This window comes from Camelus ferus, chromosome 20 (genome assembly GCF_009834535.1).
Source record: "Camelus ferus isolate YT-003-E chromosome 20, BCGSAC_Cfer_1.0, whole genome shotgun sequence".
Taxonomy (NCBI): Eukaryota; Metazoa; Chordata; class Mammalia; order Artiodactyla; family Camelidae; genus Camelus; species Camelus ferus.
In genome coordinates, this window is record NC_045715.1 from 32,232,229 (window position 1) to 32,357,596 (window position 125,368).

At 37.2% G+C, this 125,368-nt stretch overlaps 1 protein-coding gene and 1 long non-coding RNA gene across 3 annotated transcripts; one reads left to right on the forward strand and one right to left on the reverse strand.

The window, feature by feature from the left end:
* Window positions 1-10,077: 10,077 nt before the first annotated feature.
* On the reverse strand, window positions 10,078-14,630 carry LOC116658302. The gene is made up of 3 exons (XR_004313633.1): window positions 14,465-14,630; window positions 11,289-11,388; window positions 10,078-10,177 (listed from the first exon to the last, which is right to left on the reverse strand). It is a non-coding gene; the product is annotated as an uncharacterized LOC116658302 (long non-coding RNA).
* A 14,858-nt stretch (window positions 14,631-29,488) lies between these two features.
* On the forward strand, window positions 29,489-120,493 carry CD2AP (CD2 associated protein). 2 transcript variants are annotated; one of them, XM_032463213.1, is made up of 18 exons: window positions 29,489-29,816; window positions 54,825-54,985; window positions 63,031-63,184; window positions 69,548-69,648; window positions 71,424-71,544; window positions 82,499-82,686; window positions 84,839-84,917; window positions 85,311-85,405; window positions 89,116-89,220; window positions 90,719-90,755; window positions 92,112-92,174; window positions 100,843-101,005; window positions 101,378-101,520; window positions 108,179-108,291; window positions 109,010-109,111; window positions 110,174-110,355; window positions 113,155-113,218; window positions 117,531-120,493. In XM_032463213.1, exons 1-18 carry the CDS (start codon window positions 29,813-29,815, stop codon window positions 117,570-117,572), a joined length of 1,917 nt encoding a protein of 638 aa, XP_032319104.1. In that variant the 5' UTR covers window positions 29,489-29,812; the 3' UTR covers window positions 117,573-120,493. The 2 variants fall into 2 exon arrangements, with proteins under 2 accessions (XP_032319104.1, XP_032319105.1); XM_032463214.1 differs by lacking the exons at window positions 29,489-29,816; window positions 54,825-54,985 and adding an exon at window positions 56,121-56,402.
* The last annotated feature ends 4,875 nt before the right edge of the window (window positions 120,494-125,368 follow it).

The window sequence follows — 125,368 nt, forward strand, 5'->3', positions numbered from 1 at the left end:
TATTTAGCGTAATACACGGAATGTAGAAAGCCCCCTATAAATGTCTGCTGCTATTATAGCTGTTTCTGTAAGACAACCATGTTTTGTTAAGGTAATCCTGCCTGCTTTTGCTTTTTTTTTTTTTTTTTATGGTAAAAAAGTTAAAATTTGGTTAAAACCAAAGCAGGAATGGCATTTTGCCTAATCTACCTTTTGGTTACACTTGCCCTTCAATTACACATGTTGGTATTTTTCTAAACTAATCCGTTACCTTCATTTTCCTCCTTTGGCTGTCAAGTTATGTTTTATAATCGTAATTTGTGCTCCTCTTCGTTAGTGCTGTGAGATGGTGAGTTAATATTAGCAGATTTTACTCGCTTGAGTCCTTACGAAGGCTTAACACAATTTGAGTGCAAGAATGTTCAAAAACCAACTCTGTCTCCCCAGTTCCTCCCTGAATGTGGATCAGCTCTGAGAACTTTATCTTGGCTTTTTATCTTGGCTTTTAGCATCACTATCCTGATCATTATCTATGCCAGGGTCCTCTGGTCTCACCTTGTCTACATGTCTATGCAATATTTCTGCTGTGTGTTCCTGACTCTCCATTCCTTGTCCAAACCCTACTCAAGTCTATTTCCTCAAAAGAAGTGCTCTTCCCATCTGCCTGACACAAACTCAAGCACAGTGGGAAGGACGCTCATCATGTTGAGGGCCACCTGGCATGTCTGAACACCCTTCCTCTGACTGGGGAACTACCCCACAGGTTTCTGAGCCTATTTATTTAGGGTTGAGGGATTCGGCCGGGGCAGACCTTGGGCTGGTGGGGCTTGAAGCTAATCCAGTTTGGGGAAACTTTCTTTCAGAAAAAAGCAGCAAAATTATGAACTTAAAATTAGGTTGAAAAATTAAATACTTATTTTTTAAATTGAGGTTTGGTCGGTTTACAATGTTGTATTGGTTTCTGGTGTACAGCATAGTGTTTCAGTTACACACATATGTATTTCTTTTCATGTTCTTTTTCATTACAGGTTATTACAAGATATTGAATATCATTCCCTGAGCTATAAGTACTTATTTAGAATGAGGGGAAAAGTTTCAAATTACACGTTTTAAAAGCTAACTAGTACCAGAATATCACAAGTCAAGAAAAGCAATGTCATTTTAAATTAACTGCCTAATGCAGCTCCTTAATATTTTTCTTTATTATTTAAAACATTTATTTATTTATTATATATGTATGACTATTTTAGCTGCATACAATGGTCTTATTGTATTTTTATAAAAAGAATAGAAATATACTTAAGACTTTCCTTGAGCAAAATTGGTCCAAGTTTTTATTATTATCATCAATAATTTAGAGAAGTTTTTTTAAAGCTTCACAACTCATAGCTGATAATGTTGTGTAAATTTCATAAGTGTTGTTCTGTGAATTTTCCCAAACCTGTGCCATTTCTAGGACTCACTCAGGGCCTTGGAAGGGGTCTCGCAAGTGAGGGGGCCTGAGGCTGAAGCTTCCATAAGCTCCGCAGTGCATCCGTCTCTGAGAGTGGTTAGGTTTCACCCATCAGACATAATCATAAAGATTTCACTCCAGCAGGGGACAACCTCAGGGAGCAGGAGCCCGTGCAATTGACCGTTTCAGAAGAATGACAATAGAGGCCTTGCAGAACATCCTGGGTGAAACTTGCGGCATTGAGTCTCCTGAGTCACTGGCGGGGCTGTGGTGCCTGTGCCCAGCGGCAGTGGTACCCACTCCCCTTGAGCAGCTCTCACAAGATGATGTGAGCATAGATCCTGGCTGCAGTGCCTCTGAGCCTGACTCACCATCACTCTTGAAAATTCCATGAGGTACCAAACGTCCTTTATCAAATTAAAACATTTTTTTTCTTTGTCCTAAACTCGCTAGAGTAGTTTCTGTTTGCAACCTTGAATCCTGACCTGTACATGAGGGAGGGCTGAGGCCGAGGAGGAGGCATCATGAGCCTGCCTGAGATGATGGAACAAGCCAAGGATGGGAAAGTGAATCAAAGCCTAGGGCGCAGCAGAAAACGCTTGTCCGAATACCAGGAAAGTAAGGATGAAGGTCAAAGACATGGGGCCCAGACTTAAAGGCAGAAGTCAGGGAGCCAAGGATCTCGGTTAGTGGAAAGAGGAGAAGGCAAAGGAGATTGAGAAAAGGCAAAGAAAGGTGGGTCAAGACTCCATATGATGGGCCAGCAGTTGGGTGGCATGAATGAGGGTTGGGTGGGCTTAAAAAGAAGTGGAAGCAGACAGCTATAGAGAACAGACTCGTGGTTACCAGTGGAGGAGGGGCACAATATGGGATGGGAAGTGGGAGATACAAACTGCTGGGTGTAAGATAGGTCAAGGCTATATTGTACAACACGGGGCATACAGCCAACCGTTTGTAATAACTGCGAATGGAGTGTAACATTTAAAAATGGAATAAAATTTAAAAATTTAATTTTAAAACTTAAGATAATAAATATGGTAACTAAATTAAAAAATACACAGAATTTTGTCTTGAAGACATCATTAAAGAAAAAAGAAATGGAAGAAGACTGGACAGCACAGTAACTCAGGCTCTCATTACCTCGCACTTAGAAACAAAAGCCTTCCAACCTCCTCCCACCTTCTATTCTGCCATGCCGTATGTTCTTTATACAAAAAACCCAGTGAGGCCATTGTAATTGCCCTAATTTAAAAAAAAAAAATCAATTGTGGCTCCCCATGGCCTACCGAACATAACAGAGCTCATATGCTGGCATTTCTGACCCTCTCATGTAGGTCAATCCATCCTTCCAACACGTTCCTTGTCAGTCTGTCTGCTCTTGCCCCGCCTTCGAGCCACGCTGCACCATTGGATGTTTCCTAGACACGCGTTTCCTTTTCCCACAGTTATGTTGTTCTCGCTGCCTGGGGTGCCCTCCCCACCCCATCTCAGCACATCCGCATCCCTGTCTTCCAAAGCCCAGTTCCAATGACGCGTTTCTTCTTCAGCAGCAATATTTCCTCCCCTGAAGCACATTAATGGTATTTCTCATATTACTTTCCCCACCTTCCATTACAGCCTTTTGGGTACGTATTTTTGTGTCCTCTAAGAAGCCAGAAGCTCGCTTTGGGCAGAATTCTTGGCACAGGGCCTCATATATTCAGGGGCCCCAAACAGTGTTGAACTAAGGGTTGAGTGAAGCAACTCTTGATACATAATTTTCTCGAGAACCTACAGCAGGTGATGGTGGGCAGGAAAGTGCGAGTTCTGACATCAGGAGTGGAGTCACAGCTCTGTCACTGACTAATGCAGTCTTGCCGCAAGTTGCCGCTGGGAATGTGGAGGTAACACTCCCTACAGACGGGATTATTCTGAGAACTGAGCAAGGTTCTAGAAGGCACCTAGTGCAATTCCTGGCACAGAAGAGACGCTAGCTGGGTGCTAGTGTCTGTCTCTCCCTTAGCCTTCTCTTCAGTCCTGGCATCTCTCGTTCCATACATTGGTCCTCACACAACTCAGTTTCCTAGTCTGCTCATCTACCCTCTTTCCTCAATATTGCTCTTAAAATGTTTGACTATTAACAGGAGTGAGGGGTATAGGTCAGTGGTATACTTGCTTGGCACGCATGAGGTCCTGCACCTCCTTATTTATGCTAAGCATTCAATCCCCAGTGCCTTCATTAAGGGGACAAAAGAATTTGACTCTTAAGATGCCCCAAGGGTGCCCTAACCAGCTCCTAGAACAGAGGGAGTATTACTTGGCATGATCTTAATGTCCTTTATTTTTGTAGTACTAGAGAGTCAGATCATATTTTGACTAATTTTAAGGTTTAGATTAACTTTAAATCTTTGGATTTTTCTAGAGCAACCTAACTGCAGATCGTATGTTCATTTCCTCCTTGAACCTAAATGCAAATGCTAACACACCTGTCTCTGTTAAGTTTCAACTAATGTATAAAAAGCCCAGAATTTCACTTTACCAAAATCATGTTCAGCCTTGATTTTAATAGTCTTTCAAAGGGTATGGAGGGAGGTTGGTGGGAGGGGCACTAAGCGATAATTTCAGAACATTCTTCTTTCGTTTAATTCAGAAGAAACACCTCCCACGGTGAGCTGTAACGCAGGCCAGCATTTGTGTCTGAGTGGACGGAAAAAAAAAGTGACTGCACTTTGCCAATCAGAGCCACATGAATAATTAAACTTCAACAAACTTAGTAATTGAATAATAGAAAAGCATTTTTTAGAGATCACCTTTGGAAAAATGAAAAAGAAAAGTGACATTCTTTCATTTTTCAAATAGAAAGAGTTCTCCTGTGTTTTCGTTAAACACTGTGTTGCTCTACCAACAGAATTGCCTAAAGTCTGTGCTCAGCAGCTAATTGTCTTGCTCTATTGCAAAAATCTTAGAAATGTAAGTTTCTCAGATTCTGTGCAGATAAAATTGCTTTTCTGTGAGAACATGGGAAATAAAGCAATCTAAACGTGAAACCTTTTACTAAGGTTCTCTCGAATAACTTCCCATAGAGGACCTGTAAGTGATTTTTTTTAATCATTAGAAACTTACAGGACAGATTTTAGGGAGCCTACCCATTTTTCTTTATCAATGTAAACCTTACATATGTCAACCATCGTTTTAAAGGGAGAGATATTAAATAATAAAGAGAAACTTCTTCTGTGTAAAATTTCTATAAAAGTAAAAGACCTTTAGTGGAGTAAGGAAGAAAAAGTCTTTTTTAAAAAAATGCTTCAATCTCTGTGCACACTTAGGGGAAATAAAATGAGAACTAAATTCTAAACCAAAAATAATATTATAGTAAGTTAGTGGGATTCACTTAGTCTGGGGCCAATATTTCTTTTCCATTAAGGCTTGTTTGAGATCCAAACAAAACAAACGAGCCATCAAATACGTCTTGAGATTTCAGTGCCAATAAAGTTAGGAAAGAGGGAAGGTGGAAGGTAGGGCTAGGGAGCGGAATCACTTTTCGACTCTTCGTATGAAACTCAGAAAATCCTATTTTCCCATTTATAGTTGGGAATTCAGTAACTTAGCATACATAAGGATATCCAAGATAACCAAGACTCAAAAAGACCACAATTTTGGTTAGTTTGTTTGAATGCTTTTAGATGCATCGCATATTGCCTAACATAGAAAGCAGACCATGTGAAATATAATTACGCTCTTTCTCAGTTAAGACTGTCATTATTAACGTTTTCTGTTGCCTGGTAAATGGGGTCGGTGGGGGCTATCAGGCTGCAAGTGAGTGCATGTTCTGAAATAGCTTTCTTTCCTGCTTCGTATGTATATTTGCTGCTTTGTTTTAGAACCAGGATCGTTTTATATTGAAGTATAGTTGATTTACAATGTTGTGTTAGTAACATTGTGCATAGTGATTCAATTATACATGCACATATATGTTGTTACAAGGTATTGAATGTCATTCCCTACACTGTATACAGTGGGTCCTTGTTGTTTATCTATTTATACATAGTAGTTTGTATCTGCAGAACACATGTTAAGGCTTACTGGGAAAGGCCTTTATTAGGTTGAACTATGAAATTGTTGATATTTAATTATTTTTAACCTATAAAACATCCATTTCTCCTGCTTTAAGCTAACATAATCAAAGATTAAGTCCAAAGCTGGGAAACATTTCTGTCAATGGTCTTGGTCTGCACTCTTTGATGTTTACAGAGCTCTTACCATATCCAACATGATGAGATGCAAGCTACCCTGGGCATCTTTCCCCCTCCCCACATACAGTTCCTGGAACTCATGGGCTGGTTTTCCATTGCCACAATCAAGAGACAAGAGAGCCACATTTCCTCGAGTGTGTCATCTTGCCCTGCTGGCTTCTCTGGCAGCAGAATGCTTTGGTCTCCTATTTCCGGCCTACTGTCATCAACACTCCACCTATTGCTTTGCTAGCTTTTAGCAGCATCACGACGAAAAATACTTGGGAGTTCAAATCATTGACTTTCAGAGCTAGAAGAGATCCCGGCAAACACTCAGCCCGGCCCGCGCACAGTTAACATTGCTGAGTGCCAGCTCCTTTTGTCGGTCCAGTTTTCACCCAGTCTTCCCCCCTTCCTGTTGCCGCCGATGTGTTTTGGCCGTGGGCTTGACTTAGCTGTGGGGATGAGCTCACTGGTCTGGAATCTCGGCCTAAGCCAATGTGCTCACCCAGGTCCCTGCTATTAGAATGGGTGTTAGGGGCTGAATTGTGTCCTCCCAAAATTCATAGGTTGAAGTCCTAACCCCCAGTAACTCAGGATGTGACTGTATTTGGAGACAGGGCCTTTCATCAGGTCATTAGGTTCAAATCAGGTTATTCGAGTTGGTCCTAATTCAGCATGACTGGTGTCCTTATAAGAGAAGGTTTGGACACAGACAGGTACAGAGGGAAGACAATATGAAAACACGGGGATAAGATAACCATTTGCAAGCTGAGGTGAGAGCTCAGAAGAAGCCAACCCTGCTGACACCCTGATCTCAGATTTTTAGTCTCCAGAACTATGAGAAAATTAATTTCCATTAAGACACCCAATCCATGGAATTTTGTTATGCCAGCCCTAGCAAACTAATACAATGGATTGGTCCTTGGGACAGAATCCAGCCTGAGTCAACAAGGAGAGAGGTTTTTTTGGAAACCAAAAGGAAAAGAATGTCCCTGTTTAGAATGGCCATCATTCAAAAATCCACAAATGACAAATGCTGGAGAGGCTGTGGAGAAAAGGGAACCCTCCTTCACTGCTGGTGGGAATGCAGTTTGGTGCAGCCACTAAGGGAAACAGTATGGAGATTCCTCAAAAGACTAGAAATAGACTTAACATATGACCCAGGAATCCTGTTCCTGGGCATATATCCAGAAGGAACCCTACTTCAGGATGACACCTGCACCCCAATGTTCATAGCAGCACTATTTACAATAGCCAAGACATGGAAACAGCCTAAATGTCCACCAACAGGTGACTGGATAAAGAAGATGTGGTATATTTATACAATGGAATACTACTCAGCCATAAAAACCGACAACATGACGCCATTTGCAGCAACATGGATGCTTCTGGAGAATGTCATTCTAAGTGAAGTAAGCCAGAAAGAGAAAGAAAAATACCATATGAGATCGCTCATATGTGGAATCTAAAAAAACAAACAAACAAACAAACAAAGCATAAATACAAAACAGAAACAGACTCAGACATAGAATACAAACTTGTGGTTGCCAAGGGGGCAAGGGGTGGGAAGAGATAGACTGGGATTTCAAAATTGTAGAATAGATAAATAAGATTATACTGTATAGCACAGGGAAATATATACAAGATCTTATGGTAGCTCACAGAGAAAAACATGGGACAATGAATATATGTATATGTTCATGTATAACTGAAAAATTGTGCTCTACGCTGGAATTTGACACAACATTGTAAAATGATTATAAATCAATAAAAAATGTTAAGAAAGGGAAAAAAGAATGTCCCTGTTTAAAAGAGAGCACCAGAAGGGAGACTCTTTCTTCTTCTCAACATTGTGAGAGAGGGATGTGAATCTTGTAAATTCTCCAGTTGTTTTGTCATCACAAGGGATGCTGCCCCGAGAATGAGCCAATACTCAGAGATGAGCACAGCCAGGAGAATTGAGGAAACAGGAACTGGAGTTACTTAACTGAACCAACCTCAACGCCTGCTCAATCTCTGGACTTCCCGTGATATGAGCCAATAAATCTGAGTTGTTGAAGCCTAAGGCCAAGTGTCCTGTTACTTATAGTCTCTTTTGGAGTTGAAGTGTTATCTACACTTTCATCTCACAGAGGGAGGCTGAATCCTTCTCAAATTTAAGTAACTTGTCTGATGGATCAGAACAGAGATGAAATAACTCAAATTGTCTTTCCTTAACACATCCAGGTTAAAGATTGAGGGTACACTGTAAGTCACAGGGATGTAATACACAGCACATGGAATATGGTTAATAACACTGTCATAACTCTGTATGGGGACAGATGATCCTAGACTGCATCATGGTGACCATGTCAGTGTATGCACATGTCAAATCACTATGCAGCACACCTGAAACTAATGTTACATTATATGTCAACTATGTTTCAATTTTTTTTTAGATAGCAAAAAACTTAAAAGAAAATAAAAAAGAAAGAAAACTAGTGTCATAGCTTGGAAATCAAGTGTTTCCCTCTCCTTTATCAATGATAAAGTTGTCCACTGCACTCAATCATTTTTTTAAAAATGTAGCTAAATAAAAAGGAATTTGATTTTTTTTTTAAAGATTGAGAGTATATACATAATTGGTAGGAACATTAAGGAGAGTATGAGTAAAGGGTTTCATGAACAAGATGAAGAAAACATTCACTCTTATTTGAACAATTCGGAAGAGCTTAAGAGAAAATTGAAAATATTGGAAAAGGAGAAAAAGGATCTGAAAACTAGCATTCTGTGTCAAGTCAAATTTTTTCCTTCCTTGTAACCTCATCTTTAGTCTTTTTAGAAGGGACTCTCCCCTCCCCAACCTTCTTCCCCTTTATTTCTCTTGCTGCCGTTCCTCAAGATTCTAGTGCAGTTCTAACCGCTCCTCCACCCGGGAGTAGCCTGTCCGCACCTCCACCCGGTTTTAAATACCTGAACTCCGATGTCCACGCCCCCTCCCAAGACCGGCAAAGCATAATTACATCTTCAGAGTAGCTTCCATGCTTTGTAAATGATTAAGACACGTGTTTTATGAGAATGTTGTTGATCTCCCATATAGAAAATTCGTATTAACCATTTAGGGAAGTGGAAACTTTACCACATTTGGCCACTTTAAACCTTCTCGATAGCTTCAAACCACTCTATCTCACTTACCTTGACATTTTTGTCCCAGAAAGTGGAAAATATCACACTGAGATATTCTCATTTTATACTGTTCTAGGCCATGTTTTTGTTATGAATTCCTTCTTTTAAATATTTGCAAGCTAAATTAGACTAGATATTATCAATCAAATTTAAATTTTGTTTATAAAAAACATACTCTAACTATAAGTGAAAGCAGGAAACTCTCCCCAGAGCTTACAGCTGTGTCTGGCATATAGTACATATAAAGAAATGTCTTTTGAATAAATATTTGAATGGATGATTTCTTTTTGTTTCTTTTTTTTTTAAAACCCCTTCCCTGGAATGAATGATTACTAATACAACTCTGGGATGTATTTGTGCGTTGCAAGTTGTTAAGTAATTTTACTTAAAAAAAGCGACCTCTTAGGTCAGTGTAATAGCAAATCTTCAAAACTTCAAATCAATATATACTATAGGAGAAAAAAAGCTGTCTTGTCAAGTTGGTAGGGCTAAACTTGGGATGTTTTTATCTGAACCTGCCAATTACTGACAGTGTTGGACAGTTATCAGACGAAGACTTGACCTCTGGGGATACCATTATGCAAGGAATCCATAGCAGGTAACTTTTCTTCCTGGTAGTGGGAGGAGCAACTAGTGTTCCCATTCATCTAAACTGATGCCTGGTCCTCTCTCACCGGGGCACATCACTGTCTTGTCACCCTTCTGTAGGCTGTGGCTCAAATCAATAAAACCAACCTGGGTTTTTACAGTCGGCATGGATGGCGTATCACACCTTTGTTTTCTGAAGGTCTCCAAGTTTGCTGTGGGGCCATGCTATGGAGTACTTAAGCAAAACTGAAGTTGAAAGACGTGGACCGTCTGTGGTAGAAAAATCTAAGAAAGTTTGTCTTTCCATAAATAAGGCACAGTCAAAATCCTACTACTGTATTTGTTTTGATAGCTCATACTCTTCTTTTTTTGTTGTTGTTGCCCTTGGTTTAATGATTTTAAACTTTGAATTTTGGGGGGTTTAAGTTGCTTATTACCCTAAAGTACAATTAGCATTACATCTAAACGTAATGACTGTCCGCCTCATTATGGTCAGGAACTTGAAATGGGAAAATAATCATTTGATTAGTGTCAATCTACTTGACCACTTATACTTTTCTAGAAACTGTAGTCTAGAAATTGAATATGAATATTCTAGGAACGGCAGTCCAGGATTTCTGCATTCTTGATTTAAAATCTTAAATATCCAAAAAAAAATCTTAAATATCCAGAACACCAACCTTTGAAGTTAGCCAAGAGTACTCACTGAAGCACAGGTTGACTTTGTATGTTAATATACTCTATGTCTTCTTTCTTCATGCCAGAAACAAAAGAATTCCTTTAAAAAAAATGTTACCTACTGGATCAAAGATTGAAAAGGAAAAATGCATTTGAGTTTCACTCAACAACTTTCATGCTTCACTGCTCCTAGCTCAGCTTTCTTTTCCTAATTTTGTGTATCTAGTGCCAGTTTTTCACAGAGTTTTAAAGACAAGGCTGATTAAAAAGGATGTGTCCTGTTTCTTAAGTGTCGCTAGAGAGGATTAAAAAGCATGCCACTTGGCAGCTGATTAGCTATATTTTTTCCTCTTTGCGCTCAGTGTTCACGTAACAGCAAGGTGAATTTAATGCTCTAACCAAGTTTTACTAACTGCAACTCTGGGGAGAGAAAGCACTTTCTGATCTTTGCTGTTCTAAGAACAATCGTCATTGAATAACTGCCATATTACATTACATGGTAAACAGGTAATCTTCGGTGTTAGCTACCAAGGAGACTTTAACAAAGAACTGTGTATTTCCATTTGTTTTCCTGGGGCAATGTTTTCTGCTCCAGCCACCACGGTCACTTCCAATCATGGAGCTCTAAGAAGTTAAAGGAGACTAGAACAATGTCAATGCCATTTTGGTACCCAACAAGGAGCCGTTAGGAATCCGTTAAAGTGCATAAACTTCCCCACGGGTTCTACGAAATAGCACATCAAATGAAACTTCTATCCAGGATCATTAAAAGCAAAAGCAAAAAATAAAAACAAAACAACAGCAACAAAAATGAAAACAACAACAACAACAACAACAACAACAACAAAAAACAGTTCTTTGTTTGAAGCCTCTGGGCTGGCTGCAGATTTGAGGTGCAGTGAACGTGCCAGAAGCAGCTGGCCAGGTCTTGTGACTCACAGACACATGACGCTTCTGCTGGGAGCACAGACAGGTGGAAACAGACCTGATCTGTTCACCAACTTAGCTCTGGGATTTCAAATTTATCACCCACTAGTTGGTGGGAAACAATGCCATTTGCAATTTTTTTTTTTTTAATCAGCAAATGCTTGTAGATTCAAGGTAACTTTGAGAAAGGAAGGAAAATGAAACTTCCAATCAAATAGGGTGTGTGACAGCAGCCTCAGTGTGAAGGACTCGCTTTTAGGGGAGAGCTAGGTCAGAGCTCTTACCTTCTTTGTGCCCCTAAATCATCCCGGGTGTCTGTCTAATGTCCTCGTGCTGGAACTTCGTCCGTAGAGACTCTGACTTGCCCATCCAACAGTCCCATTTCTAGAAGGGAGGCAGAGGAGATTTTACTTTTCCTTGTGTAGCTTTATATCCTATTTGAATGTTTCCATGTTTATCTATTTTCTGTTTTTAAAAATTACTTTGAAAAGCATCTGTCCTTAATATGCCCTTTCCTAGACACACCCCACATACTAGTGGTTATAGTTCTTCTAGGTACTCAAAAAAAAAAAAAAAACCAAAAACCCAACATCAAAACAGAAATCTATCTACAGTGTTCAGTCTATTGGACTCATATTACAAAATGTTATGGTAAAGAAAAGGATCGAAAAGTCTGGTTCTGCCAATACATAAATTTTAGGCAAGTTCTGTAACCTCTCTGAGTCTCAGATTCTTCAACTGCGCAATGGGTACTTTCACCCTGTGCTTGTCTCTTGAGGTTGAGTGGAAATTAAATGATACCCACGTAAAGCAGTTTTTATACAGCAGGTGATCAACAATGGTTTGTACCCACTGTCTACCCCAACCCCTGTTCCCACTCAGACATAAGGGGTAGTTTACAGCATATTGAATTCATTTTGTCCTATCTTTTCATGCAGATATTTAGCTTTTTCACTTACAAATGTAGAAAATGCAATGATCATTTCCTCAGCTGAGTATCCCAGGCGGAACCCAAAGGCAGTCATTACACAGGATTTTTTTTTCCTAGTTAGCAAACATTCTCTGATTCTTTTCTGCTTGCTTTTCCTCATCACCTGCCATTTGTATATGCATCTTTCTTCGTTGGTGTCTGTTTATATGTAACCACAGCTTTCACAGCTTCACAAAACTCAAATAATGTTTCAGGGAGTGGCATGTTTTTAGCTAGGAGACAGGTGGCTTGGAGGGTAGGCTTGAGACTTGGCTGTCACTGTTGATGATGGCATTTCATGCCTGCCAGGTAGATGCACAGTCCAGGGACTGAAATGAGACAAGGAACCAGACAGATTACCCTAACACAGTGGGCGGCCTGTGTTTGGGGCTTGAGAGTTTTCCCATATACTTTACCTCTCTGAACAAAATTAACATTGTTACTTAGCATTCTCCTGCCAGCTCTGGAGAGGGTTTTGGAGGCTCTTGTGGCTAGACCAGTAGCATCAGCATCGCATGGAAACTTGTTACAAGTCCAGAATCTCAGCTGGTCCCCCCTGTGCAGCCGTTGAATCAGAATCTGCATTTTCAGGAACGCCCCCACGTGATCTGGGTGTACAGTACAGTTTGAGAAGCTCTAACCTAGGGGATATATTTAAGTTTAACTTCCCAGTTGACTAGGCTACCTGACTGTCTGGAGATGTCTCTTAATTTAATTGAGACTGTATTTGAGACCACAACATTCAGAATAGGTTTACTACATCTTCTGGGTGATGTACCATGTTAGTTACATTTTAGTAGCTGGTTCTCAGTGGAAAAGGTAGGGATGAATCATAGACTGAATTCTACTTGGCAAAGACAGCGTCAGGTACCAGATATGTGTTTGGACTCAGTGCCATTGATGGCCTCTTTCAGCAGTGAAACTGTACTTTCTCATTTCTATTACAGAATTATAGGAATAATTAAAATAGTAGTAGTTAAAATAATCAGAATAATCAGAAGTAGTAGGTTTACATAGCATCTCTGAGTCCTATGTCAATTTCTCAGTTCCTGCCATAATACTCTGAAGTTTCTTGTCAGCTAAATCATTTTTTGTTCCCAAAACATCTGAATTCAATTTTTGTTTCATATTGGCGACCAGACACACCTGATCACTCTTTGCACTAGGATACTTTTTGGTGACAAACTCTTTTGCTTTTATTTTTCAGATGCAGCATTTTTTACACTTTTTTCCTTCAAAAGTTTGCATATCTTATTATATCTTTTATAGCCATATAGTTTTTGATGTAAAAGATCATTGATTTCTTTAACATCATATTGAAGATATAGACCAACTTTTATCACATCACTTCTAAGTGAAATAAAAGTACATGTTGATGTCAGGAAAATGATAACTTATAAAATTGATTCAGTGTGTGTGACCTTTCTGGCAGAGACACCATTTACAACTGTGAATCCTCCGTCAAAAAATGGTTAATTTGCACACCTACAGAGGACTCACTGTGTTTCAGACGGTGTTCTAAGGCTTTAAAAAATCAACTCATTTGATTCTCAAAACAACACTACAAAATATGTTCCATTATTATGGTCATCTTACAAATAAGGAAACACAGGCGCAGAGAGGTCAAGTAACTTGCCCAGGGTCACACAGGCAATAAGTGGCCTAAGTGCCACATTGGGTGGCAATAGGTTACTCCTTACAGTCACAGTATCCTACCTTGTGTCTCTTGTAACCAGATTCAGTGTCCAATTCCCTCCTGAGACTTTACATCATGGCTACCCCACCTCACAACTGCCACGTGTTTCAAACTAATTTTATTTTCCCTCTATTTGATCAAAATTAACATCCTCGGCTGCATTTATTTCAACCAGTTATTAGGAAGAAACAGAACTCTGATTTAAACTAATTCATACCAAGGGGGATTAGATCATAAATAGATTTCAGCTTCACCTAGTCATCGTTGCCTGGGTTTTCACAGTTTAAAGGTGAACAGTTACTATTTTGAAGGGGTTGGTCTCAGTTGAAATAGTTTTCAAAATTAAGGAGGGCCAAAGTTGGGGGTCCAGCAGGAGGGACCTAAATCCCAACAATCTAGCCCCAAACCCCAAAGCTCCGCTTTTCTGTGTCAGAGTTGTACATAGAATAGACTCCATTGCTTAAAAGAAAAATAAATTAAATCATCACTCTGATAACTTTGGGGCTCTTTTCCTTCCCCTGCCCACCATGGGACACATTCTGTTCACCTCCTCCCCATAAGAAAGCACTTTGGGGCTCACAGAACAGGGCAGAACCCCTCTGTGATCAGAGAAACGCAGGAGGAGGTCTGGGAAGTAATTTTGAGCAGATGTTTGAGCCTCTCAGGAATGTGAAATCACACCGCAGAGGTGAATATCTCGGCAACAGGATTATTCTATTTGATACCTGGTGCCAATAACCACACTTCCCAGAATCTTGGCCTCAAAGATCCTTGACAAAGCAAAACTTTTATACCGGGGATCGCAGGAACAGGAAAGTCACCAGTCAGGTCTATGCCTGGTCCCGCAGCAGCTGTCCTCCGAGGTCCCTTAGAAAAGGCCTGAGACCTCCAGGGGCCTGGACTCCTCCCTCAGCCCCAGGCAGGTGGCCAGTCCACTTCCTGCAGTTTTTCCTGCCAAACGGCCGAGATTGCATCTCACCTAATGCCTGCAACGTTGTCCTTTGATGGAGTCAGATTTCTGGTCACGGGTCAGATCTCTGCTTGAAGCAGTTTCTTCCTCCACACCCACTGAATTCTCCAGGGAATCATGGGGGTTTATGCAGATTTTTACAGGCACATATTGGTAGCATTGAGAGCAGCTGAGAATTTTCTTCCTGGTTCTAGTTAGCAATTAACTTATGATGGCAACTCTTCTAAAGCTAATTTGATTGTGTGTGTGTGTGTGTGTGTGTGTGTGTTTGTGAGAGAGAGAGAGAGAGACATAGAGGACCTGTTTTAAGCGATAGCACACGAAGTTACACACCACTTTTCCTAATCAATCAATGGCCCAGTAGCAAAGGGTTGAGACTTTTATTGGGTCAGAAGTAATTAGTACCAGTAAGTTCCAGAGATCTGCTGTATAACATAGTGCCTTGAGTTAACAACAAGGGATCGTGTACTTAAAAGTTTGTCAAGAGGGTAGATCTCATTTTACTACAAGAAAAAAAGGCAGGAGGACATAAGGAAACTTTGGGAGGTGATGGAGGTGATGGGTATATTATACATATTGGATACATTATATATAAATACAATATATGTATATTATCTGGATTGTGGTGATGGTCACAAGAATAATATACATGTCCAGACTCACCATACTGTGTACATGTATGATGTCCAGTTTTTTGTTTACAATTATACCGCAACAAAAGATGAAGAAAAACAGAATAAAGTCCTATTCTCTCAGAAATTTCTCAGTTGCCATAGAAGGGAAATCAGCATGCCTTCTCCCAGATGCCCCCACTGTGGTTACCTAGGGGCTGAACAAACAATTTTCCACTTAATTCCTTTAGCCTCCGGGAGTCCATGGGCCAATTCAGTAACGCACCCAGAGGGATCAACAACCTGACTGCAGTGAGACCTGCAGACACGTTTCTCAGAGAGAAAGCCTCAGGTTACCGTTCCTACTCAAGTCCTACTGATAGGTTTCATTGTCTGTTACTAAGAGCAAGACTCCTGTCACTAGGCACACTGGAAACATCAGTTTTAGCTTGTGATGAAGCAGATTTTCTCAAGATCTTCATAATAGAGGTTTTGCATGTGTTTGATGACTATTAAATGTGTGTGCCCAGCTGAATTGCTGTTTCTTAAATTTCAGTTCCTCATTTCAACTGACCACTTAGACTCTGCTCTTTGAAAGAACTTGTCCAACTATTAACCCAAATGCTATGTAAATTGACTCATTCTCTTCCCCAGCCAACATACCACTTCCTCTGGTTTCCCCGCTTCTGTCCCCATTTTTTAAAATAAATCCTTTTTCTGGTCTCTCGAGCTCAGCATTATATTTAATTTATTCATCAACATATTTTCTTGGTTTAATAGGTTTTATTTTTGCAAGACTATCCCACAAAACTGTCCCCTTTCTGGAATCATGCCTGTAACTTGCAGGTGGTGGCCTTGTGGTTCCTGGCTGTGGAATTCAGTCCAAACAATTAGCCTCACCCAAGTGATGGATAATTGAAAGTCAGTCTTTTGTGTGTATATTAGTTAACTAGTCACACTAAGAAACTGGAAAGTAACAAATGAGAGCAAAATGCAAGATTAAGAAAATATCTAAGTAACAGTAAATATTTTTTATCCATAAAAGATGTCAAAAATAATAAAAGTAATTTAAAACTAAATTCCAACAATTATAAATTACTGTTTTACCTAACTAGACTCTTCCTCAACTTGACCAAAGAGAAACACATTTATTTCAACAAGTATTAATTTTTTTTAAATTAAGGTATAGTTGATCTACAATGTTGTATTAATTTCTGGTGAATGGCATAGTAATTCAATTATATATATATATATATATATTCCTTTTCACATTATTTTTCATTATAGGTTATTACAAGTTATTGAATATACTTCCCTGTGCTATACAGTAGGATCATGTTGTTTGTCTGTTTTATATATAGTAACGTGTATCTATATATCCCAAACTCCCTATTCCCTTTCCCCTCTGATAACCATAATTTTGTTTCCTACGTCTGTGAATCTGTCTCTGTTTCAACAAGTATTAATTGGCACCATTACCTTGGTCTTTGGACCAGCTATAGCAGAATCATTACAGAGCTTTTTTATATTTATTTTAGTTTACTTGGTTTTGTTTGTGTTTTTTTTTTTTTTGCCCTGTACCATTTAAAAAATTATTTAGTTGTAAATAATCAATACATGTACAAAGTACCACTTTTAATAGTTACAAAGGATAATGCAATGAAAATAAAGTATCCTTCCCATCCCATCCTCCAACTGTTCAGTTCCCCTCCCTAGCTGCATCCATGGTACCAATTGCTTGTATTTCCTTCCAGAAACATACCACGTGTGTTTCTAGCAGGCATCTTGCTTGCTTTAATATCCATTCTCAGCCTCTTGCTAGTATTCCTTCCTGTGATGCAGAGGCTAGAAAGCTAAAAATAACATCTCCCAGACTCCCTTATAACCAGAGGGCTTGATGTGATTTATGTTCCTCTAATCAGACGCACTTGTACGACACTTGATTTTGAAACTGAGCTAAGTGAGGAGAGAGGTGGGGCCCGAGGCATCCTAGTTTGCTGTGTGGATCCAGGCAGTGGCTGCACGACTCAGCAGCGTAGTACTGGATTCCCAGTGAAGCAGGGGCAGCTTTCTGATTGTAGTGGAGGTGATGTAGCTTTTACAGACACCAGCCCGACCCATGGCTTCTAGATTCCACAGACACATACCTGATCGTATTAGTACTGTCAGCTCTCTGCTGGCCTCATTCTGCACTGCCTTCTTTGGAAATGACTCCTAGAAACTTAGCTGAAGTCTAGTTAGTTAACCAGCCAACAAACAGTTCTGAGGCTATTGAAAATTCTGTTCCGCTTCAGCTGGCTGGAGTAGATTCTATTCTCTGCAACTGAAGCTTGATTTATAAAATGTCTATGAATACCTGTGTGTCAGTAAGTGGAATAATGGCCCTCCAGAATGGCCACGTCCTAATCCTTGGAACCTGTGAATATGCTTAATTCCAAAGGAAATTAATATGAAATTAACGTTGCCGGTCAACTGATCTTAACATAGGGAGAGTATTGCGAATTATTCAGTTGGGCCTAAAGTAATCATAAGGATCTTTAAAGGTGGGAGAGAGAGGGAGATAAAAAGTCAGAGGAAGTTCTGACTACTGATGAGTCTGGTGTTCAGGGAAGAGAAGCCATGACTCAAGAAATGTGAGTGACTTATAGAAGCTAAAAAATGCACTGAACCACACTGAGTGCAAAAGTAAATCTTGAGAAAGAGTTTGGGATGGACAATGTATCTTTTTTGTGTCATAAATGTTTACAAAGTTTAAAATAACAATACAAGGAAGAAAAAAAGAAATTATGTTTCTCTCTTTCCAATCATTACAGAATGGCTGGGAATGTTAGCATTCATTGCCAGTAAAGAAAAGAATGTTTATGAAGTATATTTCATTTTTAGTTATTTCTTTCCAGTTAATAATTGGCCTTTCAAGAAAAAAAAAGTCTTATTTGGGAATTCTTTCCATGATGGGGTGAGAAACTAAGAGCAGGATGTCAATTTGATATTTTGAATGGAGAATATTTCAAACGGAGAGGAAAAACTTCCAAATTACGCACAAAGATATCCGTATTAAATCATCTTCATTCAGACACAGTAAAGACTTGGAAGAAATGAAAAACAAAAAAGAAAAGGTGAGAAACAACCACCAATTTTCTCACTAATCAAACAACAAAATGAGATTTTTAAAAGAAGGTTGTGATAATTCCAGATACTTGTGAAATCTACAGAGACATTACTCTAGTCAATTACCATTGGAAAAGGGAAGAATGAAAACTTGGTGGCTATGTTCCAGCGGCACCCTATCTGGGTAGGGCCAGTCTAAAAGTATCTTGCCCTCCTACTGTCTACTGTTTTAAGCTTTGCAAAATATGCATCACAATGACCATAGGAGCAACCAAACCGACAAGAGTGCCAAGAAATTTTTGTTCCTGCTCTATAATACCAAACAAAAATTTGACTTCTAAAATTTTGAATAACATTGGAACAATACTTTTTAATGGAAAGTTCAGACTGATTCTTGTATGTCAGAATTTCCACCTATGATGGTGATATCTAGCTCTGATCTTGAGTTCTGATGAAGGTGGATTTTTAATTTGGAATTTAAGTTGGAATTAAGTCAAATATGTGTGTCTGACATACTCTTAATGCTCAGTCAGGCTCAGGAGCCACTTATTTACTGAATATTTACCTGTGACAGGTCCTGGCTAGACTGGCAGTAGAAAGATAACTATCTGCTCACAGTTACACAAGACAATCTATTGGCAGTGTTTTCTGGCCTAGAGCTTGTTTCTGATATTGACTTATTCTTTCTTGCAGGGGCAAGAAATTGTAATTCTAAACACTGTAATTCTAAACATTTAAAACAGTTTATATTCTGAGGATGAGTAATTAGGGTAAGGAAGAGTGGTTAGCGCAATTCTACATTAAAACATTAAGAGATAGTGAAATACAAACATAGGAGTAGATTGGACTCCAGATATTGATCAGGTACATATAGAATTAAGCATATGATAAAGGTGGCATTTCAAATCTGTAGGGGAAATATGGATTACTGTTCTCAAACAGTATGATGAAAACAGGGAGAGGGTGTAGCTCAGTGGCAGAGCGCATGCCTAGCAGGCAGGAGGCCTTGAGTTCAAAGTCCAGTCCCTCCATTAAATAAATAAATAAACAAACCTAATTACCTACACCCCAAAACAAAACAAAATCATGATAAAAACAAACATCACAATAAAAACAAACCCGAATTACTCCATCCACCTTAAATCATATCCAAATATATCACTTTAAATGTAAAAAGGGAAATTATAGTATGACCAGACGTTCTTAGTTTGTGAAAATTCAGCAAACTGTACACTTATGACACATATACTTTGAGACTATAGATGATCAATAAAAATTTTAAAACTAGATAAAGTGATAGGTTATTTATTTTTATCATTTTGGAGGAGAAGAGGCCTTTCAATGGTAATGTAAAACTCAAAAGTCATGACAAAAAGATTGATAAGTTTAACTACATGCAAGTTTGAACACCATCAAAACACTATCAAACATAAACACTATCAAAGGTGAAAAACTAAATGCCCATTAATGTAGGATTGCCCATGGTATAGGAAAATAATGAAATGCACCATTTGAAGCAATGACCTGATATGGAAATAAATGCACTGGCATGGAAATACATCTATTGATTAGATGGACAAAGTACAATTGCAGAACAATATGTATAGTGTAATAATTATGAGCAATTTACATGTAAGAACATGAATAAAAATGCTGGTTGATATAAACCAAACTGCTAATAGTGGTTGTCCTGAGACATGGGATTCTTTGGGACTTTCCCCTGTCATTTACACATTTCTATATTGTTTGAATTTTGTACAACAAGCATTTTTTTTTTACATAATCAGAAGAAAAGCATAAAAATGTGGATGTGCTTAATATATGGATTTAAGAATAGGCCAAGTTTTTATTTATACTGGAGAAATTTGATTTCAATTTATCGCTTCATTTAAAAAAAAATCACCCTGAGTCAGGATTAAAACATTCTCCTCCCAAAATGAATGGATGAATGAAGGAATGAAAGCGTAATTAAGAGATATTTTCTCTCAGGCCTTTCGTCGTCTGACATTTCTGTCTCTTTCTCTCAATAAATTTACTTAGAGAGTTCCTTTTTCTCAGGGTTCTTCCCACACAAATGAAACTGTCTTCATGGGCTTTCAATTCCTGTCTCTACAAGGTGTCTGCCATGAGGTTCCTTTCCCTTTCATTTTGGGTTAAGCAATATTTAAATAGACCCATTAACTAACATTCTCATCTGAGGAAGAGAGCTCCTTAAGTGAACTTAACTAGAGATGGCAATTCCTCTTAGACTGTTTCCCTTGGCATCACATCATTTGCCTGACCTTGGAGAACTGCTGGTCTTTGAACAAAACTCTGCTGTGTCGTGATCACAATATCTTTTCTGCTTTGTGAATGTTTTATTTAATTGTTTAATCGTATTCTGAAACACAGCATGTCTCCCAATCCTGGGTTCTCATTTCCACTTGATTTGAAGGAAAACTGCATGTGGGAAGTCACAAATTTTCTTAATTGGCAGGGCATGGCTCTTTAATATGTTTTGAACCCAACCTTGTGATGTTGTAATAGCCCGGATTTCTTCATTCTTTGTATACTTTTTAGGGGTGAGAGGGAAGGTGGCAAGAAGGTGGTGGTTCCGTGCTGGAGAATGAACACACACATATGCACGTAAACACAAACACGGGTTTGCACACAGGCAGGCCTGATGAAACCCAGACTTCACCTGTCAGGAGTGGCTGCTACGATGTAGGCCAGAGGGCAGATAAGACTTTTCCAGCATTTCTCTCACACTACTAGCATTTATTTCCCTCCTCCCTCCCACCCAGTAATCCTTAGGGAAAAAAAAATCTGACCTCGTAATAAATAGAATGTATTTATTCTGAATATACTTCTCCAGCTTTTTTGAAATAGTATTTCTACCAAAATTCAGGTATGTAGGAATTAACTTCAATTATGACTTCATTGTTTAACAGGAACTGTCTTCCCTGAAAAAGAGAAGGGACCACTTAGTGAAGCATAGATCTTGGGAATCACATCTTGGCTAATCGCCTCCAGGCAGAGTTTGCCACAGAGTGGCAAATAATTCATTTATAAGACAGCAGTCGTAAGAAGAAGAATCTGACCAAATCACTGAAGTAATAACTCCTTGATTTGAAACCTGCAGGACATAGAGACATAATTTTACCGTGTCTTCCTATTGTCAAATTTAGCACACAATTATTGAGAGCCACGTGCTAATGGTTGGCAAGAATGCCAAGAAAGGAAACAGTCCCAGTCTCAAGGCCATCAGCATCACAACAGGAAATGAAAGCTGTGTGATAACAGCGGTACTACAAAAGAAAACGCTCCACACGGCCTGGGAGGGGGATACGCACAGTGTTTACGGGAAAGGAGAGAACACGCTGAAGAAAGAAGAGATCTTGTAGAGAGGTGGCCCGTGAGAAGTCATAAAGGTGATTTATATTGTGTCCTTGGGAAATGCAACTTCCTCCTTTAACCACAAGCTCCATGAGGGTGGGCCCCACATCTTTTTTTTTTTTTTTTAAGGCATCTTTTATCTTTTTGGGGGCGGGTAATTAGGTTTGTTTGTTTATTTTAAATGGAGGTACTGGGGACTGAACCAGAACCCCATGCATGCTAAGTATGTGCTCTACCACTAAGCTATACCGGCCCCTCTTACATGCTGCCTTTCTTTTTTTTTTTAATGGAGGTACTGTGGATTGAACCCAGTGCCTTGTGCATGCTAAGCATGTGCTCTACCACTGGGCTATACCCTCCCCCCTCCTACCTCTCCTTTATCACTCCTGCACACCCATCTGTACAAGCACCTTGTACACTACCTGGCACAGAGTGGGTCCTCAATGAATGTGTAAAGGTGAGAAAAGAAATTAGCTTCAAGTGCCTATGCTGTGCCAGGCCTTTTCCCGGCTGATCTTCACAACAAACCACTGAGGGAAGTTTCCTTTCCTCCCACCCCTTTGTCTCTTTCCTCCTCCTCCTCTTAAAAAAAAAAAAGAAAGAAATCATGGCATAGGGAGCAAACCAACTTGAGATAAGCTGAACAGTAGTGATGTGTTCAAGTACAGGCCCCATCATTTAGTAGTCATGTGATCTCAGGCAAGGTAATTACTGGTCTCAGTTTCCTGCTCTTTAAAATGGGGATGCTAATACCATGACTCATAGCATTGTAATGAGGACCACATCAGATGAGGTGTATGAAGTGTGTAGGTCAGTGCCTGAGGCTGGAAAATGGTCAGACGGTGTTAACTGTTGCTCATGTTGCTGTGGTTGATAATCTTGGGGAACAAGAAATCACATCACCTACTTCCCTGGTTTATTTTGAGGACTATGTTAAGATGACATGCTATTAATGTGTAAAAAAAAAATGCTGTTATCTTAAAATTGTCTCCATGAGGTCTAAGAGTATTCTGTGAAAAGAGATTTTGTGGTAAGGGAGGGCTAGGAGCTCAAGGAGGCTGCTTCTGTAGAGTTCACTAGACTGGACAAACTGGATTGACAAAGGTCAGTGTTATAAGAGTTAGGAGAGATACGGTGTAAGATAGGGGGAAAAGGGTGGGGAAGGAAGAGGGAGGAAGGGAGGGGGATTTAGCTTAGGCAGATGTGAGGAAAGGTAATGCTGGGTGAGCAGGTGTGGGCTACCAAGGAGATGGAGGAGATCTGCTCAGGAGCCACCTATAGAATGTGGTGCATTCGTGGGAGTGGTGATGTCGGCCAGAAACCGGCAGAATGGAATGTGAATTCTCGGAATATGCAGAGAGGAATGTTTCCCTTCACAAGCTTCTTTTGCTTTCATAGGCATTTAATCCTGGGCATCAAAATAATGTCAGAACAGGCAGTTTAAAAGCTCCAGTCTCACATAGAAATGGCCACAAGGCACATGAAAAAAAATACTCAGTATCGCTAATTATCAGAGAAATGCAGATCAAAACTACAAGAGGTATCACCTCACACTGGTTAGAATGGCCATCATTCAAAAGTCCACAAATGATAAATGTGGGAGAGGCTGTGGAAAAAAGGGAACCCTTCTACACTGTTGATGGGAATGTAGTTTGGTGTAGCCATTATGGAAGATTACTCAAAAAACTAAAAACAGACTTCCCATATGATCCAGCAATCCCACTCCTGGGCATATATCCAGAGGGAACTCTAATTCGAAAAGATACATGCACCCTAGTGTTCATAGCAGCATATATACAATAGCCAAGACATGGAAACAACCTAAATGTCCATCAGCAGATGACTGGATAAAAAGCTGTGGTATATTTATACAATGGAATACTACTCAGCCATAAAATAATAAAATAATGCCATTTGCAGCAACATGGATGGACCCGGAGATTGTCATTCTAAGTGAAGTAAGCCAGCAAGAGAGAAAAATACCATATGATATCACTCATTCATGGAATCTAAAAAAAAAGACACAAATGAACTTATTTACAAAACAGAAACAGACTCACAGACATAGAAAAGAAAATTACAGTTACCAGGAGGAGAAGAGGGTGGGAAGAGATAAATTGGGAGCTCGAGATTTGCAGATACTAACTGTTATACATAAAATAGATAAACAAATTTCTACTGTATAGCATAGGGAACTATATTCAATAGCTTGTAGTAATCTATAATGAAAAAGAACATGAAAATGAATATATGTACATATATGATGTATATGTATGACCAAAACATTATGCTGTACACTAGAAGTTGACACAACATTGTAAACTGACTATATTTCAATAAAAAAAAAGTTCCAGTCTCAGATGGGACATCAACCCCATTGTCATCTGCGCCGTTAAGGAAGTTGAGGGGGGATCTGAAATAAAGTTTCCACTTCTTGTTTCAGAAATGATTCATGGTGCATTGAGCAGAAGCACAGACATGTAACAATTTGATGAGTGCCTTTTTCGTGTCACATTAGGCAGACACAGACATGCTAACACCCAAGGAATAATGATTATAGATGGACTCCTCTGCTGAGAGTTCCCCTGGGTTAATAAGACAAACAAACAAAAACACCAAAACCAAAACCAAAACAAAAACAAAAAACATTTTTCTTTGGCATTTGTAAAAGCTCACAAGTGAAGAAAACGCAAATCACTAATATTTTTGTTTTTAAAAAAGCTACCCTTTTTTGAAATTTGTGGTGCAGTAACTTGTGGTATGTACCAATATCTTCTGATGTGGGGGCAACTGGTCATTTGTATTTACTGCTTAAAATTTGCAAAGAGATCTAAATAAGAATATTCATTCATTACTAAATTCATGACTAAAATGAGAACGTGCCCAGTTTACTGGGTTTTTCTGTGATGATTCTAAATGCAGATTCTCTGCAAAAAGGTGGATTTTATTTAAATAAGTGTAAATTCAAAACAGTTAAACATATCTTAGACGTCTTAGCTGGAAATCACATTTTTCAGGGCAGAGTTGGTGTTCACTGTGTTGCGTCTTTCACAGGGCCCAGCATACGTAATGCCTTGTATATTATGTTAAAATTTTTTGTTATTAGTGAAAAACATGTTTATTAATTGAACGAGGGAGTGAAGCTTAGTCAATGCTTATAGAACCAAATTTTTTAAGCTTAATTTTTTGAGACATGTGAATTTTTTTTCTATGACTATTGGTGTAGCTGAAAAAGCAAATCATTACCTACTACAAATCCTTTATTAACTACTTAAAACTTTTGGGATAAGACCTCAAATCATTCCCGTGACACACGGAGCCCTCCCTGTTTGACTATGGTTCCCCAGTCTGGCCTGCCAAAAGGCATATCAGACTTTCAGTTATACACCTGCCTGTTGTTTGGGCTGCCTAGATACATGTCCTTGTCTTCCTTATTGGGCAACTCCTGTGTACCCTCCAAAGCTGCCCAATACTTGCTCTTTAAAGGGCAGGAACTGTATTTTCGATCTCTGTATCAGTGACAGAGCAGGTGCTGATCTATAATGGGTGACCAGTAAGTGTTGAGTTGAATGAACTTGTACGCATGGCTAGAAATTCTTGACATGATTTAGTGTGTGTCATTGAATTCCCTGATACTTTAAAAATGCAAATGCATTTGTCATTTGGACTTAAAGTAGCTGACCTTTCAAAAGAGATGAGCTTTAACATTTGGGAAGAGTAGTGCTTCTTGAAAGAGATTCTCTTTGAGGACCCCACGAGGAGGTTCTATGACTTACCGACCATCCACCAGCTCTATAATGACACTGTGATCAGAATAAAGTACAAATGACAGTATTAAAAAGGCCCTTTCAGGACCTACTGTTTATCACAGGAAACTGTATTCAATTTCTTGTAATAACACATAATGGAAAAGAATCTAAAAAAGAATATGTATGTATATGTAAAAAAATGTCCTTTCAATTGGCAAAGCGGTGAGTCATTTGGATGGGCTTATCATATTATTCAATTTTTACTTACTTATTTTTAACTTTCTTGGGGTGGGAGGTAATTAGGTTTATTTATTTACTTATTTTTAACGGAGTTACTGAGGACTGAACCTAGGACCTTGTGCAAGCTATGCACATTCTTTAACACTGAGCTCTACCCGTTCCCCGATGGACTCATCATGGTTTTAATTAAGCGTTTTCTTAATGTGCAGTAATGAAAGTGCTTAGAATGACCCTATATCTGAGCACATCCCTCCAATTGCCAGCAAAGTAGCAGAATTTTGCTCCAAGTAGATGAGTCTAATGGGTCACCAGTTTGAGCAGGGGGGACATTTTCCAGCCTCACTGACCTCACAGTATAGGCATTGTGTTTGAGATTATTATTTCCTGCAATTGTTTTTCTAAAGAATGATTTTTAAAATTCAGGTTATACATTGATGTAATTTGTGCTTAAGTATACAGCCAACTAGCCAAGGCAAAACAAGATAACAATAAGAAAATTGGCCAGGAAATCTAGCGTTGTGGAACTAAGAATAAACAAAAAGAATTAGTTGCCTCTAAGATTTGAGCTAAGTGAGTGTTTTAAAAATAACACAATTGAGCTAATATTTAATTTTCTTCAGAATAATCTTCCTGGTTAGAATAGTCTTCACCAGAAGGAAAGAAGGTAGATGGTTTTTTCAATATAAATGTCTTCTGATAAATTCCTAAGAAAACAGTAAGGAATAATGGCTGTTTAGTATGAATCAGGCAGGTCTGAAATTATGTCATTCTCACAGAAATTATCATATTCTCTTTTGTACCAGATCAACATGTTCATTATTCAACACAAAAAAGAAAAAAAGAAAAGAAAGTGAGTGATTAGAGTGATATTAATTTATTTGTTTGGTAATGCAAAGAAGGGTGAGGACAGATGGACAAAAAAAAAAACCAAACCCAATTCATTATAAAATAAAGGAAATAAAGGCAAAAGGAAAAGGTAATTTGCTCTTAACTGAAAGGAATTTGAAGTTAAATTTAAATATATGATGAGATTATCTTTTCACTATATTTTCTATCATCCCACTAATAGTTACTGCTGAGGAAAGCAATGTTTTGAGCTGAGTAATGTGCTAGCCATATAAAAATGTATGAAATACAGTGCCATCCTTTGAAGGTCTCACTGGGGAAGAAAGACTAAATAATAGCTACCATTTGCTCAGTACTCAAAAGTTTAGAACATAGTTTCATATACAATTTTGTAAGTTTAAAAAATACATGTGTAGATTTCACTCTTTAGTTGGGATTTCCTTAGGCTTTACCTCTGGAAGACAGCATTAACTCTGGGGTTGTGATTAATTCTTAGCTTTAACTCCATTTTCTCAACCCTTCTTATGGGTCCTATTCCCTGATCCTTCCAATTTCTTTTATGATCCAGTATCTCCACACTACCTCAATGGGAGGTTGCCCTCTGAGTCTGCAAAGTGATTTTACTTATTTTAATTTTCAAACTTCTTCAGTATATGGGTTTATTATGGAAATAATACAGATCCTGAGATTTACTGGCTAGAACTGACTGTAGATATTTTATCTTGTCACATTATGTGACCTGACTTCTGGTTAAGGAAATAGTCACCCTATCTACTTGTGGCACTCACTTAGTCACTGAGACATTTAACTGACTTTTAACTTTTCCATTACATGTATTCTGAATATATATAGTTATACATATTATATATTCTTTTATCTATATTCTGAAATTATATTTTCAAAGGTAACCTTATTGTCAAATCCACTGATTTTTTTCCCTCCTGTTTGTTTTCTTTAACCTCTTTTCATTTCTGTTCATTGGCCTTTCTTCTTAAAATATCTAACATCCTAGAGACCTAGGCATTTGGTTCTCTTCCAATACATTATATTTTTCTTTGTCTCCTTCCATAAATTCCCTTTTGCCTTCCATCAGCCTCATTCTTTCGACGTTTAGATGGTTTATTTCACTATGGGCTGCAGAAGCCAAAGAGTTTCAGGCTCAGGAACATTCCGTTTGCATACCCACTTCCACTCCTTACTTCTAGGGATTTCCAGGCTGAAATGATTGCCTTCCTTCAAGCTTATACCTTTCAATTTACACCTTCTCCCTGAAACCTGCATTGTCCATAGTAATTGATTTTCCTTTGATTTCTCAGGCATTTGACTCTCACTACCTCATACTATTAATAAACTATGTGTTCATGTCTCACTTCCTGGTTAGAATGCTAAGTCTTTGAGGATAAGGGCTGGACTTCAGCTTTCTTGGCTTGTTTGTCAGTTAGCTTGGTAGGAGACAATGAACATAATACTCAATAAATATCTGTTGACTGAAAAAAGGCACAGCATGTTCCATGGTTTCAGTACAACACAGCCAGTATGTACATCTTTTTTAGGTGTGCATAATATATTTTTTTCTTTTCTCCTTTTTGGTCTCTGATTGTGACTGCCAGTTCTTGTTATAAAGGTAACCTATGTAACCTTTTTAGAAGTAATAAAAGAATTAAGATGGCAAAAGCAGACGTATAGGAGATAGCGGGAATGGATATTTACAAGGTTGCTACTATGTGCCAGGCACTGTGCTTTGCACTGCAGCGATTTCTTTCCACACACTCTAGAGGTCCAGAGAGGTTAATATATCCAAAGTCTCACAAAGAATAAATGTCTGGGCTGAGTTTCAGAAACCCAGATTGCCTTGTTCCAAAGGGCAAAGCAGTTCTCGTGTTGGATGATTGTGAGAATTAAATGACAAAATTTCCTTAAAAAGCGCCAGGCACTAGTTGGCATTCGACAAATACTGCTCTCACACACATCTGTCTGGGAACTGGGTTTGCTTCAACAGGAAGGGAAGACAGCTGGCTGAATTAATTATATTTGTTTCTTACTCTAAGAAAGGATTATGTCTGATTACAATAATCCTATGTTCTTCTTCATATTGAGGCTAGAAAAAATGCCAGGCAATATCTCATATCATTACTATCCCGGCTCACGCCCAGCCCAGCCCACTCCCCCATTAGGTAACAATTTAAACCATACTTTCAAAAGAGAAAAGGGATTTAGAAAGTTGTCTCCCGTGGATAGAGACTAAAGGAACCCAATAATTTACTCTCATAAAATAGAATTTATTTGGTGCCTAGGGTTATTTTCCCGACGAAGAAATGTTTCTGATTCACACGGAACTTTGCAAGGTAAACCGCGGGTCCTCGTAGCAGCAGGGCCTCCAAAGTTCAAAAGTAAGCGGGTTCTCTCTCTCTCTCTTGTCCTCTTGTCTCTCTCGCGGCCTCTTTTCTTTTAGGTCCCCCTAAGCCTGCTACTCTGCAGAATGCAACACTGCAAACAAAGTGGGGCAACTCAGGCTCACTCTGCCTGTCAGCAAAAAGTCTTTCCCTCCATCTGAGGCGACAAACGACACAGAACGCGGGTCCCAGCTGCTTCGAAGTTCAGGGAGGACGACTGCTCGCAGCTGTGTCGCATTCCGCCCCCATCCACTTCGCGCACCTGGACGCTGGCGGCGCGCGACCCCCGGCCGTGACGTCATCGCACCTGGCAGCAGCCGGGGGCCGGGCGGTGAGCCGGAACGCGGCGGGGGCGGGGCAGGGAGAACCGGGGATTCTCGCGAGATTTTCCTCCTCCCGGGCCCAGCTCCCGGCACCTTCCCGGCCTCTGTCCCGGTCTCCACCTCAGTCTCGGGCGTCGCGTACGAGGACGGCAAACGCCGAGGGAGCAGCGAGGGGCGGGATCTAGGGCTGGGCCGGCACTCCGGGTTGGAGTCGGCGGCCGGGACGAGCCGGCAGGTCCCACCCCGCTGCGGGAGCGACCGAGGGTGGGAAAGCCGCCGTCTGGGCGGGCGGGGGAGGGCCCTCCTGCCGCCGCGTGTGAGGAGTCGCCGCCGCCTCGTCCTCACGGGTCGCGCTGACCCGACTGGCCGGGGAGCGCCGCGGGCGGATGGAGGCGCCTCCTCGCCCCGCCTGAGCTCAGGAGGGGCAAGAGTCGAGGGAGGGACCGCCTCCTGCCGCCGGAGCGGCCGCGCGAGCAGCCGGAGGAGGAGCAGCGGGCGCCGGGCTGCTCCCCGCGGGAGTCCCCAGCATGGGTAAGGGACTCGAGGGCGCTCTCCGTCGCCCGGCCGGACCCTCCCGATTCCGGGAGGCCGTTCCCCTTCTCGCTCTCGGCGGGGAGTGGACGGGGATCGGCCCCTGCGCCGCCACATCGCTCCCAGCCTGCCGCCCCTCCTCGCTCTGCCTTCCACCTTGCTCTTCTCGCGGAGAAATTGGTCGCGGGGCTCCAGGGTGCTCCGTCTCGTGCTTTTCTCCCCGCCTCTTTTCCTGGTCCCGGGAAAGGTGAGGGGATTGGGTGGGGGGCGCGGGATCACTTCGCCCCCGGCCCAGTTCCACTCAGCCCCGAGCTTCCCTCCTTTCCCCAGCCACTTCTTTCCTCCCGGATCCTGGTGGGATGGGGGAGGGTGATCGAAAAACTTAACCAACTAGCACTTTCAACTTCTTTCTCTTCTGCGAGCCTTTGTATTTTGTATAGATTGGCCTTTTAAAGAATTTTGGTTTGTTTGTGAACGGCATTTCCCCCCCTCTGCTAAAACTTCCAAGGGATGCCTCCAGGGCAAGGGAACCTTGAGTGTTTACGTCGTTTCTATCTAGGCAAGCGACTTGGCACTTAAATATTAAATCTCTTCCTGAGAGCTGGGTTGGGGTTTGGTAGGATTTCTGCGTTGAACCCTTTGAGAAGCAGTTTCCTGTTTGGAGTTAGACTTCCTCGCTAGGAGAGAAAAGTACAAGGCCTTATATGTTATTTACTATGTGCTTTAAAGTTTTGTTTGGAGCTGGAGAAAGAATGTCTTGCAGCCTGGTTTGAAAGGGAGTTTTGTTGAATAGTGTAACAGTTTTTTTGATAACATAGTTCGGTGTGGGCTAGGCACTACCCCCCTCAATCCTTTAAAAATGACAAGCAATTTAAAAGAGAACTTTTTTTTTTTTTAAATCAGTTGTGTGCCACCATAAGGCATCAGCATGTTCTGTAAGAGTAACCGCAGTTTTGGTTTTATAGAGCAATCAGAAGGACGCTATCGCTTACTGCAGTTGAGGAAAAAAGAGTTGGTACTGCTTCACAGCAACAAACTGAACTGAAATGAACAATTCATGAAACTGACATGGTTTAGAAGCAGGACAGATACAGTACTGCTGATGTGGCATCTACTGCCCACACATTGTTTTGTAGGAAATGCTTTAAGCATAGTGTTTGTAGACAGCCCTAGCTCTTCTGTGTTTTCTTAGACTTTCCACTTTTCTGTCTCCCTCTTGCTTTCAGGTAACTTTTGTACACAAAGGGCCCTTAAACTTAGAAACAGTAAAACCTTTGCTATTTGGAACTTTTCAATGAATTCCTTTCTAATTGATTAGCTGAGTTTAGTGGGTAATTGAGGGTTTATCCTTTAAGCATCAAATTATAAAACCACTTTAACCACTTTTGAGTGAAAATCATACTAAAATTAAGTATGTAATTCTTTTCTGTCTTAAATAGGATGCAGAATATAATTAAATCTTTTGATGACCTAGGGTCATCATTTGTGACCGTCATTTACTGTGATGTGAGGGTCTGCTGGATTGTATATAGGACTGTAGATGAGATTTCTTTGCATTTTGAAGTTATTTCTTTATTATTTTCTTGACTGGTTTTAATCTTTTATTTTTTTTGTATATATGTTTTTATTGAAGTATAGTCAGTTTACAATGTTCTGTCAGTTTCTGGTGTACAGCTTAATGCTTCAGTCGTTTTTGAAGTTATTTAAGCAAGTATTTTTCTGCTTTGCTATTGGATGTGCTTGTCACTGTGATCATTGTCCCCCTCACCCTCCTGTCGCCAGTTTTTCTACAGGTGTGGAAATCATATTCAAATTTGTAATTCTACATAAAGAAAAAAATAAGTAGACCTCTATTTAGTGTGTGAGAGCCTCTTTTGAGAAAAGTGAGTATCAATACTTAGACATTGGAGCATCTATTTTGATTGTCCGGAGGCCTTTTCTTAATGACTTTGCTGTGTTCTGGTTAGGTGAGTTGCCACATTACCTCTCAACTTGACTACCCAGAATGTCTTTTTTTTTTTTTTTTTTTTCGGTGGGGGAGGCAATTAGAGTTATTTATTTATTTACTTTAATGGAGGTACTGGGAATTGAACCCAGGACCTTGTGCATGCTAAGCATGCACTCTACCCCTTCCTGAATTCTGTCTTTCGAAGGTTGATTACTTGGAGGCATTTGTAGTTAATTTTTGAAAGGTATTTCTCAGATATTTTCATGTGAATGTATACTTCAAAATTATTGGTTGTTTATTCATAATAAAATTATCAAAATCATTTAAAGGGAGTTTTTGTCTTTAATATTAGCTTGGTTGTGCTGTCAGAAGTCTTTCTTATGACTTAAGATGATAGTTTAAAATATATTTACATGATATGTTATCTGGTTTGTCACTTAGTGAAAAATCTTTAGTTTCTTTGTTTTGTAATAACTTGAATACCTTTTAAGTGATGGTTCTTACCTTTAGGTGGTACATATGGTTAAAAAGATGGGCTCTGGACTGGGACAGTTTAAGGTCAAATCCTGGCTCTTCTACCTACTAGCTGTTGTGACTGATCTTCAGTTTCTTAATCTATAAATGGGATAAAACTATCAACCTCATAAGTTGTTAGGTGGATTGAATGAGCTAATACTTGTAAAATGCTTCGAATAGTGCCAATGCTGGTTGCTATTATTTTCACTTTCAAGTAAATTTCCCTAACTCTCGCACCAACTTGAAAAAAATTTCTCAATTTTTGACCTTTGTTAGAAGCAGCATATTGTATTTAAAGGACCAGTGGGATGAGATGATTTTGTACTAATGCAGAAATTGAATTTTATGTAATGTATCCTTAGAAAAATTATGTTGGAAGATAACTCAACATTTAATATACTGTGAGAAAGTATTGGTAGTAAGTTTAGTAGTTTAGGAAAAAGTAAGTGGGATGAGTGCTTGTAGGGACTTATTTGAACTTTATCTTAAACTAGAGCACTGTTTTTAGTTTCTGCATTTGTTAAATGTGGAAGAATGCTTATCATAACGAAATTTGAGGCATTCTGGGTGAAAGAATCTGGGGAGACCTTTAAGGAGATTGAAGGGCAATACTTGTATTTTCTTATCCCAAAAGTACAGATCTACATTTTGGGGTAGAATAAGACAGAAAGCAAATGGTACAAAGTGTTACTATGTATTTTTTTTTTTTTTGAAAAGTTGAGTGGATTTTAAAGACTGAGTTTCTCTTAATTTTAGATAAGGTTTTGAACTTTTTAGTTTACACTATTTTTTAATGAGGTCACATACAATAAGTCAACATGTTTAAATTATGAAGCAATTAATGGATAGAAATATGCAGTTGGTTTAGAGATAATACATGCACTTCTATAATACAGTGATTTATTTCTTTATTTTACTTTGTTTCACTGTTTGGAGAAAATCTTGATTCAGACAGATAAGTAATGACATGGAAATTGCTTGCTAGTTGCTCATCTTTCAATTTCAGGATTTACTTCAGTTAAACTAATCCAGAGCATGAAAGAGGAATATTAGAAAATTTTTGTTTCGAAGTTGGATCCCTAACAAATCTAATAATTAGTTGTATTCCTTAGTAAGTACTCGTGACCAGATTTTTTTAAGTGTTTCAAATTTTGAATAGTTATAATTCCATCGAATCATATTTGGGGTGAAAATTCATATTCATAGTATTTTATATTTTCTTATAGAAATGAGCCTGAAGTTTGCCATATATCTCTCTAAATGGGGGAGGGGGTTAGCAGAGTAAAATGATGTCATATTAACTTAATTAGATGATCTAAATTTTAAGACATTTAAGATAAAGTTAAAAAAAAAAGTGCTTTTGGTTCATTCCATATTGCCAATTGAAAATACCTTCAAATTTTTATTTATAAGTAGTAGTCTGTGATTTTCTTCCCCTTCTCCTGTCATGGAATATCCTCCCCATTAAATGCATTTGAAGTATGATAAATTTTCTGACATATTTAAAGAAGTGGTGTCCTGTCAAGAGCTTGAAGTTAGGCAAAGAAAGAGATGTCATGATTCTTGATTTGGGTGAGAATAGGACAGCTGCAGAAGCAGTTCTTAGGTAAACTGGTGCAAATTATGAAATATCTGAAGAGTTTGTGGTCAGAAAAGGAAGAGTGAAAAAAAAACTAATATGAAGTGATTGAAATGTAGGTAAATTGATAATCATTGTGATAGATCTGTGACTTGCTTAATTGTCAGAATTGATATCCAGTTACTAGGCAGGTTACCTCAAGCAGGATTAAGTCTTTCTAAATGGAGAGACCAGAATGGTCTGGGAAATCTGGATGGAGGTCTGTGTATGCCTATCGTTAGCCTGTCAGCATGAGGGGTAATTATAGCCAAAGGCGATGTGCAGACACTGGTGGAGTTGGCCAGCTTGGTGTGGGAGTGACGTGGTGGTGCGTAGCAGGCACTAGGTAGGGGTTCAGACTGGCAGCTTGGAAAAGGAAGGAAATGGGGTTTAGCAGTGAGTCTTGAAGACCTAGCAACAGGGAAACAAAACCAGACAGGGCCCAGATTTCTTACGAGAGATACAAGGTTGGTATTTGTTCCCAGGAAAAAAAGTGAGCTTGGTTCTTGGAGCTGTTTAGGATGAGCAAAGCAGGAATATTGATAAGACGCTGTGCTCCTAAGCTGTAGATCACATGTATCCTGCCTGGGGCTACATCGGTAGCTGGATCTGTAAGTAGTCCTGGATAGCTGATGTGAAAGGAGATCCTCTGTCTATAAATGCTTGAGGACATTCCCAGCTCACAGTCTAGTACTCACACTCTGTTTTTGATCTCAGAGATCTGTTACACTTGCTTTTTCTTTGCTGCTTTTCTTTTTCACCTATTCCTCTCCTTTCAGACCCAAAGCAAAGCAGATTACAAAGCTTCAGCATTCCCTTCTGTTTCAGAAACAAGCACACAGCCCTTAGCAGTCAGTGTTAAGTAGTCATGGCTGCCAATACAATGATAAATGAGTAAGTAAGGCATTAGAAACTTGAAAATACTACTAATTGTTGATCCCTTGGTTTCACTGTAGTGGTGTTAGGCTAGTTATTAGAAAGACCTTTCTTGGGGTTTGTTTTTGTTTGTTTGTTTGTTTGTTTGTTGTTTGGTAGAGTCCTTTTCAGTCCTCCCTCGTACTCCCCTGCATCACTACCACAGCTTTCTTTTAGGTTTATTTTAGATAGATGTTCATACTGGTTCACAGAGTCATTTATTACCACTATTAAGCAGACAGAATTCCCTTCATAATCTTACTAGGGCTTCTCTGACCCTAGATTGTGTTATAATGCTTTCATTTTTCAGTTGCAACTTTGGTTTTAGCCCCAAGTGAGATAGATATTTTCTTTCTGGGTTCCTAAAAGTTACTTCCTTGGAAGAAATTTGACATTACCTCTTTTTTGTTTTCTGTTTGTTGGTTTCTGAAGGTCTCAGTTGCCTGGATGTTCTACTCGCTTACCCTTTTCATTCAACTGAAAGCATATTTACTAGTTTGCACTTAAAGGACCCTTTACTATATTAAGAAACTCTGCTTTCAGAAGATGCATATTTGTAAATTGATATCTAGCGTAAAATGTTGATCTAGTGTCTAGATATGGCGGTGTTACGGGCTTTTCCTCTCCCAGAGCCTCTTTGTACCAGATCAGTCCTTTCCAGGGCCTCCAGTAGACTTGCATTTTTGGTCTTAAAAATTTTGTATGCTTCCCATCGTGATGATATTCTGCTTCTCAACTAATTTGCAAAACAGACATGACTAACATAGTGTTCCGAATTCCGGTATCTGTTTTAGTGCCGCTTAGCTCAGCTTCGTTTTGATGATGCAGTGTCCAGGTAATTCTCAGAGTGACTGTGTGGCATCCAATCACTAAGAATTTCTAGCAGAAAAATACTTACGTGATAACAGTAACCGTTACCACCAACATCAAGAGAAAGGTTCTGCTACTCATTGTCAAGGAAAGGAGCTTTCGATGTCATATTAAGAGCTTGGAGAACTGGGACAGATACAGGTTTTGGTGTTTCAGGTAGTTTCCAGCAGTGGTAGGGGTTGGGCATATTATTAGAACTGGCTGGATTTTTAAAAAAATTTCACACAACTCTGGGAGATTCTGATGCGGATGCTTCTGGGTCTCCTTCCCTTCAGTTGTGGACGAGTGTCATGACTGTTGGGATGGCTGAGAGTGTTGTGACAGGAGTAAGACTTAACGTGATAGGAATAAAACTCAACGTGTGTATCAGTAGAAATCCAAATAAGAGAGGGAATATAGTACATTAAGAGACTATATTCCAATGTCAGAAATGTTAAAATGTTAAAAGGAGAAGCATAAGGAAGATCAGGATAGAGATTCTTGCATTGGAAGGCAAACAGGATTTGTTCATCTCTCTTAGTTTGACCAGTGACATAGTGAGTACTTGGGAGCAGCCAAGATCCCACTCCTGGCACTGAATCTTTAGAATGAAGCACACTTTCATTTGAACTGATATCTTTAAGATCCTTTTACCTGAAATATTGAAAGTGTCCTAACCTTCTTAGTGTCTATCAGTGTCCCAGTACCCAGAAGTCCAGAACTTTATTTAACATCTGGACTGACTTTACGAACTATAAGAGTGTCATTCCTAGAGTATTTATTTGCCATGATTATTGTAAAAATCAAGTGCCAAATTGTTCGTTTTGGATTGTAGGTAGAGAAGTTCATATGGTTGTAAAATTGAGACCATATGTTCTTGGCTAAAGTAGAGTGTAATGGTTTTAGGAAACATATTTAAAGTTGGTCTTTCAAATGTATACTCTTCTGCATGTTTTTTTCCTCATTCTTTTTTAAACTTTTAATTTACTTAGAGAAGTGCTTCACTGTCAGGGCTTTTTTATTAGATTTTAATTGGAATTCCTGCTCTGCTGCAGGAGATTGCCCCATGGTGAGTGTTTTGCCTTGCTGTTTCGGAGAGTGTGTACGTGTGTGCACATGTGCTTTGTGCGCAGGCTGTTTCAGATGAAGACTCCGTTTTTACTTACCTGCTAATTAGACCACTCTTATTAAATGCATTTTGTGAAGCAGTTAAAAAAGTTCCCTTAAATGATGAAAAGAAATCTGTCGAAATTTCAGAAATTTCAGAACGAATGTCCAATGGAAATGCAGACTGTATTTTAAATCTCACGTTAACGTCTTTCTCCCTTCCAAATTCCTAAATTCCTTATATTCTTTGTATTCTATACAAGTAAAATGTAAATAAAAATTCCTTTGTTATTCTTTCATTTCATATGTAATAACCTTACTTGTCCTGAGCTTATGGATGCCAGAGACCACATCACTTATTTTTATTTTATTAAAAATTTTAATACCCATAGTAACTGGCAGAAAATTGGGAGCCTGCTGTGTGTCCACTAAACCTGTGATTCAGTAATGTTTTTAGTTTGCAGTAATTGGGGAGAAGAGGCCAGTCTAACGAATAATATAAAATTTAACTGTGTTGATATATGTCCACCTAAACCAGGCTAACGGAATGTTGCCAAGTGGAGCTGTTTCATGTTGGTGGGTGGGGTCTAACTTTGTTTTTGGAAATACAGTTGGCCATTGAATTACATGGGTATGAACTTTGCGGGTCCACTTATATGCAGATTTTTTTCAGCAGTAAATACCACAGTACTACAGGATCTGCGGTTGGTTGAATTTGTGGATGAGGAGCTTCGGGTCTGGAGGACCAACTGTAAATAATATTTGGATTACCAGCTATGAGGAGGGTTGGCTTCCCTACCCCCCACGTTGTTCGAGGGTCAACTGTAAACTGTTTAATCCTTTCTGTATGACTCATTGAGGTTCTTAAGTCCTTTTAGTAAAGAATCAGCCATCTGGGTTATTAAACACCTTGTTGGGTGGGTCTGCAGGTTACCTACTCCTTGTATGTTACACAGCTCTAGTAAATACAGGGGAAATTACTTATTTTGAAGATGAAAGTCATTTCTTTATGAGTCTCCAGTTTATCATGTTATATAAGTTTAGGCATAAAGGCTTAATTTGCTTCAAAAAAGTTTGTTTAAAATAATTTGAGCAATGTTGCTTGAACTGTAAAATTATACCATCTTAAAGGATATTGTGAAGCAAGTATATATGCTTTTTTGAGGCATACTAAATTGATAAATTACAGATATAATTAAAAATTTTCTAGTAGCCATGTTAAAAAATAAATAGGAGCAAGTGAAATTTATTTTAATATTTTGGATATGTTGTTTTAAAGAAAATGCATTATTTCAACATAGTCAGTATGAAAAGTTATTAGTGTTCGTTTTTTTCCTTTGAAATCTGGTGTGATTTTACATTTATATAACATCTCAGATTGAACTTGCCACAATTCAAGTTCTCAGTAGTCACCTGTGGATGGTAGTTACTAGCTGGACAGTGCAGTTTTAGAATGTAAATCTTGCAGGTTTGTTGTGAATCTGGTGAATATACATGAAAATATTTTAAAAGTGTTATGCAAATATAAATTATTATGTAAAGAACTGAACTATTTTAGGATTTGTTAATGGTAAATAAACCATTTTGGCTTTAATGATTAGTTTTGTATTAGATGCTTAATTAGTGGTAATTAAATAACAAGTGTATTTACTCATGGAAAAGGTGCTCAGTTTAATGGATTGGATCTAATAAACTTGAAGTTTATTTCTTTTTCTAAATAGAGTGTTTTCTGCAATTGGCCTACTGGTGTTATTAGAGAATTTGAAGCTTTTGAATGACATTTGGTTTGTTAGTTGAGTGAATAATTTAGCGTTAGAAATAAGAGTAATAATAAGCTGTTTTTCCAGTTTATAATGGTTAATGAGATAAGTAAGATTTAAGAATGAAATTTTATAAGGAAATGAATACTGTTGATAAGAGCTCAAAAGAAAAACACAGTTACTGGGGATGTAATAAGTTCTCAGAAATGACATGGGGAAAACATTTCAGAAGTCTGTCAGTTTTAAACATTTTATTAAAAGAATTTAAGTTACTGTCTTTTGTATGCCTGCATTTGTTTTTGGTTGATTCTTGGAAACATGGAGAAACTCAAATAACTCGATTTTTTTCATGATTCTGATTATTCTTAGAGGTTCTTTCAGTTGTGTATATAACTTCATTATCTTTTTAAAGTCGGCTTAGAAAGTGAGTAAAATTATCTTTTACAGAACTTCCCATTTTTTGGTGAGCTTAAATTTTCTCTTTGTCTGATATTTTGCCGATTATTAACATTTAGGAAATGCTTACAATGCTAGACACTTCATCGAGCATTTAATCCCATAAGAGCATTCTGGGGTAGAACAGCATTGTTCCCATTTTTCAGATTCAGAAATTAAAATTAGAGAGATTGTTACTCACCCAAGGTCAGAGACAGGATGTGGAGAAGGGTCAAATTTGCACATTTTGGGAAAGGAGGGGAATGTTGAGCAAATAACATGAATTGAAATGACTGTCCATCCTAATGTGGTTTAAAAATGAAGAAATGTGAATATTTATTACCTAAAAATTGTGAATTGGTATTACACATGTATTTGGGGAACTATTTTCTCTTAAAAGACAAATTTTAACTGTGTGTTAACACACAGTTGGTCTTTTACTCACCTGTCTAGTAGGGTATCATAGGATATTTTTGGTGACATCTATAAAACTTTATGACATATTCATTGATATTTTAAAAAAGTCTGGCTTAATGTGCTTAAAACCAGTTTTTAGTGTTTATTCAGAGTTAATAGCGGATTGAAAATCTCAGGAGTATTTAATTGAATTTTCCACCATTTGCTTGTTAGATTTTGTATGTTTGTTGTTTTTAGGATTTATTTTGGGAGGAGATATTAATAATGTGTTCATGGCAATATCTTTGTTTTGGACTAATTTTTAATCAGTTTTCGTGAGATTAAAATCCTTTTCTGCTTTAAAACTTTGCTTAAAGTAATTTTTGTAGGTATCTGTCACCTGTTGATATGATTTAGTAATGTTTAAAGGAATGTAATACTGTGTAAAAACTTTCTTATACCACATTTTCTTTGCTTCCCTTTGAATATATGGTAACAGTATATGGTACTTGGCAAACTTTCACACTCTATTTGAAGTTCAGAAAGGAGGGGTGGGTTTTATGTATAATATCTTAAGAATGACTGGATTTATGTATCTCTGCTGAAAAACATAAGAAATGCTGCTTATAAGTTCTGTTTAACAAGCTTGAGGAAATAAATGACAGAAATTCTAATATTATACATACAGCTAAAAGGACCTCACGGATGATACTGTTCTTTTTATTAGTATTTTTACTCACAGATCCTGGGTAGCTGTAGGGGACCCATATCATGAAATATCATTGGTTAATGACATTAAGCAGTGTTCATCAGTTTTTCATTTCTCCATTTATTATAAAGATAGTTCTGGAGTAAGTTTCTGGTAAAAATTTTTTGGTTTATGGTAAAAAATAAATATTTAATCCTGGAAATAAAAACTAAAAATGTTTTTTTTTTAATAGAAAATAAGAGGTAGAACCATGAAAGTGTATTTATCATATTACTATTTCTTTGGCAATAAAGCTTACAGTTTTTCCATAGTGAAGTATGTTTTTGTTAATTTTTGTGTAACTGTGTATTTTGTCCTTTGATGTAATAAAGGTTACGACTCAGTGGACTAATATAACCAGTGCTATAATGTAAATGAGGTTCACTTGACAGACCCAGTTAGATGCCATTGTGCCACTTACCTATATTGTACTGACCCAAAGCAAAGTAAACGTTCCCTCGTGAATGCTCATACAGATCAGACCTGTTTGGAATATGTGTCAATTGTTGGCATTATTTTTTTCATGAAGTGATACTTCATTATCAAAAAATACGTGTTTATTAGGGCAGAACAGTCAGAAAGCTTCTGTGGTATTGCCATTCATGTGTCTGTGCATAATCTATTAAAAAAACTTCTGGATTTTAGGATTTTTAAGCTTGGTTTTCAGACATTCTTATTTTAAAAAAGATCACTATTTTCAAATTAAACGTTTTAAAAACATACTCCACCAGCACTACCTCCCACCCCTTCCCACAGCCAAGTTGTTAAGTAAAAATATTTCTTTTTTTTTTTTTTTTTAAGTGAGGGTTAAGTTCTTAGAGTGGCTTAGTGTACTTTTTAAATACTTCACTTTCTTTTACTTTTTTTCAGTCTAGGTTTTCATAGTTTTCTTTTTGGTTCCTACAGATACTTTTAATTCTTTGTCTTGTTTGCTGCAAGTATTCAGCAGTTTTCAACTTGTTGGCTTTGAAATTTTGATTGTTTTGTTTGCTTTAGTTTAGAAATTTCTTCTATCTCCGCAATTTTGATATTCACTTCCATTTCCTTCCCTCCTTCCTTGCCTTCCTCCTGCTCACTTCCTTTTATTTGAGACAGAGAGAGAGAGTGTTGAGTTCTTTTTTACTCAGAATTTGTGGGATATGGTATGAGATGAAATTCTGTATGTGGCATGTTCCCCTTATACAGAGGTTTTCAACCCTGGCAGTTTTGTGTTGACATTTTGGGCCGGAAATGACTTGTGGGGGAGGGAGGTGTCTGCCTTATGTTCTGATGGATGCTTACCAGCATCCTTAGCCTCTTCTCAGTAGATGCCAGTAGCATTCCCTGAGTTGTAATGGCCAAAAATACCTCCAGACATTGCCAAAGTGTCCCCTATGGGGCAAAATTATCTTGGTTGAGAACCATCGCCCTGATATAAATTAGCTCTGGATTTACATGTTATAAATCCAGTTATCCTGAGAGAAACTGAGTTGCTAGTTTTAGCCCCAAAGCTTATGTCTTCTGGGGTAAAGCTTAAAAGTAAAGACTTCATGCTGGGAACTTTTTACTGGGACCAGAGGAATTAGGTTTACACACACACATGCACGAAGGCTAATTTTTATTGAATGCTATTTTAAGAATCTGTGAATCATTTGGTTTTTCTTTTTACATCTATTTATATGATAAATTAGAAATTTTCCAAGATTAAACCTATCCCATGATAGACCTTGCGTATTTATGGTAGCTAATTATCTAATTATGTGTTGAATTCCCTTTATTGACTTTTTATTTAGAACCTTATCTGTTTGAGAGGGTACATTTCTGGGTGCAATCTTTGTCTTAGTAGCATTCACATTATTTCAAAACTGATTAGTTTAAAATAGTGAAGCTTTGTAGGCTTGTGTTCTGCAGTAGTTTTGAAAGACTTAACCTTTAAAACAAGCTGTCTATTTTTGGTAACTGATTTTTGAGGTCCTTTTTTAGACTACTTTCTGATTTTATTCCTAGAGTATTGATCTGTTACTTTAAAAAAAATCTCCTGAGTAATTTTTTTTTTAATAGAAACATCGATTTCATTGAGATTTTTAGGTTTGGAACTTTATGGCATATCCAAGAACCAGCCCAGTTTCACAAGTTCTCACATGCCTCTGGACTGCTGAGTCTGACCCAACTCTCTGCAGCATCTCTTTTTAGAGTGTTGAGTTGACAGATCTCTTTGTGTATTCTGTAATCTCTTGTGGCTCCAGTTTATTTTTCATTGTTCATCCTTATAGGCTTCTTTGAGGTATTCAGTCTTTTGAGATGCTTTGGAAATGGATTGCTGGATAAGTTAACCATACACAGGCTAGTGCTATTTGAGATCACTGAGTAGCATTGATCAGTTAAATGCACGTAATCTCAGTCTTTGGTACTAGGATGGCTATTCATACATGGGTAAAAATATCCCCAGACACCTTGGAAGAATTTATTTTGAAGTTTACTGTCTTCAGGAAGATCTGGTTCATTTAGCTCTAATAAATGAGGTGTTAGTGTTTTTTTTTTTCTTAATATAGTTTGATTATCTGAGAAAAATTTAAAAAAGAATCTACTTTAACATGTGTATAAAAATAGCTCTTACAACAGACTGATTTTTAACACATAAGTTAATTTCACCAGAAAAAACATGGACTGTGTTAAAATGAAAGTTGGACTTGAATAAAGATTTAATTAAAATAAAGTGGATAAAATGTATGAAAGTCAACTCAGTATAATTCTGCAAGGTGATAAAAATAAAAAATAATTTAACATTATTTAAAGAGGAGTTCATTGTACTGACCTGACAGTTACTGCTGGAACATATTTTTTATCATACCCTTCATAACTCATTGTAGTATTTTGAAGACCATTTTGTATACTGTATGTAATAAATATTGTGTACATTGTGTATGTACACATATTATATGTAAACATATTACAAAGGACACTGAAGTGTTTAACAATTCTCATATCCACGTATACACATTATAATTAAATAGATGGCTAAGGGCAAGTAGCACTTTTAAATTGAGTAAATAGTCAGCCTTGCAAAACAGTGCATTTGTAAGTCAGGGATTCTTGTTCCATATGATTTGTTTTATGGAATTTGTGGTTTCTAAGATAGTAGGGTGATGTGATTAGATTGGCATTAACCTTTTTGTATTGAGTTTGGTCTTGATAATAGAATGGTAGAATTTTATCAGAGAGTGGGATAGATGAGATTTATGACTTTAATGATTCCTTTCGGGTTGAAACATATCCCAAATGGCTCTAACTGGCTGTCCAACTAGGTGAAATGTTTCGGTGTATACTGTGGGACATAGCATCAGATACCCTCCTGTATTACCTTGGAACGAAATCCTCACTGGGAAAGAGTGGCATTACAGTAAGGAACACTTGCATATTTGGAGTTCTGCCTCACTAACATTCCCTAAATATGGTACACTAAAGGATACCAGCATTAGTGACATCTTTCTGATTGTAAAACCAACATCAGTTCATCCTAGGAGGTTTAGAAAATACAGAGAGAATTGAGGAGAAAAAGACCTGTGAACTTCTACAGAGTAAACAGCTATTTTGATGTATTTCAGGTCTTAAAAAGTAAATACATTTTACAGATTTGGTTCATACTTTACATATACAGTTGACCCTTGAACAGTGTGGGAGTTAGGGGTGCTGACCCCCCCCCCCACAGTGTTGAAAATCTTGTGTATAACTTTTGACTCCTCCTCGACTTAATTGCTACTAGCCTGCTGTTGACTAGAAACTTTACTAATAACATAAGCAGTTGATTTTCATATATTTTGTATATGTATTATATACTGCAATAAAATAAGCTAGGGAAAAGAAAATGTTAAGAAAATTATAAGGAAGAGAAAATGCATTTATAGTACTGTATTTATTGATATCGTAAGTTTATGTTATCTGCTTCCAAGATGAATCATCTGTCAGTAGCTACATCAATATTGTCTTATATGATACAGAACACTGCAGACATTGTGTGTATTGCTAACACTGGACATAAAAAATGAAAAGATAATATGAAAAAGGAATTCATATTTATAGGTATAATGATTTACGCGTTGATAATGAAGAAGCAGCAGTATTAATGTCTTTGATAGCCTAGTGTAATTGATAACGGTTGCTGGAATACACTGTTGTAAAATTGACATATAATATTACAGTCATATTCACAATATAGTATGGAAACATTGTTACATTAAAAAAAACCCCACTAACCTGTGACGATACCCTAATACACATTTTCTCTAATTAAGAGAGAGAGGCATACTGTATGGTAATGTAATTCTTTGAAAGCAGAGTAATAAAACAGTAAGAACACTAAGACATTATTAACTTTATATTAAATATCACCTATGCCTATGTAAGGTGAGGTTATCCACTTCTATAAAAGTCTTGCACACGTGTTCCGCATGATGAATATTTAGGTGACAATGATGATGATGACACAGAAATGTCTCACACAGTTTTTGTTGTACAGTTATGAGATTTTCACATGAAGACACATAGCAGATAAGTTTATTAGCTGTAAGCCACGATGATTATTTACTATTCATTAAGTGGGAGTGGATTATCATTAAAGGTCTTTATGTTGAGTGGGCTGTGAGGAGGGGGAGGAAGAGGAGGGTTTGGTCTTGCTGTCGTGGGTGGCAGAGACGGACGAGGTGGAAGAGTTGGAAGGGGAGGCAGGAGAGCAGGCACACATGATACAACATGATGGAGAATCATCATAATTTTTGTCTGACTTTTTTGCTTTTTCATTTTTCTAAAAATGTTTTTATAGGTACCAGTCCTTCCTCCACTGTTTGCTTTAGTTTCAGTGCCTGTATCATAGGAGGATCCAGCTCGTGAAGAAGTCAAATGCAGTCTTGAATAAAATCAGAACCCTTCTACCTCATTGTCTAATGTCAGTTTGGCTTCTGGCACTACTGCTTCCCTGTTTTCTTCTCATTGTCTGGCACCGGTTTGGAAGCATTCATCTCCATCAAGCTGTCTTCTGTTAATTCCTCTGGTGTGGTGTCTGTTAGCTCTTGAATTTCTTCTCTAGGATCCATATCTTGAAACCCTTCACCCAGCACCTTTTTGGCCGTGTCTCCACCCTTTAATGATTTCCTCGATTGGCGCTGTTGTGAATGGCTGTGAAGTCATGTACATCATCTGGACAGTTTTCTTCAGCAGAGATACATTGTTTTGGGCTTGATGACTTTCACGGCTTTTTCATAACAACAGTGGCATCTTCAATGGTGTAATCCTTCCAGACAGTTCATTATCTCTTATTGAGGTTCCCTTCTGTCAGTGTTGACAGTCTTTTCCATAGAGTATTATGGGTGGTGTGCCTTAAAGGTCCCCCTGATCTGGAGGCTGAATTAGAGATGTTGTGTTGGGGGCAAGGAGACAACTTTGGCACCTTCGTTGTTGAACTCATGGAGTTCTGGGTGGTGAGGGGACATTATCTAATATCAAAAGAATTTTAGAAAGCAGTCTTTTCCTGGCAAGGTACTTCCTGACTTAAGGGATGGCACACCGATGGAACCAGTCCTTTCTGTGGATTGGGTTCTCATCCAGGCCTTCTTGTACAACCAAAAGACTGGCAGCTGGTGTTTATCTTTTCCCGTCAAGGCTCGGGAGTTAGCAGCTTTATAATGGGGGCAGTCTTGATCACAAACCTGACGGCATTTGCACAAAACGGTGGTTAGCCTGTCATTTCCTGCTTTAAATCCTGGTGCTTGCTTCTCTCTCTCTCTCTCTCTCTCTAATAGTACATGTCTTTTGTGACTTTTTTTTTTTTTTTTTTTAACCAGAATAGGGTACCTTGTCTACACTTAAAACCTTTTCAGACAATCCTTTCTCCTCAGTGATTTTCTCAGTGGCACCTGGGAGCTCTTCTGCTGTCTCTTGGTCAGCAGAAGCTGCTCCTCCTATTATCTTGACTATTTTAAGCCAAACCTCTTTCTAAAATTGTCAAACCATCCTTTGCTGGCAGTAAATTCTCCAGCTCTAGACCCCTTCCTCTCTTCTTGCTTTAGATTGTCACGTAATGACTTTGCTTTTTTTTTTTAATCATATTAGAGTCTGTAGGTGTGCCTTTCCCATAGCAATCCTGAATTAAAAGTTGCATTTTCATTATGAGATAAAAAGGTATTCGCAATAAGTGCAGGGGTTTCACTATGCTGGTGTAGCTTCAGTGATGGCTTCACAAATTTCCTTTTTTATTTTGAACAATGGTCAAAAATCTCCAAAATTTTTTCCATTATATTATGTTAATTGAAAAAAGTCCATGTATAAGTGGACCCACACAGTTCAAACCCATGCTGTTCAAGGGTCAACTATAGTTTGGTCTCTTGCCTTATTCACTTGAAATTTTATTGTTCATATTTTCCTAAACTGTGTCTTTTATAATTAAATCTTACACCCTTTTATATAGTATTACCATATTTAATTTAACTAGTCACCTGTTGTTTGACAGGTGGCTGCTTAAGATTTTTGTATGTCTGTATTTTTATAATTAAATTTTTGCTGTTGAAACTACATTATTTATATTTTTCATAGAATAGTAAAACAATGTCAATAATGAGAATGAGGGGAAAAGCCCACCCAGAGATACTTCCCTGTTGTTGTGGTATATATCTTTGCAAAGTTTTCCTGTGGTATATAAGCCAGTGTGTGTGTGTAGGAAAAATAAGATGATATGATACATTTTATTTTATAACATCCCTCTCATTTATCATGAACATCTTTCTATGACTACATTATATTGTATGGAAGTAACATACTTTGTTTAACCATATCCCTGATGTCAGAAATACTAAAAACTTTTTGCTCTTAATAGCATTATAAAGATTTTGCACATCTCCACAGTTGTCTTACTGTTCCTTTTTATTTCTTTTTGTTAAACTGACATATAGGAAAATGGATTTTTGGGGGAGTATACAGTTCTGTTAATTTTAACACATGTGGATTCTTATAACCAGCACACAGTCCAGGTACAGGGCGGTTCTATTATCTTAAAAAGCTTCCTTTTGCCATCCCTTTGTAGTCACAGTCTCATATTAGGTAAAAGGAGTGGACATAAACAGGTCTTCAGTGTGAGGTTTTGTATTAATCTGCCTAGGAGTTGTACTGTTTTTGATATTTTTTTCCAGCTGTAGGTGCCAGAGGCATCAAATTCCTTTAGTGTCCTTGTTTTCATTTCCCCTGCTGTCTTTGGGTTTCCCTAAGAACTCCTTGTCAGATAGAATCTGCATTATGCAACTCTTTCAGTGATAATTAACTGTTATTATAATGGAGCCTCATTGGTGTGGTGAGATTTCTGGGAGAGGAAGCATCCTATAATCTTATAGTTAAATCTCAGACTTGTTGTGAGTCTGCGTCCTGGGACTTTGATGTCTCTTTTACATCCCCTCTGCCCCACCGTCCACCTCCCTGTATGAGGTAGAAAGGTAAGAGGGGGCTGGAATCAGAGAAAATGCCTTTATACCCTTTCCACAGGTGGGGATCAGGACCTGGTGAAGTCTTTTTCCTGGAGAGTAGGTCTTTGTTTTTGTTACTGGTTATTTCACAATAATTACTTTTCCCTTCCTCTTTGCCAGAACCTCAAGGAGGTCTATATAGGCACTTCACTGTGAGACCCTAGTGGAGTTCCTGGAAGTAAAACCTACAAAAGTGTGGGGGCTCCCCTAAGCCTTCTGGTCGGCAGAAGTTTTCTACTCTCGTGCTATTCCACACTCAGCCTCCAGCACTTCATCAGAATTACTGTTTAAGTTTTTGTAGTGGATTGACTTTTTGCCCGCCAAATGATGTCTAAGTCCTAAGCCCTGGTGTGAATGAATGTGACATTATTTGGAAATAGTGTAGCTAAGAATTTAAAGATGATATCCTAGATTTAGGATTGGCCATAAATCCAGTGACTCATGTCCTTGTTAAGAGTAAGGAGGGGGAGATTTGAGACAGAGACAAAGAAGGGGAGGGCCACATGCAGATGGAGGTAGAGGTTGGAATTATGCCAGCCAAGGAATGCCAGAGATTGCTGGCCGTCCCTAGAAGGCCAGATAATTCTTTCCCAGTCTTCAGAAAGATCCAACCCTGTTGATACCTCAATTTTATATTCTGGCCACCAGAGCTATAACTGTGAGAGAATAAGTAAGTTTTATTGCTTTAAATTACCTAATTTGTGATAGTTTGTTATGACAGCCTGGGGAAACTAATGCCTGCAGTGTTCCTACCAGTTTATGACTCCAGTGGTTTCTGCTTGAGATGATCGGGTAGATCTTAGCTGTGACTCTCTGGATATGCCTGTCTATCCATTATCTTGAGGTGGTGGTTTGCCTGTGTCCTCAGTTCTCTGATGCATCCAGGGAAAGTCTTTGATTTTCCATTTGTTTAACTTTTTTCTTATTGTAAGTGTGGGAGCGACAACTTCCAAGCTTCTTCCACGTTGGAGCTGAAACTGCAAGTCAGGATTTTGTTTCTGGGTTTTTTATGTTTTTGGTTTGGCATTTTGATACTCTGTTATTTTAGTGATTAGCACATGCATTTTTAGCTTTTAAAAACCTAATGTTAATTGCTACCTTTATTCTCCTTCTGTATCATGCAGAGACCTTAGAATACTTTAACTCCTGATTTATACAGCTACTGTTATTTTATCTTCCTGCATTTAAAATTTCCTGTTCCTTCACCTCCTCTTTCTTCTTATTATTACTTAGATTTTTTTTTGTTGGACTATAACAGTATGTTAGTTTCAGGTGTAGGGCATAATGATTTGATATTTATATATATTGAGATATGATCACAATAAATCTAGTTAACATCCGTCATCATACATAGTTACATATTTTTTTCTCCTGATGAGAACTTTTAAAAGATTTACTCCTTAGCAACTTTGAAATATGTAATATAGTTTTATTAACTATAGTCACCATGCTATACATTACATCCACAGGGATTTATTTACTTTATAACCCAAAATTTTGATTTGCATTTCCTTGATGATTAGCGATGTTGGGTACCTTTTCATGTACCTGTTGACTGTATGTCTTCTTTGGGAAAATGTTTATTCCTATCCTCTATCCATTTTTTTAATCAGATTGGGTTATTTATTTATTTATTTTTGCCATTAAGTTGTATGAGTTCTTACTAACCCTTTATCAGAGAGATGATTTGCAGATACTTTCTCCCGTTCTGTAGGTTGTCTTTGCACTTTGTAGATGGCTTCCTTTCTGTGCAGAAGATTTAGTTTGATGTAGTTCTGCTTGTTTATTTTTGCTTTTGTTGCCTCTGCTTTTGATGTCAAGTCCAAAAAATCCTCCCCAGGACTGATGCCTTTGTTTTCTTCTAGGAGTTTTATGGTTTCAGGTTTTAAGTCTTTAATCCATTTTGAGTTAATTTGTTCTTTTCAGTGTTTATATACCTATTTATTTACCACTCTTTTGCTTTACTTTCTGCATCTCTTTCTGAATATTAGATGTTTTTTCTTTTTTCTTTTTTTTTTTTTGCTCTGCTCAGGGAACACCTTCTGAGTTTCTTTCAGTGTGGTAAACTCCATTTTTTGCTTGTCTTTATTTTTTCTTTTGTTTCAAAGGGTATTTTCTCTGGTGTACACTTCATGATGCGCAGTTATATTCTTTCTGCATTTTGAAGATACGAATCTGCTGTTTCTGGCTTCCATTGTTGCTGCCGAGAAGTCAGCTGCCTATTTAAGTGTTGCTCCTCTAACCCGCTAACCTTTTAAGAATTTGTCTTTTTGAGATACTTCTTTCTCTTTGTCTTTGATATTTGATATTTTGCAATTTTACTATGCTGTTTGCAGATTTCTTTTTGTTTATTCCATTTGGATTTACTCAGACTTCTTGACTCCATGAATTGTTATCTTTTGTTGGTTTGGTCAGTCATAGCTATTAACTTTTCAGATACTTTTAATTTTTACTTTCTGAGACTCCAGTTAAACATGTTAGACCGTCTTAGTATATCTTCTATGTCTCTTACATTCTCATCTATATTTTCTATATTTTTGTTCCTGTTGGCTTTATTTTGGTTAGTTTATTTTTACTTGTCTGTCTTTAGCTAGTTTTCTGCAACTGTATCTAATTAAAAAGTTTAATAACTTTTAAACTCATCCATTGAGTTCCTATTTTTGGTCATTGTCTTTCTCAATTCTAGAATACCCGTGTGGTTCTTTTTCAGTTTGTTTTCTCACTGTCTGCAATATTCAGCTCTGTGTCAGTTTTTCAAGCTGTAGTTTATATGCTTGAACATGGTAAATGCTATTGTTTTAAAGTCTGTATCTGTTACGTCGCATATTCGGAATTCATTGGAATGTTTCTGTTGTTTCCTGTTTCTCTCAGTACTTATTTATGGTGTTTTTTCACTTTGCATGCCTGGTTATGTTTCCTTGTGTCTGGATGTTGTAAATTAAAAAATAGTTCTTGACACAATTTTAGGTCCAGGATATCTTCTAGAGAGAATTCTGGTTACTTCCCTTTTGTTCTGAACTACTTGAATGGTGTGCTGTTTCCTGAGTCATCCACATAGCAAACTGGGCTGCAGAGCATGGGTGCAGTTATTAGGCTCCTGTCCCAAACTGCGCACGCATGTGGGTTCTCAGAGCTACCACCCTTGACAGTTCCTGGACTCCACTCTCAAACCCTAGAAGGGCAGAGCTGCTGTAAGGGCCGCTTGGCCTCTCTGTCAAGTCTTTAGAATTGGCAGATACCTTCCAGGGCAAAGGTAGCTCCACTGTTGTACTTACCTCTGTGGGCTCCAGTGTTCACCTGATAAAATTACTCTATTTTTAGTTATTTAGTCTCTCTAGTAAGGTGGTTTTTATGTTTCATCCAGCTTTTTTAGTTGTCTTTCCTGAGAGGGTTGGATCAAATTATCTAGTGTCCTGTTTACCTTTTTTGTAATAATTTTCTTGGGTTTTTCTCCACCTCTTCAAAAAAAATTTGTTAAGACATGTTGAAAGACACAAATTTCCAAGTGCTTTTTGTTTTCTTACTCCTTTTTTCATAGCATTCTGTTCTGATTTTATGAACTTTATTACATCTCTTGAGAATAAAAATTTGTGTGTATTTCAATCTTTTTTAATTTTTAAACTTTTAAGTTGTAGAAATGTTTAAGGTCTACTAGAAAGAATTTTTTCCTGACTGATGCCAATCTCCTGAATATTTTAGTATTTTCTACAAACCAGGATTTCTCCTGGTTAATCACAATTCAACTGTAAAATTTAAGAAATTAACATTTATTTACATATGTATGGACTCATGGTTCCTTAATTATTCAATGGGGTATATTCTGTTACTGTCATTATTTGATATTTATTTTACTTATTTTGATATTATTTATTGTTTTGATTTGGCCAGTAGGAGCCTTTTTGATATCACTTCTCTGTGTCCTTTGGCATCACCTTATCTTTCTTCGAGAACTTCCTTGGTTTCTGGCACAACACCGTGTGTGTTCTAGCCTTATGCTTGCACTTGTCCTGCCTTAGTCCTGGAATTGCCTGTCTTCCTGAGGATTCCTGTTTCCTTTCACTAGAAAGTGGTATTTATAAGATCTCTGCTTTAGGTTTGCTCGTTGCCGTTGGGTGTTGCAGATTCAGGCCCTTTCAGTGAACAGAGCTTGTGTGTGTGTGTCTTTCTGTGTCTCTGTGTCGAAAATCATAATGATACTTCTCATGGCCATTTAACATCATAGGATTGAATGAAGTCTTTTCCCTTTATGTAACTCCCTTCCTTTTGTAGAGAAACATGGCTTCCATTGTCCTTAGTATATTTACTTATTTGATCAGTCCCCATGGATGTAATGGGTCTTCCATCTCAGCTGTCACTCCGCACCCTTGTGTGGTCACCCTCTTCTCCTTGTGGGCTTTTAGTCCCCATTCTAAGTTGCCTCCACCCTCCCACATCTCTACGTGTAAATCTGCCCCTATCTCCAACACCATTTGGCCTCTGATGATCCTCACTAAGCTACCCATCAGTTTGGGTGCCCTCTCTGCTGTGACTGGCTCTGGCACACTGCGTCATGTCTCCTCTGCAGGGATGCTGCCCTCACCTTGCCTTAGGTTCTGATAACCTGCCCTAAGGAAGCCTCCATAGGTGATGCTCTTCTCACCCTGCTCTGGCTCTCATAGCTTCACTACCACCCCACCCTAGCTCTGGATACCTGCATCTGCTTTCCGCTTTCTGGTCCCTGTCTTCTCACACTGGGCTCCTTCCCTACCTAGGTCTCCCCTCCCCTCCCCTGTGCTTTTCTACACCTAATGACTTTAGGACTGTATTGTTCTGGAATGGGCGAGATAAGTGTATGTTTCATCTAGGAGGATTTTTTCAATTTATCATGGTCTTTTATGATTAACTATTGTCTACTTACTGTTCATATTTATGAATAAATCATGAATAAGAAGCCAATTGGGAACCCTGTTTATTTGGGTAGGAGTGAAGTTTTATTTTAGAATTAGTCAGTTGGATGCTGCCCATTGCTCTGGAGACTTCTAAATTCTGGAAATCAGTAGTCATTTTTCTAAGAAACCATCACTCATCCATAGTAGCTATACTGGTTTCCCCAAACGTGTGTGTGTGTGTGTGTGTGTGTGTGTGTGTGTGTGTGTGTGTGTGTGTGTGTTTGAGATTAACCCTTTAGTTTTTCACCTTAGGGGAAAAATACCGGCCTATTAGCCTTATTGTCTGAGAGCTATTGTAGTTGATAATGGGTGTCACCTCCTCCACAGAGAGATTAATTTCCCTATTTTCAGTTCTGCGTTTCCCATAAGCCCTTCTTTTCTGAATTCCTAGCCTTTTCCGGGGTTCTGCATAGCAGTTTGATATCGGTTATAGTTTCCGTTAAGTTCTCTGGGCTTCCTCTCCCTGGCTTTATCACTCATGGGTCCATTTTCATAAATTTTAAAAATTTCCTGCTAGTTCACTTCTCAGATTGGGATATTTTCAGCTGAAAATACAGATCCTCTCTTTAATTTACTTAAAAGTTTAGGAAAAAATACTTCTATAACAAGAAATCTCAAAGGTATTGGAGTTCTGGGCTTGGTTAACGTAGTTTGATTAATCTTGTGAAGATCCAGGCTCTTTTCATCTTCTTTTCTATCCTGATCATATCTGCTGTTTTTCTTGTCTCAAATAGTTGTAGCAGTTTTGGCCATTACATTCTCGGTGAAGAGCATCCAAGGTCTGTAAAAGGACGTTCCTTTTTTGTGTTTTCTTATAAGGTCAAATAAAATCTTCTCAGAACCCCTGCTTACATCGTATTAGTCAGAATCCATCCATCACATGTGTATTTGAAAGCCAGTCTGAGTTTGTGTGTGTGTGTGTGAGAGAATGTGAATGGAATAACTATAAATCAACTATTTTTATTCCTTTGCCCCTTTGACCAGCAGGCTTATGTATCCTGGGACCTACTCAATCAGTCTGCATTTAAGCAAAATTCCCCAAGTCACAAGACGACTTCTGCAAGTCAACAGAATGCCTTGATTTTACTAGTATTTGAGAAGTACTTGTCTAGAATAATTAAGAATTAACCCCCTGGGACTGAGAGCAGACTCACTTGTAAAAGTACAGAGTCTCAAAACACCTGAACAAAGTCAAGGTTCAGTGAGAAAGGAGGAAGGAGGAGGAGTTAGTGTGGGAATGGCTGTTGGTCGGGCAGCCAACAGTGTCTCCCCACAGTCCCATTTCTTTTTTGGGGTTGTAGTTGTGTGTGTGTGTGTGTTCTATTTTTTTCTTACCATTCATACAGGAGGAAGAAAAGATGAATAGAGGTGTGGCTAGTCTGCCATCTTGATTAGGAACTCTCTAGTGCTTTTCTTTCATTGAGTCCTGTACAGTGTTCATGTTGTGCATGTGTGATGTCCTGTGACCTAAAATCTTAGACTTAAAGGAGGTGGAACAGATACTTAGCAGTCTTCATTTCAGGATGTACTCATTTTCTGTTGTCAAACTTAGCAGCTTAAAACAAGGTATGTTTATTATATCACTAGTTTTTGTGATGCAGCATTCTGGGCATGGCTGAGTCCTCTGCAAGGCTGCAGTGAAGGTGTTGATGAGGGTGGGGTTGTCAACTAGGGTAAGATCTGCTTCCAAGCGCTCGTGGGTGTTGGCATCATTCAGTTCCCTGTGGGCTGCCGGACTGTGAGCCTCAGTTTTTCCTGGCTGTGAGCCAGAGACCTCCTCAGTTGCTTGCGTGTGGCCCTATCCACAGGCCAGCTCACAAAAAAGCGGCTTGCAACTTCAAAGCCAGCAAGTGACAGTTTCTTAGCAAGATGGACATTAAAATCTTACATAGTCAATACAATCCATCATCTTTGTCATATTCTGTTGGTTAGAAGTCAGGCATAGGCCATGCTTACACTTGAGAGAGAGAATTAGACAAGGACATGAATATTAAGATATGGGGATCATGGGAACCACCTTAGAGTTTGTCACAAAGAATGTATAGCTGACTGGCAGAATAACCGATCACATGAATTATATGTTGTGTTGAGGGCTCTGCTTAAAGCTGGTACTGTGCATTATACTCAGGCAATCAGGAAATTTGCTGATGTAGCCAGATGTTTAAAATTGAGGTAAGCTTTGGTGATGTCTTTGTAATATTAATTATTGTTGCTAAACAGCTTCCTTAGTTTTAAGTTTATTAATATGGTCGGTACTGTTTTGTGAATTAAGTTTTAGATATTTGTTTCTTTTTCCTTTTTTAGTTGACTATATTGTGGAGTATGACTATGATGCTGTGCACGATGATGAGTTAACTATTCGAGTTGGGGAAGTCATCAGGAATGTGAGAAAACTGCAGGAGGAAGGATGGCTAGAAGGAGAACTAAATGGCAGAAGGGGAATGTTTCCTGATAATTTTGCTAAGGTAAGCATTCTCAGTTAAATTCCTAGCTGTTGCTTCATAGGATTTAACCTTAAAGAAATATATTAACGTATTTTTTTTAAAACTAAAGAGCTGTAGATAAATTTTTACTCTGCAGAACTGAAAAAACTAGAGACCCAAGTACTGCTGTAATGAATGTCATGGTTACTTGGCGTCCTGGTGGATAATAAAATGGTGGGTGTACGTGTGTTTGTACATGTGCGTGTGTATTTGACCACCTGTCTACCCTTTGGGTAGCTCTTGGTAATTCACAGAGTTTTGCTCTTTGTCCTTTGTCTTTCTTCTGCTTAGATGTCCTTTATCTTTCATCAGTACTTTCTGCGACTTGTCTAAGTACAGCTTGGGAGTAGAGAATGTTTAAAGATACTCTTCTGTGTTTTCATTGGTTTTGATGTTTTGATTTTCAGTCTAAGAGTTTCATCAATCTTGCTTTCTTTTTTATATCAGCTAAGACACTGATACTGAATCTCAAAGTTTACACTAACAAATCAGACACTTGACTCTCTACTTTAGTCCAAAACATTAAAGCTGAGAATGTAGAAAAATCTGATAAACTAACATATTTCTTTTCAATTTTGGCTTAGTTCTTTAACATTACAAATCCGTGAGGAAAGAGTAGAGTATTCAGTACTTTTTCTTAGGGAAAAATACATCCCCTCTTTCCACAAGGCAATCTAGATGGTGATGCATTTTAGTAGAGATTGCAGTGCACATTTTAACAGTCTGAAAACTCACAGCATAGAAGTTTCTCCTTTTAGAAGTGGTGTAGGAATAGCTGTTTTTCCTTAAGCTGTGATTATAAAGCCAGTGCTTGGAAAAATGTAATATTAATTACCTTTAACAAAAGATTAGATTAGCATTTAGTAAAAGATTGATAAGCATAGTTGATACCCTTTATTTTAAGTTATGCCTTCTGAAGATTAAAATAAGCATGAGGGTAGCTCAGAGTGCAGTTGAGTAGCTGTAGGCATTTAATAACTGTTAGCGGCCTCATTCACTGACGCGTGTCGTATGTGGTAGGGGCATAGTCTGATCCACCTGAGCGTGTCAGAGGAAGCTGGGGAGGAGGATGGGAGGAGCATTACTACTGAAGGCACATTTGGTAGTTTTACCAGTATTGAAGCCTGAGGGTTATGGAGAAAGCAGAGAAGTATCAGTGAAAGAAGTTAACCAAAAGAGGTTAAAAGAAATATTTTTATTAGTCGAACGTGACGAGTGTTAGCAGGACGGTTTTGTGGTGGGGGTGCTGCTCTTCGAGTTTTGAAGCAGCTTTCTTGTGAGCTTCATACCGATCCTAGAGGTGCTACAGGTTATTACATATCTGTTATTGCTACAGTGTTTTCACTCTGAGGCTTTAAAAAGTAAGTGGATATGTTTACAGAAGATGTCTCAGGTGGTGGTAAGTGAATTGCTTTTCCTTATATTTTAAGATTTAAAGTGGAATTTTGGTCCCCTTTGAAGAGTGCTCAGAGCTTGATAAAGTGTTTGAGACTTTTTGATGTAATAAGGAACAAAGAAACAAAAGTTACTCATGCTTAAGCTGATAAGTGAATAAAAATCATTTGGTTTTTTTCTTTGTTTTGACCTACATTTCTAGCAAAATTTTTTTCCTGTTGAGAAAAGAAGACTGAAATCAGCTGCATCACCTTTTTTCTTAAATATTAGGCAGTTCAACAATTTATCTTGTATTCAAAAATGTTTTTCATATTATTTCTAGAATTTGTAGGTTAAATGACTAAGTAGACATTAGATCTTTAAATTTATTTAATATCTTTTTAAAAGCTACTTTAAAAAAAGTATGGGGAATAAGATGATGATAAGATTGCTGCTTTGGAAGGGTCTCAGTGATTTTTTTTTTTTTTTTGAATATCAAATTCTCATTTAGTTTTAAAATCTTATTCCACTATTTCCTTAGGAAGAATTATTATTTGAATGAAGGAAATGATAGTTTGATTTTATGTGACCTTTATTATTTTTTATTCCTTACTTTATGAAAACTACTCGTTTGTTTAGATAAGCCTCAGTGGTGTTTTCAAGTGTTTGAAGACATATTGGTGACTCACAGAACAGTTCAGGAAGCTAACTTTATATCAGAAGAATGTTTGGAGTTGGATTTACTTTCGTTAATTGGAAACATGTTAGAGGAGGAACAAATGCTGATGTCAGAATATTAAATGGAAGATAACTTTACTTATTGGGAATTAAAACAAAACCAGTATATGAAATGTCAGAGTTGTCTCTAGTTATTTATGGTACCTCCCAGTCCTTTTTTTGTTATACATCATGAAACATGAACTATGCTTTACACGCTGATTAAGAGCAATTTGTTCTGAGGTTTGGGTTATTTTTGATGCACTTTGAATCCCTTGTAGACTGTATGGACTGAGTTAGAGAAACAGTTCAATACAGGTAATGCTAGAAAAGACGTGTAAGGACTTAGATTTAGTGTGTGCTTGCACAGCTGAGACCTTTCTCTAGATGCCCTAAGACAATTTGTGGGCACAGCAGTTTTTTTATTAAAAAAAAAATTAGTGAAGTAATACATGTTTAAACAAAATTCAAACAATGTAGAAAATACCTACTGTGAAAAGTACATTTCTTTCCTTGTAACTCTTTCCTCATGTCCTTCCACTTTTAGACAGTTTTCTATAGAAAATGTTTTAAACTGAATTATTTGTACCCTCCCCTCCTTTTACATCCGATTTTTCACACCACAAATTTAAATTCAAGACATTGTTATGTAAATCATGTTCGTGTTTACCCGGGACTTACCTGGAAAGTTAAACTCTAATTTTTGCCCTTAGGAGTTAATACATTTATTCCTGCTAAGGTATTTCAAGTTGTAGAAATAATTTAAAGCAGGAGTGTCAGAACCTAGATTTATGGGGCATCTCCTGGTTTTGCTCTTTGGACCAGGACTCATTACCTGCTTGTCAGTGACCTCAAGGAGTCCAGCAGCTTTGAGAGAAGGGTCTCTATGTAGGCCTAATGTCTTTTGAGTCATAGATACACTGCAGATCTTATCCTAAAACCCTTTTTATCCTTGGGTGGAAAGCTAAAACAACATATTTGAATTAGCAAAACTAGTATGAAAAAGTGTGACCATCATAATCTACTGGGGCAGTTTCAGTCCATTTCGATAAGTGTGATAAGTCTGAAAGAATATTGGTAAGAAGAGTTCTTTCTTCAGTGCTTTTCCCACTCTGCTTCGCTTGGCTCTTGTTAACATTCTTGTATGAGAAAAAGGAGAGGAGCAGGATGCCATTGACAATGAATGTACATAACCACCCCCCCTACACACACACACCTTTCCTACGTTCGCCTTTTCCAGATTGGGGAGGAGCTGTGAAAATAGCGAGGCCCTTTGTTAAACTTGGAGACACAGCAGTCATGTGGAGAATAGCATATTTAGGGAAAGAGAGTAAGTTGAGAAACTGTCACAGTGGCCCCGGTGTGCTATATCTGTCATTGTTGTTTTCCTTGACGGTTCTGATACGTGGCACTCAGGGAGGTACGAGCTGATTTCATATCACGGAGACTTTCTCCTGTTGGTCGTTTTGTTTTTGTTTGGACTTAAGGTTTTTTTTTTTTTTTTTTGGATGTCCATTTAATTTAATCATAATGAAAAAAGAAAAAGAAAATCTAATGCCTTAAGGTAGTTCTTTCTGGATCATACCTTATATGCTGTCACTTATATTCCAGAAAACAAAATGAAAACTTTAGGAATGAGGTAAACCACTTTGTTATGTTGGAAACCTATTCTTTTAAGTATGGGTCTAATGTTGACTCAGTCAAAGGTCAAACAGTGGATGTACATCAAATAAACATTCAATCCTGCTTATTTTTCTTATTCTTTAGTAATATCACTCTTCCACATTGTCTGATTTATGCTTCTGTAAAGGTGGAGGTACTCGTTTTATATAATGCTGTTGGAAATCCCGAATGTTAACTTAAAAATAATTAAGTCTAGTCCCCCTCTTATCCATGGCTTTGCTTTCTGAAGCTTCAGCTAGGAAGCTGTAGTCTGAAAATATTAAACAGAAAATTCCAGAAGTAAACAATTCGTAAGTCTTAAGTCACATGCCATTACGTCTGGGATGTGAATCACCCTCTGTCCAGCCTGTCCCACCTGTTAGTCACCTACGAGCTGTCTTGGTTATCAGATCAACTGTCACGGTGTCACAGCACCTGTGTTGAAGTAACCCTTATTTTACTTAATAACGGCTGCTGAGCTCAAGAGTTGTGACACTGACAATACAGAAATGCCAGCAAAAGCTGTAAAGTGCTTCCTTTAAGTGAAAAGATGAAAGCTCTTGACTTAATAAGGAAAGAAAAAAAAATCATATGAAGTTGCAAAGATCTGTGCATGGTAAGAATGAATCTCCTGTGAAATTGTGAAGAAGAAAAATATTCATACTAGTTTTGCTGTCTCACCTCAAACAGGAACAGTTACGGCCATGGTGTGTGTGATAAGTGCTTGTTAAGATGGAAGAGGCACTGTATTTGTAAGAGATTTTAAAAGAGAGAGACCACATGCACATAACTTTTACCAGAGTAAATTGTTATAATTTTCTATTATCAGTACTGTGTCTAATTTATAAGTTAAACTTTATCATAGGTGTATATATATTTAGGAAAAAACACAGTGTATGTAAGGCTCAGTGCAGTCCATGGTTCCAGGCATCCCCTGGAGGTCTTAGGACCCTGTGGATAAGGACGGACTACTGTATTCCTCAGATTTAATTAGCATGAGCAAAACTGTAACTCTGTTTAGGGATTTGGTGATTAGATACCTGTCTCTCTTACTTGAGAAGTAAAAAGAAACACTTGCCTTCTAATCTGGGTTTTCTTATTCTTTGCGACCTTTGATTCCATGACGTAGAGAAGTTAATTGCTTTCTGTTTTCAGGCCATGGTCCTTTACTGGTCATGCTCAGATAACCAAGTTGTAAAATAGATAATATTTCAACATGAAGGAGTGGTTTGTGAATTTTGTTGATTAACCTTTTAAGTTCCCTGTTTATGGTTAGTGTGATCAGAATGAAGTATCTTTGATTACCTTAATAGATAAAGAATATAACTATACCGTCTCCAGCCAGCCTTTTTAAGGCTACCCCTCATTTGCTTATATTTTTCATCTTTTCCTTTAATTTGCTACTTCCTATTACTTATCTGTGAAACTAAACGAATGTATAGTACATTCTTGTCTATATAGAAATTATCCGCATTGTATTTTTTTTCTTGGCCAGTTTGGTGTTGACATTACCTGTTGTGTAGGAGGCTTCCCTCTTTTGTAGAGCGAGATTCAGCTTTTCTGAGTTTGCTTTGCCAACACATGGCACTCTCAAGTGAGGACTCCTCTTTTTACTGGCTCTCCTGGAGTCATTTTCAGAGTAAGAATAGAAGCAAAGTTTGTAGAAAGAGATGTTGCAATGTTAATTTGTATTTGATTTACTGGCTGATTAGGTAAAAGGAAGTAAAGGGCAGACTGGAAGCCTTACTAAGATTTATAGGTACTCAGTAAAATTGCTATTAAAGATGAATGATTGTGAAAGAGTGATTTGGGGGTACCGTGTGTCCAGGAATTAGGGAAGAGAGTAGATTGGTGTGTGTGTGTGTGAGAGAGAGAGAGAAAGAGTGTGTGTGTGTGTCTGTGTGTGTATCTGGTGGTAGCAGATTGTAGCAGGAGGAGATTTCACAGGTGGAGGAGGTGGAGCCTATCTCAGAGTTGACCTTATTTATAACTTTGCTTAGAGCCTAAAGTCACTTGAAACTTTTGATAACATTTTAGTTGGCATTATGTGTTTGGAAGGCTGTAAACCTGAGTTTTCCCTATTCAGTGTAGACTGTATATATTTTTATTGTGCTTCCTCCTCTTTTTTTGTGCGTCTTTTGTTCTCAGAAGATTAATGATGTCCAATATTCATGGATTTGATTATGTCTCAGCAAATATTGAAGGTCTGGAAAATGTTTCTAGATCTTGAGCAATATATTGTAAATTTTTTTTTTTTGGAAACGAGAGACACTGTCCTTGTCTTAATTAATATGTTGTACTTATTCATGTGGTTAATTTTTGTTAAAAGATAACACAAATACCTAGTTATTTAGCTAGCCAACAGGATAGAACCAGGCTTTGTACTCATGTGACCTGGTTCCTGAACCTGTACTCTTAATCACATTTGGTCAAATTGGAGTTACTTTCCTAGAGGAACAAGATTTGAATGTCAAGCCAAGTTCTTGGTCTCCTGCACCACAGAAAGCAGCAGTAAGAGATAAGACTTTTGTTCTTTTTGAAATGTAGGTAGCACATGGGATGTTCAGGAGAATCCGAAATGAGTGCTCTCTGGCGTGTTGAGGTTGTAACTACCAGTTTTTACATAGATTTTCATATTTTTATTAGTTTGAGAAATATTTAGTGCAGTCTGAAAGCTGAGGTGTTCATGTGTTACGTCATGTATTATTAATAGCAAATTGAAGTATTTTTCCTGAGGTACATTACCAGTAAAAATGAAGCAGTCTACATTGTGAAAGATTTTGTGTCTTCTGTGTGTTCTGTACTTTAATAAGTTTTCACCAACGTAACAGTCTTCCCAAAGTGCAAAACTTTTTTTCTGTTTGCAAAATGATACACATTGTTAAACAAAAAAAGCAAGCATTAAACACTCTGAACAGTACAAAGAAGTCAAAATAATCTGAAATCCTACCGGTTACACAGTGCGTAGTTAACATTGCATTAGACGTAAACACCCGGAGATGCAGATTCCTTGTTAACTTTCTGTGTGAAAAATATCTCTGGTTAGTGATTGGCTTCTTTTACATGGTTGCTTTTAATGAAAAGAAGCTGTTAATTTTAATATCAAATGTGTGAAGTAGGAATCCAGTTTTATTCCCTACTCCCTAAATGCAAAATGTTAGTTTTACAAGCATCATGTAAGATTCAGTTTTTCCCCCTCACTTTTTGCCTGTTATAAATCAGGTTTGACTGTTATGGACCCTCTATTTTCTTTCACTTATCAATATATCTGTTTTTATGCCAGTACACACTGATTATAGTATCATATAATTTTTCTTTATATCTTAGTTTTTAAAAAGTCCCTTCACTTTCTTTTCACTAAAGTATTTTTACTGTTTTGGCCTTTTGTTCTTCTGTACAAATTCAGAACCAGTTTATTTAATTGCTCTCCCAAATCTGTGATATATTTATTCAGTTGGCATTGTATCAATTTTAGGGGAAAATGCTATATTTATGATAATAAGTTTTCAATCACTGAACATGGCCTAACTTCCCTTTTATTTGTCTTCCTTTATGTCTTCCAATAAAACCTCATACTTTTCATGAAGGTTCACCTATCTCCATGTTAGACTTATGACTGAGAACAGGGTTTAATCAAACAGCCCATGGGCCAAATCGAAACACCACCTGTTTTTGTAGTGCCCATGAATGCTAGTTAAGAATTTTATAAGTAGTTGGAAAAAAATCAAATAAAGAACAATATTTAATGACATGAAAATGATGTGAAATTTGAAATTTTAAGTGTCCATAAATAAAATTTTCTTGGATAATAGCTACACTCATTCATTTATGTATATGACTGCTTTTGCTCTACAGGTGGCAGAGTTCATTGCTGGCACAGAGATTGTATGGCCTACAAATCCTAGAACATTTTACTATCTGGCCCATTACGGAAAAAGTTTGCCCACCCCTGACTTAGAATTATTGTTTGTCTTACTGTTTGCTTATGTGCGTGTGTGTTTATGTGTTTTTTGTATGTTGGGGTGGAGGTGGATTCAGTGTCACTTTCTTTACTTTCATCTCTTGTTCTGATAAGACTTAAACTCATAGTGAGTCACTGTTACCGAAGTGTGTTGTATTCTTTAGACACGTGTGGGCAGAGAAAAAGGTTGAAAACTGTAGATACTATGTTTTGTGTAATGATCACTGTACCTGGTTTTGGTATTTTACATTTGAGAGTTTAATTTAATAATATACAACTTAATTTACCTGCTTACTGATTTCTCCTTTTGTAGGAGGTTAAGAGAGAAACAGAATCCAAGGATGACAGTTTGCCCATCAAACGGGAAAGGCATGGGAATGTAGCAAGTCTTGTACAACGAATAAGCACCTATGGACTTCTCGCCGGAGGAATTCAACCACATCCACAAACCAAAAACATTAAGAAGAGTATGTAAATAATTTTTTTTTCCGTTTATTCAAATCAAAATAGAAGGATGCTTTATAACTTCGTAGTTACTATCTTACTTCCTATAACTTCCTATCTGTAGGAATCAGAAATTAAGATATAAGGCTTTGTCTTCTTACTAGTCTTACAGGCTCTGCTGAATAGTTAACACTTTGTCCTTAAATTTGCTTTAATTCCATTTATTTAATGAAATGCCAAAAGATCTACTCATGCTTAAGCAGTATAGATGCAAGCATTTGATAAGTTTTTTTTTTTTTTTTTAGCGGGGAGGGTAGAGCATGTGCTTATCATGCACGAGGTCCTGGGTTCAATCCCCAGTACCTCCATTAAAATAAATAAATAAATGTAATTATGTGCCCCATTCCCCAATTTTTTTTTTTAGTGGTTAGTCATCTGAACATGTACATTCAGTTTTCCCAGGTGGTTGGCCCAGCAGAGTGTCCTTCATCTGTGTGATACTCTGTAAATATGTTAAGAGAACAGTTTAGGATAGAGGAAGAGTACCACACTTGAAATCAGACTTAAGTTTGAGTCTGTCTTATGACCTTGGATCATTTAAACTCTTTTAAATTGTATTTTGCTGCTGATGAGAAAGTGGTAAAAAGACAAAAAAAAAAAAAAAAAAGACTGGTAAATTGCTGTTCTTATAAACTTACAGTCTTAGAAAGACTATTACTAAAAAAGATATTAAACATGTACAAAGAGGTATAACATTTATGGAAGCAGATAGTGTTTTGTTTTGTTTTTTAATTGAAGCATAGTCAGTTTACAGTGTGTCAATTTCTGGTGTACAGCATAAAGTTTCAGTCATACATGTACATACATATATTACTTTTCATATTCTTTTTCATTGTAGGTTACTACAAGATATTGAATATAGTTCCTTGGTAGTGTTTTAATATAGTAAACCTGGAGCCCCTTGAGAGATTGAATACTGACTACTATGTTCAGTTTGATGTAATAAGTTATGAATGAGTATTTAACCGCATTTATCTTACATCAGTGTCTTTGACATTGGTGGTCCCTTGTGTTTGATGTTGGTACTAAAATCCCTTGTATACTAAGTAGTCTACGATAAAGAAATTTTACAAATTTTGTTTACATATTTCACAAATGTAAGGCTTATTAATGACTTTTATAATCTCATATCTCAACCTGTTACTTTCTATGCTACTGTCTGTGAAGTTTGGGGAAACCTCTGCTTCTAGGTTATATCACCTTTTGATTATTTTCATAAAATGAAAACAGATTTTCATAAAAATGAAACAGACCAGTTAAAGGGTTCTATGTGTTCTTTGTCTCCCAGTGAATGCAGTGTGCAAACAATGTTTAGATATTACCCATACTGCTTTGAGACTACCGCCTGAAGGTGGAGTGTTTAGTAGTTCTAATTGCCCTGGACTCTGAACTCTGGAGATTGGGGTTAGATAACAGTCAATTCCACATCCTACAAATGAACCTCTATATAGAATTTCTGTGCACAATGAGAAGTTTTAGGCCCACGAAAGCGTTATTTATGACCTCTGTCTATTGTAAAATTTATTTGCCACTTTCTTTAGCTTTACTGAGCTCTCAAGGTATAAATCTCTTCTTAAGTAGGGGCTAGACAAAGGGCTTCAAGGTTATTCTGTCTCTAATAGGGAAGGACACACTAAATTTTATCTTCCTCGGGAACGCTGGTCATAACTCTTTTCTTGTAAGAAGGAAAAACGATTACATGGTTGGTACGGGGCCCGGGAGGCTTAAGCTTTTTCCGAAGGACCCTCCATAACTTGATTTTAAGTACAAGTGCTGCGAAGACTAAATTGGTCATTTGGTGTTAACATTTAAAACAGGATGCGGGTTGTTTGTTTTTGCTTTCAGATGACTTTTCCAGGAAAAGCAGCTACCTTTTTTTCAATCAGTTTTTTTGGTTACTGTTAGTTTGCAGCGTATCCTTAATTTATGAAATAGATCAGTTCTTCAAAAATGTTTCATTGTAATTTAAAATAGTAGTATATACACTTTTAACCAATGCTATTCATATTAAAAAAAAAGCCAAACCATTAAAAGGTTGACAGTGATAAACACTGCAGTGTGAAGGTTCAGTTGAAATCTTTGGGTGCCAAGACAAGTGAATCTGCATGTGTGTTGAATTTTGTCTACGCAACTAAAAAGGAGAAGTTCACATCGATAGTAAGATAAATATCTGGGGACTGGAGTTGCTAGCTATTTTCCTCTGGTCTCCAAAGCCAAAAAGCGTTGGCTTTTTTGTGAGGTCTAGTCACAAAGCCATCAAAACTTTTGCTAGTGCTTGTAAGTTAGGCATAATACCTTCTTTCGTGAGACAAACATGTGTTTTCTAGAGTGAGCACAGACAATTTTCCAGGGCAGAGTTGATTGCAGTAAGGTACAAATGACATTACTGCTGTGGCCCTTATAAAATCAGGCCCAACGATAATGGTGTAGAGCGTTTTACTCTGAAAGTAAAAAACTGACATCTTTAGCATCACAGTTCTATGTAACACTCAGTGTGGAATATTAGTAGATATTCTACTTTATATTTGGGAAAAATGGATGCCAGGTATGAATCTACTCATGCCGTGTGTGAGCAAGACATCAGTGCTTGTAACTCTGTATTCCTTGTGAGTGGGAACTCATGCTACAGAAATGATTTTTCATCTAGGTAGTAATACTTACTTTGAATGTGAAAGATGCATTGAGATGGATACTGATGGATCACTCGTGTAATTGTACAGAAAGAAATGATGATGCATGAAAAATTAATTGATTAGAATGCCAGTCTACGCAGTGTTTCATTCTCAAAAAATAATTGGTAGCATGCTTCTGATTTTGAGTCAGTGCTGAAGAAAATAATGAAAATTCTGAGTATCATCAAAATATGATCACTGACTTTACACCTTTACAGAATAAATTTTTGAAAAATAGGCACGTTAGTAATTCAGGCTCTCTTCCGTGACATTAAAATACTCTGACTTACAAGGGGAAAGAGACTCACTCAAATGAGTCCTTCCCAGCGACGGGCTCTCAAATGAATGGAGTAGGGTGTTCTGACTTTGTATTTTATTTTGAAAAATTTAAAATCTTACAGAAAAGTTGAAGTAGTAATTGTACACTGAACACAGTATATTCTTTACCTAAGTTTGCTGTTAACATTTTGTTATGTTGGTTTTATCTCTCTACGTATGTAAATACATTTTAAAAACTTAAGTCATTTGCAAGTATATTGAAGACATAATACTTCATCCCCTAATCACATGAGTTTTTTTCTTCATGTTGGTGATAATAATTTTAAAGATTTTGATTGTCTTAAATGCTCTATCTCAACTAGCTAGACTCTTGCATAGCTTGAATTTTTCACTTAATGGCCTAAGTAATATGATTTTTTTATTGCTGAGAATAAGAAAAAAACATTTAAAGATGATTCAGCCATGTAGCAAATGGATCAGTCTCAATGTTTCTTAACTTTTAATGATTATCTTTGTTTACTGGAGAAAGAAATATATAAAAAAAATTTTTATATTAGAAAAATTTAAATGCTGAAGATAGACTTTCTAGAACCAAATAGAACCAAAAATGGATCAGGAATCTTATTGTTACTGTCTCTGAAATTTTAACATTCAGCTTCCCAACTTCTGAGTGTGGTATGTTCTTCACTTTAGCATTTGATGGAAAAATTAAAACAATAATCATCAATGAGAAATAGTTCCATAATTTAAGAGCTTTGTTTGATCAGAATATTTAGATCTATTTTTCAGAACCATCACATACTTGCCATTCTTCATGACCAAACTACAATTGAAAATACAGGATTTTCTGTTTTAGTAGAAACAATAAGGAAAGTTACTTCACTGAGTGTGAAGTTTCCCACAGTTTGATTTTGCTTTTCTAAAAATATAAAACATTTCTAAATGGTTCTTCTGAAATTATTCAACATTTATATGCTGAGTATCGTAATACCCATGGGTATGAAGATCATAGAACGGTGTTAGTGTGGGCAATCAAATCTGCCATTTAAAGCTGGATATGGGTAATGATTCAGAACTCACCGAGGAAAGCATCAAGTTACTGTAACACCACTGGGATGATAGTAATAATTACCTCAAGGCGTTTTAGAGGTATTAACATGCTAAGTAAATATTATAAGAAGTGCCTGATAAATGGTTGCTATTATTATTACTACAGAGTTTTATACTATTAAGAACCATATTAGAGACAAATATAATGTGCAGTTCAAATGAAGATTCAAAGGTTCAAATGAAAGGGCACTTCTATACCAGAGTCATCAAACAAGGTGTATCTAAGCTCTTCTTCAGGTAGGACGTTGTCAGTCACGTGAGGACTGGGGAGTATAGCATTCCAGTTCAAATTGCACCCTTTGGAAGAGCCACAGAGATAAGCAGGTCAGTCCGTGGTATTTTCAGAGATTACGGGTCCAGCCTGGCTAGAGTGCATGAACTGTGTATATCTGTAAAGGAGGCAGCCTGGTAAACTGGAAGGGCAGAGAGTAGGAGGCAGAAGTGGGCACACTTCGAGTTTTGCCTCTCTCTCGCTCTATGGTCTTGGACAATTACTGCTGAGTTCCTGTTCCTCATTGGTGAGATGCTATGTATAACCAGTTTCTATGATCTTTTGTGTGGGAGATGTTTGTAACTAGTTTCTATGATCTTTTGTTTGTGAAGGACTTAGAGTAGTGTTGGTACATAAAAGATAAAAAAATAACGTCCCTGCTTTTGGTGTACCTTCTTTATCCTCTTCCTTGTTAATAGCTTTATGTATACAATCCTGATTTAAAAAAACTTTCTTATCATTAATCTCTTTGTAGATCTGAAAAGCTATATGGAGGTTTCTTATCTTAAGAAAATACTAGTTATAGTTATTTTTAAAAATGGACTTAATTTCATGCATCCTTTTATTGACAACTCTACTCTTACATATATTTTATTTTCTTTTGTGTTTAGCAAAGGTTCTGATACCTTGTAGAAAATCTATAAATACTTATTTGACCAGTGTGTATGGTAGACATTGTGTATGCCATTTGAAATGTGAACAAATCTCTAAATTCCTTTGTGTTGCCAATTAATAGGTAAGTTCAATAAAGCAGTGACCTTAGCTTATGAGTGAATTATGTAAAAATATGGACTCATAAGAAATTTTTTCTTTTTTAAGTAAATGACTCACATTTTGTGGCAATAATAGGGGCTGTTTAGATGGTATTATCCAATGTGGCTGTTTCCTTTGAAAAATGAAAAATTACTTTGCAAATAATTTTGCACACTGTTTTGGAAAAAAACACTGGAGAATTATGCTAGTGTGAGAGGAAAAGCAACAATAAGAAAGCTTTTCGTTGAAAGATACCCTAGGTTGTTCAAAGTTAATTGATATATATTTTTTGGAGGCAGGAACGTGCTAATTAATACTCTTTATTCACTTTAAATCATTTAAAAATATATTGATACTCATGAAAAAGAATTGTTACATTTTTTAAAGGCCTAAATAGCCATCACTTGTCTGAATAAATGAAACTTGTTTGAAAAGTTAAAGTAAAATTATTTTTATCTTCACCTGAGTTTGATTTTTATGTCAGAAAATAGATCTATTAAAGAAGATAAAATACATTTTACATTGTGCATTTTATCTTTTTAAAACACAGATACTTTTAAATTAGTGCATTTGAAGTATTCTTAGAATGGAAAGGGATAAATTGGGAGTTAAAGATTTGCAAATAGTAACTACTATTATATAAAAAAAGATAAAAAATTTGTTCTGGATAGCACAGGGAACTATATTTAATACCTTGTAGTGACCTATAATGAAAAGGAATATATGTATGTATTTGTATGACTGAAACATTATTCTGTACACCAGAAATTGACCCATTGTAACTGACTGTAATAAAAAAATAAAGTATTTCTAGACTTTGATCAGGAAGTAAGTCTGAAAATCACTGGCTTGGAGTGATTGTCTGTAGTAAATCTGCGTGTTTGATAAATTTGTTGTGCCAACAGTGTCCTTTATTGACTGTCTCTAGTCTCAAAACTGGCAGTAGATACTTAACTTTTGTATAATTAGTGGGATCAGATGTATAAGTAGATTTCATTGCTGGGAGCCTACCTATTTGTAATGGATTTGAATTTCTTTCAGGATGAAGAGATTGTAGCGTAGGGAACAAGGTGGAAAGCCAACCGGAACAGATTGTGATTTAGCTGTTTAGAATGCTTACATGGTCTGTTTTCATTCATATATACAAATGGTGTGACAGTAAACGTAGTGTGTAAGTAAAGGTGCTGCTGTTTGTTTTAACGACCTTTCTTAACTTAATTTTTGTATGTTACTTGCTTTAGAAACCAAGAAGCGTCAGTGCAGAGTTCTCTTTGAATACATCCCACAAAATGAGGACGAACTGGAGCTGAAAGTAGGAGATGTTGTTGACATTAGTGAAGAGGTGAGGAGACGCGTTTCAGAGATGAAGCAGCGATTGCAATTGGTGCTCTGGGTGTTAGAAAAATGCCTTGTAAGAATATTAAGTTGTTCAGTTTATTTTGCCAGTTTTATCGTTTTTTTATACAAAGTTTAAGATAACAGACTTTAAAATGGGTCTTTAATGACTTGAAGTAAGACTGTCTTATCTGTAGAAATAAAGCTTTAATCATCTTTGTGATGCTATTTGTGTGCCATATTTGTATCTGTTGACTTTAGGAAGATAAAAAGACCTTTTTAACGCTAAAATGAATGTAATCCAAGTAGCTAAGAATATAAACTTTTCTTTGATCTTTAATTCACTTTTGGCACAATGTCATAAAGTAGGATTTTTACCTTTTGCATATAGCAAAGGTATACAAGAGCAGAATATTTAAAAAAGCTTTGTCTTGTTTGAATTATTACATTCACATTCAAAAGCACTTTCCCTCATTTTAGCATCTTAGAGTGAGATTTTAAAGTATTTAAAAAAATAACTTTTCGTATCTCTGCTTTTACCATTAAAGGAATACTGAAGTTTTTTTGGAAGCTGAAGATGCCATTTTCAAAGTATATGTTTTGATATCATGTATTGCCATGGGAATGATTTTGTATCATAACATGTAATTTGTCACTTATGTTTGTGTTAAATCCCAGTATGTTTATACAAAAGGCAATTCTATTTTATTTCTACCAAGTGGTGGTAATAATAGTGTTTATCAATCCAGTATTATGTCCGAAGCACCATTCTAAGTGTTTCACATTTATTATTTCCTTTAAATTTCTAAACAACCTAAGAAGATAGGAATTTTTATCCCCATTTTACAAATAAGAGATTGAATCAGAGAAGATAAGTAATTGGTTTATCTTCTGTTGCTGCATGACATGCCATTCCAAACTCTGGCAAAGGACAACTGTTAGGTTTGTTAGTTGTGTGGGTCCAGAATTCAGATAGGGCACAGAGGGGTATGGTTTTTGTCTGTTCCGTGCTGTCTGGGGGCCTCAGCTGGAAAGATTCAAAATTGGGTACCGATAGAGTCATAGGATGGCTCCTACACTGATACGACTAGTTCCTGGAAGCCCCGAAGACGAGGACCGCCTGTGGAGAGCCATCGTGTACCGCCCCCGGTTGGCTTGGCTTTCTTGCTGTGTGGGATAGTAGGACGTGGCAGGTCAGGGCTCTAAGTGTAAGCCTTTCGGTGAAAACAGACATAGCCTTTTGTAATCCCGCCTTGCAACTGATAACGTCACTTTCACCACATTCTGTTGGTTCCAAGACAGTCCTAAGCCAGCAAGACTGAAGAGGGTGTGGACAAAGACCGCCACTTCTTGGTGGGAGGAGCGTCAAGATGACGTTGCAGATGAGCGTGTGGGATAGGTGATCTTGTTTCAGCCGTGCTTGCACAAGTTCGAGTGCCTGGCATGCAGAGCGCCAGGCTCTGAACCCACACAGTTTGTTTCTGAGTCGGTGCTCTTTACCACCATACTACCCTGCCTTTTAAGAGTTCCTTAACTAATAGGAATTACTACAGAGTTATTTGCCCTGATGCCCAGTTGCTGCCGGTGTGGGATTCCGGGTGGGGTTACTGGTTTGATGATGTCCTCTTTGTTGTGCCTGTTCCAGTTTGCTCTACATGTTTTCATCACACCTGGTTTGAAGAATGCGCTATCCTTTGGTGCTGCCTTAAGTCTACTAAAAGTTCTGAACTCTTCATACTTCCTGCCTTCTGTTTCTGAGTTTTGAGTTGTGAACTCTTTCAGGTAGAAGAAGGCTGGTGGAGTGGAACCCTGAACAACAAGTTGGGACTGTTTCCCTCAAATTTTGTGAAAGAATTAGAGGTAACATATGATGGTGAAACTCACGAAGCCCAGGAGGATTCAGGTAGACTATTTAAAAATTTGAATGGATTTAAATAAACTTTATATATGACCTAGTGTTTATTTTTTTGTCTTTTAAAACTCTGTTTTTTTGAACTATGAACTTTAGTTTGTCTACTTAAAAAAAGGAGCTTATGACAGGGACTTAAAATGAACTATTTGCCTACATATCTAGACAAATAATTTAATATTTTTCCTTCTGATGTCTACTTCAACCCAAAATAAACCTCTAATACCCTGATTATCAAATGATACTACTTACGTTATCTGATTTCTTCCCACTTAAGATGTACTTAAATACAGTTTTGGTCAGAGTTAGCAAATGGCCTGACTACTTCAGAAATATTAGCAGTTTAAAAAAATCCTCCTTTGGTTGTTTTCCATATTCACATAATTGATTTTGTTTTCCGTGTGCAGCCTGAATGTCATTTAATTATTTTGTGATCTCTGTCATTTAGAGACTCATCTATAAATTAACCTTACACTTGCTCACCATTCAAAAGTATGATTGAAAAATTTTTATTTGCTTTTATATTCATTCATTAAAGAATTAATGCTTGAAAAGCAATATTATAATCTTTGGTGATCTCAATAGATTGTGCTGAGTGTGGAAAATGGCGTGAATTCGATTTCTGAAATGATGTAGAAGAAACTTCGGAATTTTAGAAAGTGATGGGGAGAACTGTGTTACATAGTCATGAAATACTGTTAGTTTGTTTTGGGAAGTAAACAGTATATAGTAAATCTAGTAATGAGAGCTAGGAATAATGAATGAGATATTGAGGAAAATCTGCTGGTTAACTATAAATAATACCAAATTTTCAGGTAAGGGTTTTAGGAATCAGTTTTAGTAGTAATGAATAATAACAGAATGAAGGTATAAATTAATTTGATGAGTAGTTTTAACTCTGCTCTAATTTTTAGAATAAAATATATGAACTTAGGAAGAAGTCAAGGCCAGTTTATAATCAAGTGACTATTTCTTAAGCCTTTATGTGCTAAGTGCTGTGTTGGTTTTATGAGGGTATGGAACCCTCTCTGTAGTCCAGAACTGACGTTCCAGGCCTCTGGGGGGTAAGACAAATATGAACTGAAGTATTTTTGAATCTAGAGTGAAATGACCTGACTATAAGAAGTGGAAGATACTTCTGAACAGAATATATTGTTTTCCACTTTTTTTTTTTAAACTTACTTTGCAGATTTTCATCTTCTCAGAAGTGTTCCAAGAAACATTCACAATGTAATTTGCAACTCTGACTGCAACTATCTTAGCTTGGATGTTATCTTCCAAATGCCTGCTTTTCTCCCTCTGATTGTTCTTTCCCTGGTTTTCCTCTGTATAGAGTTTTTGGGGAAAATTGTTATTATAAAAAACACATCACGTAAAATTTATCACCGTAACCATTTTTTAGTATAAAGTTTATCAGTGTTACGTATATTCATATTGTCATGCAGTAGCTCTCCAGAACTTTTTTATTTTGCAAAATCAAAACTTGATATCCATTAAACAATCCTCATTGTTGACCCCTTCAAACCGCCCCACCCCTGGAACCACTATTCTACCTTCTGTCTCTATGAATTTGACTACCTTAGATACCTCATATAAATGAAATTATACAATTTTTGTCATTTTGTGATTAACGTATTTCACTTAGCATAATGTCCTCAAGGTTCATTCATATTGTAGCAGAATTTCCTTTGTTTAGATTCAGCAAGATTTCATTGTATGTATGTACCACATTTTGTTTATCTATTCATTGATGGATTTTTGAGTTGCTTCCTCCTCCTGGCAGTTGTGAATAATGCTGCTAAATGTGGGTATGCAGACCCTGCGTTCACTTTGGGTGCATACCCAGAAGTGGGACGGCTGGATTCTATTGTAGTTAATTAGAGCAGTTTTTATTACTGGGAGTTAGAGTCGGGTGGGGTTGGGACAGTGAAATCGATCTTCTTCTATGCAGATACTGATTCCATTGCAAGATAGACAGCCATTGAAATGGGAATAAATAGAGGAGTCATTTACTGTTTTATGTTACACTTACTGTTTCAGGATACTTGGTATCAACTCTGAAGTCAGAACTTACATTTTTAGGATGCATAAAAACCATTAGAGAACAAGCATAAGGCTGAAAACATCTGACTTAAATTTAATGGTATACTTACCACTTTGCAGACTGCCCCCCGAATTACTTCTGGTGCACATTGGTATTCCTTATATTTCATAGGTATTGGATCTCTTGGTATTTATTTTTAACATTAAAATTTAGTGTGAATTAAAACTTAAAGTGAAATTATCTTTATGATGCCATGTAAACTGAACCCTTAAAATATGTATAAAATTTAAAGTCCATGTGGGACCACTAGCAAAAGATAATCAAATTTTAATTTGGATGTAGTTTATTCCTTTCATCATTATAAATTCTTTGGGCAGTTTCTTGCACTATTCAGCCTTATTTAAATTTTAGTAACCTTGCAGAATTATATCTGTTAAAAATGTACTTCCTTGCTTGCTTAACCCCTTTACAATAACAGTGCATTCTAAATGTGGATCTTCGTGATTATGGGGTGGGAAGTCAGTGGTTGAAGTACACTGCAATTCCTTTTTTTTTTTAAGTCTAATTTTTAGGCAGAAAGTTTTTGCATATTGATGTGAATGCCAGAAAGTGAGTGCTTAGAAGGTCTTTAAAACTTCAGCGGTAAAGGTATAGAGTCCTTTAAGTTTTAATTTAAAAGTTTGATATCTTATGCACTATGACTTAGAGAATTGATGTCCTCCATTCCTGTGTCCTAACGAAATATAGCATCTTCTGTCTGTAACTGGTGTTTTAACAGTCTTTTTCAGTCAGTGAAATAGCGTATGTTTTTAGTAGTTGTTACAAGAATTACCGAATGCACATTATAAAATGTTACATTTTGCTCACAGTATTGGAGTGCCGTATCCACCATATTTGATATTTTACATGATTTCTTCTTATACTTCTTTACATTTAGTAGAGCTCTTTTCTTCTTTAAATAAATAGACTAAGATATATGGGATGATGTTCTTGGTTTGAACAGTTAAACTCTAGCTGTCAGTGCTAAGAAGGCAATTTTGACTCTAGACAGTAGGTAGACACTATTACTTGAGCCTTTATGGGTAATTTATTTTTATGCCCTCAGTTTTCCTTGAAGAACTGTGGAATAAAAGCTATAAGAAAGCCCCTGTTATATATTTTTTTTCTAGGATTGTGGCAAATTTATTCTATTACTCAGTGGTTTCTTCATAGAATCTCAAGATTAGTATCTTTTAGTCGTCATTTTCAGGAAAAGCTTTGCTTTTCCAAGGAAGTGATGTGTGTCTGTTTTTATGATCAAATGACCACTCTTTCATCTTGTCAAATACACTTAGCCTTTCTTGTTTAGAGTCCTTTTGTCACCTTTCAGATTCCACTTGTTTGCTAAGTAGGACTTGCTTTCAGTTTTCCTACTTCTTTATAAAGCCAATGACTGTATCTACTGGTACTTTCTTCCCTTGTTAAGTCTTCTCCCCACCTTAAGCCCATGAAAATCTCCATTTAGACGTCTAATAGGCATCTAACACTAAGATGGTCAAAACTGACCTTTTCTCTGCACCCACGTTTGCTCTATACAGTCTTTCTCATCTGAGTTAATGCAACTCTGTCCTCCTTTTACTTAGGCTAAAGAATTGGATTCATCTCTACTCTTCTTTATAATGTCACACTCTAGACTTGATTCAGTAGTAGACTTTGTCACCTACTAAGTAAATGTACAGAAAGTGTTTTCTTTTACCACCTCAGCTGCTGCTACCTTGATGTAAGTTATCTTTTCCTATATAATTGCAGTAGTTTCTTACTTGCCGTTACCTCCCTACTGCATGGTAACGTGCTAACCCTCTAGTAGCTGTACAGCTTAGAGTAGAGGCCAGAGTCTTCTTAAATTGGCTACAAACCCCTCCAAGATCTGGTACCCCCAGATGCCTCCCCCCACCTTTCTGACTTTGTCTCCTACTTAACCCCCTCCCCTTTGTTCTCATTAGTCTTCTTACTGTTTTTAAAGGTGTCAGGAACATTCCTGTCTCAACAGCCTTTGTCCTTGCTGAATACTTTTTTTTTTTTTAACATTTAAACAGTGTTTTTATTTTTTTATTTTATTTTATTTATTTTTTTAACATTTTTTTATTGATTTATAATCATTTTACAATGTTGTGTCAAATTCCAGTGTTCAGCACAATTTTTCAGTTATTCATGGACATATACACACTCATTGTCACATTTTTTTCTCCGTGAGTTATCATAACATTTTGTGTATATTTCCTTGTGCTATACAGTGTAGTCTATTCTACAATTTTGAAATCCCAGTCTATCCCTTCCCACCCTCCACCCCCCTGGTAACCACAAGTCTGTATTCTCTGTCTGTGTGTCTATTTCTGTCCTTTATTTACGCTTTGTTTTTGTTTGTTTGTTTGTTTTTGTTTTTGTTTTTTAGATTCCACATATGAGCGATCTCATATGGTATTTTTCTTTCTCTTCCTGGCTTACTTCACTTAGAATGACATTCTCCAGGAGCATCCATGTTGCTGCAAATGGCATTATGTTGTCGGTTTTTATGGCTGAGTAGTATTCCATTGTATAAATATACCACATCTTCTTTATCCAGTCATCTGTTGATGGACATTTAGGCTGTTTCCATGTTTTGGCTATTGTAAATAGTGCTGCTATGAACATTGGGGTGCAGGTGTCATCCTGAAGTAGATTTCCTTCTAGATACAAGCCCAGGAGTGGGATTCCTGGGTCATATGGTAAGTCTATTCCTAGTCTTTTGAGGAATCTCCACACTGTTTTCCATAGTGGCTGCACCAAACTACATTCCCACCAGCAGTGTAGGAGGGTTCCCCTTTCTCCACAGCCTCTCCAGCATTTGTCATTTGTGGATTTTTGAATGACCGCCATTCTGACTGGTGTGAGGTGATACCTCATTGTAGTTTTGATTTGCATTTCTCTTGCTGAATACTTTTGCCCAGAATGTTCTTTGAGATACCCTTAACGGCTTTCAGTTTGATTTTAGGATTCTGCTCAGAAGTCACCTTTTCAGTGAGGCATTTCTTAACAGCTCTGTATAAAACAGCAAAAAGCTTCTGTCTCCCATTCTTTAATTCCCTTTCTTCTTTGATCTTTCTTTGATACATTTGTTACAATTTCTTACTTATTTCTTATTGTCTGTCTACTCCCACATTAGAATATATGTTTTGTTTTGTTCACTGCTGCATACCCAGTTTCTAGAATAGTATTGGTGTTTCTCAATGGATGAGTGAATGAATGGTGTTCTTTGGTGTACAGAGAACTTTTCAGTACTATGTTAAGTCCTCATAATTTTTGTAGTTAGGGTCACCCCCCCACCTTTGAAGGTGAAGAAATTGTAACTCTGAGCTTATTTAACCACCGAGTAGTAAATCACAATCGGAATTCTCTTCTTCTGACCTTTTTACTCTACTGTTTTATTTAACATGGAGGGGGGCGTGGATATTAGGTAATTCTCACTATTTCAGCCCATGTGTTTGCATGTTGTCTTCTTCTAATTTTTCTTTACTCATGCCTATAGAGCTGTCTTTTCATGTGCTTTCCTCCCTGTGAGAATTATGAGTGGTGATAATGTGGTTTTGGTGGCACTTCCCATAGAATCAGTGCATTCCTAAATCTGAAATTTAAAAGTTGAAGCGAGTAAAGGGAAATTCTAAATATAAATGCTACTATTTTGTTAGTTCAGTATTCATGTATTTGCTCATTCAGTATATTTAGTGCTTATTCTTGAGCAAATTGTGCCCGTGTCTGGGGATATAGTGAAGGGCAACATAGTCATGATTATTCCCCATATTTGAAGCATTTCGTCTGTGGAGAAAGAAAAGATGTGATTTTAATTCCACATGAGAAGTATTTGTGCTGGAAAATTCAGGGCGCAATAGATGAGTGGAGAGGTAGCTGAGACTCGGCAGGATTATAAGGGAATGCGCCCTGTAGGAAGTAACAGGGTGCGATCTCCGTGGGCGGGAGATCCTCAGGCAGGTTTCTGCAGAGGGTAAAGAAAGAGCATACCAACTTCAGGATCCTGAAAGAGATTCAATCCAGAGGGACTGTAGGTGTGTAGTTGGATATGGTGAGTTTTGAGGCTGGAGAAATTATTGGGTCAGGCTTAAGAAGGCATTGCAAAACTGGTAATCGAGTCACAGAGAAGCCGTAGAGGGGAGTGAAATGATCAGATTACTGTTTAGTACAGTGGTTTGGTTGCAGTGTCAAGAGTGGATTAGAGGAGAGTAAGGAGGTTACAAGACCAGTTGAGAATGTTTTGATAATTTAGGTAGAAACAGTGTAAACTAGAGGAGTGGGCAGGGGAGTGGAGAAACGTGGGTAGCACTCCTGTGCGAAATACGTGGTATAAAGATCTGCACCTTCTGATGATGGGAGATGGGGACTGACTGAGGAAGAAGAGTCAAGGCTACCAGATTTTGGGCTCAATTAGCTGGGTAGATGGAGGTGTTCTGTGTAGGGAGGGGATACATTTTGGGAGAAGAGGATGAATTCACTTTGGAGATGCTGACCTTGAGTTCTGTAGGAGTGCGAGAGCATCCAGGAGGAGTTATTTGTTAGTCAGTTGTGTATATGAGCCTCAAACCTTAAAAACATTTTTGGGGGGTGGATATCCAGGAGTGGGGCCTGACAGTATGTTGGGTGGTGCAAGAAACCATGGAATTAGGTGAGGTTATCTAGGGAGAATGTTTAGAGTGGAAAAAGAAAAGAGCCTAAGACAGAATCCTGTATAGCAACTTTATGGTATGAGCCGAGGTAGAGTAACTAAAAAGAAGACCAAGGAGGCACAGAGGGAGCCAGCAGGAAGCTGTGATGTGTGGTCGGCGGGGAGGGCATGGACAGTAGTGTCACACGCTGCTGCGTGGTTAAGCAAGGTAAGAAACAAAATGTAACCCTGATTTAGAGTTGACGAAACCATTAATGACCAAGACAAGAGTGGTAAAGAGAAGTGGCTGGGGCAGAAGCTGAGCTCAGGAGAAAGCCGAGTTCAGTGGAGAGAGTAAGTGTGAAGCAATGCAGCAGTTGAGGACAGCACAGACTCCAGAATGTTTTCCTTCTTTTTTTTTTTTTTTCTAAAGAAGGGAAAGTCTTGATCGTTTTCAGATGCTAATGGCAGAGGACAAGTGAAGAGGGAGAAGCTGAAGGTGCAAGTTCAGAAGAATGGTATTGATTAGCAGAACAGGATTTACCCAGAAGGTGGGAGGAAATGAGATTTACGGAATAGATATCAGATTAATCTCAATTTATTGGAGATACCTCAGAGTTAGTCCCTGGAAGCTGTGGGCAAGATGGTCTTTTAATTTCTTCTGTAAGAAAGGGGAGATGTGAAGAATGAGGTGCAAAGCGAAGAGGTCAGAATTTTGAGGAGACTAATTGAGTCATGTTAGGCGCCTGAAACTAATACAGTGTTACATGTCATTATACCACCCGCCCCCCCCCCAAAAAAAGAAAAGAAGAGGAGACACTGGAGCCCACTCTCCCTCCACATGCACACACTGAGGAAAGGCCGTGTGAGGACACAGTGAGAATGCAGCTACCTGCAGGCTAGGATGAGCCATCTCACCAGAACCCAGCCATGCTGGCACTCCCATCTTGGGTTGCCTGCATCCAAAGCTGAGAAAATAAATGTTGTTTAATCAAAAAAAGAAAAAAAAAAAGTGAAAAAGAAAAAAGGGACAGAGGTCAAATGGGTAAATAGGAAAAAAAATAGCAAGATTATGGATTTAAGCATAACCACATCAGTGATTCTGTTAACATTAAATGAACTAAAAACTCCAAAGGCCAATTGAATGATAATATGCTGTCCACTAAAAACTCACTTTAAATATTAAGACATAGGTTAAAAGAAGAATGAAAAATGATATTCTCGGCAGAGTGTAAGAAGTTTAGAACGATTACATTAGTATCAGAGTACACGTCAGGAAAAGAAACATTGCCAGAGATATAAAGGGAACATTTCATAATGATGAAGTCCATTCATAAAAATTACTTAACAGTGTTAAGTATGCATAACCCAATACCAGAAGGTCAAAATCCATGAGGTGGAACTGCCAGAACTGAAAGAAACAGACAAATCCACAAGCAGAACCAAACATGCTTCTCTCAAGAATCGATAAAGTTAGTGAACAAAAATATCAGTCAATTTTTCAAAGACTTGAATTGAATAATAACAACTCAGTTGACCTTCAATATTGACCCTATACAATTGTTAACCCAGCAACAGAATGCACATTCTTTTGAAGAGTACGTGGAATATTTGCCAGATAGACCCTATGCTTGGGCACCAAGCAAGTCTCAGTGAATTTAAAAGATTTGAAGTCATACAGAGTAGGTTTTATGACCACAGTGGAATTGTTTTAGTATCAGAAAGAGATTGAGGAAATCCTCAAATATTTGGAAATTGAACAACAGTAAATAACCTGTGAATAAAAGAAGAAGTCATTGAGGGAAATTCGAATGAAGTTTGAAATGAATAAAAAGGAAACACACCATATCCAAGTTTGTGAGATACAGGTTAAAGTAGTACCTGTACATAAATTTATAGCTTTAAATGCTTATACTAGAAAAGACAGTACAAACTCAGTCATCTAAATTTTTATCTTAAACTAGTAAAAGAAGAGCAAATCAAACCTGAAATAATTAGAAGGAAGGAAATACGCAAAAAACTATGAAACTAAAAACAAACCAGTAGTCTAGAAAGTCAGCACGTTCAAGGGTGGAGTGTTTCATAAAGATAAAATATTGATAAACTGACAAGACTGATCAAAGGAAAATAGAAATATTACTGATAATCAGCCATGAATGAAAGTATCACTACAGATCATACAGAGAAAGGATAGTAAGGAAATGTGCTTATAAATTTGACAGCTTAGATGAGAGGTACAAATTCCTTGGAAAGTGTAACTTACCAAAACATAGAAGAAATAGAAACTGAATAGTTTCTGAAAATTCATTATCAAAATTTTTACACAAAGAACATTCCCTATGTGGTTGCACTAGTGAATTCTGCCAGGCATTTAATCTTCCACAGATTCTTTAAGATTTCTTAGGTCTGTATGACTTTGATATCAAAATCTGAAGTCATTAAAAAAAGGAACTACAGACCTTTATCTCAGGAACATAAACACTGAAATCCTGAACAGAGTATTAGCACATCAAATCTAGCAAAATATGTAAAGGTTAACACATTATGATTAATGGGGTTTATCCTATGCATTAAAAAGTTAGTGTAATCGAACATTAAAAAGTTTATAAAGGAGAAAAACCGAATGGTCATCTCAGTAGATGCAGAAAGAATTTTACATCCTCAACACTTACTTATGATAAAAACTCTCCATAATAGCAACAGAAGGGAACTTTCTAAATTGGATAAAATTTATCTATAAAGAACCAGCTAACATTCTTAATGGTAGATAAATAGTGATGTATCTGTAGGATGGAATACCAATCAGCGGTAAAAGGGAGTGAAGTATGGATGCAGGGAACAGTGTGGATGAATCTTACACATATTATACTTAGCAGAAGAAGCAGACACAAGGGACTTCTGTGTTGTGTGTTTAATTTATTTAAACTCTTGAAAAGGACATATCTGTACTGACAGAATGAAGGTCAGAAGTTCCTTGAGATTTGAGTATAGGAAGGATTGACCGAGATAGTGTGTAAGTGTCCTCTCTGCGGTAACAGAGATATTCTGTATCTTGATTATTGTGGTTACATGGTGCATAGGGGCACATTTGTCAAAAATTACTATAATGTCCATTTAAAGTGGATTCACTTTATTGTATGTAAACATTCTCTGAATGAAATTGATTTAAAAATATATCACCAGAAATATATGTGGTTTAAGCTTATGTTGAAAGTAGTTAGGGTAGGTGACTGTACTCATTAGCATTACATTTCTTAAGTTCATAGAAGTTGTTTCTACTGACTACTTCTCAGATAGTTTTAAATGTGTGATTAGAGGCTTTTGTTGTTTGAATCGTTATGTTAAAATGTTTAAGACTGGTTTTGGGGGTTAACTAGAATTCCATGCAAATGTTGACTTTGTTACTTTCTACGTGTATGGACTTGGGAAAGGTCTTAACAACTCTTTGTCTGTTTTGCTTATTTTGAAAATGAGGAGTAATAGTGTTTAATGTTAAGCCTGTGGGTGATTATGTAAATTAGATATAGTTCATGTACAGGGCTTAACAAGTAGCTGGCACAGATTAAACTCTGAATAAATAGTAACTACCATTTTTATGATTGCCCCGGTTGTTCTTAACTGTTAAACTTCAGCAGACTCCTTAATTCAATGAACTGAAATCATGTATTTTTTTCTATGCCTCAACCCTCATTCTGAGTTGTTTCCAGAATTTTCTTGGATGATTTTCTCTGGAACTTTTTTCTTAGATTATAAATTACTTCATCCCCAAGTTAAAATGATAAGTCTTGAGCTGTTGATTTTTTAAAATAAAAATTTGCTAATATTACCAGTTTTTATATTCAGAAACTCTAATTTTGATCAGTTTGGATCATACAACCTTCTTAAATGATTAACTTTATCTCTTTAATGTTTCTGTTTTACATCATATCATCTTTGTTCAAGAGCTGTAAATTTTGATATGCTCTTCTTAAGGATCTGGTATACTGTGATTTCTTGGCTTTCTGATGACCAATTTACTAATTAGAAATACTTTAAATTGTTTTAAACAACATTGCAAAAAAAAATCCAGTATAAAGTACTTCTTACTCTTTGGGATATTTTGGTACTCAACTATTTTATTATTTTTATTCTACCATTTTTTATTAGGTATAGAGTATAAACCCTATGAAACGGGAATTTCAAGGTTTTTGTGATTTTAAGTGTCATTCTTTAAAAACAAACTCTTCTTTCAGAAACCTTTTTGACTGGGTCTACCTCACCTTCACCCTCTCCGGGAAATGGGAATGAAGCTGCACCTGGATCAGTCACCCAGCCAAAGAAAATCCGAGGAGTTGGATTTGGAGATATTTTTAAGGAAGGCTCAGTGAAACTTAGAACAAGAACGTCCAGTAGTGAAACAGAAGAGAAGAAACCGGAAAAGGTAGGCGTGATGAGCTTTCCTTAGACGAACGCCATGCATTCTCTCATTAAGCACTTTTTAAAATGTAAAAGTGAGTTTGCAACTCTGTAACCTTTTCTTTTCTGAGATTGCCAGTAATAGATTATGAGATTATGAATGAGAAGACTGTTTTCACGTTTAAGTGACTTACTTTGACGTTTGATCCTTTATAAAATTGCATTTTCTTTTTGGTAAATTTAACACAAACTCTTCTTAGTGGAAACTTCAGAGTTATCATTGTGTAAAAACAGAAAAGGCAAGTTATTTTTTTTTCCTTTTAAAAAAGCTAAAATTATATGTTTTTTTCTTTTAATTTGAAGTAGACCTGAAATGGGTCATTTTAAAATAGGTTCACAGTGAGATGTTCAGTTGAGTAGTCCCTACTTCTGGCCCTCTGATTGTTGGTAGTGGTGAAATCTATGAATTGATAGCCCTAAATGTATGAAGAACTTTATTTTCCACTAGCATGTCACTGGCGTTGTGAAGTAAGTGAAAATGAATGTATCATAAATTATAAGGTCTAATAAGAGATTTTAAAATAAACCCTTAAGTTTTTATGTTCTGAGGGAAGTAGCTACAATCTTTAGAACATTTATTTCAAGTCTCTTGTTCCTGGGGTTACTGCCTTGGAGATAAGATTGAGATTATTTCAGATAGGAGGCCTCTCCCTTGATTTTTAGAGCACCGTTTCTCTGGTATCTCTCATTTGTATGTCTTTATTTAACTCTTAAAATTTTAAGATATTTTAGTGTTTACTTGCCTTTCTTAGTTACATTTCACTTAAACTGTTTTGATTGGTGAATTATATTCTAAAATTTTCTCCTAAAATGGTTAGTTTCAACTTTTTTTCCCCCCAGTTTGTTACATATTTTCTCATGTAATAATAATTTGGGTTCAGGAAACAGAACTTGTGCTTTCCATCCTGCTGCCTTCTAGCTCTGTGATTGTCTGGCATTAGGATTATGGGCCTAATTAATTCTTGGTTTTAAAGGAAGCAGGCTAGAATTCTTGTTTTTGGAATGGTGCTGTGTAGTCATGTAGCAGCTAGGCATGTTTAGAATCAGTGTCTGCATTAAGAGGGACATAAGGCAGATGATCTGGGGTCCCTTTATATCTCTAAAGCTCATGATTATCCTGAATAACTTTATTTGATTAACAATCACACCGGTAACCTCTCATTTGCCATTTTTAATGTCCACTAAAGAGTTGTTGTTAGTGAGTCTAGTCTCAGGGTTACCCCGTATGGTGGCCTTGCAAGGCTTCTTTGATCACTGACCTAGGAATTGGTAAAGTTGGGGCACATTTGCTATGTTTGTAGGTGACACCAGATTGGAAGATATGATGGTTAAATTAAAGTGAGTATCTTAAAAGATAAAAACAGAACACACAGTAAGTTAACAGGATGTTCAGATTTTTAACTAATGAAATCTAAGGTCAAATGTAGTGTTACTTCTGCAGAGAGGGCTCCAGGAAATACTAGTACAAGGTGGACTTACTGTAGGCAGTTACAGTGGACAATTGCCTACTAGACCCTATAGTTACAAGAATTGTGACATCACCTAAATGTTTTCATTCCAATAGCAGCAATGAAGTAGAAAGACTTTCTTTTCGTCTCTGTCTTGTTGTAAGAAAGTTTAGTGCTGTCTAAGAGTCAGACTTTCTAGGTTCAAATCTGGGCTCCGTTACTAAATTTCTTTGTATTGTGGGCAGGTGGCTTAACTGCATCCTAACCTGTAACAAGAGAGAAGGCTAGTGCCTACTTTATGCAGGTTGTTCTGAGGATTAAGTTATAATGTGTGGAAAGTACTTACTATTAGGTCAGAGATTGGTATGTAGTACATTTTCAAATACTATTATTATTTATTTTAGAAGTTCTAAAATAAATCACAGAATTACGGATATCAGAGTATGTTTATTATCTTGAAGATAGAGAGTTTTAAAAACTGGAAGTTCTGGGCTATCATTTAAGTAGCTTCTCAGATATTTATCTTTTCCATGGCAGGGTGTTCAGTCACATTACTAACCTGGCTGTATGCACCATAGGGAGAGCTAGGTAACTGTTAGTGGAAATTTTGTTGAACATTATTAGCTTTATTCTAACTTAGCATAGTTGATGCCATCCTTTCTGTTCTAGCCCTTAATCACACAGTCACTGGGACCCAAAACTCAGAGTATGGAGACAACAAAAATAGACACTGAAGGTAAATTTAAAGGTAAGTTTTTGAATGAAAATTTCATACTAGGAGTGAAGCATGCTTAAATGTATTACTAGATTGTTTTTTGAAGACATTTGTTACATTGCACTGCTTCATCAGAGAATTAAATCCATGATGTGAGCACCATGAGGTCAAGGATCTTTGTATGCTTTGTCCACTCATGTATCTACTACAGTTAGAACTGTAACTAGAACGTAGTAGGCCTGTGGTAACTAGTTGAATGAGTGATTAATGAAATTGTTGCTTAATTCAACATGTAGTATTGGCCAAATTATTAGTCATCTCTGAAAGCTTCTAGTGTACGTTTCTTTAGACAAAATAGAGGCTTGGTAAGTATTTGCTGAAAGAGCCAACTTGTATAAGCCCCATTATTTACATTCTTTATTTTAGCTAAGGAGTATTGTAGAACGTTATTTGCCTATGAAGGTACTAACGAAGATGAACTCACTTTCAAAGAGGGAGAGATAATCCATTTGCTAAGTAAGGTAAGATACTTCTCAGTTTCTCAGTGAATCACTTCTTTTATTCATAGAAATATTCTCCAGTAGTCTTACTAGACTGTAAGCTCCAGAAGACTGGGACTTTGTCTTGTTTATTTCTGTGACCTGAGAACCTGGCACATAGTAAATGATCAGAAATGTTGTTTTGAGCAAACTTCTATTGTCTATCTTTGTTATAATTGATCGGTTTGGGAAATTATTTTTACCATCATGTTGTGTTTTTTCTCTAACCCCCATGTTTCTGTTCTCATTTCCTATTTTACCTTATACCATTTTTTTCCCATCTAATGTTCGTTGCATTGTTTGTAATTAAAAAAGAAGAAAAATAGGGGAACAATGAATGTCCATTGATATGTAAGCGGTTATGAAATGTTATACTGTGGAAAATGTGCAGCTATTTCAAAGAATTGAGGTAGTTTTATAACTTGAATTAAGAAAAAAAAGAACCTTAATTATTGGGGTGTGGGCAGAATCCTATAGTAACTATTTGTAATATAGAAATATTATAAATACTTGTTTTTGCTATAACCCTTTAAAGTAATTTCAGAAATTTCTTCCATTGTTTTAAATTGCCTTAACAGATTGTTCAGTGGGTAATTTAAAATATTTTTTTTTTTAATTGAAGTATAGTTGACCTACAACACTATGTTAGTTCCAGGTGCACAGCATAGTGATTGGATATTTCCATACACTGTTATTTCTAGTTACCACTGATGTTCTAGTTATCATCTGTCACCATACACAGTTTTTTACAATATTATTGACTATATTTCCCATGTTATGTATTTGATCCCTGTGACTCATTTATTTTGTAACTTGAAATTTGTACCTCTTAATTTCCCTTACCTCTTTCACGCATTCCCCCACCCCTTCCCCCTCTGGCGACCACCAGTTCTTTGTGAGTCTGTTTCTGTTCTGTTATGTTTGTTCATTTCTTTGGTTTTTTAGATTCCACATGTAAGTGAGATTTTATGATATTTGTCTTTGTCTGTCTGACTTATTTCACTAGCATAATACCATTGAGGTTCATGCATGTTGTCACAAGGCAAGATTTTATTCATTTTTTTGGCAGAGTAATATTCCATCACACACACACACACACACACACACACACACACACACACACACACACACACATATCTTCTTTATTCATCTACAGATAGACACTTTAGGTTGCTTACATATCTGGGCTATTGTTAGAAATTCTGCAGTGAACATAGGGGTGCATATATCTTTTCAAATTGGTGTTTTTGGTTTTGGAAAAATACCAAGAAGTGGAATTGCTGGATTATATATGATAGTTCTATTCTTTTTTTTTTGCAGAGTCTCCATACTGTTTTCCATAGCAGCTGTACCAGTTTACATTCCTACCAAGAGTGCACGAGGGTTCCCTTTTCTCCACATCCTTGCCAATCCTTGTTGTTTGTTGTCTTTTTAGGTAGTCATTCTGAATGGTATGAGGTGTTACCTCATTGTGGTTTTGATTTGCATTTCCCTAATGATTAGTGCTGTTGGACATCTATTCATGGGTCTGTTGGCCATCTGTATGTCTCCTTGGGAAAAATGTCTGTTCAGATCCTCTGCTCACTATTTAATTGGGTTGTTTGTTTTTTGATACTGAGTTGTATGAGTTCTTTGTGTATTTTGATTATTAACCCCTTATGGGATATGTTGTTTATAAATATCTTCTCCTATTCGTCAGGCTGCCTTCTGATTTTGTTGATGGCTTCCTTCACTGTGCAAAACCTTCTTAGTTTGATGTAGTCCCGTTTGTTTATTTTTGCTTTCATTTCCTTTTGGGTAGGAGATCTATCCAAAAAAAATACTGCCAAGACCAGTGTCAAAGAGCATACTGCCTATGTTTTCTTCTAAGAGTTTTATGGTTTCCGGCCTCACATGTAAGTCTTTAATTCATTTTTGAGTTTATTTTTGTAGATGATGTGAGAAAGTCCAGTTTGATTCTTCTGCATGTAGTTGTCTAGTTTTCCCAACACCATTTATTGAAGAGACTGTCTTTTCCCCATTGTGCATATTCTTGCCTTTGTTGTAGATTCGCTGGCCATACAAGTGTAAGTCTATTCCCGGGCTCTCTGTTCTGTTCCGTTAATCTGTGTATGTGTTTTTTGCCGGTGCCATAGTGTTTTGATTACTCCAGCTCTATAGTATAGTTCAGAATCAGGGAGCGTGCTACCTGCAGCATTGTTCTTCTTTCTCAAGAAGAGAAACTTTGTTTGTTTTGACTATTTAAGGTCTTTTGTGTTTCCATGCAAATTTTGTAATTTTTTATTCTAGTTCTGTCAAAAAATGTCATTGGTATTTGTTAGGGATTGCATCGAATCTGTAGATTGCCTCAGGGATTATGGTCACTTTAACAATATTAATTCTTCCACAAAGATTGCTGCAGGGCCTGGGGGATCCCAGTGCTGGGGCCAGCCCATTGGTGGGCAAGACTGGCACCCAGAGTACTGGTTGCAGGCCTGGAGAGTGGGGTGGGGCTGATGCTAGCCCACTGGTGGGTGGGGCTGGGGCCCTGTGCAGGCTGGCTGCTTAGCTTTGGGGGTGCTGAGACTGGTATTAACCGGCTGATGGATGTGTACGCCCTCAGTGCTAATAGGCTAGAGAGAGGACTCCAAAATAGCATTTGCCACCACCAGTGTTCTCATGGTATAATAGACACAAATGTCTGCTGCCAGCTTCCAAGACCCCAAGGGAGTACTGGTTGCCTCTTGCCTCTCCGGTAGGCTCTCCCGAGATCAACAGGTGGGTCTGACCCAGGCTCTTTTCAAATTACTGCCGCTGTCCTGGGTCTTGGAGTGTGTGGGATTTTGTGTCTGTTATTCTTTAAAAGCGGAGTCTCTGTTTCCTACCACTGTCCAGCTCTGGTGCAGCCAGCCTGCGCAGGGACCCAGCCCCACCCCGGGCAGCAACCCCGGGCTGCAGACCCTGGCGTGGGCGCTGACCTCTTGCTCGTTCAGGAAAGCCTCTGCAGTGGTGGTCGTCCTGCCATTTGTGTATCGCCTCCCCAGGGGTGGGGGTCTTGACTAGACTGTGTGTGCTGCGCCAGCCCATCTCCCTGGGGCTCCTTCTTTATGTCTTTAATTGTGGAAAATCTTTTCTGCTAGTCATTCTCATTGGTGGCTGCTGTATTGTAAATAGCTGTAACTTTGGAGCCCAGGGTTTGCCTTCTCTGCCATCCTGACCAGTCCCCCCAGTGTATGTTAATTTTTCATATACATGCAGGTAGGACTGATAACACCTAATTTCTCATGGAAGGGTGTGTGGTGTTTGGAAGGAATTGTAGAAGATTCTGTTAATTTCTAAAGCAAATGAATAATGTGAGTAGTTTTTGGTATATTATGTGTTGAAAAGAATGTTAAGATATAGTTTGGAAATTTATGTTCTCTCTCTGCTTTCCTCTTCCACTTCCTTTCCTTTTTTCCTTTCTCCTCTGCCCCTGAGAAGTTCTTATCCTTGTAAACTGAATTTTTAAATTATTTGACTTACTAAAAATTGAAACTTACTACTTCTTGAAGTATTATGTGGGAATATTTTTTAGGAGGACCTCACATCCTGTGGAAGTTTTTTTATTTTTCCTTGTAAAAATAATGGAACTCAGTATTTTCATATTTTGTTGCTAACTTTTTTCTTATTTAAAGATAACCCCTATTTTAATTATTCTTCATCTTACATTTTAGGAGACTGGGGAACCTGGCTGGTGGAAGGGTGAACTTAATGGTAAAGAAGGAGTATTTCCAGACAATTTTGCTGTTCAGATAAATGAACTGGATAAGGACTTTCCTGTAAGCTTTTCTTGTTCACTGCTGATAATAATTTTAAAAAAGCCCAAAAAACCTCTTGCCAGTATTGCTTAAAAAAACAAGTTTTTTTGCATAGTTACTGAATAATTTTTTGAGGGGTTTTCAGATTTATATAATCAGATGAAAGTTGTTTGGATTGTGGTAAAGCAAACCAGTATATCAGTTTTGTGCTTTGTTTCTGTTTTTCTTCTACTCTCACTAAAAAGTAACCTTAAATTTTATTATTTTATTATAGTTAAAAGAAAAAAGGGTGATCATACTGTTATAAACAAATTAATAGTCAGTTGTAAGAAATTGTACTATTATTTAATTTTGTTGAAAAATTTTGTTTTAAGGTACTATTGATCTTACTGCTATTCTGTCACTGCATTTTTGGGAGGGCGAGGAGAAGGCTTTACCTCCTGACAGTATTTAACGTGTCTGTCTCACCTCTCACAGTTAATAAAGTGAGACTGAACTGTTCATCAGTGATCTTTTGCTTTTCTACAGCTTGATTTTTTTTTTTTTTTTTTTTTTTGCCTGTGGAGGGATGAATCTGATTAAGTTTTTAAATTAGAGGGAAAGAGAATTTTACAGAAAACAGAGACACCACAGCAAGACAGTCTGCCATATTTGATTTAAGCCAATGCAGAAATCTCTAACCTTTGCAGTCTTTCGTTTAGAATAACTTACTAGAGGATAATGTGTGAAGGCTTACGCTGTCTGAGACCCTTCCGTTGCTAGATTTCACTCAGTATTGATTCAGCAACGTTCAGTGTGCTTTATTTTTATACTCGTTTTAATGAACTTTTTTTTTTTTTGCTTTTATTAGGTGTTTATGCAGTACTGATTATCAGTTATTTTTAATTTGGAAAAACCAAATTCACATACTTAGAAATGTGTCTCAAGTTTTTTAAGGCATTAAATTAAGGCTGAAATGAATGAATGCTTATAAACCCGAGAGAATTTTAATAAATTGAGGAAAAACAGACCTTTGCTTTTAATCTTCTCTTTGAGAGTTCTGAAGAGTGAAAGTTAAATATATTTATTAGCTACTCCATCATTTTCTTTTTAAACACAGTCTCTCTCCCTTTCCCTGCTACCTTCCTCTCTCCCCTACAACAACAACAAAAAACCCTCAGCTATTAAAGAGGGGTAAAATGGTGCATAGGAATCTTTAAATAGGGGAGGCAGAACAGAACATTTTTGCTCATCATTAAGATTTTTTTAAGTTTATCTAACTCACTGATAATTTTTGAAATATTTGAATTTTGATCAAGAAGGTGTTTGTTCTAATAGAATACATGTTTTGTCTCTGTTCTTTTGTGGGGTTGTTTGGATCTTATCATTTTATAATTTTTATTTTATCATTTTATAATTTTTGTCAGGGATGGGATGAGAAGAGATGTTTACATAATTTAAGATTATTTACAATCAGAATTTAATTATAAATATTTAATATGTAAATGTTTTACTGTTTTCATTATTATTATTTTAATAGAAACCAAAGAAACCACCACCACCTGCTAAGGGTCCAGGTATGTAAGAGACAGATTATTCAGTTTGCTATTTTTCATATTTTAAGTTCTAAAATAGTGAAACTGGGTCTTCTATAAACCATTTATTTTCTTTAAGCAAGAATCAAATATTATGGTGCTATGTATCAATTTTTTAAAATATATGAAAATTGAGTGTTCATATATATTAATATTGTCAGTATTTTTTTAAAGTACAAACTATAAAATAGGAATCTTAGAAAATAACTTGGATATTTCTGTTATATCACATTTCGGGTTAAGAAAATTGACTTAAGCTTAAATCTGTATAGAAAACAATATATTTACCTAGCTAGGAAGTCATTCTACCTTTTGAGATGCACTCCATTTTTTAATGTCTCAAACAAATACTGATTATTTATATGCTCTTCCTTTAGAGAGTGTGATAAGGCTTAAGCAAAGAGAAGAGTTTTGTTATTTCTTTTTAAACAGTTGAATAAATGATGGTATACCTAGAAGAGTTTTCCAGAAGTTTTTGTAATCTCTCTTGCTTCTTCCTTCCTTTCTTCCTTCCTTCTTCCTTCCTTTCTTCCTTTCTGCCTTCCTTTCTTCCTTTCTTTCTTCCTTTCTTCATTCCTTCTTCCTTTCTTCCTTCCTTTCTTCCTTCCTTCCTTCTTCCTTTCTTCCTTGCTTCCTTCCTTCTCCTTCCTCCTTCCTTCCTTCCTTCCTTCACTGAAGTATAGTCAGTTATAGTGTGTCAGTTTTCAGGTATCTTTGTCTATTTGTCTATTTCTGTAAGTTCTAGCCCCCAATTTCTGATTTTTAAATGTGTGGTCAAATTTTTTTTTTCTTTGAAAGATTTGCACTTTTTTGGAATAATGCAGGTTCTTCCTTCCTCCATAGTTTCAGGTTTGTATTTGCTAACCTTATCCCAGAGCAAGGAAAGCGTAAGTTAAAAGTAGTTCTTATAGAAGTTGGTATTGGAAACTTCTGTTCTAAACCACTAGTCATACTGAGCTTTTAAAATTAATTTAAATTAGAAAGTTAATTTCATAGTTGGAGTAGCAACATTTAGTCTCAATAGTGAGTATTGGACCACACAAAAACAGAATATATCCATCATCACAGAATGTTCTGCTGGATATTGTAGAGGATGTGAACGCCTTCGTTTGATAAAGAAGGAACTGAGACCACAGAGCCATCACTTACTCAAGATGACAGTGGCAGGTGTAGGGTTCATTATTGAGCCTAGTGATTCTGGTGTATTGTTCATTCTGTTAAACCATGTTTTCATCTGATGTTATTTTTTAAACCTTTGCTTTTTAGTAGTATGATTATCTTTGTGCTCTAAAGCTATTTTTTTTTAAAGACTTTATTAACTTGGTTTTTTTTCCTCAGCTCCAAAGGCTGAGCTGATAGGTACAGAGAAGAAGTATTTTCCTATAAAGCCTGAAGAAAAAGGTGAGGCGAATTCTTCCACTTTCAGAAGAATAATTATTCGTTTCATTGTCATTATAAGGAAAAACTGTCTCCACACTGAGTCATTTACTCTGATTTTAACAAATGTTCAGTATTTCCTTTGAAATGCTTATGGTTTTCTCAGCGGGAGTAGTTTGTCAGGATCAATAGAAAATAAAGACTTTACTCAAACTGATACCAGTTTACACTCGTGAAAAAGTTAAATCATCACCTCAGTAAGGATGTAGTATTTAATCATGGTTATTTCAAATATTGTGTAAGAAAACGAAGTATTAAACGGTTATACTTTTGTCATTTTTGTAGTGTTCCAGTTGAAATACATTTTTTTCTTAGGTATAAGAGTGAATTCTTGCTTAAAACACGGAAGTGATTTATTATGTATTATTTAATTTTCACTGCATGTATTTGTCATGCAAACTTGGAAAGACATTCCAAGATACCATACGTGTTTTGTTTAAAAGCGTTATTTGTTTTGTTATTGTTAACACCTCCTTATCCTTATACAGAAAGATCTTCAGTGGTTGTATCTAGTAGATGAGGTTATATATATTTGCAAAAACTTGAATACTGTTTCAGAATGCTTTTATTTTTACTGCCAGTGTTCTCTCTACTGCCTGTCTTTAAGGTCTCTTGCTTAAAGTGTTAACTGTAGTCTCTTAACTGATTTCTCTCATTCTAGTCACTTGTCTGGCTTCTATTTCACATTGTTGCCAGATTCTTTTTTTTTTTTTTTTAATAGACTTTTTAAGAAAAGTTTCAGATTCACAGCAAAATTGAGCAGAAAGTACAGAGTTGCCATGTTCTCCTTGCCCTCACACATGGACAGCCTCCCCTGCTATCAGCATCCTGTCACCATGTGGTACATTTGTTACAATCAGTGCACCTCCACTGACACATCATTATCACCCAAAGTCTACAGTTTCCATTAGGATTCACGCCTGGCATTGTACATTTTATGAGTTTGGACAAATGTGTAATTTGACAAGTGTATAATTGTCATATCATACAGAACAGTCTGACCTCCCTAAATGCTCTGCAGTTTAATCCCTCTGTTCCCCCCACCCCTGACAGCCCGTCATCTTTTTATTTTCTCCGTAGTTCTGCTTTTTTTCAGAATGTCATATAGCCATGTGTAGCTTTTTCACATTGGCTTCTTTCACTTTGTACTATACATTTAAGGTTTCTCTGTGTCTTCATGGCTTGATAATAGCTCATTTGTTTTTAGTGTTGATTAATATTCCACTGTCTGGACTGTACCGGGGTTTATTTATCCATTTACCTACTGAAGGACATTTTGGTTGCTTCCAGGCTTTGGCAGTTATGAATAAGGCTGCTATAAACCTTGTGCAGGTTTTTCTTGTGCACATAAGTTTTCAGTTCACTTGGGTAAATACCAAAGAATGTAATTGCTTATTCATATGGTAAGAGTATGTTTAGTTTTGTAAGAAACTGGCAAGTTGTCTTCCAAAATGTCTGTACCATTTTGCATTCCTACCAACAAGGAGTGAAAGCTCTTGCTGCTTCACATCCTGGTCAGCATTTGATGTTGTCACGAACTGATTTCAAGTTACATTTTTGGTATCTTCTTCTACGTTTTTCATTCACTAGATGTAGTAACCACATTCTTGACCCTGAATGTCATACACTTTCATAGTTTTATCTCTTGATCTGTGTTCAGCATGGAAAGTTTTTTTATACCTCCCCGTTTTACATTTTATGTCTCCCCGTTTTACTTTGGAGCACAAGTTTTTGTCCTCTTTGGGGGAAGATTTTCTTGGATATACCTGTCAGTAACTCACTTCATTCTTGGTGCCCCGTCCCATCCTTGATATGAAATATGCTTGATAGAAAGGAAGGAGCTGATGTTTATTTTGGAATGCTAGGTGGAGAGGCATAGGTGTGTAGGAGGGAATAAAACAAAAGCTCTGGTGGGCCTATAATAAATCACTTCAGTGGTAACCTTATGTACACATCCTCCCCAGGGCCCCAGTCACATCCACATGTGTCACTGGCTGCTGAAGCCCAGCCTGGTTGCACATTTTTAATAGTAGAGGCAGTGAGTCTGTGCTTGCTTTTTCTTGAGGAGCATTTCTTTTGAGTTTCTATTACTGCAGTTGTAGAAGTCAAGATCTGCCTTCTTATGTTTCAGTTCATTCATAAGCAGAACATAACCAGATATTAACCCCCTCCAAGTAGGAGTAAGTACTAATGCATTGATGGCAGGCTGGTTTACTCATGAGCAGAATGGGAGGGGTCAGTTGTGCTGGTGGATATTCCTCCTCGAGGTTTTCTTGCCTCTGCGTTTGTCACAGATTTCAGCCTGGCGTTAAAGGTCAGCAGGTTACTGTTGCTGGAAAGCTGTAGTCACATGCTAGGAATTCACTACTGATACATGAGACTACAGAGATTTTGAGGGTACAGTTGATTGATTTCTCTTGAGTTTCAACCCCAGTGAATTGAATTGTGACTCTTACCCTGTCTCTCTGAAAAAGGTGTGGGGCTCTACTGACTGCATAAGGCTTTGTCTCTTCCAGAAGGTCATGTGGCTGCTGCTGGTTCCTACCCAGAAGCCCAGGAGTATCATTAATTCACTTACTCATTCAATGAATTAGAAATTTGAGATTGTTCTTGTTTCCTGAGGTAAGCTTGTATCGCTATAAACTTTCCTCTTAGAACTGCTTTTGCTGTGTGTGTCCCTGGGGTTTTGGATCATTGCATTTTCATTTTCATTTGTCTCTAAGCATTTTTTGATTTCCTGAGTGATCCATGGGTTGTTTAGTAGTATATTGTTCAGCCTCCATGTGTTGTGATGTTTGTGGTTTTTTTGGTTGTAGTTGATTCCTAATCTCATAGAATTGTGGTTGGAAATGATGGTTGATATGATTTCAGTTTTCTTAAATTTACTGAGGCTTGCTCTGTGGGCCAGCATATGATCTATCCTGGAGAATGTTCCATGTGCACTTGGAACTGTTTACATTTAAGGCAATTAGTCTGTTTACATTTAAGGTAATTAAAAATATATATATGTTCTTATTGCCATTTTATTAATTGTTTTTGATTTGTTTTAGTAGTTCTTTTTCTTCCTTTTCTTTTGTTCTCTTTGCTTGTGATTTGGTGATTCTCTTTAGTGTTATGTTTGGATTTATTTTTCTTTTTTGTGCAAGAATGATTTCCTACTTTTCCTGTATGTTTGCCTTTACCAGTGAGCTTTTCCATTTTGTAATTTTCTTGTTTCTGGTTGTGGCCTTTTCTTTCCTGCCTAGAGGAGTTCCTTTAGCATTTGTTGTAAAGCAGATTTGGTGGTGCTGAATTCTTTTAGCTTTTCTTGTCTTGTAATATTATCTCTTTATCTTTAATTTTTGACTTTTTAATTATATCTTAGTGTGCTCCTCTTTGGGGTAATCTTGTATGGGACTCTCTGTGCTTCCTGAACTTGGGTGACTGTTTCCTTCCCCAGGTTAGGGAAGTTTTCAGCTGTTTTCTCTTCAGATATTTCCTCAGGCCCTTCCTCTCTTTCTTCTCCTTCTGAGACCCCTATAATGAGAATGTTAGTGTGCTTTATGTTGTCCCAGAGGTCTCTTAAACTACTTTTCTTTTTTCTTTTCTTTTCTTTTCTTTTCTTTCCTTTCCTTTCCTTTCCTTTCCTTTCCTTTCCTTTCCTTTCCTTTCCTTTTCCTTTTTCCTTTCCTTTCCTTTCCTTTCCTTTTTCTTTTCTTTTTTCTTTTCTTTTCTTTTCTTTTTTCTTGCTTTCTCTTTCTTTCTTTCTCTTTCTTTCTTTCTTTTCTTTCTTTCTTTCTTTCTTTCTTTCTTTCTTTCTTTCTTTCTTTCTCTCTCTCTCTCTCTCTCTCTCTCTTTCTTTCTTCTTTCCTTCCTTCCTTCCTTCCTCCTCCCTCCCGTCCCCTTCCTTCCTTCCTTCCATCTTTCTTTTCTTTTTTCTTTTCTTTTCTTCTCTTCTCTTTTCTTTTCTTTTCTTTTCCTTTCTTTGGCAGTGAGTCCCACTATTCTGTCTTCCAGCTCACTGATTCGTTCTGCCTTATTTAGTCTACAATTGGTTCCTTCTAGTGTAGTGTTTCGTTTCAGTTATTGTATTCTTTAGTTCTGTTTGGTGGTTCTTTATTTTTTTCTGTCTCTTTGCTAACAGCTTCTATCATCTTGTTCTGTTCATCCATTCTCCTCCTGAGATCTTTGATCACCCTTATGGTCATAACTCTGAACTCTTTCTTGGATAGACTGCTTATCTCCACATCACTTAGTTCTTCATCTGGGGTTTTATCTTGTTCCTTTGTCTGGAAGGTATTCCTCCGCTGCCTCGTTTTGTTTAAATCTCTACTTGTATTTTTATGTATGTGGCATGTTAGTTATGTTTCTTGACATTGGAAAAGTGTACCTCTCTAAGAGATGTCCCGTGCATCCTAGCCCTGTCCCCTCTCCTCACCCAGGGGCTCAAGGCCAGCTGGTCCCAGGGTGATTCTGGCCTGTGTTTGGGACTTGTGTCACATATTGCGAGGTGGAAGCTTTCTAGCTGAGTTTGGCCCCCAGTGGGTGAGGCTGCCTATAGGCTAGTGCAGGCTTCCTGGTGGGAGGGGCTGGTGCTTGCCCACTGACGGGTGGAGCTGGGTCTCAGCCCTCTGGTGGGCAGGGCCATGGCTGGGAGTACGTCTAGAGGCAGCTGCAAGGTCAGAGATTGTTTGGACAGTCTGTATGCTGATGGGTGGGGACATATCCCCACCCAGCTAGTTGTCTGGCCTGAGGCGTCCCAGCACTGGAGCCTGAAGGCTGTTGGGTGGGTCAGTGCTAATGTCCACTCAAGTTGTCAGCCTCCCGGAAGGAGAGTTCATTCAGATGAACACGCCCGAATGTCTGCCACCGTGTGTATGTCTCCAAGGTGAGCCACAGCCGTCCTGCGCCCCCTCAGGAGACCCTCAAGACTAGCGGGTAGGTCTGGCCCAGGCTGCTATACAAAAACTGCTTTTGCCCTTGGCCCCAGTGAGTGTGAGGTTTTCTGTACAACCCTTAAGCATAAATTCTGCTTCCCCCAGTCCCATGGAGCTCTTGTAATCAAGCCCCAGTGGCGTGGCCTTCAGAGCCCAACACTGGGGGCTCCTCTTCCTGGTACCAGACCCCCGAGCTGGGGAGCCTGACATGGGGCCCTCTCTCCCACAGGAGAGGCTTTGCAGTGTAATTATTCTCCAGCTTGTGGGTCGTCCCCCGCACAGGTATGGGACCTGATTGTTGTAGTCCGCCCCTCCTACCAGTCTTGTCGTGGTTTCTTCTTTGAGTTTTTAGCTCTAGAAGATCTTTTCTGGTAGTTTCCAGTCTTTTTTGTTGTTGTTGTTGATAGTCACTCTGCAGTTGGTTGTGATCTTGATGCGTCTGTGAGAGGAGGTGAGCTCCAGCTCCTTCTACTTTGCCCTTGGCCACCGGTCACTCAGTGAATTAGAAATTCATAAGGACTGTCAGAGTTGGATCTTTTGTTGTCTTATTCTTGATTCTTCGGTTAGTCATGTATGTATAAAGACTTATGGCTTCAACCACCGTCTATAGTGCTGATTCCCAGGCAGTGTGTGGTTGCATTTATTCACATTCATTGCTTTATTTGCATTTCTGTTTGCATTTCATGCTTTCTGCCTTAAATATATGTATATTTTCTGCCTAAATATATATATATTTTAGGATTTCCTTAATGGTGGAGCACATTTTGTTTGAAAATATTTTCTTTTCTCATTCTTGAAAGATATTTTTGCTTTACATTGAGTTCTAAGTTTGCAGAATAGTAGGTTTGGTACATAATTCAACATACTGTGTGAAATAAAAGTCTTGGGGTATTTACTTTACATCTTTCTTTAGGAGCATTGTCTTCCTCCTGTGGGTTGGTGAAAGGAATGCTTACATTATAAAGAGTAAAAACTTTGTGAAAATTGCAATATAATAAGAGGGTGTGTATTTTCCAATTCATATTGCTGGCCATGGATTCCTAAATCAGTGTTCCTTACGTTACACAGTGATTTGGAGATGAGTGCTGAAAGTATGCTTTTAAAGTGCTAAGTACTCTAGAACCTTGGTATAATAGTTGACACTAGTATGGAATGAAAATGAAGATTGGTGTGTTAAGGCTCCTTTACGGATGCTGAACTCAAATGCCTTTTCATCTGTGACATGTCTGTAGTCTTAGGCTCTGAGTGAGGATCTGTGGTAGGAAGGATGCTATTGTATTTTATATTTGATGTGCTTACTAAAAAAGAAACAATAGTTACCTCTAATGTTCTACAAAGAACTTTGTGATATTTGTAATATATCACTCCAGCTTGAACCTAAAAATAATCTTGACCTCTTAAGGAGTAGCTAACAATATTCTTTATTTATTATATTTATCTACACATGTAACAGACTTTTAGCCAAATGTTAACCGTGCAAGAACATAAAATCAATGTGTATGTGTGAAGCACCTGGCTTCTGGTAGTTACTAGGAGGATTAAAAAATGAAACAGAGAAAAAAAAATTTTTAAGTGACATTCAGACAATTGCTCGTTGAATAGTTAACATGCATAATAATGAGGCAGTTGTGAATATATAGACTTAGAAAATAGCAGAATGTGTTGACTGGAAATGTGAAGGTGATTGCAGGCTATAGAAAGAAGATGAGAAGAATGAGAGAAAGCATCAGGATGTGGCTGTAGGTCCCTAGGAGGAGTTGCGAGAAACTAAGCTATCTCTAGAAAGGAGCTTGGTGTAGTTGTTACCTCAGCCCTGGCTGTAGCTTAGAGTTAACCGGATGTCTCTTAAATGTATGCTGATGCCTAGGATCCTGTCCAGAATTTTTATAGGGTAGGACTCAGGTGTGAGTGTCTTTAAAGGTCCCCACATGGTTCTTAACTGAAGACAAAATTGAGAACCACTGGTGTACAGGCATACTTTGGAGATGTTCAGTGTCAGTGGTCATTAGAAATGCAAACTAAGACCATGCTGAGCTGCCCCTTCACACCCCCTAGGATGTCAATAATGATAATGATGATAATACTAATACTAATAATACTAATACTAATAATACTAATACTACTACTACTACTACTACTACTACTACTACTACTAATAATAATAAAAACCTGGAAATAACAAATATTGGCAAGGATGTAGAGATTGGACCCCTGGTGGCCCTGGTGGTTGCCAGGGCCTGGGTACGGGAGGGAGTGGGTAATAACTGATTAATGGGAACAGAATTTTCTTTTGGGCTGATGATAGGGTTTTTGAACTATATGGAGGTGGTGGTTGCAAACACTGTGGATATACTAAATAGCATTGCATCATTCACTTTAAAAGAGCTAATTTTATGTTATGTAAATTTTACCTCAATAAAAATAAATAAATCTAGGACTCAAACACATTGCCATCATGTATTAGCGTATTTGTTGAGTTAGTCATAGATATACCAGGAATGGTGAATCTTATTTTTGTCACTTTTGATTTCCACAAATATTAAATATGTTCTTTTGTTTTAGGCTAACTTATGGAATTGAATTGATTTCAAGCTGTTATTTATATACCTGCTAAAAGAAGTATATTCACTTAATCAGTGAACTTCTGTTGATCATGTAATATTTTCCCTGATGTTTTATATAAAATACCTTTCTTTTAATATTTTCTGGAAATTTAAGCTTGGCTGACCATTAGAACTCTGATACTGATGGTTCTCTTGATTTATGGTTAGAATTCGGGAGTTTTGGCTTTCACTCCTGGTGGCGTAATTATATGATGAGTTTGTATGGTTTGAGGCCATATAAAAATGGACTTTTGTACTAAATGATGATGAGGTTTTTCATAGACTAAGCTATATTTTCAAATGATCCAAGAAAGCTGTACAAAAGTGATAAAACTGAAACAATAGTATTTTAATTAATTATTTTGTGTGTGTGTGTTGGGGAGGTAATTAGTTTTACTTACTTTTTAATTTTTAAAAAATTTAACACAGTTACTGGAGATTGAACCCATGACCTCATGCATGCTAAGCATATGTTCTACCACTGAGCTATGCCCTCCCCCCAGTGGTGTTTTATATTTTTATTGTTGTTAGATGAAATCTGTAATTTTGAACAGGGCGTTTACCCATGGACTGGAATGTTTGTCAAGATTCGTAAACAGTTTCTGACTAGTATGAAATTGTTTGTGGTCCTGTGATAGACATTCTCTTCAAAGTCTTAGTAAATTTTGAATATTACTCAGTATTCTCATGAGTTTCTTATTTCTGCACATCGGCCTGTGTTACACTTTTTGCTGACTGCTATATCATGAAAATCTCATATATGTGCACATGTATTAATTTTAATACCTGTTCTTAGTACCTGAAAGATCAAGAGCTAAGTACGTCACTACGTGTAGAACTATGTCTTTTTGATGATAAAATTGTTTTTATTAACACGGCATGACATTTTTCTTAATGTTGTTTGTTCCAGCATATTTTCTTACCTATTTTGTAGAATTGTTAAATGGTGCTAATAAAGTTCCTAATGTAAATTAAAACTTTAAAGCAGCGCACCCATACACAAATAATGTCTGTCAGTTTCACCCTTTTCCAGCCTGACGTTAGCTTTAGGAAGTAGAAAAACCAAAATAGTTCTGATTGTCAGTAACTTACTATGTATTTTTAAATAATCAGATGAAAAATCAGTGCTGGAACAGAAACCTAAACCAGCTGCTCCACAAGTCCCACCCAAGAAGCCTACTCCACCCACCAAAGCCAATAATTTATTGAAATCTTCTGGAACAGTGTACCCAAAGCGACCTGAAAAACCAGTTCCTCCACCACCTCCTGTAGCCAAGTAAGTTTTACCTAATTTTAAGTTAGTTTGTTGATTTGCCTACCTTTGACATAATTGAATGTAATGCCTTTCTAAGTCTCAAAGTAATTAAGTGTTGGCTTTTCATATTTTTTTGTATAGACCGTAATCTCTGTTAAATATTAATCTTATATTCATACTAGGTGAACAGACTCCCATTAAGGTGCTTTACATTTCTGATTTTATTGTGATTGGTCTTAGGCTAGAGGTTTACGTTTATAGAAATAATTTTATAGGCAAGAAAGAAAAATCAATACTGTAATATCTTTAGTATCATTAAGTCACAATGTTTAAAAGGTGGTCATGCTTTATATGCAAAATGATTTTTACATATGTTTGATTTTCTCATTTCAGGATTAATGGAGAAGTTTCTTCCATTTTATCAAAGTTTGAAACTGAGCCAATATCAAAACCAAAGCTAGAATCTGAGCAGTTACCACTTAGACCAAAATCAGTAGACCTAGATTCTTTTACAGTTAGGAGCTCGAAAGAAACAGGTAAGTTAACATGTGGAAAGACGGTGCATTAAAAAAGTTGCAAATATGGTTTTTAGAAACTGTTTAAAATAAGAAATTTGTGTGTGTAATTTGTGTGTGGATGGATACAGTAGAAAAATTTGTTGACATATCTCTGAAGCCAAAGAATATAAATGGGCGAAATATTGATGGTTCACATAAGCTTTCTCAGTGGTCAGAAGACTGAGATGGATCCTGAAAGGTCAGCCTTATCCTTCTGTCCCTGATAATGGAATGACCGTATCACCTAGCTTAGGCAGGTAGAAGTACCTTTTAGTTTTTTAAGTTTAAAGAGATGCCATAGACTTTCAGTGCCCACGCTAGATTGTATTTAAGAAGACTATTTTTATTTCTCCACTTAAATCTCAAGATACTTTTGTTTCCCCTTCTGGAAAATAGGCTCTTTTATGACTCTGATTACCCCCCCTCCCCCAATATAGATAGATCAATCGATCGATCGATCGATCGATCAGCAGGCTTTACTTCTTTAGCTAAATGTTGTTCCTTAAGTTTTAGGACTGATTTTTCAGCCCATCAGTCATTTTTGTCTCCTGATCTTTTATACCTCTCAGTCGTAAAATAGAAAACTTGAAACAGAAAAGTCTTGATGAAGGTCTCACTATTAAAAACATCACATAGTCACTACTTTGTGGTAATGGTTATTGTATAGCACATTGTATTTGTTTTTAATTTTTAACGTTTTTAAAGCATTTTCTCATGTGTATTCTTATTTTATCTTTGACACTGACTCTAGGAGGCAGATACCATTTTCCCCTATTTTGCATCTAAACAGAGAAAAAGCTACAGACATAGTAAATGTTCAAGGTCACGTAAACCAGAAAAGAACTCTTTAAATCCCCTTTATATAGAGTTCTCTGTGATTTTCTTTTAAAAAAATTTTAATGTCTTAATGTGTTTTTTAGCTTCAGTGTTAACATTTTTTTTTTAACACGTAAACTTCAAGGCCAGTTACACAAGATTTTTCTGTCACTATATTGTAAAATGTGGTACTTATTACCTTTCAGCTTTTTTAGATGACTTACTTTTCTTCCCTCTTTTTAGTTTGCCAGTACAAAACCTCTGACCCAAGCATGGCCTCCTTCAGTTTTTCAATTTGAATGTTTTATAGATCTTTCGTCATGTATTTAGATCCTGCCTGATCTGGATGAAGCCATATTTATCAATAATTTCTAGAAATTGAGATGTTGATTGTATTTTAGAGATATTCTCTCAAATATATTCAGTATATTCTTGGTGAAAATTGTTCTTATTTACTGTTAAATAAAAACAAACTCATCTTTATGTTTTTAAAAAATATTTTTTACATTTTTTTCATTGAGGTTAACGGTAAAAAAATATAATTCTGTCAGTTCTTATTATTTTCTGTTTGATTTAAAATATAGCTAGAAATGTGTTTTCAAAAGTAATAGTTGGAGAAAAAAGATTAAGTGCATACTTCTAACCTAGATATCAAAAATCCATAAGTATTATTTTGAACTTCCACAATTTTCTGCAGTCTTTATCACAGAAGTCTTAAATTTGCTGAGTCTCTTTGGGAGTTGAAAGGGTAATGTTTAGAGCCTGTGTTTTTTTCCTGTTTTTCTGTTACTTTGTATCATTCTTGAACATTTGCTTCATTTAGTTGCCTCAAAGTTATACAAAAAAATTTAAGTAAATTAAGACAAATTTTCACTTTTTTTCAAAACTTTTTCTATATATGATGACGAGCAAGACTTGTTTCCTTTGCTATATTTCTAAAAACATGTACAATGTCAGCCTATTGTTGTTTGAAAAGTTCTATTTTTTCCTTTGTTTTTGGTCCCAATTCTTGTCTTGTATCAATAGCCGTTATTTACTCTTCATTAAAAAATAGAGGCTTTGTGGAACAAGGATTGAAAATTTCTAATTTTTTTTCCTTTGTTGTTGAAATGAATAAGGAAGTAATTTAGAGATGCCAAGACTTATATAAGGTCAAAAAACTAACAGCTAGCCGCCAGACTGCAGTCTTCATATCTTCCCCTGTCATACTGCCTTTGGTGTACTACACTTACACCATGTAAAGTTCAGAAAATGTAAATTTCGGAACTTGAGTTCATATTAAGTAGCAAATATTTCCTGAGCAAGTATCTAGTGTTTTGGGCATGAGTTGTGCCCAAAGTAAAAGCATAGCTGCTGATGGCAAATAGCTTATCTCTCAAACCTCAGCTCAGAGGCTGTTCCTTATCTTTTTAAAGTTAGAATATCATGTTCTCAGTATTTATGGTATAAAAGTGTTTTACTTCTTTGAGATGTTGGCACCTTAAAGAGAAATGTGTTCTGCATCAGATACAGCCTCAAATTTGGCATTAGGTTGAGGCATGTTTTAATTTATATAAATGGTTCAGTTTGAGGTTTTAAATTTTTTTAATGACATGAAACTTGCCCCTTAACATAAATTTCAGAAAGTTTACAACATACATGAAAATCTCCTTAGTGTTTCATTATTATGTAAAAGAATGATTTGAGGTGAAATGACATAGAAAGACTTTGCTGTTAAAATGTGGGTGTTAAATTATTAGCTGATTGGTCATTGGCATGTTTTTTCTCACTTTACTAACAATTGAATGACCCGTTATATCTGTGGTAACTATTAGAATACCTGACATAGAAGTTGTTAAAAAATATGATTTCTCTCCTCCTCCCCTTCCTCCATTGTTTACCCCACCTCATTCTGTTTCTGCTCGTATCTATAAATTCCTGTTGCTACTCTCAGATAAAATTTTCTTGCATATAAAGTCTTACATAAACATATTTATGTCTGTAAGTGCAGACTCTGACTTTTGTTCATATAAGAAAAACATTCCTAGAGCACTCAATTTTTTCCATTTTTTTAAAGAAGTCCCTCTTATAAATCTTCTCATATATGAGGCAAGATGGTATTACACATTGCAGAGCTGTTAAACCATATTTTAACTTTTTCCCCTCTTTTGCCAACACTTCATCAAAACTTGATTTAGGATGGATCTCACTGCTACTACTGAATAATTAAAAGTTCACATAGTCTCAGTATTTCTAAAACAGTAAGTTTTCCAGGAAGTAAAATTGGTTTACAATTAGTTTTAAAAATACAAGACAGAAAATTTAGTGGAAACACGGCATTTCAGTGAGAAAGCACAGTTGATGACGCATTCTTAGAATATAGTAGTATTTTATCCTTTTTGATTGTCTGTGATAAATTCTTCTTGGGTTACAGGAAATTTTAGAGATAACATACATTATTTGATCTGAAAGACATCATTGTTAAATAGGGCAACTTTCTTTCTCTTCATTTGTAGTTGATAATTGATCTGTTTTGTTTGAATTAATTTCCCAATATTCATTTTTTTTTCTTCCAGAAATAATTTATGGTGAGATTTTTCAAAAAGATGTCTACCGGTTGAGTGGTAGACACTGTAAAAAGTGAGCCCGTATTTATAAACTAGGATTCAAAGCAAAACAAAACTAAACACCACACTCTAAAATGTAGAATTTACCTGGGAAATAAAGAGCAGAGATTAAAAATTTTATTTTCTAATGATTTCCTTGATAGGGAGTGGTAGGGAGTGTCACATTTTCCACAGTGAAATAGACTATACCCGCAGAGAGTATCGTTTATGTATGTGGGACTTTTTTTAAGTGTTGTGTTGAGTTGTATTTTTATAATAAGATATTTAAAGTAGTATTTGGCATATTTTTTTTTTCATTAAACCATACCAGAATTAAAATTGCCTCTCTTATTGTAACTACTGTCATGCGTTGAGGACTAAAACTTGACTAAAGGTGGCTTAATTTCAGTTGGATTAGTGAGTTGCTAATATGTTGATTTATTACTCTGGCCTCTAATTTCAGTACTAAAACATCCTTTTAGAAGCTGTCTTGATGTTCACTGAGTAATAAAAAAAAAAGGCTTCTTTCTAGTTTAACGTATATTGAAATTAAATACTAATCATAGTTTTTCCCTTGGAAGGACAAAAGAATAAATCTAAACTCTAACACACATCGTAATGTAAACTTAGATAAGCTGCAGTATCTGCTGAACGTTGAAATGGTTCTGTTCATTCTACAGCTGTTCCTTTTTCCTGCTTTGTAAAATAATTTTTTTGGTTGAGTCTTTTTTCTAGACATTCCTCTCCTTGACTTTTCTTTCCAGATTTTGTTTCCTAGCCTGTTTGCCATGTTTCCCTTCTTACGTGTCAGGAAATTATCCTACCTTCCTCCATTTTGGTAAGATGACAATTTATGAAAGAAGTCAAAATAATATATTCAGTATAAATAGGTGGTGCACATTGATTTTTTCTTTGTAATTTTACTAAAGTATATATGTTTGTCTGTCTATTCTAACCCTTTTGGTTTTCCATTTCAAAATAAAATGAAATTCATATTGGAAAATTTTTCTTGATTAATTAGTTCAAAATACTCTTGATAAAAGTTTTTTTTTTAAAATTGATATCCATAGAAGTCAGTTTATTTTCTCCCAAAATTGATATTTCATTTTGATTTTTAAAAATTCTATGTCTTAAGCAGCGTGTAGAAATGTAAATGGCTGGCAGAGTGACAGTGTGATTGCAAGAGTTAAGTGATTGTCATGCTTTTATGCCACCTGTAAAATATAAATCCATTGATATCACTCTTAGGTAAATTTAAAAAGTTTCAAATATATCATGAGTCCAACATGTGCACTATTTCATTTCACTAACCTAACGTCTTAAACGGAGGACCTGAGAGAGTTTTAGAATAGTAAAATTGTCTTGGTGTTGTAGTCCAAAACTGGACTTATGAAAGGCATTTTTACATGAGCATGATGTATAATTTTGTAAATTTTCCTTTTATTTACCATTTCAACTTTCATTTATCTTTATACCTTCCTGTGTTTTTGTTTGTTCATTTTTCTTTCTGCAAGTTGCTTAAATATGCATTTGAAAATAATCTCCACAGGCCAAAATGATTGGATTGTACTTTTTAACGGTTTTTAGTAGGTTGCCAGTATCAACGTAAAAAACATCACTTCTTGGCCTTTTGGCTAAGATCAAGTGTAATGTAAAAAACAATTTTTAACTCTTCGAACTATAGCATATTTTTAACATCTTTTAAAATATTGTTTTGTCTTTAAAACTAACAAAATGAGATATTTAAATATATATTTAAACTCAAGGTCTTTCACATTATTTAATGCATTTTCCATTAAAACCACTGTTTCTTATTGTGGTTTGTTATATCTTATCATTATTTATAGATAATTATTGAACGACTTAAAGACAAAAATTAAAACAAGCACATTAGATTGCCTGTTGTGATGTATTAAACTAGAGACTAGATGCAAGATAGAACACGCCAAGCAATCCCAGAACGTGAACATGGAAAAGAATTAACAGAGATCAGCAAATACTTACAGTTGTTTTAAAATGCATACTACCAAACAGTGATGACCTCTTCCTGTTTCACCTTTGTATCCTCCATCCCTTTAAAAAAATTCTCTAAATAAATTACTTTGAATATGAAAGTTGATGAATAAGCTTTGAGGGCAGTAATGATAAGTATCTTTAAGTTTCTTTTAAGAATTCTCTGAGTTTGCACATCTAAATATTTGACAGACAGGCAGTATAAACTTCCAGGCAGTGGTAATGTGAAGACTGATTCCATACCTGGAAGGCTAGGCTGCCATAATGAGTGATGGCTTATTGACTGTGATTCATAGCCTTAGTTTGGAATCTGGGCCAAAGGAAGATTATAATGACAAGTGGAAATGTCTGCAGTTACCCTTAGGGTTCTTACATCACTTACAGATATCTGGACTTCAAAATTAAAGATCACCTTCTTTAGCAAGGTTTTCTGGACCATCTAGGAAAAGGAAGATATTATATATACCATCATTTCAGATGTACAGATTACCCAGATTTGTCCTTAAACCCAAATTATTGAATCAGAGGTCAAACAGCCTTTGGCATTGGGGAAGCAAATGGATACTTTATGTGGCATTTTCCCTTGGTATCTGATTTGCCTTAGGTTTATAACTATCACTTAATTCCTACATATAATGTCTAAGCAGAAGTGTAATGAACTATAAACAGGTTGAGTCCCAGCTACAATATACTGTGCACATACATGTATACATAAAATTACACTCTCACTTTACATTAAGAAATGCAGTTGGGATGCAGCAGGGTCCGAGATGTAATTGAGTTTTTAAATTTTAATATTAGGATATTACTTGAATTTTAAAACAAATTTCATGTGTTAATTTTCCGATATGTTGTAATTAATTCTGAGTTGAAGAAATAGATCGTATTCTTTTTTAATAAGCAAGAACTTAAGATGATCTCTTCTTCAAACTACTACAACCTATGGTACAGATTTATATCTTTCAGTGAGAACTCTTATTGAGGTCTAAGTCTCTTTTAGAAACATGAACTTTATATTGTTAATATGTAAACTGTACCAGGTAAAGAGGATGTTTGTTTTTAAGAGTGAGTGTTGTTTTCCAAATGCATATGAAAAGCACAGGTCAACTTGTGAGTCATCGTGATACTCTTTAATTTTATAGTTTGTTAAAAATCCAGAGACTTTTTTTTTTCCTTTTAAAATGTAGTTATCTCTTAGTAGATATATTACTTCTATTCTCCAGATCTTATAAATTTTGATGACATAGCTTCCTCAGAAAACTTGCTACATCTCACTGCAAATAGACCGAAGATGCCTGGAAGAAGATTGCCTGGCCGCTTCAACGGTGGACATTCAGTGAGTGACATTTACTATTCTAAAACACAGAGAATTTAGCAAATCCAGAGTGCTTCTGAAGATAAGAATCAGGGGGGATTTGTAGCTCCACCAAAGTTTAAAAGTCAGGAAGATAGTTTTACTCAAGTGGCCGAGGGTTAAAAGAGAGGGGGAAAGAAACCTGTTCAGTTCAACAGGGCTTGGAATAGAAGTTTACGGAATTAGGAATAGAGTTGTCCATAGCCACACAGCACAGTGTCAGAAGGGGACAGGGAGATGGTGTAATCTACTCATCTGACAAAAATAATTGGACTTGAGTGGTATGTATATTCACTTCAGGAAAGAACAAGAACATTTTCCCCCAACAAAATCGTGTTTTTTGTAGTACTAATCCTCATCTCTAAATGTGTAACTTCTTTTTATGCTTCCTGGACATTGCGCGGGATACTATTACTACTTCAGTGTTAATATATTAGCTCTTAAGCACTATTGCACTTTTAAATTACCTAAGTAGAAAAAATTTTGGTTGCTCATGGGCAGGCTGCTTTCCCACCCTCTAGATAAGCAAGTGTGTTATTCAACATGAAATTATGTAACATCCTGTTAACGATAATAGACTATCTGGAACAGTAGCCGCTGGAAACAGTGATGAAAGTTACTTGCTTTATTCAGATGCTTACTAGCTTTTCCTTCTTTGCTGTTTTCTGTTTCTTGATTTTTTTTTTTTTTAATCATTCAGCCGACTCAAAGCCCAGAAAAAATCTCGAAGTTACCAAAAGAAGATGACAGTGCCAACCTGAAGCCATCTGAACTTAAAAAGGACCCATGCTACTCTCCAAAGGTGGGGCGCATTGTGGTCTAAGGTTGTATAATTTGTAGCGTTCTTTGTGAACATCAAAGTGATGGGATTTAAAGTATCCGTCGGGAAGAAGTATCTCTTCTTCCAAGAAATAAAATAATTCCTACTAAAACTAAATAAAAATAATTCATGTTAAACTTAAGTTATGTTCTTATTCTCTATAGATCTTTTTTGAGAAGAGTTACATTATTTTAAATGAGTAATACAGATGTTGCATATTTTATATTTTATAAGGCAGAGATCTATACATTTGTTTCCTTTCCCATTAAACATGCCTTTTTATGTCAGAAGCTGTTGCGTTTTTACTCCTTATGTCACTCCGTGCCTGGCCTGGTCATAAGCACTGAATACACACTGGAGTGAACGGTGGAATGCCTGGGTTTTTCCATCTGCTACATGGTGTTGAGCGTCTTTTCTAAACCATTGCACTGTAAGATAGTACGACCACAACTGACATACATATTTGAGAAGATCATGCTGCTTCCTCAAATTCATTTCAGGGCATTTGACTGAGACTCCAGTTTACCCGATACACTTACTCTGATTCTGCCAACTGTCATCAGTCTATTGAGATTTTACGTGCTGTTGCCTAAGTGAAATAGTAAAAGGGTGTCAGGCTGTGGATTCATTTCAATACCTCTTCTATGGACTTACTAAATTCTTCATGATTACTTTTAAGTGAAGCTATTTGCATATTCTAAATAATAACTATTTAATATGAGGTACCTTAATAATGCTGACATGTTCTTGCTTGTGGATGCTCCATAGGCAAACCATCCATAAGATAAATCTAATGAATTTTCCTTCCCCCCCCCTTTTTTTTTTTTAAGATAAAGCCCTTGACATTTCTTATAAAAACCTGTAGTAATTGTTTATTCTTTGAGTCTTTGGTTTTTCTAGTTGTGAACATCAAACTGCTTTTTGAATTTATCATTTATCTTGAAAGTAGTACATCAATTATTTATCTCCTTGCAGTAAAAAATCTTTTGAACTTAAATATAAGTACAAATAAAATAAACTTTTTCTGTTTTTTTCTGTTTTTAGCCGTCTGCATATCTTTCAACACCTTCAAGTGCTTCTAAACCAAATATGGCTGCTTTTCTAACTCCATTAGAAATCAAAGCTAAGGCAGAAACAGATGATGGGAAGAAAAATTCGTTGGATGAACTTAGAGCTCAGATTGTTGAATTGCTGTGCATTGTGGAAGCACTGAAAAAGGATCATGGGTGAGTGGCCTTTATTTCCCTCCTTGAGCACTACTTAAGACACGTGTAAAGAATTTTTCCAAACCGTGCCAGGCAAGGAAGTGATCTGCCAAGTTTCTAGTGTGAGCAACTTTGTTTTCAAAGAAATTTTTAATAGTGTTTCTCTCCTGTGGCAGAAAAACTGGAATTAGAAAGTGTAATAATTAGAAACTCTAATAATTAATTCTAGTTATTCTAATTAGGAATTGGAAAGCTTGGAATTGAAACCCTCATGCATTGCTGGTGGGAACGTAAAACGGTGCAGCCACTCTGGAAAACAGTCTAGCAATTACTCAAAAAGTTAAATATCATGTTACCATATGACCCAGCAATCCCCCTTCAAGTTGCAGTTTGTCCAACAGAATTGAAAACAAGTGTTTAAACAAAAACTTGTGCACAGGTGTTTGTGCAAGTCCAAAGCAGTGCAGACAACCCAAATGCCCATCAACTGATGAATGGATAAACAAGACGTGACGCACCTGTACCGTGGAATTTTATTCAGCCATAAAAAGAAATAACGTACGCACGCATGTTACAGTATAGATGAACCTTAAAAACATAATTTAAGGCTAGAAATGTCAAACACAGGTTAATTAGTCTTAAAAATATTAGGAAAAGCCATCTTGTATTTCGGATCTGGGGTGTATCTATGTGTATATTTGGTTTATGTCTCAGAGGATTTTGATCACTGCTTCTGCTGGGGTTGAGTTGGATGTTGTAAAACCAGTGTGTTGGGATAGGCAATCACAAGGTCCTTCTCTTAACTCTGAGGGGTTTTGATGATGGTGTGAGGTGAGACATACCACACGAGGTGAGAGTTAGGGAGCTCTTAGAGCTCAGGTAAGTTTGGAAGACCACGTGCTGGAGTCCTTTCCCTCCTTTTACGTGAAGAGAGAGGCTGAGGGACAGGTCTGCTCACCTGAGATCACACGGCTCCTGAGCGGCAGAGCTAGAACTCAAACTCGCATATCTTCGATTAATTCAGAGATCTTTTCTTATAATTATTATTATTTGAATTTTAAAATGTGTTAACACTTCAAACATAATTCCGCAAAAGCCAAATAGGTAAAGCAGAGCAAAGATCAGCTAATGTGACTGAACTGGGGGTGAGCGTTCAGGTAGGTGTTCTTTCCCTGTTTCAGCTTCTTCTGTAGCCTCTAACAGTATTTCTGGGAATATGGAGTCTGGTATAAAAGTGTTGCCAGAGACCACGGTACCACTGAGCTTGAATTTACCGTTTCTCCTCCAATTCTCAGTTGACATTGGGTTACTTATTAAAAACAATATTGAGATGAACAACATGTATTTGTAGTTTGCAGAGCACTTCTACAAACTTCTCTTAGAAACATAAATTTATCTTGAATGACTACTTAAAAAGTACATGTTATGTACATTTATAGCATATATAGAGAGGCAATTTGATACATGCTCTTTCTTGAATTCTTCAGTTTATCTTGTTTTGCAGTTGACGTGGAAAGATTTTGTTTGTAAATGTGTTTTTTAAAAGGTAACAAAAATGTGAGAGTAGTCCTAAATTTTCAGATCAAAAAGGAAATAATTAGAATAATGTAACTATTATAAGTACAGATAAATAGAGCAGGATGAATATTTTAGCAGTAGATCCTAATTTAGGTATAAATTAAATGTATAATAAACTTAGAAACTTGGAAAAAGAAAGCATTGTTTAATTTAGTGATAACCTTATGGAAATATAAAGTTAACTAGCTTAGAAGCACAGTTTATATCACATACCAAAATAAGCTAGGTAAATTTGACTTAAATATTATCTTTAAAATCACAGTCAGTAGAAAACAGTAGAAAATCTACTTTCAATGTAAAGAATTTTCTAATCATTAAAAACAGAAAAAATTAGTCTTGAAACTATGTAATTTAAAACTACCTTCATTTCTTACATGTTCTTTCTTCATGAGAGTTTTCATGAGTTTCTCAAGCTATTATTTCTGTTGACAGTCTTGAATAGAATTTTCCTAGGATGTATCAAGAGGATGAAAAGTGTCCATACTTTTGGATTTAGAAGTTTGATATACTGGTGTATTCATGATGTTGCATACAGTTTGTGTTCCTCCCGTCCGCTCCACCCCTCCACCCCCAGCCCCGAGAAACCAGCTAGCCCAACAGAACACCTGGACATTTGACTACCAAACACCAGTTATCAGAAGGAGGAAGATTTTAGCAGCATGGGAATGTTTTAAAATACTTTGTGAAAAGACGCATTATAGAACATTTACATCTATGGAGGGGAAAAGACTATATAAAGGGAACACAGGAAAATGAAAACATGAATTAAGGAAGAGGGACTGTTGGCTGAATTTTTTTGTTTATTGGTTTGATTTTGGATTTTAATATAATATTTAATTTAAAAAGCAGAGAAAGAGATATATAAAGTCCAAGTTATTCTATTAAAAACTATAATTTGCTTTGCATTGTGACATATTTTGACGTTTATTTTACCTAATTATTTGGGTGGTAAGTGTGTCCTGCCTGGGAAATGCATGATAACTGAATATGGAAAATTATCTGTATTCACTTAAAAATATCTTTCTCTCAGGTTGGTCTGCCATGATTTCACTGAGTTTTTACGTGTCATATTGAATCATTACAGCTAGAGAATTTGAATTTTTTCTCAATCAACTTGGCTATCACTTCCTTTAAAAAGTTTCCCCTATGTTCTAGGATATCAGGCCACAGAGATCCTGTTAACTTTAGTCAAATATATTGTTTAATTGAAAGACTTAACGGTAACAAACACTTTGTTTTTAGGAAAGAACTGGAAAAACTGCGAAAAGATTTGGAAGAAGAGAAGGCAATGAGAAGTAATCTAGAGGTAATTCATTTCTTCTTCCAGCACTGAGACGGTAGTCAGCATAGACTAGACATGTTGTTTCCAGCCCGGCTGGGTAATCGGTTCCCCTGCACATGACGCTGTCCTCCTCCACGCAGTCGGGCAATCCCCACTGCTCGGTAGCCATTTAATTAACCCCCGTTGACTCCCTGCCGCATTCCGTTCGTTCAGCACATGCTTTCTGAGCGCGGACTCGTAGGCAGTGCACGTGGACAAGGTATACACTCGTGCATAAAATGAACATGCTTCTTTCCTCCTAAAAGTATCTTGTTCTAGGCCTTTTGCACTCAGCACTGCTTCTTTCTTGAGCTGTAGTTCTCTTTTCTTCACAGTTAAACAGTTTTTTTCTTTTTTTCCCCCGGGGGCCGGGGTGGGGGTGGGGGGTGGGCGGGGGCTGGCTGCAGGTTTGCTGACTTTGATTTCGCAGTGAACTGAGTTCACTTTATAATGGTGATGCTGTCATCTTCACTGCTGGTGATTGACAGCTTCACTTATTTTCTTAATCTTCCTTATTTTTTTTCTGTCCTCTCTGACTTTAGTCTTTTATTGTATTTTTTCCTGCGTGTCTCAGAGAAAGTGTTTCCTGCCCCTGTGCAGAGACTCTCCCCATTCTGTGTGCAGCGTTTGCCCCCCTCCCTCTGTTTGCCATGCTCGTTACTTGCCCCGTTTCTCTGTCAGCACTGGGAGACAGAGCGCGGGCCGTGCTCTTAAACCTGGGCCCTCGTCCTGACTTGGAGCGCTGAACGGCGTGTGGCACTCAGGCGCAGCACCTTCTGAGCGCTGTCCCGCTGGGCCGCACAGCTCGAGAGGATTAGTGTTGCTATTTTAAGGGTGAGGAATCTAGGGTGTAGGATGAAGAGGTCGGCAGTGGGGCTGACATGTTTAACAGAAGCAGCCAGGCTTCCGAACCTTTGTCCTGAGGGATTCAGCTGCACTGCATGAACTCGAGGAAGTCACTTACTGCTTTAGCTTTAGTGGTTGAGATAAGACATGTGAAGGTATTTGGGTAAATTATCAAAACCACATTTTTACTCTTACATCTGACATGTCACCTTTATCCGCACTCTCCCTTCTTTTCACAAAAATACTCAGTTTTTCCCCTTGTTCAGAAAACAAAAAGCCCTCTTTTCGGTCTGGTTGCCCCCTTGATCTGTAGTTTTCTCTTTTCATTTGGGGTCCATTTGTTGCCAACCCCCACCCCCACCCCAAACAAAAAAAGCACACATTTGCAGTCACTGATTCTTCACTTTTTATTCAGTCTTTGACCAAACCTTTGCATTTTGGGTTTGCTGATGGCAACTCCTACGTCTCTTCAGTTTCTCCAGTGCCTCACAGTTTTACCATTGCCACCTTTTCAAAGTGTGTCTCGGTTTACTGGATGGGGATTCTTCTGTCTCTGACTTCTCCGGCTCTCCTAACCTGAATGAGACGTTCCCCCAGCGCTCCTGGCCCTCCTGTCGTGCACCCCCGCTGCTCGTCTGTACCCAGGAGTAACATGGTGGCCTCCGGTGCATCTTCCTTCGAAATCTGGTTCTTCTTCTCCCAGCTTCTACCCCGTGCTGCCAGCTATTAGTGTCCGCAGATGCTCCACTGCGAACGCAGACTCGGCATGTCCCTGTCACACTAGCACCTTCTTGTCTGATTCTGATTTTCTGCTTCTGTTGATGGTTTCCTGCCCTCCTGTCCTGCAGCTCTGGGAATTTCTGTTCTCTCCCGATTCCACTCACTTCCAGGCCTGCTGGCTGTTTTGCTCCCTGACCTTTCTCTCTTTATTCCCAGTATTCCTATCCCTTTTTCATGCTCTTTGTCTTCTGTTTAGCTTGCTTAAGTTTCTCTCATCCTTATCTTCATCTTTCCTTGCTCCGTATTTTCAAGAACTTCCTATTACTTGCTGAATAAAGTTCAAGCTTCTTGGCTCAGCGCCTGAAGTCTTTTATGTGCCTGGCCCTAGTTTAGCTTTCTTTCCTCACATGCTGATCCTCAGTCGTCCCTTACAGTTCATTTGTCTGAAATTTTACTCTTACTGTATTTTTGTAGATTTTCCTTTTGTCTCCTCTTCTCACGCGCAAGTTCTGTAGATCTCAAGGCCCAGATCGAACAATCACATTCATTGAGTTGGCCACCAGTCTTCTGATTAAAAGAGATTTTTATTATTCCAAACTCATGTTCTTTAGTTTGTAAGAGATGAATAAGTAATCATTTTCTTTCATTATGTACTCATTTTGCCCATTTTCTGTGCTGTTGGAGGTGGGATGTTTTCCTGCTTCACCTTTGCCCATAGCTCCTGGCACAGCCACAGTGCTGTATACGCATTAGACAGCTAACACATTTTTGTGAAACCAGTACATGTTAGAAGATACATTTTTAACATGTATCTTCTAAACACATGTTAAATTCCCAGTGTGAAACATGGTAGAAAAAAAATCAAAATGTTTCTCGACTCTCATTCCTTATATTTTATACATAACACATTTATATTCATATATGAAAATAATAAGATAAGCAAGAGGAACTAATGCAGTGTTACATTTGTGTATGTGATTTAGTTTGTCATTAAAATCATGAAAAGAGTCAAATGAATTATTTGTTTCTTTTTTGAAGAATTTTATTTGATTTTATTTTTGCAGCAAAATCAGCTGTTACTTAGCTTCTCGCTGACCTGTATTATAAGTTTGTTTTTTTAAATGGAGAAAGCTTGATCCTTGTATTTGCAAAAGCACACTTAATAAGGTGGTAGAGTTTTAGGATCATATGTTTAAAGGAGAAATTATATTTCACCCCAAATTAAAAATAGTGCTTTGAATTACTGTAACGTTAACCTAATACAGTATTAAATTTACCAAGGGGTGATAAAAAGGACTAATGATGAACGGTGAACGCAAGCGTGCTAGAAGAGAAAGTCCAGTAATGCAAGTGTTTGGTACCTAAACATGTGACCAGGAGCCGTCTGTAAGGGGCGTTACTGACTGCACGCAGAGTTACTCTTCCCCCCAGTCCCTCTCCTCCCAGTGTTTGTGTTTTCTTTGTTTTCTCTGCATCCTTGCACGTTCAAATTGGTACAGTGGTTAATGTATCTTTGGAATAGAGATGACAATAGCACATTAGGCTGAAGATTGAAGATACTTTGTCTCAATCCAGGCTGAAGACTAAGACTGGTTCCAGTCCAATGCTGTTAACGTATTTAGTTAATCATATTGGTCAGATAGTATCAGGAAAGATCGTGGAATTTGCAAACCATTCTCGAATGGTTAGGATCCCTTAGGAGGTGGTGAGCTTATTGAAATTGTACTTCTTGACTGTGGCAAAATGCTCATCATCTAACACTGAACGACTTGTTTGGAGTTAGCCACAGTGTGTGTTACTTCTGTGTGTTGCTGGGGAGAGGGGTGATGCTGTCAGGAGAAGGTAAGGCCTGTGTGTTTCTACATGCAGTGAAAGGTCAGGGATGATCAAGATGTCATCTAATTGGGAAGAGACTACAAAAGCTGCGGCCTTTAGAGCCTCAGACTCACCGGGACAGGTCTGCGCACCTACGGGCCTGGAGCTGCTGGTGTGGTGTTTCATCTCTTTGAGCCTCAACTTAGTCATTTGTAATACATCAAAATCAAATAGCTCTCTATAGTTACTGTGAAAATTTAAAGAATTTTTCTTACTTTCTTCTTAGGTTTCTCAAATTACGAATTTGTATTAAGTGAAGAATGTCTTCTGCCTGCTGGTGGAAATATTTCTAACCCATTGACTGAATTTTATATATACTCCTGGGCTTTAAAGGCGATTTAATCTAGAACATACTGTTTACAGTTGAGGAAATTAAGACCGAGTGAGGTTAAGTGATTTACCAATGGCACATAAGTAGTAAGTGAAAAACGGAACTAGACTTGTCCTTTTCTTTATTTGTAACTCCTCTGTGCTGCCCCCTTTGTTTAATTACAGGTATGTGTGCTTCTTAATTTGGTTTCAAGGATACTTCCGGTTTTTGTAGGGCTAATTTTCTTACAGATCTTTCAGAGGCTCACATGCTTTGCCGTTGTTCCGGCTGAAACAGCCGTAGCCGCTTTTTTGTTGTTGTCACCTGCCATTTAGGAACTTGTGTCATGACGTTTTCCCCCGTTGCCCTCTTCCTGTATTTATTGCACTGTTGTAAGTTGGACTTTAGAATGGAAATCAAAAGCCGGAGGCTTGAAAGTGTGATCAGATCTTAAAGGCACAGGATAAAGTAAATCAACTTTACTAGAGTAAAGATATTTTATCTGTTGCTCAATTTGTGTTTTGTGTTTTTTGTTTTGTGTTTTAGGTGGAAATAGAGAAGCTGAAAAAAGCAGTCCTGTCTTCTTGAAGTGACACTCACCCAGTGTTCTTAACGTTCCAGGGATTCAGAAGCAACACTATGAACTTCAGCTGACTTGTTACCTAAAAATAAGAAATGCTGATGTCATAATGGATATGAGTATATGAACTATTATATCTATAGAAAAGTGTAGGGGAGGGTGACTTTTTATATATATATATTTTGTTTTGCCTATATGAAAAAAACGAGGCCTTATTTCTTACGTGCTGGGATTGCAAACTTTTTTGTTTAGTTTGCTTGAAAATACTACTGAATCTGTATAGAAAGGAAAGAAAGTTCAGAATAGTTTTTTTATTGAACTTGTAGTATTATTTTTAAAGAGATCTATGCTATAAATATGGTGATATCTTTACAAGTAATCTGTAAAATATACTATTTGGGGGGACAGTTTAGCTTTATGGTAGCCACACTCACTACTTTTCCCGTGACACATAAGGGATATAAACTTTGTATATATATATTTTTTACGTTGAGCTTCTCACCCAGGATTACACTGTCGTGCCTGTTTGTTTGCAGTGCTGTTTATACTCTGGGTGATGAAATAGGAGTTTCCGAGCTATAAACCAGATTACTCACCCACGCGTAGATTAATAACTAATGAAATAATCAAAATAATTTCTTCAACTTCTAGAGTATTTTATATTGCTTGCACTATAGGATCCACAAGTGGAATTTAGTTAAGATGTACTGGATTGTTAAGTATATTGGGGGAAATAACGAGCTGTATTTTAAATCCATTTGGTCTCAGGAACTAAACATGTCAGCTTCACCCTGCACTTGTCGTGCCTGGAAACGACAGCACATGTAATATGCAAACGCCAGCTGTATTGCTCTACTTTCCTGCTTGTTTTATAGGCTCGAACGTTACTCATTTCATGATCTTGTGATTTAATTCTTCACGCCCCTCCCTCTGATTTGTGATAATGGTAACCCGGGAGAAACAGGGCTCCAAAGCTTTCAGAACCTCAGTGTGCAGTTTCATACTTCCAAAAATTAACCTTGTGTAACTTACCTGATAGACTGAACTGCCTGGTGGAGATGTTCTGGGGTGTCATTTAGGTACCAACTTTATAAAGAGTGTGCAGTGTATCATAAAGTGTAACATTACAGCTTATTTAAAACCAAAAATAGTTGGCCGTACTCAAATGCATTTTCCCAAATGGACGAATAGCAGTTTCTTCAGTCACTTATGAACACTTGAACGTTTTAAGATGTTATGTACAGATAATGTGTCTCAAAATACATGGGTTTATATTAAAAGTAGAATTTTTGATTTTTTAATTTGCAAAAAAATCATATTTGAAGGCTTATTACAGCAAGTGACTTTCAGATTTTGAGTACCATCTATCATGCTTCCATTTTGTGTTCATTTAAACTGCCAAACCAATTTTTCCCTATTAGTTTTAATCTTGTAATACTGAAATCTTGTGTTAGTGAGATTCTGTCATATTGTTTCAGATAAAAGTAAAATAGAAAATAATAGAAACTCCAGTATATAATTACGTAATGTAAAATTCACAACTTAAATTCGTGCTGTTGGGAAAATTGGATTGTGTGTCGTGTTATGTACATTTTGATTCTTTAAAGTCCGTGGGCTCTTCTGATGAGGTCGCTGCTGAACAAAATTGTTTATTCCTGTTCTGATGTTTCTAAATGACTTGTCAAATGAATGATTTTGTTCTTCTTAAATAAATTAGATCTTATTTTCTTTTAACATGAAAGTCCTTAAGTAGAAATAAAGGCAGTGTATCTTAGAAATCAACTCCTAGCTTTATGACTGGAAAATCTTATCAAGTGAGCCCTCCCCATCCTAATAACGGGGTGGGGGGAGTTTCCAGCAGATTTCAGGCTGTTCTTAAGGTTTTTGTTGGTCATTCTCTCACTAGTGCATAAAATCAAGATGGTCATGAGTGCTGAAAGACATTTAAAGTGTGTGTTTGTACATTCCTCACTCGGAATTGAAAAGTAACGAAAGTAACTGGGTCTCTTTTCCCGCCCTTGACCAAGTTAGTAAAGAAAAGAAAGCCAAACAAACTCAAAGGGAAAAATGATTAATCTAGCAAGTTACCAATGTCTGCTCTTGATAACAGGAATTGTATTAATTCCCGTTTATAAAGTTCATATCACAGAATGGTCTGTAATAATAATAGCTTTTACTTGGAGGTAAATCTTTTTTTTTTTAATGAGTGAGTATAAATGACAGACTAGAGGTGAACAGCATGACATCTGTTGTTGCCAAATTGTTAGTGAATGTGGTGTTCAGGTTTGCTGTTTGAAACACGTAACATTACTAATTTTCCTAATTATATTTCGATATTAGGAGTCTTGTGTGTGCATGCGTGCGTGCGACCACGAAGCTGTGGTCACACTGTAAAGCTGTTACCTCTTAGAAAATCTAAGTCTGAAGATAGAAGAGAGAGTGGGCCTGGCGTAACAGAGGGTTCTCTCTTAATGCTTCTTACTATGATCACAGGAGAAAAAACCCAAGTGCTCTCTAGACGTCTTGGTAAAACATCCTATGCTTGCGTTTAAACTTGAAATGTATGAACAGAATGAGACAATCAGTTCAAATCAGAAATGAGAAGTGTTAAAATTTAATGGCCTTGTTTTGCTGTAGCAATAAAATGACCAAGTGCAATGACTTGATTTAATAAAATCATCTTTTGAAAGTTGCTGCTATGAATATTTTTAGCCATAAAATTTTACCCTTGTTGTAGCCTGACTTGCCTTCAGTAACTATTCTGTAATGCAGTTGGCGCTGTGGTATTCTAACATTCCAAAAAATAATAATAATAATATATATTTATGGGGAAACTCAAAACAGTATACTTCACTTGTTTACAGTAGGTGCTGTACAAAAAGCATGCTTCTCTCTCAAAAAGGAAAATGAATAAAGAATAGTATTGCCAGTCGTGTCTTTATTGGTTATTTTTTCATTAACTTCATTCAGCTTATGCTTATTGCAGAGTATGATGGGAATTATTTTATGTTACTGTGAGTTTTCCAAATAAAAGAAACCATGTAAATAGTAAAATGAAATCATTAAAAGTTCTAGTGCCATGTGACATTTACTGAATCTCTGTCAGTCTTTCACCTGAGACTGTGAGATTAATAATTCCTACCTCACAGGATTGTTGGGAGAACTTGAAATGATTTATACAAAGTACCTCATAGAGTGCTTGGCATAGAGCAGATTTTTTAAGTGGAAGCTCCTCTTTTGCCCCTCTCATCATCTGGCAGTGATGGATGTGGTGTGAATTAGGCAGATCAGATGAAGAGAAAGGCCTGGTGCTTCCTCTCCCATCTCTGAGGTCAGCCAGCATCCCTTTCTTTGGGGGAGATACTCCTTCCGTTTGTATTATGTTCAAAATGGAGCTGCCATTTTATAGATCACCCAGTCATGGGCCCAGGGCAGAGCACTTTGCCCAAATTGAATTACTGTCTGGGAGACTGAGATTTCAAACATCTGAAACAAAAGGAGCTAGTCTCAGCATGGCAGCCCTCCCCAGTTACATTTTTCTGTCATCTGGAAAAAGCTGCTCCAGAAGAACAAAACAGAGTCTAAAGATACGACAACAGAATCCAGAGGGTTTTTGAACTGATTACTGTCATTCCGGAGCCCCCCACCTGCCCATCCATTGTGGGGGTTCCTTAAGCATAAACTTGCCCATAAACTTTTTGGGTTTCTGAACTCAAAACTGGTAGTCCTGGCAAATACAAAAAACAAGACAGTCATTTCCCCCAGATCCATGGCGGGGACGTCCCAGGACACCCAGTGATGTGTGGTCCGCGGGCTGTACTGAACCCTACTTACTACATCTACCATTTTTTTTCCTATACGTACATACCTGTGATAAAGTTTAACTTACAAATTAGACTCAGTAAGAGGTTAACAACTGCTAATAAAATAGAACAGTTATAATGATACACTCTGATAAAAGTTATGTGAATGTGGTCTTTCTTTCAAAATATCTTATAAATATAATGCCACTTCCATCCTAACTAAGCACTTACCACACACCGTGGCCCTAACTTCTGCATTCTGAGCTGCGACTGCAAAACTAGCATGAATTTTTCTTCACGGTTTCGCAGGTGGAAGCTTCCTTCTTACAGATCTTAGCAGCCTCCACGCGTGAATTCTTACTGTCGAGAGCTTTCACCTTGTTTACTCGAGGGAGGCACTCCAAGGCTTCTGTGCGGCATACCTGAATTGCCAGCATCACTACTCTTGCGTTTTCGGGCCATTAAGTAAAACCAGGGTTACTTAACACAAGTACCGCGATTCCACGAGTTCATCCGGTGACTCACGGGCAGGATACGCCGGACAAAGGGGTGGTTCTCATCCAGGGCAGGACGACCCGGGGTTTCATCACGCTCCTCAGGACAATGTGTTTAAAGGTTACGAATCGTTTATTTCTGGAATTTTTCATTTGATAGACTACAGTTCAGCAAAACTATGGATCAGGGAGGTGGGCGGGGGGACTCCTGTCGAGTCTGGAAGACATCAAGCCCCATGCTCTCTTGCTGGAAGTACTGCCACGTACATGACTCCGGGCTTTCTAGAAATCTGGAAGCCTTGAATCGTAGAAAAAGGAATTAGACCCCACTATGAAGCAACATGGAAAGTGTAACAAGTCGTTTAACTTAAATTTTAGCTTGAAGTTGCCTACTTGCTTTTTGTTGGCTTTATAAACATTGGGCATAAGTTTAACTTTGCGGGCCACGTGATGGTAAAGTTTTGGATTATAGAGTTTTCATGTTGGGAAGGACATTCGATACCACCTACTTTAATGCCTGTACAGTTGGTTTTGTCTGAAGGAACAATTTTCAGATTTAGCCCCACTCTAGGAAGTCAAATCATAAAAGCAGCTTTTAACCCAAATGTTTCTGTTCGGCTTTACGACTTGCCGATTCAAGCCCAGGAGACTAGACCTTCAGGGTGTGAAGATTTTTTTCTGAATCCTAACAATGATTGCTTTTATTTTTACCAAGAACACCTTTATAATGAATACTCTTGTAAATAAGGAAAATTAGAAATAGGCATCAATATTCTTGTATAGCACTAAGAATTTTTTCTATCACGGAAGGTGTGGTTTTCATTTTGCAACTACTGGGTGGTATTTTTTTCCTATCAGATTACAAGTTTTTTATTAGCTGCATTTCCGTTCCTAGAAAGTTGCTTGGATAAAGTTAATAAAAGTAAAACTATATTTTAAGTTCACTGAGTAACTTAATTATTTAACAAGGGAAATCACTTAGCATTTCATGGTATAGTGTATTTTTAGAAATATTACTAAGCAGAATGCAAGTAGAATCTGAAATGACAGAGTTACGTCATTTCCCCTCTTATCCTCTCCCTTGAAACCAACTAAAAACAACATAGTAGAATGAAAAATAGACTTGATAGATTGAAAGAGATTCAAGAAAAAAACATTCCTCTGAACCCTCCTACACTGCTGGTGGGAGTGCAGTTTGGTGCAGCCACTGTGGAGAACAGTATGGAGATTCCTCAGAAGACTAGGAACAGACTTACCGTATGACCCAGGAATCCCGCTCCTGGGCATATATCCAGAAGGAACCCTACTTCAGGATGGGTTCATAGCAGCACTATTTACAATAGCCAAGACATGGAAACAGACTAAATGTCCATCGACAGATGACTGGATGAAGAAGATGTGGTATATTTATACAATGGAATACTACTCAGCCATAAAAACTGACAACATAACGCCATTTGCAGCAACATGGATGCTCCTGGAAAATGTCATCCTAAGTGAAGTAAGTCAGAAAGAGAAGGTATAATTTAAGAACATAAATACTAAACAGAAACAGACTCAGACATAGAATACAAACTTGTGGTTGCCAAGGGGGTAGGGGGTGGGAAGGGACAGACGAGATTTCAAAATTTGTAGATACTGACAGGCATATGTAGGATAGATAAACAAGATTATACTGTACAGCACAGGGAAATATACACAAGATCTTGTGGTAGCTCACAGAGAAAAAAAATGTGACAATGAATATATGTATGTTCCTGTATATAACTGAAAAATTGTTTTCTACACTGGAATTTGACACAACATTGTACAATGACTAGAACTCAAGAAAAAAAAAGATAAAAACATCCCTCTCAAAGATTGCAGTAAACAACCGCAATCTGTAATAAAAATGCCTCCCCGGTGCTTTGAGATCTAGGACAAAATAAGGACAGCCTGAAATCTGACACAGGGCTCCCCAGACGTCATTCCAGATGCAGATTCTCTGACGTCCATCTGACCACCTTAGGCCCAAGTCCTCTATAGGAGAGCAACGACGGGGCGTGTTGAAGTGACAGAGAAGCCACACTAGCTGTAAACCCCACTAATTTGAAGGCTGAACACCAAGGGGTTCCCAGGAATGACAACAGGTTTCATGGGCGGGTGTCTTAGATAACGTCCTGAATTAAAGCTCTCGTTTGTCTCACTGCTGCTCCTCTGGGCACCTGTCAGCCAATAACTGGCACCATTCAAATGTGAACAGGAAGGTACCACACTCATAAAGATGCTTGTGTAGCATCTTTATAGACGCATCTGTTACACTCAAGTGTATAAAAAAAATTGTCCTAAAATAAAGGCTTGATTCTGCAAATAGAAATCCCTCTGTCCCGGGAGAGGAAGGTAGGAGATTGATGAGATACATTATCACCAAGACACATTTTTGTTGTTAGGGAACTTTCGGATAAAGAATGAATAGTTGCCCAAAAAGAAATTGAAAATTTAATTGACTAATCACACCTCACATAGGAAATGTAATTAAGGTTCTACCACTAAAAAAAGTGAGCCCAAAGGGGATTACAGCTGTGTTTTAAATACTTTTAATGAGTTGAAGACTTAGAAAAAGGTGGAAAATCCCTCGATTTATTTGATAAGTCTAGTCTAACTTTAATATCTAAACCTGACCACTACAGACCATTCTCACTTGTAAAGGTTTCGTGAGAGGAGATTTATCAACCTTAATGCATCACGTGAAATGATGCCCTTAAGGAATAGTCGTAGGGACGGTAGGGCGGGGTAGTGCCGAGCGTTTCCTGTGCGGGGAGTGTGGTGTGGAGAAAACTGACCGTTTGGTACCACTGCCTTGATCACGGGACGCACCAACAGTTCTACCACAGCCGCACTTACACCGTCAGTACGCATCAGCAGTGAAAAAAGGACCTAACATCTTCGTATTATTATAAGAGTGGTTTTGAACTTGTGGACCACATTTGAGAACTGCTTGACCTAAGACAATGTAATATGGTCCCCACTGAGTAGTGGACAGTGAATACTGAGTGGGTGAATCAATAAACGAATAACAAACAGGATGTGGTCTCTCGCCTTTACCCGTCGCCTTAACCCTCTCCAGCCTTTTCTTTCTTCTTCAACTATTTAAGGATTCAAGTCGAAATAGTCTCCAGGACTAACTGCTATCAAGCCAATTGTTAAAATAGTCATATTTGCAGAGGATCTGCATTATTCTCTCAAGATGAACATTTGTTATACTGAGCTTTAAGTGGTCAGTTTAATTACCCTAAGGGTTATAGTAAACTTATCCTTAGTCTAAAAATAGGCATGTTTATGTTGTGCTTTCCATGTACTGAGCACTGTTGCAAGTAATCATCTGAATCTATGTGTCTGTCTATCTAACCATCTCAACAATTCGGGGTCTTAGATACTATTATTATCTTTTGTTACTGATTCCAAGCTCGTACTGCTCCCCACAGGACAGGCCAATAAATAGAAAGATGATTTGCTGGGGCAAGGAAT

Coding starts and splice junctions, on each gene's coding strand:
- CD2AP (XM_032463213.1), top strand. Junction 89,221..90,718: donor AACTGGATAAGGACTTTCCT/GTAAGCTTTTCT, acceptor TTATTTTAATAG/AAACCAAAGAAACCACCACC. Junction 108,292..109,009: donor GCTTCAACGGTGGACATTCA/GTGAGTGACATT, acceptor TTAATCATTCAG/CCGACTCAAAGCCCAGAAAA.